At 39.4% G+C, this 141,687-nt stretch overlaps 4 protein-coding genes across 6 annotated transcripts in view; 2 read left to right on the forward strand and 2 right to left on the reverse strand.

Moving 5' to 3' along the window:
* Positions 1-43,654: 43,654 nt before the first annotated feature.
* CALB1 (calbindin 1) lies at positions 43,655-61,404 on the forward strand. The gene is made up of 11 exons (XM_062604545.1): positions 43,655-43,842; positions 44,101-44,177; positions 48,653-48,727; positions 53,994-54,077; positions 54,166-54,222; positions 57,231-57,308; positions 59,419-59,474; positions 59,564-59,603; positions 59,691-59,744; positions 59,874-59,945; positions 60,349-61,404. The coding sequence occupies exons 1-11, from the start codon at positions 43,761-43,763 to the stop codon at positions 60,460-60,462; spliced, it is 789 nt and encodes a 262-aa protein (XP_062460529.1). The 5' UTR covers positions 43,655-43,760; the 3' UTR covers positions 60,463-61,404.
* Positions 61,405-68,091: 6,687 nt separating this feature from the next.
* Positions 68,092-83,066, reverse strand: DECR1 (2,4-dienoyl-CoA reductase 1). The gene is made up of 10 exons (XM_062604634.1): positions 82,964-83,066; positions 79,109-79,311; positions 78,331-78,388; positions 78,103-78,189; positions 75,590-75,737; positions 72,333-72,432; positions 70,976-71,048; positions 68,749-68,895; positions 68,370-68,432; positions 68,092-68,285 (listed from the first exon to the last, which is right to left on the reverse strand). Exons 1-10 carry the CDS (start codon positions 83,036-83,038, stop codon positions 68,226-68,228), a joined length of 1,014 nt encoding a protein of 337 aa, XP_062460618.1. The 5' UTR covers positions 83,039-83,066; the 3' UTR covers positions 68,092-68,225.
* NBN (nibrin) lies at positions 82,708-121,197 on the forward strand. 2 transcript variants are annotated; one of them, XM_062604622.1, is made up of 16 exons: positions 82,708-82,798; positions 97,940-98,073; positions 99,521-99,666; positions 100,820-100,979; positions 101,399-101,502; positions 106,127-106,244; positions 106,540-106,730; positions 107,763-107,863; positions 110,097-110,238; positions 110,677-110,940; positions 111,217-111,682; positions 112,959-113,030; positions 115,473-115,628; positions 116,661-116,774; positions 117,816-117,865; positions 120,986-121,197. In XM_062604622.1, the coding sequence occupies exons 1-16, from the start codon at positions 82,723-82,725 to the stop codon at positions 121,014-121,016; spliced, it is 2,325 nt and encodes a 774-aa protein (XP_062460606.1). In that variant the 5' UTR covers positions 82,708-82,722; the 3' UTR covers positions 121,017-121,197. The 2 variants fall into 2 exon arrangements, with proteins under 2 accessions (XP_062460606.1, XP_062460607.1); XM_062604623.1 differs by lacking the exon at positions 82,708-82,798 and adding an exon at positions 96,202-96,292 and having other exon boundaries at positions 112,959-113,042.
* A 7,384-nt stretch (positions 121,198-128,581) lies between these two features.
* The window catches only part of OSGIN2 (oxidative stress induced growth inhibitor family member 2), a 15,152-nt gene continuing 2,046 nt past the window's right edge, over positions 128,582-141,687 (reverse strand). Inside the window, exons 2-6 of one of the 2 annotated variants that reach the window (XM_062604625.1) lie at positions 140,603-140,754; positions 135,483-135,619; positions 133,063-133,254; positions 132,350-132,441; positions 128,582-130,410 (exon numbers count right to left, since the gene is read on the reverse strand). In XM_062604625.1, the coding sequence (XP_062460609.1) occupies positions 129,363-130,410; positions 132,350-132,441; positions 133,063-133,254; positions 135,483-135,619; positions 140,603-140,754 (1,621 nt within the window). In that variant the 3' untranslated portion in view covers positions 128,582-129,362. Of the gene's footprint in view, positions 130,411-132,349; positions 132,442-133,062; positions 133,255-135,482; positions 135,620-140,602; positions 140,758-141,687 lie in introns of both variants that reach the window. The other variant, XM_062604624.1, reaches the window with a different exon arrangement.

Genomic DNA, 141,687 nt, shown 5'->3' on the forward strand with positions numbered 1-141,687 from the left:
ACAAGTGACATTTAAATTGTTTGCCTACTTATTTCTCCATGCCTAAACAAGTGAGAGAGACATTCCTTCCTTCAAACTTGCTTTCAAGTACAGATAACTGGAGTCACTTCCATGGTGAAGATGAACTCCTGCCCAGCAGATGCCCACACTTGCCTGCAGGATATGAAGGGCAGGAAGGCTGGTAGGGGTGATGGTACATCCCCTGGGATGCAGGTTCACCCATAATTCCCATCACCAAATGGCAAGAAACAGCACATTGCAAGGAGTTATGCTTTTAATGCAGTTCTTTAATGACAGTGAGGTTTTTTTCTTAGGAAAAGCTCAGGTATCTCAGTGTCTCACTGCAGGCGGCAGTGTTGGCACACTGCATCCTTCTAGAAATTTCTGCCATATTTTCAGGTACCTTGAATTCAAGTAACTAATGCAACAAGTGACAAGGATAGCTTTACATTGAGAATAATGACTGGATATAGAGTTAAAAAGATTAGTTTCTTTAGTCTGTTCTATTGCTAATGCCTATTTAGTCATCAGGATATACTATTTATTTGTTAACATATTCTTTTCTGTGGGTAAATGGTTTCATTTAGTATGTATATACACTTGCATACACATCCATAAATGCATGCTAACTATTCTGTTACCACTGAGCAAAGCATTGAGGAGCTGCAGAGGAAGCTGTATGCCCCATTCCAGCAGTAACTTCTGTGGGGAGCTCCCTGGAGATGTTTCTTCCCAAATCCCTGGTGACTTTAAGCAATGCCAGGAAGCCCATGGCAGAGCTGTGGCATTGCAAAGAACAGATAGATAGCAAATTATGTCTGGCATCACAGCTTGTACTTTGCTGATATGGCCTGATGCTTTACTCAGCATCAGCCAATGTCTCAAATAACACATACCTCTAAAGTTTGTACAATTCCTTCTAAAATATGTCATTCCAGGTCTAATTAGCTGTCATTGTCATTCTCCTTGCTTTTCTCCGTAAAAAAAATAACCTTTTAGACCCATGGAATCAGACGTGATGTGTTTTCTTTTAATGACTACATATTTCCAACCCAGTGGAAGAATATTTGCCATGTTCTCATCTCTCTGGCTCATTAACTCCAGAAATCTGATAATGGTTTTAATGCAAAGGAATAATGTTAGGTTTTAAACGGAAACAAAATAAAACATGCACAGGAATAAATTAACCTGTTGCATCCCCCAAATGATTACTTGTGCTGATCTGAAATTTGCATAGACATGTCCCTTACAAAAAGGTGCACAAATTCATGGCTCAGGTCTGAATATTGAAAATGAATGGGAAATTCTGTCCCTGCAGATGGACCCTATGTTAGGTGTCTTTGGATCTTGCTGGGTCTCATAGTGTCTTCAAACCCAGAGGAGCGTGCAGTAGCTGCAGGGGCTTCAGCGGGGCACAGCAGGGCTCAGCAAGGCACAAAAGCACATCTATTGCTTGGAGCATCAAATGCAAAGGCAAGCAGAACTAAAGATTTTCTTAAATAGGAACAGTCACAGCTGTTATTACCACTCCAACTTTAAAAATAACTGTTAGTCAAGAAATCTCATGTTCTAATTTATGCTTTGAGCTCCATTTGAGTGTAAACTTGTGTTAGAAGAAAAATATCCTGGTTGAAAGATGATAGTAACACATTAGCACCTAAATGTGGAAGGTGTGGATCCACAAACTCTTCATCTTCAAACTTAACTTTGGAGAAGATTCAAGCACAAGGTAAATGGGCTAAGGAGAGCTATGGAAGATTACAGCAAGTCCCTCAGAAAGGAAGGACAAAACCACTGAGGCTTCACACAAGGAGCTTGACAGTTTGAATTGCAGTAAGAACAGCTAAGAAGAGTCAATGAACACAAAGTTAAACACAGGAGGATCCTTCTGAACTTCAGGAAACACATTTTCACTGTGGGGGTGGGTGAGCACTGGCATGGTTTGCCCAGAAAGATTGTGGAGTCTGCATCCTTGGAGATACTCAAAAGCTGCCTGGACACAGTCCTGGGCTACTGGGTGTAGGTGACCCTGGCTGAGCAGGAGTGTTGGACCAGGTGACTTCCAGAGGTCCTGCCAGCCTCAACCATTCTGTGATTCTGTGAGATGAAGCCACCAAAACAACTAGAAAAAGCTACTGTACTGATTACTAGTTAACACTACCTAACAGGTATGCATTTGCAATGCACATGAGGAACTGTTTCCCAGTGACCTCCAAGTGTAACCTCAGCCAAAGTTAGGTCAGCAGCAGAACATCAGAACTGGAAAGTTACAATTTGCGTAGAGAAAGTGAAATTTAAGAGAAACTATCTAGCTATGCAAAGACTGAAAATGGATCTTCTGGATCCTCAGGAAAAAAATCACGTATGTCCAAGAAACCATTAGTCAATTTAAGTTTTATCCAAAATGCAGTTCCTGTCAAGAAACAAATTTATCACCACTGTTCAGGCTTGGTAAAACTGTCAGATCTGCAGGAAGACCATGGCTGTCCAGATACTTTCAGAGCATTTCTGTTATAACCTTTCAGTCATAATGGGCAAGAAAAAAGAAACTATATACAAAAAAATTGCATTTCAGAAAAGAATAATTCTCTGAAAATCTTGGCAAGGACTGAACAAAGCCATTAATGTGTCCATCTACTTTCCATCCTTCACAAGGTCCATGCATGCCTCACAGTGCAATGAGTTCCTAGGTGATATTACAGGCAGCAGCAGAACATTTTCCACTCCTAAGGAAAGGAACAAGGCTACTGCATTTATGTGTTTTCTTCAGGCCTGGAGAGTATTATTGAGGTCTTCAGAGGACATTTTGCCAGACATCTTCCAGAAAAAAAAAGATAGGTGGAGGGTTTTACTTTTTTCCTAAGCGGAAGTCTATGAAATATCCCATCATACTGAACGCACTGTTTGGCAGTGGAAGGAGGAATTATTCTGTAAATCAAGGAAGTTACTGGTGCCTGGCCTGAGGAGTGCCTGTGTTGGAAAGGTCTTTGTGGTGGAGGCTAGCTGTGGAGTCAGTACTCTGGGGGCACCAGGAAACCATCCGAAATCACACGCTGGATTCACAAGAGCACAAGGAACAAGGAGAACAACATCAGCTGCTGTTTGCCAGCTGGAGTTGTAGGAAGGCAGGGTACACATTTGTGTTTTTAAATGCTTATCCTCATCACGTGCTTTGTCCTGAAAGATTTCCAGTTGCTCCAAAATGTATCAAGAGACTGAGGGATCCCCAAGTAACCCAAGTTCACAGGTCTGCAGTAGACAACATCGTGCCTATCTTTACTTAAAGGTAGCAAACAGGGCTGTCATTAGAGACTGTGGTATAACCCTCCCTGCTGGTGCAATTGGATCTTTGGCCCTTATAAGCATATCTAAGGCACCCACCACTGCAATGTAATCCCTTGTGATACGTAAACCCTTACGTGGGGAAATGTGACTTATGTTAGGAGTATGCTAATCCAACAGGCTCACTCCCAGACCTCTGCATTCATAAAGGTGGGAATTCCAGGTGCGTCCCCTGATGAAATACCATGCTCTGCAGTAGGACACTGACGTGCTGATAAAGTATGTGGTAACTGTGGAGAGGCAACAAGATGCCATGACATGTGGTGCTTCTACCCCTATCTGCAAGAATAGGAGCACCAGCACGTCAGGTGCAGGGGTATCAGATTCTTCATCAGATAGAAGTGCAAAGTCTGAAATGTGTTGCCAGTTTTGAGTCAAAGCAGACCAGCATCGGAATTTAGACTTGTATAGCCCTAGTGTGGGCTAAATCAAGTCTACCCCTGCTCTAGTAGCTGAACAGTGCCTCCATCCACTCATTTCAGAACTGCATCACCCACTCTGGGGGAACCTGATTTAAAAAAATAGAGAAAAAGAACAAGCCTGTGGCCTCTTCATCCTTCAACTACCCAACACAGGTCTGCTCTGCAGGAGCAGCACTTCTGAAGATAACCCCTGTGGATGGTTCAGGGACCAGGATCTGCTAGGGACCACTCCCAATGAATAATGTAGCCCTTTCAACTTGGTGGGGGGATTTTGCAAGCATACATGTTACTTCCCAATAAGGCACTACTGAGGCTCACTGGTAACCTTGAACTATAGGAGATGTCCTTGGGTCTTAGGTCAGGTGGGCAGATGCTTTATGAAAAACAGATAATTGAATTCCTCTGGCTATTTTTCTTCTATAGGTCAGGTGATGAAGTCTTCCACTCATGAAAAATGATCCATGGATAACTGCTTCTTCTAACCTTTTCAGCAATGAAGTCCATTGCATATCAGGCTTATATAGCACCTGAACTCCCTAGTGTGATCACAGGCAGAAAGGGCTGGATAGCTCAGCAATGTGAGCCTGCATCATAAGCATTGACTATGCTCTTTCCCTGCCTTGCTGTTAGTACAGAAGACACATGAGCAATTGGACCTGTCACAGCAGGAAGCCATGAACCACAAGGACAAGGCACAGCTTCCTTGGAATCCACTTAAAGTTTGTAGAAGAGGAAAAGCTGGACCTAAAACCATGCCCAGCTTGGCCCCTCTCCAAGCATCCTGAGAGTGGTGGAGGATTCTAAAGATAGATAGAGTAGGGGTGCTACCATTACTCAAAATGGAAGACACTGCTGAACCATCCTGCATAATGCCCAGCCTGTGCAGGGCCAGACACCCATCCTAGCTGGGAATTTAGACTAAGAGTCTGCCTGGGGTGCTGCTCTCTTACTGTGACTCTGTATTGTAATGTGATGTATTGTAATGGCACTTTTCACCTCCCTTCACAAGTATTCAACACCCACACATGGGGTGTGCTGTCAAACACAAAACCAAGACTGTTAAAATGACTAGTGACACTGTACACCTGATTTTGAGCAATTATCCTAAGGTGACTAGAGGAATTTTGTTTCTTTAGGGAAAGAGGATCATCAACAAAAGTGTGCATTTTGTATTTAATGCACAGAAACTACAATTAGAAAAGTAAACTGCTCATTAACAAGCTTTAAGATTGATAAAGACTGAGGGGCTTGGCTCTCCCTCAAAACAAAGAACAAACGAACTTGTCCAACTTCTGCTTAAGAACACAAATTTTCTTAAGAAATTGGAAAGCAGATTTGCAGAAGGGAAAAGGTCCTTTCAGCCAGTCTGCTGAAAGAAGCTCACTCATGCAAAAGGAGCTTTCTTGTTGCTGCCAGATTATTTTTCTGCTAAAAGAAGCATGAGGAGAAGGATAGGGTGACAAAAACCTGCTTTATCACTTTACAAAAAAAATAAATGCTTGCTGTTCTCTGGAAAGCAAGGTGGATGGGTGGTGAGCAGAGGACAAAGGGAACTTCTGAAAGCCTCATTTTCCCAGTCAGCATGTGGCAGACCTTGCTAAAGGTTCCTCTTCTTCTCAGCTTACCTCAGCAAACGAAACAATCATTCAGCAGCTTCTGAACCCCCTGGCAAAGTAGGCAGGATGTGACCAGAGATGAAGGGAACTGTGGGTTATTTATGAGACAGTTCTGTATGAATCCTGAAATTAGATGGATCCTAAAGGAAGCCAGGCATTAAATTAGAAAGAGGATGGATTTGGTATAATGCACCTTGTTCAAATTGTATGCCAGTAGGAAATCAGTAGCTCCATGGAAAGATGCCTTCTTTGTTACAGGAAATCAGTATGAGATGTACTTTTTTTTCAAGTGCTTCAGGTTTTTCAGAAAATGGTGGTGTTATCAAGAGCACACTAAAGATACAAAGAAATTCTCTTTCACGTAGAACATAGCTGAAACGTGAAACTCTGCCGCAGGGTGTTGGGGAAGCCAACACAGCGCACTCAGAAACAGATTGCTGAAGAATTAATATACTGTAGTCCAGATACAACTTTCTACTCCAGAGATCTCTAAACAGCTCTTTTTCAGAAATGGAGGAACTATGTTAGGGAAGGAGAGTAAACCAAGGAGCAATAGCCAGAAAGATATACAAAGGGACACATCAGCCAGTCATGCCTGTTTCTTATATATATTCTTCAAGCTTAGCAATACTGGGTGCTGCTGGAGACACAGCTCTCTGGGCAGTCTTTCGTTCAAGCCAGTGTGTTCATTTTTCATTTTGTATATTCTCATGGTTGACAAATACTAAGATTAGATCCTTGCATGAATATGAGATGCAAGTTATCTTGAGTGTTTCGTATGTGTTCAGCCACAAATGGCCCAGCTCACATCCATACAGTGGTAAGAACAGCAAGTATGCATATAGTTCATAGAAATCACTACTTATGCAATGCTAATAGCCATATGTGAATGCCACATATCCACTGCTAAAGACCACTATCTATAAAGCAAGTTTCTCCTTCATTTGAGCAGTTTCTTGAGGTTTACATGGCTGCATAAGGTTTAGAGTAGTTGGGAGGGCATTTCTGGTACTTGCTGTTAGAGTCACAAAATTTCATAACAAGATTTTGTTAATGAAACAAGCTCCAGGAAAAGCGTATCAAAGTTACCACAGTTACCTAGTCAGCCTTTGATATCACTTGTCTTGACCCCCAAAACTTGAAGATTCACTGACCCATCCACAGCTTACATATTGAATTCATCCTCCCACAAAAAGCCCCAAAGAAAATGAAATTGCACGCAGGCCAGTCAGCAGGTTTAATGTTTGTATTTGTGCTTTCTTAATTGGAACTAACAGTTCTGCCTGCAAAGAGGTCAGCTGATAGAGATCCAGTTCTGCACAATTCACAGTTTGTGGGTGTACAGCTTAAGCTGACTGCAGAGTATACACAAGAATTATTTTTTGTGAAACCATTTGCCCAACATCTGCCTTTTCAAGAAGAAGAAGATACAGCTGTTTACAACTGATGGAGGAAACAAGAAATCCTTTCTGGTATTTGGGTAGAAGCCAGACATGAATGAATATAAATGTAGATCTACATTTTCCCCACTTTGACAAGGGATGTACGTCTTTTTCTCTACTTTGGTGCAGGGAACCGGCTACCGTTAACTGTTTGAAAATCAAAACAGATTTTTGAAGGAATCTTACCAGTTACTGATTTAAGGAACATGCTAAAATCCCATCAGGAATACAAAACTTGGGGAATCTTCCCTCAAATTTATTCCCAGGATTTAAGAAAATAACTTGGGAAACAGATAAACCATTCCTGTAATGAATGATTGTTCAAATTACAGTGATATAAGAGTTAGCAGGCAAATAAATAAAGCTATTCTCATCATTTCAGAACTCTCATTTTGACAATTATGAATGTTTCAAGTTTTGTACTAAATTTAGGAGCTCTACATGAAATCTTGGCTCTGCTGAAGTTAATGGGAGTTTCTGTCATTTTGAGGAGGTTCTAAATTCAGCTAAATGCATTTTCTCCTCAGTAGTTCAGTATAGGTTTTGCTGACACTAGCCAAAACTGCATGTCCTTGTATTAAATATTAACAGCCAGTGTTTTGTTATTTCACATTACATGTTTGTTTGAGTCAATATTTAGTTGTTGTTTCCTACAATCTATCTTGTTTCCATAGATCTGAGGAGGCCTTAACATTTGGCAACCCTGATCTTTGTCCTGCAAAACTGATTGAATATATTCAGTGTTGAATACCTAAAAGTATCAGTCATAAAGAGCTTCAGAGCCTCCCAAAGTAGGGTGATCTGTAAATTACTTAAAAACTATGTTGTTTTGACTGTCCTATAGTGAGGTAATTTGTTTGTTGGGAATCGTTACTCTGGATATTCTTTCAAAATCTTCTAAAGCAGTGTGTTAGGCCCCTCTCGTCCTGTGAAATGGGATGCCTTCAGAGATGGAAGTTTGGTAACTGGTTTATTTTGCATTTCTTTCTGAATTAGGCTTGATGAAAACTGTGTTATGTCACAAACTGCTAAGTGTAAAAAAAAATCCTTCTCTGATCCTTAGAATTCCCTCTTGTGAAGCTGGGGCTAAATTGGGCAACAGAAAGCAAAGACGTGGGGATGTCCCCAAATAACCTGCACAAAAATAGCATAGTAAGAGACAGCCCTAATGAAAAAACTGTAATATTTTATGATGCAGAGCCAAGGAACAGGACACTGAGGGGACAGACTCAGGGGAATTTTGTTCATCTTCGTAAGATATTATTTGGTAACAGGAAAATGCAACACAAACTGTCAACATTTTAGCTCCGGAAGTGCTAGTATGCATCATGATGAACTGCTGAACCACATTTCCAGACCAACCTCTATGAAAAGTAAGAAAAGTAAAATGCAAAAGGGATTTTTTTATTTTTTTTTTTAAATCTGCAGAGAATCATAAGGTTTCTCTGTATCATACATAGAATTGTGCAGAAACTCTCAAATTAGTTCCAAATGAGATAGTAACACAGTCTACCTCCTTTAGGAGGTAAATCAATTAATGTCACAATTGCATCTGCAATGCTTCTGGGATTCAAGCTGGTATCTTTTTAATTTGGTTTTGGATCTAGGGTTTCCATTCTGTCTTCTGTCACTACAATAGCTGTATATACAGTATAGTGTTACATCTATTCATAACAATGTAGGTAGAAAAGGCAAAATCATTTCCTATCCTTTGCAGAGGGAAGATTTAGGAGAAGGCACTTAGGAACCTAGTTTTCAGTGACATTTCTAGATTTGCGTATTAATGGCTGCCCCAAGAAAACATGGAAAGCCAGAGCTGAAAGTCTGCAAAGCTGGCTTCCTGTGCAGCCAGATCAAACCAGCTCAGGCATCCCGGCAGGTCCCATATACCCAGTCACGTGGCATCCTCTCAGGCAGGCTGTCGTCATGGCAGCTCCATGTGCAGGAGGTGTGGCAGAGGCAGATCACTGCTCCAGGTCCATGGACACAGCCACTGGTTTCACTGAGTTGTATGGTTAAGTGTTTTTAAAAGAATAGTCTGTGAATGACCTGCAGGCAGCTGCTGATACTTAGCGAAGAGACAGGGGCAGTCTTGTGACTTCAGGCTCCGTTTCCATACAATATATGTTTATGGATAATAAAAGAGGAACCCACTGGAAATGCTTAACTTAGTTCAGGAAATAGTTTAGTCTTATGTTTTGGAAACCTGGAGAGATCTTGGAGGACATATGACACATCTGCCTCTTCTGTATACTTATCCCATCATTGGTTAACATCAGAGAAGGATGCTGGGCTACACAGATCTGCCATGTGACTCAAATTTTGGTACTGTCTTCATATTTCCTGTAAAACTTGTAGGTGGAGGAACCCAGAGTCTGGTGGTGATCAGGATTGGATTTTGTTTTATCCTATCTGGTAGTTCAAGAGGAATCTATAATAATAAAATCTGTATGTCTTCTACAGATAGGTAGCAAAGGTGACAGTGCTGCCTAAAGTAGCTGCATGTGAGATGTTCAGTAAATACAAAATACAGAGGTGGAGTTAATCAATTAGAAGTTCATCTAGAACTGATGCTTAGTGATCCAAGCTCCCTGCTGTCCACAGCTATCATCCCTTGACTTCCTGCAAAATCAGTGTTGCCACAACACACTAGTTTAAACAGGGTGTCCCACCAGCCTCTCTTCATGGACTTCATAAGAGTCTTTCAGCTGGGAGTGTGAAGATTGATTGCTGTTCATCATTCTCTTGACCTTGGATCCTTAAATGAATAAGCTGAATAAAGACCTGTCAGGTTTTTAGCTAGCAATTACACTCAATGATATTTTATCCATCTTTGTAGTAAAATTTGGTCCTTCTCCTTCTCTACTTACTCATTATACAAGGCAATTAGAAGACCAAATCTTTAGACCCTACCTGATCTATTTTAAATATCTTTATCTTCTATGCATCGTATCAGAGAAAATGTAAGGGTTATAGTGAAGGTTAAAGACATTTAAGTACTAAGAGTTTAAGTACTAAGAGTTTCTTGCCAAGAGAAGCCAAGGAGACATTGATCTTTTTATACATTGAGTGTCTTGCAAATTCAGTTTATTGACTTATCAATTGATGCAGTATGCAATAGGGATTTTCCTGCTACAAGTTTTATTTAGAACTGGCAGATCCCAGCAAAGCCAATTTTGGCTTAATTACGTTCATGGTGAATGAATGCAATTTATGATGTAATATTGAAAATCCATTGAGATGCTCAATTGATCTCTATGTTCAGTAAGAGCTTTCTTTCACAGTGGAGTTTGATGGTAGTAACACTGAATGTCATCCAGACAAAAGTCTTTAAAGAAATAAAAGGTGGGGGTTTGCAATCATATCGTAGGGCTTGGCCTATCACCCATTAAAAGGTACTGGATGTAATTCACAAAACCCACTGTTGTGAATACAGTAGACCAGCTAACACAGAGCTAGCTCAAATTTTAGGTGAATATTTTATTTACACAAAAACACAGGCTTTGAAAGTGGCTTAAATTCCTTAAAAATTAAAAAAAAAGAATAAAAATCAGTTACGCAAAAAAAGCTTTACTTAAAAAAGGCATGTATAACCTGTTTGCTAATGAACCCTCCCAACACATAGGCTAAGCAAATCATTCTGAAACCAACTTAAAGTTCAACAGACTCAAAATTAAGGAATTCTGAGTTTCATTTCTGTATATCAGAATATATATAAACCAGCCTCCAAACTTTACATTTAAATTATTCTACTGTTTTGCCATGGAAGCAAAAAGCTTTTGTGTGTCATTAATGAAGTTAGAATCTTTGTTGTATGCATAAATATTTCATCTGAAATCATTGCTATTTATAAAATTGAAATAAACTTTCTATACACAGTCTAGGGAAGCTTCAAAAACTCATACTGAATTTTGTGGGAAAATGGCTTCGCCAGAACAGATATAATCTAATTTAACATAGCTGCTGAAGTATGCTATAAAATGCCTAAGTCTTAGCTCCCCATACAGCTGAAAAAAACAGACCTGCCTTGAGTTTGGTCCTTCCAGTGCATATTTTAACCTGTAGTGAACTTGGGCAGGACCACTATGAACACCACTGAAAAGACTGAGTAATAACAGCTCCCTCAAAAATGTGCAGATAAATATTTATAATCTTGCAAAACTGGGATGTGACCAGACCCACACTCTTTCTTTCTGAAGCTTTAACTGGACCTGGGGGATCACACTTCAGCATAGTACTGAGGTACGGTTGCTTATAGCATTTCTGTGGTAAACGCAGAACCCAAACCCAAACTTGCTGCATGCAGACAAGCATCCACAATATGAAGTACAGTTTTTAAAGACTCATGTCAAGCGGTGAGTTAAAAGCTTCAGCTGGGACTTAGGCAAAGAAAAGAGATTTTCTGCACATTCTATTGAAATTCTTTAACAGGACCAAGGCTGAAGGCGTGCTGAATTTTCACAAGTCACACAGACATTTGTAAGACTTGTGAACACTTGATATACTCCCTGATCAGTCCTGAGCTGATATAAAACAAAGAACAGAGGGCAAAACCACAGAACAGAATAAACAGTATTGCTACTGTACTTGTTTATTGTTAGAAAAAGAATAGTAGATAATCGTATTCCTCTTAGCTGTGAATGACTCACTTTTTGTCAAAGAACAGCTGTTTTGAGCCATTCTCAACAGCTGATGTCAGCTCTATCTTGATAAATATGGAAGCTTGAAAAGAGATAAATTCATGCTCTCCAATGAGTGACACCAGGCAAAGAATGTCACCCACACCTACCTGCTCTCTCATAGTCTTTAATGGTACACAAGCACAGGCAACAGCAATCTTTGTGTATAAAGTGAAAGGGATAGATTTTAAGCCTTTTTAAGATGCTTTTAGATACTTTCTTTTCTGGCTTCTTCTAATGTCACTAACATTGAGACTGCAAAGACATTGAGGAAGGGACTTGGACTCTGTGAACATGGGATTAACAGTTAATTGTAGCAACAGCATCCTAGGAAAAAACCCACATTTTTCTTTTTCACCTATGTATTGATTTAGGGTTGCCCCACGTCCGCTATTGCATCACTTGGATGCAGTTTCTTGGCCTGGCAGGGTTATTCGGAGCACACAGTTGAGATACTTTGTAGAGATGGCCAAATGGTCAAAGTTATTAACTTAAGCTAAAGCCACACTGAAGTACAAGGCTGACCTTTAGCAAACACCATCTCCACCAGGGAGAACACAGGGCACTAGTTTTTCCTGTGTCAAGAAGCCCCTGATGCCAAGCACAGCAGCAGCAAGGGTTCATCAGGACCTGAATCAGAGTCAGCACCCTCAGTCACTGGCAAGAGGCAGACTATGCGATATCCAGCTTGGTGATAGCCTGGACAGGTAGGCACAATCTGGTTGCTTTATTTTGACCTTCCTGATCACTGTCTTTCCTGACAGCCTAGGGAGCCCTGTGACTGCATAAGGGACCCTGCTGCAGCAAGACCAGGGAAATCTCTCCAATTGATGCTAAACACTGATATTATATAGCTGTAGAGGGCAGCCTGAATCCAGCTCCCATTTCTCTTCATTGCATAAAGAAACTAGGTCTGGCAGTGCTGAGTATCAGATGCTTTGCCCTTGAATTCAGAATATCACATAGACACCTAAGTGTTCAGTACTTTTGAGCAAAGCTCCTAATAACTTGCTTCCTCTGGAAAGCCTTGGGCTAACCATGTATCCCACAAACACATGCATCACTGCTGCTAACATAGTCTAGTCTCTAGTTCTTTCTGGCTTGGGTCTTTCTATCAAAACTGACAACAAAAGAATTAATTATAATGTCAGACATTTCTGTGCTGAGACACTTTCCACCACGAAAGAAATAGGGAGCATTTAACACTGCTCTCTGGACAACCTCTAGAAGATAGAAGTGTCTGATTGCGGCCAATCTGGGTCAATTTGATTCACTCACTCTAAAAGGAAAGCATTCAAAGTCCTAATTACAAGGCTCAGATGACATGAAAACCAGGTCCATTTTACACCAGCAGGATTGTTTGGAGCCTTACAAAGGTCCAAAGGAGGGAGAAAAGTTTGAAGATCAAGGTAAAAGCAGAGGTCACATCCAAAAAAAATACAGGCAAGACACAGGATATAACTTAATAACAAACCCAAACCAAACAAGCAAATGGTCCACAGAATTTTGTTTAACTTTTATATTTTCATATGTATGTATTTTTTATATATTATTGATTAAAACTGAAAAGACATTGAAGACCTGTTCTTCCTATATGAAGAAATACAAGAATAGAGGCAATCATGATTATCTCCTCTTTCCTTTTCTTCCAGGAAAATATTGGATTTACCTTACTGTATGTTATCTGTTCTTGTTCATAAGAGAGGTTTTATGCTGTTCATATTGTCATAATATCAGGGTCAACAAGAGCATGAGCCGATTTGATTTGCAAACTGTCCTCCTGCTAGGCTAGGACTTAAAGCAAGCAGGCTTTGCTCTTTAGGTTCAAGAGCACGCTCCTTGCCTTATAGAAGCTTCAGCTTCCCCTAAATCTTATCAGTTCAGCTGTGCAGCAGCTCTGTGAGACAGAAAATAATCCCATACAGACCTGGAAAACTATACTTGTAATCTCAGGGTTTCAGGATGGAAGTCTTAAAAAGATCTAAACTTGAAAAACTGAGGAAAACCTTTATTTTAACCCTCAGCCAAAAGCATTCACCATACTCTAGAAAAAATGCTTTATCCTTTATCCTAGGTAAGCTGGTTAGAAAGTAAGACCCACCAATTTAGTATTCAAGGAGCTTCTTGAAGAAGATGCATTGTGTTAGTAAATAACAGCTCAGAATAATTCCCTCTTTTGCATTTCTGGGTAAAAGAAAAGCAAGAAAAACCAAAACACAACCAACACTGCACATAGCAGTCAGGGACCAGAATCAAAGGTTTTCCCTTATAAAAGAAGAACAGGCACTCATTTACTGGTAAAAGAAACAATATAGCTTTGACCACAGACAGCTTCTATTGCACTACCTTGCATAAATAATGCTTCTCCCCTACTCTTTCCACATCCCATGATTCTGGCAACAGCGCTAACCTGAACTTTGGAAATTACACTATGCTTGCAGTGTCTATAACTTCTCTGTATATACTGTGGCTGTTTTTTTCCCCTGAAAAGAGACATCAGGATGGGGAGACAAAATGCAAACATATCAGTTCCCTGTACAGAAACCCTGGAAATGTTTTTAGTGGTGCAGCATGAACCTTTCTGTTAGAAGATAAAATCAAAGTCAGCCTTAGCTGTGAAGACTAAAAGCAATCAGGGAGTTATCTTTTCCAACAGCTGTTGGGCTCCCAAAATCTTACATAAAGAAGGGGGCATAAATAACTTGGTACTCAGCTTCCCTATCTCATTGTGCTGATATTCTTTCAGGATGTGACAATTATTTTACACTGAGTGAATATGTGCAGCTTGTGGAAGATTATAGTATTTCACTCACAAATCCCTTAATAAGACATTGCATTCCACAGCATATTGCCTCACCTGGTTTCAGGTGCTTTGGAGCCAAAAAATTGGAGCTTAAGCTTCTATTTTTTCCCCACTGGTACTGCACTTAAACTAGTCATCCCTTTTAGTGTGAGAACCCTGCTGAAAGGAAAATAATGAATGGGCAAGGAGCAGAGATCTAGTTGCATTGGTCAGATGTATAAATTCATGCTCTATGCTTCTAGACACAACAGCTTTTATTCTATTATTCCAAAGTGACGTCAATCACCTTATGATTTATTTCTTAATAGGAAGAATTTATACAGTCAGGTATCATTTACACTGTGTGGTTGTATGTAACAACCTAAACATAATTCCTAGTGAAATGTAATTTCCAGCCACCTGTAATCCATCCCTTTGCTCCTTTGGTACCACCCACCCATGATACACTTTGCTTTAGCTATGCTAGTGTCTATATTATGAACATCTGGGAGTAGGAACTCTTTGCAATACCATGCTAACTTTGTAAACCTTCAGAAAGAGCTTCAGTACTCAGCAAACTCCAGTGTGAGAGGCTTGGATGAGATGTCACTCAATTTCTTTAAGTATGTATTATGATGATATAATAGCTTTATGAATCCTTCTTCCAGGCAGTGCTCCCAGTGAGTAGGTGATGGAGTGTGCATCATACTGAAATTGATGTTCACCCTCTTTTTGGAAGAACTTCATGCTACAGACATTTCATCTCTGTCTTGCTCCACTATACTAGACCCTTCACCCATGAAATGCATGGCTGCTTCTTTAGTAGGGTTTGTTGGGAAAATGAACACAGGGATGTGGTCTTCCAAGGATAGGAGAAGTGTCTGGCTGTGTTCCCTGACACCTTGCATGGTGTGCTGCCTAGGATCAAGGTCTGCCTGTGCTAACAACATTGTGGAAAACTCCAGAAGAGGAGAATAGCCTCCCATGCCCTCCTCCGTCTCCGTGGGTCATGCAGCTGACCCAGCAGATGGGCTAATCAGACAGACCTGCTAGAAAATGTAGCAATGTAAAACAAATAAATCATGGTGTGCTTGCTGCTTCAGCAAAGCCAGATGTCCCTGCACCTTCATCCCCTTTCCAGCCTCCTAGTTAATCTCTCTGGTATCAGCCTTTGCCTTTTTGCTGCCCTGAAGTTCTTCCACCTTCTCCTTACATTCGGGATCCCACCTGCATGTACCCTCTGGATAGCTGAGTTTAACGCCCACCTGCTTTCTTATCTCTCTCTTCTAAAAGGCTATGTGGAGGGGCAGTCTGGATTTAAACAGCTAAATCTGAACTTCTTTCAACCATATTTGTCCATCAGAACAGGAGGAGTAATTGTCTTGTCCCTTCATGCCTGCTGCTGAGCAATTTTTCTCCATGGTCCCATGAGGTATTCATGAATGTATGAAGAAAGGTGGAAGGGAGATGAATTTCCTTGCAAGGAAGCCAGCTGCACGAAGTGAAAGTGTGTGTTTCCCTGCTAATGTTCCCATAGAAATGGGCGATGTCAAATTTACAAAAAGAATATGAAAAGGTGCATATCTAAGATCACGAACTCACTGCCTTGCCAGAAGTTTGATTAAAAAAAACATGCAAAAATCTCTCCAACCACACACTTGTGGGGGTCTCATGCTTGTAAAAATCTGTTTCTATTAACCTGTCACACAGATGACAGTTCATCACATCATCCCACAGTCAGGCAGTAGAAAATTCCACTGAAGATGGAATTCCACCGAAGATCTGAAGATGCAAGACACCGTCCTCCAAGACACTGTTCATATTTTCAAGTGAATTTAACACATTAAAAAATGGGGAGACAACCAACATCTTGCACTTAACCTCTGAAGATTAAGGTCTGGGTCAGTTCCCATCAGCTCCCATCAGCCCTGTTGCAGAAAGAGCCACCTCTGAGCTAAGAGGTTTGGTCACACTTCTGACTTCAGCTGAGGTGGGTCAGATTTGGGGCTAGCTTTGGCCATGGAGTTTGTAATGTCATTCTCCATCCACACGGACATGAACATCTCACGGAAGTCAAAAATCTTGTCAGTTTTAAGTATTCCTAACAAGAACCACTTACTGAGGGGCAAACGTATACATACCTATATGTTTCAAGGGGAAGAAAAATATAGGTTGATACTGCTTGTCTGTTCGCCACCCCTCTCTTGCCTCTCTTGAATTTCTCACATAATGGTGTTGCAGCAGAAAATTGCTGTCAGTCCTTGTTAGAGGGCTGCACCAGCTAGTATGAGGCAGACTTAGTTTTCCGGAGGATTACACTTGCTCCAACTCCTCTCTGCAACCAGACTGCTAATGGACTCACTGCTTATCCAGTTACAGAGCTCCACACAGAAAGCTGGGGAGGTGTTTATGGCTCTAAAGGCTCAAAAGGAGGACGGCAGAATTACTCCCTCTGACTGCGCAGCAGGGAATTTAGAATACAACCAGCTTTAATACTACTGTCCAGACACTTCATGGTTCAAGTTAAAGAGCAAACTACCTAATTGCAGCAATACACATGTCCAAGATAAAGCATAATGTTCTTTACAGAGGATTTTCCAGTGCCTTTTGTACTGAGCAAGAAGCAATTTACATGCAGTCATAATTTTACAGTATTGCTTTTTTTTAAAGCAGATTGCTACTGTTTTAACAGCTTTTGTTCTGCTTGATGATGTCACCTTTACTGTCCCAATTCTGCCTTTTAGGGGCATGTGGGGGGATCTTGTGCTCGTTAATTACTCTATAATTTTTAACTTTTCTGAAACGGAATGCTGGTGGATTAAGACTGAGACATGAATTTCTGAATTCTACTTCCCTGACTGAAGGTTTTGCAGATCTGCTGAGATGACGAGAGTAGTCATTTTGTTTTTAAAATTCAGGACCCCAATTCTCATACTGAGCAACATTCCTGACTTAGACTATGTTTTCTTGAAGGAAGACAAATATGGTAGCAGAATGCAAGTGAAAACCACTCGCATTGTACAATTCTACAGACTGGAGACCAATAATTAAAAATCATGCAGAATTGTTTAATGTTTCACACCAGTGCAGATGCTGCATTGTGAAAAAGATCAACATATTTTTCAAACCTTTCTGAAGCTAAACAAAATCAATTACATTCTGAGGCAGCAAAATGTATTTAATGGTCTGATCTGCTTAACATTTATTTGTAACACCTCAAGGTTGGCACTAAAGAGGATTCAGTAAGCTTCCCAGAAATATTTGCATCATAGAATCATAAAATCATAGAACAGTTTGGGTTGGAAGAGACTTCTAAAGGTCATCTAGTCCAACTCCCCTGCAATGAGCATAGACATCTTCAACTAGACCAGGTTGCTCAAAGCCATGTATTTAAATGTTTCCAAGGATGAGGCATCTGCCCTCTGTCTGGGAAACCTGTTCCAGTATTCCACCACCTTCAGACATTTTTTTTTTCCTTATATCTAGTCTAAATCTACCCTTTTTTAGTTTAAAACCATTATGTCTTGCCCTGTCACAAAAGGATCTACTAAAAAGTTTGTCGCCATCTTTCATATAGGCACCCTTTAGGTATGGAAGGCCAGTATGTACCCCTGAGGGACACAGCTTGTCACCAGTCTCTATCTGGACATTGAACCATTGACCACTACCCTCTGGATGTGACCTTCCAACCGATTCCTCATCCACTGAACAGTGCACCCATCCCATCCATATCTCTTCAATTTAGAGAGAAGGATGTCGTGGGGGCCAGGCAAAAGGCCATACAGAAGTCCAGATAGATGACATCCATATCTCTTCCCTTGTCCACTGATATAGTCACTCCATCGTAGAAGACCACTTGGCTGGTCAGGCAGGACTCAACTTTGGTGAAGCCACGTGCTGACTAGTATCTTTCTCATAATCATTCCTTCTTATTAAGAAAATGTCCTCTTGCTATGAAGAAGGTAAAAAACCAAGTGTTTTGCCCATCGTGTCAGTTGTCTCCATTAAGCTGTCCTTCAAACTCTTTCTCAAGGAAAAGGTGACTCTGTACAGCCCTTTGCCCCTCTTTAGTCCATTAGTAAACCAGATGGTAGCTGGAAGCATAACAGTATATCTGCTGGGGAGGGGGTGAACAGAGATGCTTATCATTTTCATTAAATCTTTTTTTATATATCCTGCAGTTTTGCAGAGGTCTTTCACTTTGATATTGCACTATTGTTGCCAACGTCATGCTGACAATTAGTTCAGTGGCTGAAGAGGATATATATCTGCATGACTACTTCCATTGAAGGAAAATTGTTTGCAGTGTGACTAATGAACTGTAATGTATTGTATATGTATGCGTTGTATATATATATATAATGATTTTTAAAAAATGTCACTCCTGCTGCATTGCATTTGGAATAGAGCTCAGGGTCTCATATTCAGAACTCAGCCAGCTGAAGGAACAGCATTTCATCCTGAGCAGAGAGGTGACAGACATGAAACCTCCTGAAAAGTCCCATTTACACAATGCTAGCCATCAAATGAGAAAATCTGAATAAAGGATTTTTGCATTTTTCAGAGCCTTTTTAAGAGTGCTACAGACTGAACTAGCTCCCTCAGTTTCCTCAAACAACTTGGAAAAAACCTCTAACTCCCACATTCCAGGTCATAAAACGCATTTAAAAGGCTTCCCTCAGAATGGCTTTGTCTTGTATCAGAGCGTCTCATTCATCAGCAATATGCCTCAGAAGTTTTGTTTTAAGGCAGCCATGTGTTTTCATGGCCTTGGGATGTGTAAAAGATTTGGGTTTTTTCTCACATCATAGAAGGACGTTTGAATACGGTAAATTAACTTCTGTTGCTAGTTCTCTGTTGCCTGATAAGGCCTGGGGTTAAAATATATGATGTGCACTGCCAGCACTTGACTGCTGTCATTGATTGTTGAATCATTTCCTTCGTTCACTTAAAGTTACATGTAAAGGATGAATCAAACCCAGCTGTTACTGGATTACTTGCAATTAAAAAGAAAATCTGTGAGAGTGATTGACACAACAGCTGACGGTAAAGGCTGTGGTGTATGAATTGTTTTTACCTGTCTTTTGTGTCTCACCCTTTGAGATCCTTCTAATCCAGCAAAGAATAACACAAAAGTAACACAGGGCTGGAAAAGATCTCCTTGATCCATTTCAGCCCATGTGCCACATGAACTCTTTATTGCCCTACTGAGATCTGCACCTGCTCTATTATACTGTGGTCAGATGCCAGCCACCGTCTCACAAAGCCACCATCTCTCCCTTGCAATATGATAAATGCCAAATTCATGAAATTAGAAAGATGATTTCCCAGTAGACTAAGAAATTACAGGAGCATCATGTATAAGCTACTCAAAAGCAACAATTTAACAGACTGATAAAGAAACTCACTGCATTTATTTCTCTTCAAAAATAAAAGTGGCAAATATTAGGTCAAACATAAAGAGGATGTGCAGGAAGGAAGAAGTATGTTAATGAGGCCAGCAAAAGCCTGATACCCAGAGCAACAGAGAATGAGGAGAGGTGGTGGCGGCACTGTTGAAGAGGAGGATTACATTTCCCATTTGAATAAGATGGTGAATTCAATGGGCATCTGACTGTCGAAGAAACTGCAGAGGACAGCTGTGCTGGATTTGCTGTCATCTGGGATACCCCCAGCCAGCCCAGACCTAAAAGTGCTCTTCTACATGACTTCTGCCAAGCATTCTACACCAGGTGTGCAGTCAAAGGCACGTCAGTTCCAACCATTGCAAGTAGACGATTGGAAATTTAGACTTTCCATTCAAATTTCAGAGGAAGTTTGTTTGCAGATGTATTCAATCAGATGTGTCAAAAGTCTTCATAGGTTTCTGATAATTAAATTTATGCACTGAAAACAACCTGGAAGTGTTTGCACACAAAAAGTAGGGACTTTCACAGCTACCAGCAGGCCAGGTGCTACTTGGAGCTAGGGTCTTCAGGGACTCTCCATGGTGATGGCAGGGCAGGGCCAGGCAGCCTGGACCGGTTCCACCACCACAATCAGGGAGCAGGGCAGCTGGGGCAGCCCCAGCACCAGGCACCAGGAACCTCCCTGCGGGGGGGGGGGAATGGGCACAGGCTAACATGTCTTCCAGCAACGTTCAGGATGTTATCACTAGACCAAAGGTATCTGTGGGCTCAGCCTTCACCTTTCCCTACCCCTAATGCATTTCTAAATGTCCAGGCCTAGGCTTGACTGCCATTCCTCAGGCTAGGAAACTGCTGTATGTTAGGAAACTGCAGGAAGTCCTTCAGATGAGAGGAGACAGGGTAGAAAGTATCACTCAATGGATTCTACTGTCAAGTCCTGCTTTTTCAGCATCTTCATGCAGCTGAGACACTAAGGAGCAGCAGCTCACAGCTGGGTCAGAAAAGCTTCCTGAGGACTCAAGACAGGCAAAGAGACCTTCACAGAGCTGTGTTTTGGAGGGCTAAGCTGAGGAGAAGGTGCAGTGGATGTCTAAAGTGGAGTGATGCAAGATACTCAGCACTGAAAAGGAAGGATGTTAAATGGCTTATTTACAACATGACTTTCTCTTCACTTGCAGATGCCATCAATATATGTGTATGTGTGATATTATTCTCTATTTCCCTCCAACTATGTCCATTTTCTAAGTTTTAATAAACAGATTACCCACAGTTAAAGAGGCCTAACGGGATGATCTGCCTGCACAGGGCATCACTCTGTGATTTGGGGATAAACCTTGCACAGTCACTTGTGAAAAGCAGTCCTACATATACTGAACTCACACTTTTTGTTGCTATTAATTTAGTCACAGAGAGTTTACAATTCTATTGGTATATTTACCCAAGCCAAGTTTGTTTCTGGACACTCCTGAGAGCTCTGGTAATTGAGTATTCCAAAAAAATACACCAGAGACAGTTATTGGTTCTGCTGTGGAGCTGCCCCAATCCTTTTCCTCTGCTCTCAGATCAGCAGTAGCAAAACTAAGATTTGTTACAGAGATAATAAGAATTTTAGCAGGCAATCTTATTCAATCCTTTAAGAAAAGACAGAGTGTCAGAATACGATTGAATGTCCCAATTAACCTCAGTATAGTATAATTAACTGGCAATACAGAAGGCAAATGCTAGAAGTTCCTCTTGCAAGAAGATCATTCAATCCTCGTGGCATGAATACACACATTTCAGAGATGACCAGAACTGTGATGTAGGCAACTCCTTTACCATCTCTGCAGTTTAGATACCAGTTTACAGAGCTTTCTTCAGCAAAATAACAGTGGCAGAAAGAGTGCAATTTTGAAACTAGCCCTCAGTCTAGGATAAATTTTACTTTTGGATATAAATAGCAGTAACACCTGCCTAACCTGAATGCTCATTTTACTTTAAACTAGTTTAATTTAAGCAATAGAAGTTACACGTACTTTTAATGGGCAGCAGCTGTTCATTAAATTTATAATGACATTTAGATACCCTGGTGATAGACATTCAGAAATATCATATACATAGAGACAGAAATTCATTAGTAGCATTGGAAGTGAAATTAACCTGAAAAGAGACACTTCTTTCAGTTCCATCTGCAGTTTGAAAACCTGGGCTACTTTCTAAGGCATACAAGTGCACTGCAGAGTATGCAATAGTAGAGCCTATCCTACAGGAAGTCTGAAGAACTTTCCTTGAAAAGAAACACACTGTTAGGATTCTTCTACTAAATTATGGTTATACTACCACTGAAACCTGTATTGGCTTCATTTTCAATTATATGCAGATATACATGGATATACAAATATTGTATAGAGAGATATGTATGTCATTTGCCGAAAGTCAGTAGTGAGTGCATTAGAGTTTATGCACATGACAGCATATGCACGTCAGAGGAGCTGTTCATTTCTTATGGGCCCTGGCTGTGTCAGATGGAATATTTTTATCAACTTCAGTAGACCAAAGGTTTGACCCACACATTAGGGACTAACAGAGAAAGTTATTACAGAACTCTAGTAATCAAATGCACTTATTCTTTTATTGTTATGAATGCTGCCTCTTAATGCACTAATAGCACATTAATATCCATCTCTAGTTTCTTAGCTTAGGCCTCTTCCTCATGTCAAATCCATTTCTCCTCTCTAAAAGTAGTATTGCTAGGATCCACCTGTACATTTTATCTACACAAATAAGTTACACATTTTACAGTCTGGAGAACTCTGCACGGGATCATTATTAAAACTGTTATTCTGACTTTCGTTATTAAGGTAGCCAAGTTCACACAAGGTTGCATGGTATGTCAGGTACTCTGGTGTGACACCTTTGCAACCTTTTTCACTTCAGTGGGACTCCCAGATGTTACGCTTTGCATTTCATTAAGCAAATCTTTTTATTAAACATAGGAAATTACTAGAACATGACTGGATTAGAAGAAATCATGTAAAGTGACAAAGAGCTTTGCTAGCTTGGTTCAGCAAGGCAGAAGCAACACAGTCATTCCCTTTAGTAGATATGGCCTTGAGGATGCAGCCTACATCTCTGTTATCTAATAGTGCTGACCAGTAGGAGCAGGTCTGTAAAGTGAAAGAGTCTGAGAACCCAACATCAATACAACACATATTCCAGGGTTTTGTTTTTCCCCTTTTCTTCAGAACAGCTCTAGTTCGGTCCCACAGACTGAAGACTGTGGCTGCAGTCATTAGCTATGCTACTAGAGAGCATTTTCCACTTTAGTTTCATGCAAAAGGAATCCAGCTCATGCTTCATGATGGGAACCAGAGCACAGTAAGTGTGAGTAGGGACATTCGTTTCAAAACACACTTCTGATCCAAAATAATACACTGAAGTAGATAAAACCATATAAAGCAGAATTTTTATGTGTAGAAGAGGAGGCTTCATGCTGGAGCTGCTCAAAGAAGAACTGCATTTGAATAGCTCTGATGAATTAGAAACATCACACCCTCACACAGTTCTCTCTGTATAGCTCTTATTTTTCCCTGTTGAATAAATCCTAGCATGGCAGGAACTCATTAGCAAATTCTTTGCTGAAAGTAATGCTTATGTAAGTTGAAGACAAGCACATTATCAGAAGAATGTTTTGATTAATTTGTTGTTCATTAACAGTACACCTTGGTGACTATATAGTAAATTCTCTTTTGAAGACAACCATAAAGACTATACACAGCTGCACTTCTTGATAATCTAGTGTTCTGGAAACACTTAATTACCTTTAAAAATGTTCAGTATTTGTTTAAGTTGGGTCCCCATTTAAACTCTGTAGCACACACTTGCAGAAGCACTGTCAATCAGAGGTCCCAGAAGGCTTCTTCCAAAAAATCTATCATTGCAGAGCCATATAAAGTCCTCCTGCTGTTAAAGAGTGGCCAGGGTTGTATGTGGCCTTGAATCAGAGCTTGAGAACATGTATCAGCTCTTCCACTGAGAACTTGCGGGAAGTTATTTTTCCAGCAGGTCAGCGGGTCACTTACTATGATGAACCTTAACCTGGATCATGCTTGTTTAGCATTCAATGTCATTGCAAATTGTCCTGGGCTCAGCAGTAGCAGTCATTTTTCTCTTCTTGGTAGCTGGTGCAGTGCTGTGTTTTGACTTCCAGCCCGGGAACAGTGCTGGTGAAACCGATGTTTTCGGTTGTTGCTAAATGATGTTTACCCTGACCAAGGACTTTGTGAGGCTCATGCTCTGCCAGGTAGAAGGGGAAGCCATGAGGAAGCAGAGACGGGGTGCCTGACCCAGGCTAGCCAAGGAGGTATTCCATACCACAGCACGTCATGCCCGGGGTGGGGGGTAACTGGGAGTTACCCGGAAGGACACGGGTTTCTGGGTTGGACTTGTTTCTTGGCCGGTGGTATTGTATTCTCTTCCCTTGTTATTTTCTCTTATCATTGTTGTCGTTGGTGGTAGCGGTGGTGATTTGTGTTGTACATTGGTTGCTGGACTGTTCTTGTCTCAACCCATGGGAGCTGCACTCTTTCGATCCTCCTCCCCATCCCTCCAGGAGTGGGGAAGGGGATAGCCCCGGGGGGGGGGGGCTCAATTGCTCTCAGCCCAGCACCACTCACTGGGCATGAGTGAACAAGCTGTCTGGCTAGGGTTTAAACCACGACACAAATCCAAAACTTTGACCCTACTTCAGTCATCTTTTGATGACCTTTGTCAGAATACCTGGCTAGTTTGACTATTAAACTGGAGACATCTTTCTTTTTACCAGATTAACAGATGGGTTTTATTGTGAGAAAAGAAGCAGTAAATGAGTAGCTCTGTGGGGTTTTTCCCAGTGAAAAAAAAAAAAAAAGAATTTAAATGAGGGATATCTTTCTGTACTGCCTCTGTGCACTTCCTCATTTTAAGGGATACTGTGGTGGTGATGAAGACATCATCAGTGTTTTGACTACATATACTAGCTACATGAGCTGCATCACTCAGAGGATAACTTCACCAGTAACAACATTGCACCAAGATGGTACAATGTAGTTCTATTTGGCTAACATAACCTACTACTAGACAGAGTATTCTTCACTGCAGTGCTGTCATGTATTATCATAAGAAAGGCTCTTTCATTCACTTACTGTTTCTAAGGGAGAAATTAAAAAGTTCTTGTACACTGCATGTATTTCTACGTTTTTAAAGAGCTTTATGATACTTAGGACAAAAGCACTTTCTGAGTGCATTCTCATTTTCTCTGCAGTTTGCACGTGTTTATTTTTCCAGTAGGTTTGCACAGAACATGATTCTCCTTTCACTTGATCTTAGCTAAGCCTGGTCTGCTCAGGCACCTCCTCACAAGTTTCACTCAACTGTTGAGAAAAGATTGATGGGAGTCACTTACCAGTTAATAATTCATTAAAAGAAAATGGCTCTTCCTCCCAAAGATCTCCTCACTTTGCCCATCCGTAACATCAGGTAAGTGGGACATGCAGTGGTCTGCTATCACAGCTTCTAGTCCTGCTTCTGCTGAAGCAGAGGGCAGTGAGTACTGACCAGCAAAACCACATCAGAAACACAGCATGGTATTAACAGCTCTTGCTCATTGAGGAGAGCAAAGAGCCATATTTCAGGCTAACAGCACAACATCTGCCAAAAATCTGCAAGGAGCAGTTATAAACACAAGTGAGCACTTTGTGTGCACATGCAGGTAATGGTAAACTTCAGTCAAATAACTTGGATGAGTAGGTAGCTTTCCAAACACCTCCCTGGCTTTCATCCCAAGGCACAATGATGTGCACAAATCAGGAAGCTCAATAGCATTACCCTATGGAAATTAGTCCCCAGAGTCCAATGTTCCCTTTTCTTTCTCCAGTACCCCTAAAATGACTCCTTTTAAACCCACAACTTGTTACAGAGATAAATTCACCAATTAAGACGGAAGAAATGTAAAACCATGATGCATGGAGAAAGCTGGTAGGAAGCTCCTGGAGCTCTGTAAAACATTTCTTCCTGCCTTGCTGTTAGATCAAATTAAATATTTGTTTCAGTTTTCTCTCAGTAGGCAGAAAAGATTTGAATGCGTTCAGTTTTGAACTATTGTTGTTAATACTAACAGGGGGATAGATACACAAGGAATCTTAAACAGCTGCCTCCCAGCCCTCTGATCTACGGCCCTGGGGAGGGAGCCCAACCAGCTTACACAGGCTGGAAATAGTGCAGCATTTCTGAAAGAGATATGCAAAATCTGGTACTCTGGGGAAAAGCCACCCTAAGTCATCAAAACAGAACAAATGTTGTCTTCAGATTCTCCCTATTTGTGACTCTTAACTAAAAATCTTTTACCGTACAGGCAAGCACCTAGGTTCACAGGGAAATGGAGGTGACCTTTCAGGCATCATTGTTGGACCAGGCAGTCTTCTTCTAACTCCAGGTGTTACAATGGGCACTGAGTAATGCTGAGCTGGTGCCACGATATTCCTGTATCTTGCTCTGTTTGTTTCTTTCCTGAAATGATCAGGAAACAGCACTTTCATTCAAAGCTCTGATGGGTATCTGCTTGTTGGTGTCAACAGCTATCTGAGATGCAGAGATTTGCATTTATCACCTGCATTTGTCCTAATGCAGTTGAACTCTGAGCATGAGAGCACCCTGTCTATGCATCTCTAGGCTCCTTTGTGGTCTGCAAGAAAGGTGTTCATTATGGCATTCATTATGAATGCCATAAAAGCCATTCATTTCTGCATGGAACAGGGGGACAAGCATTTTCACTGGCTGGTGGCTGAGGATGCTTACCTGAGAGAGAAGATACCTGAGCACTACTGACTATGTGGTTTATATCAAGTAATTTTCAATAAAAGACTACCACAGATAATCTGAGGAGTTAATTTTTGAGAGTGTTTAGGAATTAAAATGGGTTGCTGAAAGGGTTTCACATTTAGTAGCTCCTGTAAATGAAACCATTTTGTCTCAGCATGGCCATGCCCAGTGCAGCACTGCATGCTGGCTGGCATAGCTTACCTGGCTTCTGTGGTTCCCGCCAGAGCTGCAGAAACAGCTCAGGTTTCTCTATATGGCACTGAGCCATGTGGCACCGACACATTCATTACTTCTTCGTATAGAGGACTTGCTCTGAAGAGTTTTGCTTCCCACCTGCGCCATCTTACTGACATTAATAAAGCTGACATCCCGTGCCCTTACAATTAAAAGCAGGTGTGCTGCAGCAAGAGTGGGACCTAAATTCAGTGTTTTAATTCTGAGCAAATATTACAGAAATAGTCAGGAGTCTTGACTCTGCAACCTGCAGTTAGACAAATAACTCCATTAGCTTAAACACATAAAATAATACCCAGAAGAATGTAGTGAAGTTTTCCAGCGGTCTCAAAAATTATTAGGGACTGCACAGTTTTGAAACCAGCCCAATGCACTTTCAAATCAGGTTTCTTGTAGCCTTACAGACAGAGCTATCTTAGAGTGTCATGGAAAAACAAGGTGGACTTTAACAAAAAAACCCTTGTCAGTCGTTATAGTTTTCCCACTGCAATTCTTTGTACCATTTAAAAGGGATTGACCTTTTTTCTTTTGTATTGGTCTTCTGTTCTTACTGTATTGCACAACTGAAAGATCTAACATCCTTAGCTTTTAAGGTATTCATTTTCACCAAACTACTCCGAGAAAGAAAATTAATGAGTGGGAAACTGAAGCACCAGAGCACTGAAGAGCTCCAAGAGCCATTCAGGAAGTGAGTTCAGGGAGCCCTGAGCCCATACGGACCTCCTAAGTTTAACACCAAGACCTCAGCTATTCAATCATCCTTCCTTTCAATTGCACCATTTTACCTGTCTGGAGATCACTTTCACATGATAAATCTGTTTAATCATAAAAATACTTATATACATTGTCTGTTAATTCATAACAAGAAAACCAGGATATTTTTACTGAATTATGGTCATTCTGTATCAGGTATTTATGAATACCAGGGCTGTAACTCCTTATTCAATAAAAAAGATATGTATTCATTTGAATGAATGCAAATAAGGACCATTGATTCCTTTGACCCCTTTAATTCATTAGCCAGGCAGATTAGTTTTTTAGATAAAGTCAAAGGGAAAAAATATACCCAAGGTGAATTTTGAAACAACTGTGTCAAACTGAAACTGATCCTGGAGTGATCCTTATCTGCAAACTACGGGATATTTGTTCCTTTGAACGTCAGAAGGATAAAACAAGTCTAAAGTCTCATGTTAGCAACTGGCAGCCACTTAAGAGCACTGCACCTGAGAACAGGCTTTACTTTATCGACCATAAAAGTAAACGATGTGTCTTACCATTACTACTTAGGTGGTAAAATACTTTGAGATTGTAAATTTCTGAGTTTTCCAGTCTGAAAGCATACAATTTTTAATGGGCTAGTACTTCACTTAAAAGCAGTCCTCAGCACTGACTTTGTAACACCCAGGCGCTGCATTATTAAATATTCTGACCTTTGCTTCCAGGACTGTGAGCTGGGTGGAAAGCAGGAACGTGAGGTTCTTACAACCCAAATGGAAATTTTCAAAGTGCTTGGTCTGGTGAGGACCACCTTGGTCCCAAGGGCTTTACATCACAGCCTCTAACAAGGCTGGCTGTATGATACGATGGTGAGCCCTTTAAAGTATTTCTCCTCAGAATCTGGGTGGCTACATGGAGGTGTATACAGAGAGAAGACTTAAATAGGGTAGCTCTAGAATGAGTTTTTCAAATAAGCTTGCAAAATTTTTCAAGGATTGTTTTAACAAAAGGCAAGCCAGGAGCCAGATTCCAGAAAAAGGGAAGCTCCCATACCCTGATCTTCACCCATCACAGTGTGTGAAGTATTCACTGGGGTGTGGGAGCTGGGATTACGCTCTCCTACTCTGCCCATAAGGATTTGAATCCATGGTGCCTCACACTTTTCAGGGGAGGAAAGCTCTCACTTTCAGGTTATCACATGTTCTTGGGGGTAGAGAGAAGGAAGAAAGCCCACTTGCAGTTTTTCCTCTTGGAGACGCTTATTTGATATAGAATTGTTAAATTTTAATTGGACAGAAGATAAGCATTACTGTCTAGATGCTCCTTTGGGCAAGGGGACACCCGTGTCAGTCCTATCTCTTGTTACTACCTGAACAGCAGTGGAGTGGGGATGGGAAACCAGGTCTCTGCTCCTGCTCTCTCCTCCAGCTCAGGTGAGCACCCCAGTGCTTGATGATGCTCTGAAGGGGTGTGCAGCTACACAATGCAATGCCAAATGGGTGCAAGGGGAGGATGCAGGAGAGCCTCAGCCTGCAGTACCCCACTGCCTGCTCCTCGAGCACTCAGCCCTGTGGCTGAGTACACAGGCAGAAAGGAGAGGGTGAACCTGCTCTTGACACTTTGGGAGATGCAGGAAAAATACAGGGAGAGGTACAAATCCTGCAGTAAGACATTTCACCAGGGTCCGCAGGAGTCGGAGTTCACTGGAGTCCAGAGCAATTGGAGTTCTTCTGGAAATCATTCTTCCCTCCCCAGCTCAACATACCCTTCACTAAAGGAAGAGGGATTTGAGGCACACAGAAATAAGGAAAAATGGCGTCCAGGGCTACACTAAGGGGTCTGTCATCCTGGGACATGCAGAAGTAGGGTCTGAGATCTGGCATTCAGCAGGAGGCCTGACAGTCTCTGGATAAAGGGAATCAGGGCAGAGGACCTGTGTGCCATAGCTTGATGGTTGCATTATGGTCTGCTCTAGACATCAATAAAAACATTGCTTTACTTTCTTGGTTATTTAGCTCTGAATCACCCATGAAAATGGGAAAATATTCCTTGAAAAATATACCTGTGCTCCTTATAATCTCGTTTTCAAGAGTGAGTCATAGATCCAAGTGACTTCAAGATTCTTTGGTTATACAGAAGAAATGAAAGACAAAAGGTTTCTGTGGATAATGAGAATTTGTCACATCTATGGTATACCTGGCTGTCAACCTGCAAGCCCTGGTAACAGGGTTATGAGCAGGCAAAGGCAGCATGGCAAGAGCTCTAGTGTTCATCAGATGCAGATCACCAGCAAGAAGCTCACTTATAAAATAACAATTTAATTCAATCTGGTGTTAAGCAAATACACTGGAACTATTTCTATCTACTGTGTAAATAATGAACTTCGTGTCATGTGTCATAGAAGACTGATTAATCCTTTCTTGCATTTTATATTATCCAAGTGTACTAAATATGAAAGTGTCTTGGATGACTTTAAGAGGTACCTATGGAAACATTGGGACAAATCTGCACACCACCATCCTCCACACAAATGTGTTTCAGCCTTTATTAAAAAACCCTCTGGAGAAAACAGGATCCTTTCCTTCAAGATCAGACTCTTGCTCTGCAGGCAAACTCATGCTGATGCATTTAAAACAAAGTATTTCTAAGCTTTGTCTGCATGCAAATGCAGAAACATGGGGTTTCAGGGAAATGAGGTACACTCACTGCTCATAGGGGCATATTTCCCACAGACAAAATGTTGAATATTGACCCTACAGGTCTTGAAGCTGTAAATGCAGGATATTACAAATAATAGCAACTAATGTCGAAGTCATTCCCACTTTTCTCCACTTCTGAATTCCCTTCCTTTAGATAAGATTATCTTTGCTCTACAGGAGCAGTTCTTCCTTCCCAGATCCATATGTTCTTAGCACAAGTGGGAACAAGAAACTGGACAACCCATTTACAAATGGGCTAGTCACTAATCCAACAGCAAATGCAGACTACCATGCAATAAACAAGCTTAGGTTTCAAGCCATTAACAAATATATAACTGAGTCAGAGACCCGGCACTGCTCATCACTTTAATGAGGAGGCAGTTTGGTGTGTTTTATGCCCCCCTGACCTGGAGGTTCACCATTTTCACATCCTCCCCTACTTGTCCTAGTAGTCATTAGAGCTGCTGAAGAATTTCTCTAATTATTGAGAGTCATTTGCTCATCTAACCCAGCCACCTTGGTCCACAGAGGTGCCAAGAGAGTTCTCAAACTGATTTTGCTCAGTCCATGCATCTCCCCAATACACACAGTCATCTGGCAGCCGGTTAAGCTGGCATTAAGGCTGCTTTCTATCAAGAATACAGAGCCAAGCTGGAGGAGCATCAGGACAACAGTTACTGGGACTCCTTCCAGTAGTGTGAGATTTCTTGGGCATGGTGACCTGGTACTGCCTTACTGAGGTAAGTCTGCAGGAGCTGATAAAACAAGGGTATTTCCTGCTAAAAGCTTAAGGGACCTCTCTCCTTACTCTCCTCCTAATTAAAATCCTGAGGAAAAAAAAAACAAAAAAAAAACAACAGGCAGTAATTAATTTTATTCTTTTCAAGCAACCATAGAAACTAACAAATTTGAACAGTTTTGTTAGTTTTCATTAAAAAAAAAAAAAAAAGCAAAGCAAAAAAAAAAGCCGGGGGCCCAAACCTAGAATATCCTGATTAGGCACAAGTATTTGCTTAGAAAAGGACCCAGGTCCAAAAAGAGATAAAATCCAACCAGAAAAGCTGATAATGGAGATTGAAGCAGAGCTGCATGTCCCTAACTATTGTGATTAGATGACTAGCACTCCTTGATAGCTAACATACTTGCATTAGCAATGATTTAACTCACATTTTTATAAATTTTTCTTTATTTTTATACTTAAAGGTATTAGAAAGACTTCAGCATTAACAGTTGGACTCGATGATCTTAAAGGTCTTTTCTAACCTAAACGATTCTATGAATCTGTGATTCTATGATTGTCAAGGAGAACTAGTAAACCAATTGCGTCAAAATTCCTTTCAGGGTTCCAAATATTTCTATTTGCCAATCTAAAATACTTACAACCACTCTCTGCTTTCTCTGTGATTTAAAGCAATTGACTATATAAAAACCCTGTATGCTACCAAGGAAAGGAATGAGAAATCTTACCTGGTAAGGATAACACCTACTAACAATAATAGAAACCTATATTTAGGTTCTGTTACTTCATGCCTGGTTAATCTGGAGAGCATGTCCGGGAGAGCAACTGGTGTTAACCAGTCTGACAGCGTGATGCCTGCAGCAATACGAACTCGCTAATCTTAAGTTTAAAAAAGATCTTCACCAGTTATTCAAGTTAACTATGTCTGACCTGACTAGCTTTATCTTAGACTATTCGCTTTATTTCATCTCCTCTTTTTTGGTGGTGGCAAGATTTGACCCTAATTTGTTATGATGTCTTGATCATTATATAGCCTGCATTGAATTGTAGAGACAGGAAATTTATAGACTTTGTAAACTAACAGTTTGAGCTCAGTGGAGTTAAATGAAACAGCAGACACTTATATTTGAAGTCACTCCAGGCCCAGTTATGTGCATGGTTTGGTGGCCCTTGCAGTTGAAATCATACGTTACCCTTGGTCCCAATCAAAAAATTGTTTTATCCTACTTAGGAGGTTTAGGAAGAAGTTCATCCTCCTCCAGCTTGAGCTACGGTACATACCATAAAAGATCCTACAACTGATGATGAAGATGATAATCTTTTCTGTCTGTAAGAAAAAGCCTTCATAAAGTGATGCTGAATGTCTGCTGCTTCCAATGCTTTGATAGGATGTCTGTGTAGAATTTTGGAAAGTCATAGGATGTGTTCATCGGTGCCTAGATATAGGCTTTGGAGCCTGATATAAATATCTAAATTGGAGTGTATCAGGGAATCTGACAAAACAATACATATTATTCTTTTGCCAAATTTTCCTACTCTTAGGTGAAAGAAAGATCCATTTGAAAAACTGAGCTGCAAAGTGCTACATTTTTACTTGTTTTCTAATATTTGCTAACAACTTTGGTTCAAAGCACAGAAAATCATGTCAGACGTTCATGTAGCTTACATTACTAATAAACTTACTCAACCTCAAGAGACCTTCAAAGATTTCTGTATCACAACATCAGGACTTAGAAGCACAAAACCTTTCCTCTCTAAGAAAGTTTCAAACACCAAAGAAATAATGGTTTTAATTTGCCTGAATTCAAGCAGAAAAATGTAACACTTCCAGAAGCAGACTTATGATATTTCTTCATTATAGAAATAAGCTTTAATTGAGTCACGGAATGGTTTCATTTGGAAGGTACCTTAACTTTGTCCCCTTTGGTTTTAAAATAAACTTTTAAAAATTAAGATCCACACTACTTAGTTTTTCTCATTATATAAGGTATGCTTTCAGCAGCAACACTCCTTGCTGGGATGGGGGGGAGCGAACATTACTTGGTCCTTCAGCTCCTGCCAACAAAGGCCTAGCCAGCTCCTCCCCGGCACAGGACACTGACGGCCATGTATATAGGTTTCTGCACCCACCAGTGGTATGGGTTCCCTGTTTGTAAAACTAGTAAGCAGGCCAGTTTGTTCAAATGAATCCATCATTCTGTTTCCCAAAAGCATACTTCTTCTTTTCACATACATCTTTTGTGACCATTGTGACAGAGGAAGGAGGAATAAGGCCCAGGAGCTATGGGTCAGGGTACATTACAATCATATTAGTTAATGAAAAAGACGTATTCTCAAAGTTTAAATAGCTTCCTACAACTTTCAAGACTGTCTGCAGACCCATCCCAGATTGAAGGAGTTCTTTCTTAAGGTCTGCACTACACATAAGTGCAAAAATCCTGCTTGAATTCAAGATCCCCCAAGGGGGTCACCTCCAGTGGGATTTCCTGAGCCATGCCTTCCACATGCAAGTCCCAGACACTTTCTAGTTGCCAACATTTTAGGAACATGCTGTTGCCATGTGCTTGTGCCTTGCTGGTTTTCAAATATACAGAGAAAGAAGACCATGAATGGTCATTACCGGTGATCTCCCCTTGAAGAAATCACCATTAAGAAAGCTTCTGCCAACTTTGTCGCCTGAAGAATTCAGCCTGCCCACTACGCCATCCTGTGAAATCAAAGCCTCCTCCCACTTTCTTGAATAGTATCAGCTTTGCACATTAGTTTTAGGAACAGATGACCTTGAAGATTTATGGGCAGCAAGAGGGAAGAATATGAGTCCTGTGTGAGAAACTAGAGAAGCTCTGTGTACTATGGCTTTTACACCAACCTGCAAAGCATCAGCAAGCCAGACATAATGTTCATTGTTGCTGAGTTAAAAGAAGCCACACCCTGGCATCCAGGAAAGAAATGTGGCTTGCAGTATTTAATAATACACCTCCAGGTCACTTGAAACATTAAAGATTAAAGATTAATCCTGCTCTATGAACTTGGCTTGTCAATGGAAAACATAAGGTGAAAAGGATTGTTCCAAGTCTCTAGAAAAGAGCTGGAAAGGCTCACTGAAGTTAGCAAACTCTTTTCAAAGGTAAAGGCTTTAAGTGTTTCAAAATCTTAAGAGCAGCCATGCAAACCACTCCTAATTCCTCCACTTATCTGTACACTAGATAATATCACAGACAGGATGAGTCAGCCTAAAAGGTATGTAGGATATTCCTGAAATAAAGAGAATAGAGCAATTTTGAATGGAAAATCAGAATTAAACTGCTCTTAAGTATGTGGGGTACCCACAGAGAAAGCTTTTGGTTAGTCAAGCATAAGCTCCATAGGGCAAATGCAGGACTTGATGGAGTCAAGTGCCAGCACAGGTATTTACTTTTTACTTTCTGGCATGTCTGTCCTTCAGTTTGCAGAATGACTTCAAGAGCAGTTACTGGAGCTCTGTCTGCACCAAAAAGGAAGTAGCTTGTCTTTGCAAATATGGCTATTTGTTACCAAATGCAGGTGGAGGGAGGTTAATCTCTTCTTGGGGTCTCCTTCAGGTCTAACACAGACACTAGGGTAGCTGGTGTTAAGCTCACATGTTTTACTATTTCTCAGTTGGTTTATTTGGTTCTTTGTGGCTTTCTGGGAGATTTCCCTCTGTAAGCTTCACATATTGTTTCATGCTGCAGGGGATCTCATTTTGAGGGGACAGCTTTTAACAGCCACTCTTGCCTTCCAGGCTTTTCCATGGCACAGAGCCAAGATCTTCCTTGCCCTCCTCCAGACTGTGGGAAGAGAAGGGACATGAGAAGCGGAGAGACAAAATAGTAATTCTTAAATGAGTGACTGAATATAGCCAGCAAGGCACTGCTGAAAAGCTGTGGGAAACCTCTGGCTAGTATTCTTACTCCCAGCAAATCTGAGACAGGTTCACTGCAGACAAACTGGCACATGGGAGCCAGGCCAGGCACCTGAATAGGTGGGATTTCCATGATCCCTACTGTGCTTAAAGGCAGATCATAAGGAAAAACTGTTCAGAAATCCTGCTGGTGGAACTGTGGAAGACAAGAGGCTTTCTGGGAGTGTCCCTGTGCTTCTCTCACAAACAGATGGGGGACTAAAAACCCGGAGCTGAGGTCAATCTTGTGTTGCAATTAGGTGAGACTGAGAGAAAAACACCTGGTCAAGCAAATTTGTGCCCTGACAGGACAGAGGTCATCTGAAATATTCATGCCATATTCTTCTTAGCAGAGTGCAAAACCTGATCAGTTGGTATGTCAGCAACATGCGCTTTTTCATGTCATTGTTTTGTTTAGTTTGTAGCTGTTTAAATACAGGGGTTTGGAACTAGATGATCTTAAGGTCCTTTCCAATCCTAACTATTCTATGATTCTTTGAACCCTTCCTGATGCATGTTGCTTCCATGTGGTCAAACTGGAAGGCTTGCTTCTAGTGGCAACTTCTAGTCTTTTAGTCCTTAGCTGAGAAGAGAAAGCAAGCTCCCAAAACTCTTTTCATAGCAGGTAGTGAGTACTCGCAGTCACTGACAAGAAACAATGCAGCAGGTTGGACTGCACAGCCCTTAAATTTCTGCTTGTGCCACGCAGCACAAGGCACGGAGAGAACAGCCTTGAAATCAGGTCGATCTCAATCAAGAAGCAACAAAGAACTTTGTGAGTTCGGAAAGAGGGCTGTGAGGCTAAAGTTGTAAACTGATAACAGGTTGGACACACTGCACTGTTGTGATGTGAAAGCCTAATGTTTAGCTTCTGTTTGCTCTAACTTGCTAACATTTTCCATTCTCTGGATGTTGTAAATGTCACTTCTTTCCACCATCATGAGGCCAGGCCCTGATCTTTGTCAGAAAAGGGTCCAGCTCTCATATCAAACCTGCTCATCATAATTTTACTGCAAACCTTGGACAATCTTGATAAGTGGTTATGTTACAAATTGTTGGACCTAAAGCTTCTAGTCTTGAGCACTAGTGCAGGCAGGTAGAATCGATTGAATTTTTAAATGAAACAAAATAAATGCTTTTAATGTATCATTTACAAGCTTCCAAGCCACTGTGCTTATCAGATGTTGAAATCATTTCCAGGAGCTACTTAGAAGTAGCTGTCAATTCTCTTTAAAAGTGATATCCCTCAGAGAATTAATAAAGGGATTCCTTAATAAAGTTCTCTTTTCTGATCTTGAACTCATCTACAAAGTAAATTATTTAAATATTTAAAAAACATTAAACATTTGGGGTTTCTTTAATAGATCAGAGGGATGGAGAATACTGTTAGCAAGTCTGCCTCCCTGATACAATGTTCTATTTTTTTTTGATAAAAACACACATTTTTTAATCTGTGCATAAGAAAGAAGATAAGCAGATGGAAATATGAAAAGTAAAAAAATAAATAGAAGAATGCAGAAGTCTATGTAAAAAGTGTTCATGTAATTTGGGACATGAATAGAAGAGTTACTCTCCTTTTGTTATGCAAGATTACCAGTCACTGATCTCCAGTGAGAGTCATGCGTAAGAATGGACCTTACAGCTGAACTGCAGTTGTTGGAATTTTACACAGAAAAAGTAAAGAGTTGCATGCCTGATTCTCTGGACTTTCAGTTGCAGTGATCATTGACCACACAGATTCCTATCCACACCAAGAACTCACATTGCTGTGCAGCAGCATGCAGTGACTGAAATCTTTATTACAACGGCACTTACGTCATTTTTGCTGAGCTAGGCTTGAGTTCAGCAGAGTTGAAAGATGAACCTGTTCACCTTATAATATCATTTGCTTTATTTATTGTTTTTTCCATATTACCCTTTGAGACTCTCACCATGTAATTTTACAGCTTTGAAGTCATATGGGTTGACCTATAACTGTAATAAAAGAATTTGGAATGAGATAACAGAAGTTTTTCCATTATTTACAAAAGGTTGAGGCTACTCATTAAAGACCTTCATATTCCATAACTTTGCTAAAATTAATACTTTTTCAAGGAACTGTTACATTGTGGTAGACCCTTGCAGTGCACAGGTTGGACAGGATAGGGCTGTGCTGTGAGCTCAGACAAGAAAATCCTCCAGTTTATATTTCTAATTCAACCTTTCTGAAGAACACCACTTCCTAGTTACAAATTAACAAACAGTATGTTTTCATCCTGCCTAACGACTCTAGGACACAGCTTCTGCTTCTTATGATTCATGCTCTTCTTAAAGAGCATCAAGTTCAGCTAAGAGGATGCATGGAGGGCAGAGGGAAGCATTTTGCTCCCATACTGTCGACAGGGGATTGACCCACAATGCCATTTCACTCGGACCCCATCACATCTCACACAGCTCTGAACTGCACCCACCAAGTTTTGGTCACACAATCAGCTTTGCCTCCATGGAAAACAATGCCCTATGGATGTGCCTGGCCTGCAGAGCAGGTGTGCCCCGGGGTGCACCCTGCAGCCCTGGTCCCCCACTCACCCAAGCTGCAGTGTCTGTGGGTGTACTCTGGAGTTTCCTTTCAGCTGTCAGATCGAGTTTCTTTGCAAAACAAGTCAGTGCTCAGGAAGTGAACAGGGACTACTGACATACACCCAGCTCTCCTCCCATTGCGAAGATAATGCTAAACCAAAGCATGCATACTGCCCTGTAAGCTAGCACAGTCTTGAGATCTCCAGGATGGGTAAAGTGAGTGCCCTACATACTCAGAAAGAGCTAGGAGATCTAAAATCCTCCACAGAGACAGGCAATCCTCCTAAATTAGGATCCTAAATTTCCAGCAGGCTCCCAGTAAGTGTCTCGCAAGATGGGTCTCTGAAAGTTTCAGTAACCAACCACACTGTGAGTAATTAACTACTTGCTAGATGACTGAACTATGCTGAATTTGCTTGGAATTGCATTAAAATATACGTTATACAAACAGTAGGAATATAATAAAAATCCAGTCTGGCACATAGCAACAACATAAACCACTGAAGATCAAGAACAGGATGAACACTGATTTTAGTGAACACTGATTTTAGTAAACACTGGACCAGACTCTCAGAGGAGGCACTGGGTCCAGTGACCTGCAGCCCATCCCCACTCAGTCCGTGCCATGCAGAGAGCCCAAGGCAACAAATGAAGATTTCCTCATGCCAGGGGTAGCTTTGGCTGTAGCAGTAACTTCACAGCGCCAAACACCCCACCTATGTGAAAGTATTATGGCACTGTGGCAGGTGGGTGAGAGGAGCTGCTTTTCCTGGCAGCTGCATTAGGTCATCCCCAAGCTGCTTCCTCCTGGTATCATTAGGTCATCCCTGAGGCTCTTCTAAATCTCATAGTTAGGCAGGTATTTGCCTGCAGAATACAAGAATAAACACAGTTAAGCACTATATCTGAAAATATGCGAATAAATACAAGGATACTACCTGGTAGCAGTTTTGTTCTTGGCTTCCTAGTTGGTCTGTAGCGTTGTGGAGCATCAAAGAGCTCCAATCCACCTCAGTTGCTTTTCCAAGTGGCACTGATACATTGACACCCCAATACAGATTTTCATGCATTTCTAGGACTAACATATTGTTGGACTCCTTCAAACGAAAAAGCTGGTCCGCCATGACTGAAGCCACAGGCTGCCACGCTCCCTGCCCTGGGGAATTGCTGGGCTGGAGGGACGTGCCAGGCCATCGTTGCCCTCAAGGCCTGTGCTGGGCATCCACTTGGTCTTTGAAGAAAGGGAGCTGCAATGTGAAGATTTAAATGTTTTGGTGGCTCTGAGGAAAGTTAGAGAGTGGGAAGACATGGCAAGCATGAGTGCATGGATTTTGGGTTTTCTCACACTTAGGAATCTGTTGTTGAGCATTCCCTTATCATTATGCTGCTCCCTGGAAAGCTGTAGATGAGACAGGGTATAAAATAGGTAAAAAGGGTATAAAATAGGTAAAAAAGAGATTAATTAGGCCTTAAATTCCCCTGTCAGAAGGTTAAGGCTTGGGATATGCTGCAATCTGAATTTACAAAGTGGCTCACCAGTTTGCAGTTTGTATTGTAAAATACATTTCATATCATTAAAATTATTTCAAACAATTCTGTCTGGTGCATGAAAAATGTATTTCTAGAAAATGCTGTCTTTGAAAAATAGTGAAGGCTCATGTAAATTACAATTTACATAATGTATTTCCTGTGCAGATTGTGATTTACCATAATGACTATATAAACCAAGGCCAGCTTAAAGTAGAGAGTGCACTTCAGTGCTGCATTTTCTCTTACATTTTTGAAGAACACAAATACCGATTGAAATGTAGATACAGAAAAGTAAGCAATAAATTATCCTGTAGAATTATCCAAATATTTTGAAAAGACACATTCCTCAACCACAGACAGTTCTACTTGCTGGGAGTTGCACACAACTTGAAGCTCCCTTCTAGAGCCCAGTGCTACTTCTGCCAATCCTGCTACAGCCTAAACCAGGTACCAGCACTGTTCAAGTTGTTCAGTCTGGTTTATGTGTCAGGAATAAGCTTGTGGTTCTCATGTGAGTACCTGAATCAAAGATTTACCTGAGGAAAAAAAAAAAAAGTCATCCAAGGAGTTTGGTTTCCTTGGATCACTTTATAAAGCACCATCTCTTACCTATCATCTGGTCTGTGCATCTATCACCATTAAGACTGACATGAGAAGGAGCCTGTACAGGTACAGGTGTTTGACCTTGTTCAGAATTAATATAATCTATATCTCTTTTCTCTTACAAAAGACTGTACCTGCTGGCTTTAAAATATTTGATACTTACATGGTTGGGCTCAAAATGAAGGGTGAGTCTGCTTTTTACATTTGCATAAGAGATCTTGAAGTCTAAAATCTGGTTAAAACCTTACCCATCCTTCCAGTTGTGTTTTATAGGTATGCATTTTAATGTAGGAATGTAGAAGAGCATAAGAGAGACCTTCTCCATATCTGACAATCATGAACAAGTTAAAGTTAAAATCTAGGTAATCACTTGTTGCAAAATGCTTTACTGTGATGGATTTTTACAGGAAGGCAGGACTGTAGTGAGCAACAGCAGCTAAGGGGTAGCATTTCTTTTTACTTCTCTCAAGAATGACTGTGCTGCTAATCATCACTAAGCATCAAATGGGAAGGAAGATGTTGATAAGGGAAATCCAGCCACACCTCAGGATCACACATGAATTTGGCCCTTCAGAAGAGAGGTGACATATTTATCCCTTCCTTTGATATATCTTCAGATGGTGGACTAACTGGGAAAATAACATCTGATGTCCCTGCAAAGCATTTGTGTTGTTCATACAGGACATTCTTATTTGGAAATTCTTACATTTGTGTCTCTTTTGGTCTCTGCTCATCAAAATCAAGTTTGTGATGCTTCACATGATGCTGAAATCTTGGTGCTTTCTGACTGAGAATTACTTACCCTGTCATTTCTTGGTTTTGTTTGGATTGCTTTTATAACTGACATATCCACACATCTTGAGAAACCCTTGGGATATTATAGCTAGATGTTCTTGAGAGTGTGAAGACAGAACTCTGGTAGTCAGACCTAGGAAGTTTCAGAAAACCCACAAACAAAAAATTACTAATGAAAAGCATTTGAAGAACAGCTGTGAACAATAAATGTTTTCAAAGAAAATCATAGTCACTTAGATTCTGGGTCATGTTCACAGCTGGTTTCAGTGTAGCATTTCTGCCTTTTGTCAGATATGGATCTGGCTCATTTTTTGTAAGGAGATCTTAGATCTAGCTAAAATGAATGACAAGGCTTAGGCTTCTTAGTGAACAAATTCATTAATCAATGTCTATATATGCATATCACCATACATATAATTTCTGAAAACATGAATAACTTTGTCCTTGTATAAAGCCCTCTAGAGTCACTGGAAAAAAAATCACATGGACTTTGTTGGATTATGGATCACATCCTGTATGTATCTGCATTTTTAAATCTTTTCCAGTGCTTCTTCTTTCAGTGGAAATTAATAGCTTCTTGGAATTTAAATGACCAGTTTCCGATTTAGTTTTGCATAAGAAGCAGAGTCCAGTGGGATTAAATACGAATGCTGGCTTGGTAATTCATTAATCATGAAAATATGGTGTGCAGTTATATAAGTGATTATTTTTGCATGGAAATGCCTGCTACTTTTATGCCTGTGCAGGATCACCTCAAAGTGCAGCAGCAAGAACATACAAACCCATTCACCTCGAGACACTGTTTTATGAAGAATGCACAAAGATACATAAATGCACTGTAGAGACCATTGATTTTGTAGATGCTAGCATAATGAGAGGTCAGCGTGTCCGAGAGTCCTACCTACACATGACTACACATGTTCCGGGTGGGGAGAAGCAGCATATTTTGGAAGTTCCTGGGAGACTTCTTTCAAACCCACCTGGCCGCATATGACCTATGTAAAATATTTTATTCTGAGGACTTCTGAAAATATAAACATTGCAGCTCCTGTTCATTTAAAAGTCTGAGCAGTCAGACAAACAAGGTCGGGCAAATAATGCTGAATTCTCTCCCATTCAGCTACAGTCTTCTGGGTCAGAGAAAAGTAACAAACATAAGATTTGATGTACCAATGGAAATGGTACACGCAGCGAGGAACACATCAACATAGGATGCAAGTCAAAGGGCTGTTGAAACAGGTTCAGTACTTGGCTTCCATTTGTACAGGCTTGCAGGAAGCTGAAATTCTGCACTGGACAAAGTAATCCAATACGCTTGGCAAATGTAAGAAGTTGACTCACTGGCACAGACCTCTTCTATCTAAAAACGATGGAAATGCCATTTCCACCTTTGTCTTCTTCCAGTGTCCTTGCGTCACTGGCACCCTGTTGTCTTTCCCAAGCACAAAGGATAATCCCAGGCTCAATTCACTGTGCTTCCACTTATCACGGCCAGAGCTGTGTCATGTCTGTGCTCCTGGTAAAAAAAAAGCCTCATGAATCCTCTCTTTTCTTGTCATCATTGCTACTTTATGGAAACACATTAGTTTCAGATTTTCATTTTCAAGACAAGATGTAGTCACATTACAGACATTTCAAGATATGGCTCCCACTGAAGTCTACTACCCTGAGAAAGCCATGCCTGAAAATCAGTTCCTAGATGGGGAATTGACACAGTTACAATTTTTTTATTTCTTTTTTACACGGCAAAAGAGAAAGCCTGATTAGAAGGAATTATTTTCCATTTCCTCAGTCCTTTTGAAAATATATAATGATATTTATGGCTGTAAAACTATTCTGTTGATTTTTCACTAATACAAATATTTTTAATTGGAGGGATTAATGATCAGATTCTTCTGTCTTCCATCTCAGCTGCTGCTTTGTTCAGCAGTTCATGAAACAGACCACCGTGATGTACCTCTTGTAGAATTCACAACCAAAGAGCAGCAACAGAATGAGAGAAAGCTGCACATAACAGGTGGAGAAACAGGAGAATGGAAAGATGGAGGGAATCAAGTATAATGTCTCATGATTACTTAATCACCATGCCCACATCTTGTTCCATAATGCATACAAGATTTCAGCCACCCAATCTACTGAAACCCCTCCCAGGACATGTCAGCCTGTAACTAAGCATCCACCTCACACCCTGGGTTATCCATTCCCCTTGGCATCTTGCTGTCTTCTGCTCTGTGTTATCCAAGCAGGTTTTTATCCTTGCACTATATGTGAGTCTTAATGTACTATTGACCTACTGTTGCTTATGTCAGTCACTTAAGATGTGGCGATTCCTGGGTTTCACAGTTGTTCTCATCCCCCGCCCTTACTGTACCACCTCCTGTATTTGGCACTGTCCTGTCAACCAACCACCTTGGCCATCAAACTATAATAACTTGATGTAGCATGTGAGGGATATTGCTGGACAGAGGAAAGCAGCTTCAGTGTTTCAGAGTACCCAGGTACCTTAATAACTAAAATGAGTCATCCCAAAAGGGACTGAATCATTATTACTAGTGCAATACTATGTTAGCCTGTGGCAGAAGGAAGGTTTTTGCTAAGCTGCTCCGTCACCTCCCACAAACCCACTGCTGTAGGAGGGCAAGTCTCTAAAGCTGGTCTACCAAAAAACATTCCTGCCCAGTCAGAAGTAACTGTGGTCATATCTCTCACACCTCCGCATGGGGAAGGAAAGAGATAACTAATGAATCCTTCCATACTTAACCTGATGGGATGAAATTACCTGCTAGGACAGTATTATTTAGAGTTAGCTAGCTGCAGGTGTGGGTTGGGGATGGAGACATGAAAAACAGATTCCTTGCACGCTATGACATTTTTATTCCAGGACATCCTGCAGTGCTATTAGCCATGCTCTGACCTCCAGGACCTTTTCCCAGATGGAAACCCAATGATTAAACTGAGAGACTCTGCTCACCCTCTGTCCCCCGTGTCTCATGGGCACACTCTCCCACAGAGAGGGACTCTCAATAACCCCTGGGTTACCCAGAGCTGCTCCCGCTGCTCAGGAACCTCCATCCAGCACCCGCACCCTCTCCCTGGGACCCACGTTTCAGGGTGACTGTCCACCGGGGCTCAGCCACAGGGATGGGGAGGGTGCGGCGGGCTGGGCTAAGCCAAGGTGCTGCCGCCGGCAGACCCCGGCCCCGCTGCGCAGGGCAGGGCGGGCAGGCCGCGCCGGGGCCCGCGGCGAGGAAGGGCGGGAGGGAGGACAGCGCCGGGGGGAGTGGCCCGGCCGCGGCGGCCCCATAAATAGCCCTCGGCGGGGCGGCGGCGGGAGGAGCCGTCGGAGCCATCGTCGCCGCCGCAGCCGCCACCGCCGCCGGCCGCGGGCAGAGTCAGCACCGCGGACAGCTCCCGCCGCGCCCCCGCGCCCCACCATGACGGCAGAGACCCACCTGCAGGGCGTGGAGATCTCGGCCGCGCAGTTCTTCGAGATCTGGCACCACTACGACTCCGACGGTGACCCCTTCCCCCGGGGCGCGGGGCGCGGGGGGCGGAGGGGGGCAGGCCCGCGGGAGGCTCGGGGTGAACACACCGCTCCCAGCTCCGCAATCGCCGTCCCGCAGCCCTCGGCGCCGGCGTCGGGGCCGGTCGAGGCGGGCAGGGAGCCGCTCCGCCGGCAGGGAGCAGACGGGTCCGAGACGTCCCCGCCAGCGCTGGAGAGCGGAGAGAGTTTGGAGGGAGCGGTGACGGCACCGTAACTCTTTCTTATTGTAGGCAATGGGTACATGGATGGGAAGGAGCTACAAAACTTCATCCAGGAGCTGCAGCAGGCGAGGAAGAAGGCAGGCTTGGTAGGTTAACGTTTTGCCCCACTTTTCCTTCTTCTCTGGGAAAGAAGAGTTTACTTGAGCAAACTCAAGCACCCCGATTCTTTCTGTTCTCTGTAGCCATCACACAGTTCACGCACCTGCCTCACCAGGCACAGGGAAATAGCCCAGTTAGAAATCAGCAGGTTGCAAATGAAATAAATTATCTGGTTTGGAAAGGTGAAGCCAGAGTCCACCTCCCTGGGGAGCAGGTCCTGTCACAGCTTGCCAGGCTACGAGCTGCTGCTCCTGACGGTGGTCAACAAGAAAAGTCAGGAAATTGCCCTTACGTCTTGGATGGGACCTTAATCCATGGCAATTAGTCTTACCCGATCCAGATATGTAGCAATATTAAAAAGAGAGGGGGAAAGGAAAAAAAAAAAAAAAAAGAAAAAAAAATAAGGAAAAGAAAGAGGAAGGGGAAAAAAAAAAAAAGAAAATAAAAAACACCAAATGAACCAACAGTCTCAAGTTAATTGGACTCTTTTAATTTTGTGCCTAATGGGCAGTATGGGCTGAAATACATTTCTGCCCCTTGGTGGTCACTAAATAGATCTGCAGATGATTGCCAACCACTTTTTGCCCCATCGATGTTACACGCCAGGAGTATGAGCACCAAACCCTGGTAGTTTAAATTGTTCAGAGACACAGCAAAGTTTTTGACAATGTTGTTAAAAAAATTCTATGTGAGTTATTAACACATGAGTTATTAATTTCCTCCAAACTATTCCCACATAGGGAAAAAGCAGAGAGATAAAGAAAAAATAATGAAAGAAATTAAAGATTCCATGTAAAGATTGAATTAAAATAGAAGTGAACATTTTTAACAGATAAATTGTCTTTAAAATAATCAGTTTCTAAAACAGGCCACTTAGCATCAAACTCCAATATAAAACCTAATGGAATAAATTTAAATGAATCTGTGCTAATAGACTTCTAAAGTAACAGATAATAAAATTATAATTTAACTGGATGGTTTGAGTGCATGGGGGAAATAGCTAAATACTTCATGTAAGGATACCTCCAAATTGAGTAATAGCTTTTCTATAACTTACTTTGCTTTAAAAGCTGATGTATGTTTTAGAACTAAATGCAAAAATACATTAATATGGACCTTAATTTATTTTGTGGAAAATTGTAACTTCATGTTAATTGCAATGCCTCTAATGCTACTGCAGTCTAGGTTGTTGGCTAATTCTTCTTAAAGCCATTTGTGTGTGTAGGCGCCCATTTTAATGAGTGTAAGTTTAAACTAAACTAAAAAAAAAAAAAAAATCCCAGAAAATTGGCAAAGGAATGCAGGTATTGCAACAGTGTGTTGAAGTGCAAGAAACTTAAGTATGTCCAGCAGAAAGAAGACATTAAAGCCTATGCATATTTAGTATAACTGTCATCTTAGTAGAAATGCTGATATATTATTCAGTAGTTAAAAAAATTAGTTAGAAGTGCAAGGAAAAAATACTTAGCATTGTAAGATCAGATTCTTTTCTCTCTCAAAGCAAGTGTGCATCTCTTCTTAAAAATGCTGCCTGCTCAAAGTAAAACAGAAAAGCCTTGCAGGACTATTCTTATCTGATACAAATTTTGTAATCTATGCCTTTTTTTAATAACCCTTGCCTGTATCTCACACTATATTTTAATGCTCAGGTGCTTAATTAGGTTTTCTTTTCCCATTTCTCTGATTCAAACCTATTTTTGAGGCACTTTGATGAAAAGAGCAATCTAGAGTAGCAACATCAAACTCAGTACTTGGGCTGCTGGCTCTGGATTACAGATATATGCCATCCAAGGCTTCAAATCTAAACTGATTCTTGGATTTGAAAGCTCATTTGCCAAAAAAGCATCTCATTAGTTTGTGTCTTTTCTCACAGGGTACTAATTCAGTAACTTTGTATTTCTATTCTTTTGCCAGAAGGGACACATTGAGTAACTAGTGTAGGTTATATGTCATTTCCTCAGCTGTCCTTCTTTTAACACCCCAAAGCTTCTTTGTCATCATTAACTTCTGCATTTCAGGTCACTTTCCTGCTCACTATTTTTGAAATATTCAATTATGCATTCTTCATAGCTGGATTTTATATCAGTCATGCCATATGCATTAAAGAATCACATCGATTTTGTCATTGAATAGAATGGTTTAACATTTCCCAGTATTCTTCCCAAATACGGAATTGTTCTAATTATGTCCTAATGCTAATTCTTTTATTAATCCACTTAGTAAACCCATACTTTCACAGCTGATTTTCCTCAGACAGACCAGTAGCATGCAGCCTGATTCATGCTGTCTCCAAGAGGTGTATGTGTACTTGGAGGTTTTAGGGCTTGGGCTTTTCTTAAGTAACACTATGTCTTTTTGCTTCATGCATTATGGTAGATAGTGAATTGATCTGATCTAATTTCTGACATGTTGAAAGAACTTCCTCTTTCTTTAAAGATAAAAGCTATATAAGTATGTAAGAATAGCTTCCATTTATTGTGCCCCACATTTACGCAATATGTTCTCTATTTAGGTATGCCAATTGCCAAATAAACTGTGGGGTATAAGTGACTAACACAGAGGTTGATAAAGAGTCAATAGGTGTATTTTGGCTGAGCTATTCCACATCTGTTTCTCAGTTTCTCTGGATATATAGATGATGACAAAATTTCTCCACAGAAATGTGTGATCTAATAGATGTTTATGAATATAGTCACGTAAATGTTTCTGTAGTGCCATCTATCCTTACATTTGCAAATCATGTTGAAAAAAAGCCATTTTTTTCTAAAGCTCATCTTGGTTGGATAAGTATCTCTTCAGTTTTAAAAGGGGAGATTGAAGTATGAAGGGCTAATTTCTTAATTTCAAACACTGAGCACTGCATCTGTACCTAGTTTAGGACCAGGCTTGGTTAAATTTAGGCAAATTTTTAGACTGAAAACATTTATTTGAATAACATAATTCAAATAAGCCATCAAACAGCCCAAAAGCAGGTGAAGTGAACATCAAAAATAAAAATACCACCTCTCTGAAGGTAGTCGTAATGTACTAGAGGATGAGCATCCTGTTTTGTTTAACCTGTAATCAGCTGTGCCTCCTTCAATGGCTGGACACTGGCACTGTGGAACTGCTGTTAGAAAGATTAGTAAAATATTTAACCAGTAATAACTAAAATCCAGGTGTCTAATTTCTCCATTCTATCTTCTCAGAAAACTTGTCCCCAGTTTGGGATCATTAGATGAAAGGTGACATTGAAGTGCATTGTATTAATAACCATATCTCTAATTAAAGCCATGGCAAATTACTATCCTGCCATGGATGACTTTGACAGAAATAGGATACTAGGCCATGACTGTATCAGCCACAAGGAACTGATATTTTACTTAGCTTTGGTAGTGAAATTTGGGACAAACTACAACGGGCTTTGTACAGCTGAGATTCCCTGTGTCTCCAGTGAGAGAATAACTTTGGTCCTGTATAATCAGATCTATTATAGCAACTAAACTTTTAATTTCCAAAGACTGCTGCATCTTCATCTATAACCATAAAATTCTCCATTGTTTTAATGTGTCTGTAGTCCTGATTGTTGCTGTATGGTTTTACTAGTTCACACCTATAAGAAATGCAGAGTGAAGAGTTTAGCTATATTGAAGGCTCATGGTGGCTCATGTCAATGCAAATCACACCAAACTGAAGCATGAAATCAAATATTTAGATCTTCACCCCAAGGCTGGCACCTTTGTCATAGCCTAGAGCGAGGATAGCCTTTAGAGAACAGATATATAGCAGGGACCGTAATTTATATGAAGAACAATTATTCTGGCTTTAATCTGTTGGATTTAAGGTATTGCTCAAGGTTTTCTCCCTTCTAAATCTGCCTCTCTGCTTCTCAGCAGTGACATTTTGACTCTGTTTCTGTGCTAACCAAATACAAAACAGTGAAAAATATATCGTGATGAGTTCTTTCAAGATAAAATAGCATCCATTGTTCAGGAAAAATCTACTCAAAGATGTGGGAAGGCTATTTTGGTGTTCAGATATATTATACTGAAATGTTCCTTATTTTGAAAGATTTTGCACTGCCTTCAAGTTACTAATTTAAAAATGAAAACCGAGAAAATTGACTAATAATTGGCTATGAACTTCACCGTCATCCTCTTAAACAAAAGAGCTGTTATACACATTTCCATCACATCTATCTTTATAATCTTTTCATACTGTAAACTAAAAGAGGAGTTCTAAGTATTTAGATGCCAATCATTCACACTGACTATAAATCCTTAGGAAGTAAAATCTATCACAATGACATTATTCATGATTAAAAATTACTCAATTTCATTTAAATTTGAATAATCTAGCTGCTAAAAGTGTGAGCACTTCATTAAATGTAGCATATTATTTGTAAATGAATAGAATATTCAAGTAAGTTTACATATGTTTCTTTGTATCTTAAAGTAATGATTCTCTCATTGTAACTGTTTAGGATTTAACACCCGAAATGAAAGCTTTTGTGGACCAATATGGAAAGGCTACTGATGGAAAAATAGGAATAGTTGAGGTAAGAGTTACAATAGACTGACATATTTACTTGCAGAAAATACATTTAGCACAGAACGATGTGAGCATAATATGTAAATATTTTGGATTTTTAGTTACACAGACCTCTCTGCCTTAAAGTCTTTAGTATTTTTTCACTAATGAAACTTTTTCATTAACAAAAGGTAAGGTATTCCCTAGCCCTCTCTAAGCATTTCACTACACTTCATTTAACTTTGCACTCTTTGTTCAGTACAAGTAAGCATCAACAGCAATTTAGTTTTCCCGCAAAGCAGGTAAGAGCTCTATCTTTTAGAAACTTAAATTGTAAATGGTGATATGATTTATTTCTACCTATGATTTTGAACTAGTGTTCTGTCACCACTCCATAGTAAGGATAACACACAAGTGAATGCAATTGGGCCATCACTGTATGTAGTCTATTCTAAAAAAAATAATACGTATACGGTAAGAGAGCATAAGTTAATCATGTTAAGTAAACAAAATTTGAATAATAGTTGTGATCCATCTTGTAAAAGATCAGGATTTCTTATGAATTCCTTTCTTGAACTTTAATAGAATTTGGGGCAGAAAATTCCACTGTTCCTTACTCCCACTTTCTAAAGAGGGCAAAGATAACCAACGCCTTCTGCACATACAACTTCCCAACAATTGCAGAACTTACACAACTTGCTAGGAAGGGGGGACCATTGTGTTTTCTCTTGCTTTCACTCTTCAGTGGTGCAAGTCAAAAAGGACAGTTTGCTGGGTTACAGCTTGAGAAGTCACGTTTTCAAGCCTAAATCTACAACTCATTTATGTCACTGAGTGCAGTGAGACTGCGGTTTTATTATTAAGTAGTTTTTTTTTTCTGCTAATAAGAAATCTGACCTAGAGAGCTAATTAAGAAACAGCTGGAAACAAGCCAGGTCTGCAGAATTTCTACAGTGACCAGCTTGGGGTCAGTAGCTAATTTTAAAATAGAGGACTGAATAAAATCTGCAAAAGTCAATAGGAAGTTATCACTGCTGACATAATAGATCCTTTTAGGGTATCTTTTCTCCTCTGCCATGTGCCTGAATTGCATATACTTGTTTAAATGCATGTGTAATTATAACTAAACTGCTATGGAAATATGAACAGTTTGTTTCACTCACAGTTATACTTTATTTTTAAAAATACATCTTTTGACAATACTTAGCATTGATCAGATAGTCCTACATCTAAAAATAACTAGTGTTTATTTGAGTAACAAAGTGCTTGGGTTTGGACTAACACACACTTATTGATTTGGTATTCAAGAATCCTATTTAATTTAGTATTTTTGAGTATGTGTAATAGCAAGCATTGGATGTAAGAATGGGTAGACAGTGCCTGAAAAAGATTGTGTTTCTTTGCTCAGGAAATATAACTAAAAGTTTTACCTTTCAAATTCTATTTCTGACACTGCTGTTGACTAATGTTGACTTAAAGGTGAGCAAATCCAATAAGGCTGATATGGCACGGTGCTCACCACCCCCAGTGAAGTGCCAAGCATGATCAGCATTACGGACACCACTGAACATTGACAGTACTCAGTTTAGAGACTGAAGGGACTTTCTCCCTTAATATAGCAGTTTCCTAACCCACTAGCTGTTTTTTATTTCGCTTACATCAGCATGAAGTTTGATTTGGAAAGTGCTGATGGGGCTCAGACAAAATGTGTTATACATGCAGAGAAGATGATATTAAAGTTGGTATTTATTTGGACTTGATTCTCTTTCCTTACAAATAAAAATGTCCAGTAATTCCAGATTGCTCCCATTTACATAGTATGTCAAGTAGCTTTTATGAAAAAGTGTATGAATTTTGTTTTAAAAAAAAAGAAAGTAAAGCAGTTCAGACTCTCAGCCATTATAATGAATACCCCAGCATCTGAAGGAAGATGTCCTAGCCAATAATGACTTTTTCAGGAAAGGTCTGTTGACTGAGATAAAGAGGAGGCCTGGGTGGCTTCACAGAGGAAAAAGTGGATTTTCAGCTCAGATTAAGTGTTGATTCTGTCTTTGCAAGCACACTGCAGTTAGCTTACTAGCTTTTATCCAGTGCCCTCCAGCTAAAGACAGTCTGACCTGACCACTTGCTTCTCATTGTGTAATTCACCTTTTGTACTCATTCCGACCAAAGCTTTCACTAAAATTTATATGTGAAACCCAAGGTTTCAAAACTCAGGACTGCGGTAATTCCACATTCAAATTATTTGAAGCTTACTGCTCCTGTAAAAATAGCTACGTATTAGCCTAAAGTATTCTTTGTACTCCCATTCTTTATTATAGGATTTTAAAAGCAAACTCACTGTATTAGGCGAAAGGAATTTTAAATAGTTAAATGTCAACAGAATTTACTTTAAGAATGATTTCCAGAAAATAGTTCTGATAGTGTTGTAAGAACTGAGAATATTTTTTCTCCATAAAACCAGCAGAGCTTACAGAAGCAATCACTAAACTGCTAAGGCTGCTGTAGCAGTCTTCACTCTTATTCAAACACCCTGAAAGTCCCCTACGATTACTCTCACAAAGAAGTCATCACTAGAAATAGCACCAGGTTCTGTCTTTCCTCTTTGAGGTGGTATAACTGGAACTGAGAAGTTGAGCCAGTTTTTACACGATGTCCTCATCCCTTCATAACGCAGTTTTCCACAAAAGGCAATTTAATGCTATTTGATGCATGAGCTTGGAGAACTGGACTTCCCTTTGGCTATATTGTTTCTATTACTCTAAAGGGTACAAAAGAAAGAAAACATGAAAGACATTTTATTTTTTGGCAGAAGCCTGAGCTGATACTGGATATTGAGCTACTACATCTTTGTAACTTGAAAGCTTTTTCTTTCCCCTGAGACTTACAAGGGGTCAGAGGTATAGCTTAAAATAAGGTAATTTTCTTCCAGAGGTAATATATCCTGTACTTTAAATACAGCTTGGTACTTCTAGTAAACTGTTAATGATTCTTTGGAAAGTTAGTAATTTACATTTACCCTTGCACTTTGTACTGTTTTACAGTGCCTTTTGCAAAATTTACCAGTTAGCTACAGACATCCCACAAATGACATCTAACGTACAATTCCCATGCATGTACACCCTTTCCCATTGTCATAATCAGTCCCTTCCTCCAAACTCTTCTTATTATCATAACTAGTTCTTCCACCAGAAACTTCTGATGTTGAGTAGGGATGTACTCTAAAAATCAAAGCTTCCCTGTCATGGGATAAATATTTTTTTCATAAATCTGTACTAAGTTACGCACATTTAGCTATTGAGTACATATGAACATAGAATCACAGAATGGTTAGGGTTGGAATGTACTTACTCACATGTGTACATACTATTGATAATGGAGTTGCTGACAAAACCACATTAAGTTGATTGGGTTTGATGTTCAGCCATTTAGTGAGATCCCTCAGAATGCTCTGGTGAGCCTGACAGTCTGCCATCAGATGTACCGTGTCTGTAAGGAGAGTGCTCTGATTTGTCTTTTCAGTCATAGCCACTCTTAAAAAGTATAATTGATTCCTTGCATAGATAATTTTAGAGAGAGATCTGTCTCCATAACTTTTCTATACCTGTAGGGTGAGAGGGAGACCTGAACTCACCTACTGGACCCCAATAAAAAAGCCGGAGCAAGTAGGCAGTGTCACAGAAATAGACAGAATGAGGGACTTGTGGGTGTGAAATAAAGGCAGAAAATCAAAAATCTGAATAAAAATTTTAAAATGGGGCTCCAGAAAGTCTGCAGATGTCATTTTTCATGAAAGAATGCAGCTAAGGAATCTTTTTTCTCCATATTCTTTTCCTAGTAAGCACAGCTGGTCTGTTCTTCAACTAAAAAGTTTTCCTTAATCAAAACAAATTTCATACATTTTGGGAATAGAAAAAGATATTGAGCTTTTGTTAAAAACAAATCATGATTTTACATTAAATTATACAGCATACTCTCCATCTTCTACATTTGTCCCTTGCCAAAGTTGAGTTCTATAGTAAATGAACATTTTCGATAATCAGTACAATAATGTCTGATTTTTAAAAAGCCTTTTGTAGAGCAGAGGCATTGGAAGAACCACCCCTGATTTTGCAGGGCTAAAAGCCCTTTCGATTTCTTTCTGGTATTTATAGCTCTTCTTGAACATGTCTCTGTGCCTGAAAAACGATGACCGGTTGCCATCCCCATACACTGCCCAAGTGGTTTTTCAGTCTACTGACTTTTCCATACATTTTTCTGTTTACCTTTGTCGTGGTTTAAACCCAGTCAGGTAATTCGTTCGCTCACTTCCCCCCCTTTCTTGCCCTCCCCCTGCTCTCGGAGGGACGGAGAGGAGAATCGAAAAGAATGCAACTCCCACGGGTTGAGATAAGAACAGTTTAGTAACTAAGGTATAACACAAATCACTACCGCTACCACCAATGATAATAATGATAAAGGAAATAACAAGGGAAGAGAATACAACACCTCAGCACCAGCTGACCGATAACTCACCCCCCAAGGCCGACCAAGCTCCGACCAATACCTCCTCCAACCCTGCAGTCTCCCAGCCCTTCCGGCTAACTCCCAGTTGCATCCTGGGCATGACGTGCTGTGGTATGGAATACCTCTTTGGTCAGTTTGGGTCAGGTGTCCTGTCTCTGCTTCCTCCTGGCTTCCCCTCCTCCCTGGCAGAGCATGAGGCTCACAAAGTCCTTGGCCAAACCAAAACATCCTTGTTATCAGCTCTGTTCCTGAGCTGAAAGTCAAAACACTGCACTGCACCAGCTACCAAGAAGGAGAAACATGACTGCTACTGCTGAACCCAGGACAACCTTACACGTGTTCTTCATGTCAGCTTTCCTCTCTCTTCTACCTCTTACACAATATCTGTGAGTAGTCTATTTTCCTCACTTTCTGAATTCATGGACCTTCACACTTATCCACTAAACATCCTTGTATTATGCTTTCCCTTTGTGCCAATTCCAAGCTTTTCATGACAGGTCCTAACTCTGCATGGGTGTATTTTTTCTTTCTTTCCCCAGGTGCCCCTTTAGTATGTGCTGTCTCACTCTTTTAGACCTTATTTCTGTTTGACCTTATGAATATGGCAAACGTGCAAGCCAGAAGCCTTCCAAACATTCCAGCTAGCAGGATGAAGCTTCCTATAGGGCTACAATAGGGCCATAAGAGTATAGAGAATTTCGTATTCTTTTTAAAAGTTGCATGCTCTTTCAGATGCTCAGCTGCCTAATGAAGAATCCAAATTTAATCTTTCTTAAATTCTGTTATAGCTTGCTCAGATATTACCAACGGAAGAGAATTTCCTGTTGTTCTTCAGATGCCAGCAGCTAAAGTCAAGTGAAGACTTCATGCAGGTACAGTATGAAAAGATACCTTTTGTAAAATCATCCAGGACCCACTTGCCATAAATATGTCATTAAAGCATTCACTTTCTGATTGCAGACATGGAGAAAATATGACAGTGACCACAGTGGCTTCATTGATTCTGAGGAACTTAAGGTAAACTGATGAGTATGCACAACATGAGAACAGGCATTGGGTTATAGCCTGTGCTGCTATTTGTTTCTTCAGATATTCACCTGTGCAGGCTTTTGCATTCCAAACAAGGCCGAAAAGCAGTATGATTAGCTGATGGTTTTACTGCCAGTAAATTAAAGGGAAACTCTAATCCGATTAATGTTCTTTAAAAGATGTTTTAGTTCTGATCAGTGTTTGTCTCAAGTGACTCAGCGTAGCAGGTAGCTTGCAAGTAAGAAATATTGAGGAAGCAAGATAAGCCTCTAAGAGGGTTGTGTTGTCCTTTTCTTGATATATTAGGGAGGAGGGCTTTTTGTTGTTTTTTTTTTCCTAAGGGCATCACTGGCATTAATCACACTGCTGCTGGAGAAATCATGCTCTCCCAAATATCATGTAGCCCTATAATTTACACTTTAATACTGTTAGGCTAACACAAATGGAATTGTGTTGCTGCTGCTTGGTTAACTTTTGGGGATTTTTGTATGAGCTTTAATAGGCACAAATAAGAGCAGAGCTGAGATTATTCCATTAGCCATCTCAGCATTGCAGAGTTAACAAACCTTAAAACTAGAGTGATTTACCTCCCTAGTCATAAAACTAGCACCAATTTGTAGATGCTGAATCACAGTCACAGAATCACAAAGTGGCCAGCAGGGACCTTGAGGTCATCTGAACCAAGACCCCTGCTCAAGCAGGGCCACCTACAGCCAGCTTCCCAGGACCATGTCCAGACAGCTCTTGAATATCTCCAAAGATGAAGGTTCCGTAATCTTTCTGAGCAACCCATGCCAGTGCTCAGCCACCGTCACAGTGAAAAAGTGCTTCCTAAAGGAATCTCTTGTGTTTCAGTTGATGTCCATTGCCTTTAGGCCTGTCACTGGTCCACAGCCTGGCTCTGTCCTCCTTGCACCCTCCGTTGAAGTATCTATATATGTTGATGAAGTCCCCCTGAGCTTTCTCTTCTCCAGGCTGAACAGTCCCAGCTTTCTCAGCTTTTCCTCATAAGAAAAATGTTCATATACAGCAACCTCTAAGTAGAAAGGCACCATTTTCCACAGTTCAGTTGCTCCAGATACCGTACTGTAGTGGTTTCTGAATTTAATTCAGAAGAACAAAAACAATTCATAGCAAGAGAAAGACCTAACAGTGTTTATCTATCTAATCTGGGCAATTTTGCCCATAGTGGTATTCTAAAGAACTATATAAACCTTATTAATTAAAGCACCAGGAGATCAAACTGTCTGAAATCCTCACGGCTCTTTTGTCCGGAAGAGGAATCCACATCAGACAGTTCACATCTTTTTTCCTTTTCCCTTCCTCTTTGAGTCTGCTCTCTGTGTGATGTTTGCCAGGGATTCTACCTTAAGGTAACCCACAGGCAGACAAGCCTATTCTTCTGCTGGCTTGTAGCAGCCATCTAAAGTGGTAGGATTAGAAGGAGGCCGTGTAGCACTTGAGAACTCTCTACTGTTACACAATGCTTTCAGGACTGTTGCCATTTGCTATAATTTAAAATAGACTTAAAAATGCAGGGCTGATTGAGGACCAGCTGAAGAATGAAAGCATTTTAACTGGATTCCTAATGGTCCCACCTCTCTTCTCCTGTGAGAAGTTGTCTGCCTCAAAGAAACAGGCCATTTTAACATGTTGAAAGACATAATGTCCAGTTTTATTTTTAGATCAGTATTTCTCGACAAGCCCAAACACTCTAAGTATTTGCTATGTGAGGAGTACACCCACTTACAACTTTGTAAGAGAAATTTAAGCTGGAAATCAGGAAAACATTCTAACAATAGTAAGGGCAGTGGAATACCTTGTCTAAGGGGGAGGCAGACTCTCCATCACTGCCTCTATTTAGGATAGGTTACTTAGGACAGTAAGTCAGGAAGTTTAGATGTAGATGATCGTTTCTTGAGACATGGAGATGGACTGGATAGCCTTTCAATGTCCTTTCCAGTTCTATATCCCATCAAAGCACGCAAGATTAAACGTATCCCCATTACATCCATTTACAACATTTCAGTTATGTTCTTTGTGTTCAAGCTACGAGGAAGGCCCCACAGCACAGAGGGAGCCAGATGACAAGAACTATAGTGGTTATAGTCTTATGGCTATTGATCTGGCTGCATTCAAGTTCAAGAATGTCATCTATGCACAAACAGATTTTCTTATGAGCTACCCCATTTTCTATCTTGCAGTGTGGCTCAAAATTCCACAAAGATAATGACACTCCAACTGATGACAGTAATTAGGTACTTCATTGCGCATTGACAGGCATACAGACATCTCAGGTCTTGAAATGTCCTTGTTAAATAAATTGATATCTTTCTCTTTTAATGCCACAGTCTAGTACCAGAATGTAAACCACTTATGGGTGGAAACATTCTTCTCTTTCAAAGTAAAAACGGCTAGTGTTTCCAGTCAAGTGTTAGTTACTATGTCAAATACTCATTCAAATAATGCAATGAACTGGCTGCACACATTTAAAATACAAGGTAGGAAGAGGCAACACAGGTTAACGTTCATGTCTAGCATCAGGTACTGCCATAGGCAAGGAGAAAACTTGATTAATCATTGATCTTTTCTGTAAAATTGTTCCTATGTTGCAAGAAGTGATTAGGCATCCAAGTCTTCAAGGAGACACAAGGTTAATTAGTTCAGTTTACTGATAGAGCTGATTAGGAAGCAATATACTTGAAAGACAAACTATTTTTTCCAAATTCGCAATACAACAAATGGCATACAATGCAGAAAGTTTTATGAGTCACTTTTTCCAAATAAAACCGCAGTATACTTGAATTGATCAAAAGAAACTGTTATATTCTTAGCTGCTAATTACAACTTCTTTTCATACTTACTTGGAACTTCGGCAGTAAATAGTAAAGTGGGAGTAAAATAGTATTTCCATTACTTTAATCTGAAGTTAGCAAGTCAAGCATTTTATAGCGTAGTTAAAAATTCACCTATTATGCTTCTATTTATTTTAACAGAGCTTCTTGAAAGATTTATTACAGAAAGCAAATAAGCAGATCGAAGACTCAAAGCTAACAGAATACACAGAAATAATGGTAAGATTATTTTCAGGCATATTGCATTAAGACTGGATTAATCCAAACTCTATTTATCTTTAGTCATCGGAAAACTCCAAACGATTTGGAGCCCCACCAGGTCCTAATCAAGCTATGTCGCTGCAACAGGGAGACGGCTGTGGCATCCAGCACAAGTACTTCTGCAGCTACAGAGTTTTGATGGGTAGTTTTCAGGGCTGCTTAAAAAAAACAAAACAAAACACAAAGGAAAAAAAAAACAACCACCACACACCTTTCCCTCCCCCCCCCTCAAAAAAAACCAAACAACTCAGGATTTTTGTATTTTCATGTTATTTATTTGATACTGGTCCATACTATAGCATTTTCCCCTGTCCTGCTTCCCTGTGCCATTAGCTGTAAAACTGAAATCTCCACAGTTCATAGGAGAAAAACTGTACTTGTCAGAATTGTAGAATCACAGAATGGGTTGAGCTGGAAGGGACCTTAAAGCTCATCTAGTTCCAATCCCCTGCCATGGGCAGAGATGCCTAACACTAGGACCACGTTGCTCAAAGCTCCATCCAACCTGGCCTTGAACACTGCCAGGGGTGGGGCAGCCACAGCTTCTCTGGGCAACCTGTGCCAGTGCCTCAGCACCCTCACAGTAGAGAACTTTTTCCTAATGTCTAAATCTACCCTCTGCCGGTTTAAAGACATTCCCCCTGTCCTATCACTACTTTCTGTTATAAAAAGTCGCTTTCCAGCTATCCCATAATCTCCTCAGAATCTAGAAAAGAAAACTAATAGAAAACATACAGTCCTGAGCAGCTGCAGGCAGGCACAGCCAGCCACTAACAACCCATCAAAATCCAAAATATGTTTACTTCACAGCTGCCACTGCTTACCTCCCCCAAATGCAAATCTCTTTTCATGGGAAATGCATGAAAGACAGATGCTTTTATACAAGGAAGGGAAATGTTAAAAGGAACCAGGGTGTTATGTAGAAATAAATGTTTGTAGAATTGGTCTCTTTTCTGTTCTCCTTTGCCATTCATTGTGCATTAACCCAGTGAAATTAGGTCTTTTTTTTCATGGCATTAATTCTATCTTTAAAAGGATATACACTTATCTAAGTACAGGATGTCGCTTTTCCTCTTATCTAAAAATTACATCTAAAATTACTGTGATTGAAAGTGATGGGATGGAGTGTGGGTGGTGGTGTTTTCAGTACAATGTCTAAAAATGTTTTGTATGGTTTGCTGCTTTTGTGACTCTTTCATACTGCAAAGACAAAATAATACTTGAAAGTAGAAAAATGGAGCTATATAGACATAAAAACTAGAGAGGACTTCCTACGCAGGTGCAATATCTCCATCTACTTCTAATAATGAATATAAGCTGTGCCTCTCAAGCAGCAGGAGCTCATCATTTCAAGGCCTCAAAGGAAAACACTTTAATACAATACAGTTATTAAAATCATTAGAAACAGTATTCACTTATTTTGTCAAATAATATATTCATTGCTGTAATTTAATTATAATTATTTGGAGAGATTTAATATCCCATTTTCACACCATTAACAAAATGTTACCTACAGCATCTGCTCATGCTTTTCTTAAAAGATATCACAGAAACAGAACATGATCTTTACTTAAATATTTAGATCTTGCAGCCAAATGAATGAAAAAATCTATTCTTTTCTGTCTAAGGAATTGAATGTTTTGGATTCAACTGAACTTTACCCAACTGTTGTTTCACCTTTATGAATAGAGAATAATGAAACTATTATCAAATCATAACATGAATTCAAAAGTAAGATGTTATCATGTCAACACTCATTTATAAGCAATTACATGTGCATTTCTCATATGGGACATTCATCAGTGTAGGCAGATTAAGACCTGCCTTACAGTAGGTTAATCACAATTGTTCATCTGGATTCTTATTAGGCTTTTGCAGTAGAATTAATTACTAAAATTACTTAGTATTTTAAATAAATGTGTCACACAGCAAATGTGACAGATTAAAACCTGGGGCTAACATTTCAGCATGAAATAAAGGCTAAATTTCATTGAAGTTTTCCACAAAGTGTTTTCTTCATTATATTGATTTATTTTGGTTATTAATGTAAAACTATACATTCTTTCAGCTCAGGATGTTTGATGCAAACAATGATGGAAAGTTGGAGCTTACTGAACTGGCCAGGTATATCTTCTGTCTTTCACAAATACCATGTACCATTGTTGTTATGCAAGCAGCTAAATATTTTGACCTTTGTTTTTTTCTCTCCAAAGACTACTCCCTGTACAGGAAAATTTTCTTATTAAATTTCAGGTATGAATATTCTCATTCTTAAGGTAGCTTGTTACCATCACATATAACTGGTGTCATTAATTCATTTGTTTTCCTTTTGGCATATAGGGTGTCAAAATGTGTGCAAAAGAATTCAATAAAGCCTTTGAGATGTATGATCAAGTAAGTCTTTTAAAAAACTTTTTATTAGTTGCATAGTTTGAAGGCAGTTGTTTTCTGAATTTGTGGAAAACGAACCATAATCTTCAAAATGAAAAATAAATATTTAATAAAATTAATGTTACTTTTCAGGATGGCAATGGATATATAGATGAAAATGAACTTGATGCACTACTGAAGGATCTCTGTGAAAAGAATAAAAAGGTAATCCTAGTGGTCTTTTTTTCCCCTTAGATTTAATTTAGATTTTAAGGACACTTTAATCCACCCTATTAAGACAAATATAAGAACTGCTAAATCATAATTCCTGAAGTCAAAGCACAACTAAAAATCTTCGCAGAAGTCATAGCAGTGTAAATCCTGAACTAGTAGAGAGTTATGATTGTATAGCAACACTCTCAAAGCTTGCTTCTGAGACATTAACTATTAGCAATCCAACATATGGCTGTAATATGGATAACATACGAATACATGAATAACATTTGCAATGTGTTACTGCTGGATAGGCTGAGAATACCCTTTTGTTTTCTCATTTTCTGCCAGTTACCAGCATTATTCATACTGGTAACTAAACAGGATTATAAAGCATTATCTGTTCTTTAAATAGGAATTAGACATTAACAACCTTGCAACGTACAAGAAAAACATCATGGCCTTGTCTGACGGAGGAAAGCTTTACCGAGCAGAACTGGCTCTTATTCTCTGTGCTGAAGAAAACTAGAACTCTTCTATCATGTCCACTTAACTAGTGATGTACTCTATCTACACAATAACTGTGCACTATAAGGGAGTAGGCTGTATTTTTAAACTGCATATAGAAAATTAGCCAGGATGTGTGGCACATTCCTTTCAGTTTGTTTCTATACTGTTTGTAATGTACAGTTTTTGTAACAAAAAGATTGATAAAGAGAATGTCTATGTTTGGGCCAGTCTGTATAGTCAAAAAGAAACTAAAGTATGTCGGGGTTGGATTTGTTTTTTGGTTTTTCTTGTGTTTTTTCTTTCATAAACACGGCTGGAAAACAAATTAAACCTGCTGACATTGCTGTGGTCATCATATCCTTTGACACTTGCAACAATTCTTGTTGAACTACATAACAGATCTGCAGATATCTTTCCCCATTACAACTAAATGTTGCTTTTCTTGACGCAAAACATCAATTCAGATTAAATATGATCTAGGTCTGAAACAGAAAAGAGACATTGCCATGTCTGATTTCCAAAATTCAACAAGGTACTAAAGAAGTATTTCAGTTGTCAAACCACCCACTTACAGGTCTGTGCTCTCTGCAGTTTTTCAATTAGTCATCTCATACTCATGGCATATAGACAAAGCATTTATCTGGGATAGATCTCCATGCAGTAGTTGATGAAAATATAGTGTTTTACATCTAGATGTTTAACTTTACTGAATTTAAACATAGGCACTTCAGAAATAAATGCCTTTAATCTGTCTTGGAATCCTGGCTAAATGACAGGTAGTATAGCTAATACACAGATTAACATATGATATTATAAGTGTACCTTTCATGACTATTGCTGTGTCAGAGAATATGACAATCCATTTTCTAAACTATTTTCACATTTTGCAGGTTATAATTCTAGTAAATTGCTGTTTTTACATCATATTCTGTGTAATCTCTAATTAAATTTAATATCCTAAGACTGTTGGCGTCTAGCTTGTCTATCTCCTGGATTCTTTTTTCTGTAACATTTAAAGGACAAAACAATTTAAAAAAATGATGTGCCTCCTTGGATCTTACACTGAATTACTAATCTATAATAATAGTATTAAAATTAAACACTAAACAAAGCAAAAGACTTTATACCAATTTAGTAATTTAGTTTACCTGGTGGGCTCTGCTTTTAATTATGCTCGAGAGGTATTTTTTAAATGGGAACTATACTATGGAAACAGCACTGTCTTCCTGAACCTTTGTGGTTTTGGCCTGGCTCCTTTTCTACTTTACACCAGTTCTATGCCAGACAACTCCACAGATGTCCAGGCCCTTGCTTCTGGTATGTACTGGTGTAGAAAGGAAACTTGGGATGTCTGTTAAAGCCAATAAACCTATGTTGTATCCACGTACAACTGTTTCAGGTTAACAGATCAGCCGTCTACGACTTCTCAGATGCATCTCTGTGTCTTATTTAACAAGCAGAAGCAAATGCATTTTATCTGAAATGTGTCTCAAACAATGAGGCTCAGATCCTCCAAGATTAGAGTCACTGAGCTCCCACCTTAATAAATCCTTGAATTCCTCAGGTGAACTCAGGCAACTAAATACCATTTCAGAAATGGCCTTAAGCTGTGAGTTCTCTACAGTCTGAGCCTTGGAAAGTTAAGGAGTTGGTGGCATGGGATGGGATCTTGCTGAAAAAAAGCCACAAAAATTTAAAGATTAAGCTAACTTGTTCTCTCTCAGTAATTTAATTTCTTACCTGCTTGTTCTCTTTTCTCTATGCAATGTGAAATACAGTTGTGTTTGTTAAGTGAAGGAACAGTGAATCTGCCTATAAATACAATAAATGATTGATATTCTTCATACCATGCACTTGAAACCCTCAATTTTGCGTTATTTTAACATTTTAAAAGTGTAAAGGTAAAGAAAAAAAAAACAAAAAAAAAACTTGTATGTAAAAATATGATGGGATTGTCTGATAAAAGTGTTACAGTGGAAGATGAAGTGTTTAAAGTGTTTTGACAAAAAGTCATCACAGAAACCAGAATCTGCCTCCTGAGTATGTGTAAAGTTACCTGTCACTGATGTGTTCTGAAGCCACCCTTCTACCACTGCTGCTGCCTACCAGCTGGCTCTGCTGAGGAGCACAACACAGAAAGCAGGTCCCAGTCACCCACAGGCAGGACGTTTCCTGCAGTTATTTCTCATAAGTAAAACTTGGACTAAAAGACAGCAATGCTAAACTCCAATTCTAGCACAGGTGTCTGCTATGCCAATGCAAAGCACAGTATAGCAAATACGGGTAAGTCAAAACTGCTATATTTAAAACCTCTAAAACACTCGTGGGCAGAACTCTTAAAAAATGTCAGAGTTGGAGCAGAACAAGGCTTGGAATAGTAAGAGAGGTGATGACAGAGAAGACTGAAATCTTCTTTCTTCTGGCAGACATCTGGTGACCAAAAATAGGATTGAAAGTAAAATCCTAGCATGCACAAAAATCAGTTTCATGAGGTAGTGCAGGTACTCCAGTCATATTCATGCTAACACAGAAGCTGACTGACATGTACTACCTGGGATCCACTTTACTGAAACTGTTAACCATTTTACTGTCTAAAAATATATATTTTATTAAAATAAACACTCAAATAAGGGCCCAAGCTAATACTCAAGACTACTGTCCTACTCAGACAGTGAGTGCCTGTTTCCAGATGTCACAACACAGCTTATCAGCGCACCTTGAGGCTCAACTGATCCACAGCCACTAACGCTGGCCCACTGGCAGCTGTGACATAAACCACTACCCATTATAGAGAGTATCATGCTAATTTTCACTGATCATTTAATCAGGGTTGCACACAGCCCTTGAAGCAGGTGATCTGGCTTTCGCTCACTGCTTCAGTGTTGTACCCTGAACAGCTCAGCATCACAGCACCAGCCTAACCCTGCCTGCTTACAACTCAGTTACACACCTTTGAAAAGATTACTCACATAAGCTTAGGAAATTTCTAAGCAGCATATTCCACATGCAAATGTCAAATACAGATGAGGATGCTGACAGCCAGGGGCGACAAATGAACCTTGTCTCACTAAATGCACACATGCTCCACTTAAACTGGAATTAAGTCTTTGTTTCATTAGACATCAGCCTCTTCTGATTAAGTTCCATTCAGCATCTTGTGCATTTATACTAAGCCCTCATCATAATCATTGATCTAATCACTGGTGTGGAGGCATACTGAGACTCACACCTATTTGCTGTGTCTATGAGGAGGCTCAGAATCTGTATTTAGGCACCGAAATATATGTGGCCTGATTTTCTGAAGTGCTGAGCACCTCCAAATCCCACTGAAATCAACTGAAGTTGTTCTGCACCAATTAAAAGAAGGTGAATGCACCAAAATCCCAAAGATAATTTTATTTTACTGTATCTTAAATTATCACAAAAAAAAGACTAGTGCTTTTACCTTGGTTAAAGAGGAGTTACGTGTTTAGCAATTATAACACTAGCTGCTCTATGCAGTTAGACAAAGGTACAAGTTTCCTTCCAACTCACTGTCTTTACTTATGTGTTATCAGCACATGAAAAAACCTAAAGATAAATGAGCAGTTCACATGCCAATGAACTTGGACGCCAGTATGGACAGGTGGAAAGTCACAGTTCCCTCAGACAGTGTCATCATCTGGTTGTAAAGCAGACTCTTGCACTGGTAAACAACAGCAACATGCTCAACAGTGACTGCAATATTCAAAAGGAGGGAGGGAATTCCCAGAAATAGAACCAAAGATTGACAGCAGTTCTAGTATCATAGTGAAAAGGCAATACTGATACTGACAACTGATCTCTTTCATCAAAAGATTTTCATAACTTGCTTATAAGCTGCTACTATGATACAATACCACTTTTATAGCACTGAATTAATCTAAGAAATTTTAAGACAGGTTCAAAGACAGTAAATTGTCAGCTGAAATAAAAAGGGTAATTTCAAGATTTAGTCAAGCAGACAAGATGTACTTCTCAGTTGAAAACAAACAACAAATCCTTTATGAATGTCTCCAAGTTGAGTTCATAGAAGCGACACCTTTGACTGATGGGTCATGCAAAAGTAATTTAAAAAGAGCTATTTAGATTCCAGCAAATTTTTCCATGTGATCCATTAAAATCAAACTGCCTCTGCAACCCATCACCTTTTCTGACCAATTCCTCCACTTTCTTATCCCTTCCTTCATCTCCATAAAATTATTCTGCAGCAAAGCAATACCTTTTTCACACTCCCCTTTATATCGTAGCTCACTGGCAATCTGAAGTAGGGTCAGGAGGTAACCAGCTGAAGACAAATTATGTCAGCAAAGAACAGTGTGCTTAACGTGGATACTGTCTCTTTTCCATTTTTGCTATGCTTGGAATAAAGCAGCTGTGATGACCATGCTTTAAATCTGTGATAAGCGGGCAAGATACACGGCTGTGAAACATGCTTATGGATTGGGCACCTCTTGGGAATTAGGGATATTTCATGCCTCTTTCAGGACAGTCTCATCCCTGTGGGCATCTAGAAAAGGTTCCAAGCCAGGCCATATTACTGCTATAAAGGTACTTTCTCTTGTCTTTTTCCTGAGTTCAGATGTCACGTGTTGCTGCTTTAGTGACAATTAAATAGCACTTGAGATGTTCAAGATTTATCTCTTCAAAGAAATGTTCCTTTACTGTCCCTAACAAGTGTAATAACTGCTCTAAAGAACGAAATTAATCCATTCTCCTGCAAAAGTGGATGGCTACATCAAAGTTAAGTTTTTTCACTTAATTAAGTCTATACATTACAAAATATTTTATAAACTATCCAGCAGGATATCATAGAATCATAGAATAGTTATGGTTTGAAAGGACCTTAAGATCATAAAGTTCCAACCCCCCTGCCATGGGCAGGGATAACTCACACTAAACCATGTCACCCAAGGTTCTTCCCAACCCGGCCTTGAACACTGCCAGGGACGGAGCATTCACAACCTCCCTGGGCAACCCATTCCAGTGCCTCACCAACCTCACGGTAAAGAACTTCCTCCTTATATCCAATCTAAACTTCCCCTGTTCAAGTTTTAACCGTTGCCCCTTGTCCTATCACTACAGTCGTTAATGAAGAGTCCCTCCCCAGCACCCTTATAGGTCCCCTGCAGATACTGGAAGGCTGCTGTGAGGTCTCCACACAGCCTTCTCTTCTCCAGGCTGAACAGCCCCAACTTCCTCAGCCTGTCTTCATACGGGAGGTGCTCCAGTCCCCTGATCATCCTCATCCTTGTGGCCCTCCTCTGGACTTGTTCCAACAGTTCCATGTCCTTTTTATGTTGAGGACACCAGAACTGCACACAATACTCCAAGTGAGGTCTCACAAGGGCAGAGTAGAGGGGCAGGATCACCTCCTTTGACCTGCTGGTCACGCTCCTTTTGATGCAGCCCAGGATACAGTTGGCTTTCTGGGCTGTGAGTGCACACTGCCAGCTCTTGTTCATTTTCTCATTGACCAACACCCCCAAGTCCTTCTCCGCAGGGCTGCTCTGAATCTCTTCTCTGCCCAACCTGTAGCTGTGCCTGGGATTGCTCCGACCCAGGTGTAGGACCTTGCACTTGGCATGGTTAAACTTCTTAAGTTTCGCATCTGCCCACCTCACAAGTGTGTCGAGGTCCCTCTGGATGGCATTCCTTCCCTCCAGTGTATCAACCGAACCACACAGCTTGGTGTCACTGGCAAACTTGCTGAGTGCACACTCAATCCCAGTGTCAAACATATAACCCTTTAAAACATGATATGCCATTTCCAAACTCTGCATCAACACATTGTATGTGAAGACAGGATGTTCTGAATCTGAAAGCAACTACCTTGCACCGTTTGAAATGTCATTGGTACAGGCAAGATAAAATACTCTATTCTTATTATAGATACTCATTAAAATTTAATCTGTGCTTTTTGGTTCTGTCACTGAATCAGAATGCTTTACATTTGCAAAATGTTTTGTTGTCACTTTACAACTGATAATTCATTTAGCTACAGTGAATAGGTAGAAGAAGATGCTTGGGGAAGGAATACCTGTTTCTGCAAGTGATAAATGTTCCGGTTTTGAATGAATATACAGGATCTACTCGCAAGACAGGCTTTAAGTAGCCTCCCTTTGATATTCTCACCTTATCAAACAAAGCAAAAATGCCAGTGTTGAAGGAGACATTCCAGTAACTCTGATGGTTCAGAAAAAAGCTTTGGTCCCTGAAAGGTTCACTGTAAATTCAGCTGAGTTCCTCCTAGATGCAAAGTTGGCCTGAATGATGAGCAAAGCTATGAAGGAAAGCCTTTATTTTTTTTTTAATCTTTTAATTTTTATGTCAAGAAGCAGTATTAAACTGCAAAGCACTTGAAATTCTTTACATACCTTTGAATAGGGACACAATGCTTTTTGTTGTGGAAAAGAAGTATTTCTGAATTGAGCTCTGAAGTTTACTTTCTAAAAAAAGAACATACCCAGGGAAAGCAATACTTTAATGGTGGTTGAGCAAAAGCATAACGGGTCTGTGTGTTTAGTCACATCATGGATTTCTGGTATTTATTATGTCAGTAGGCATTACATCTAAGCACTGCGGTACCTACTGCTAAAATAATTGGAAAAAAAATAAAATAACAGCTATGTCCATGCTTGTATGTGTGGAGTGTCTGGAGCTCAGGTTAAAGAGTTAAAAAACCGAGGCAGGGATTTCAGGCTGCTAATTTCTTTGAAGAATTCCATCCATTGTTTGAAACAGGGGGGAAACAAGCAGCACCTCCCTCATCTGGAAAATGTAATACTACTAAAAGAAGGACAGCAAAAAACTTGCTTGGGTGTTTGGGGTTTATTTTGGGGGTTTATTTATTTTAAATCACCTGCATATTTGGGGTGTGGATAAACTAACTAGATTCAGAGGTAATGCCATCATAAAACTTACTTAGTACCAGACCATGAATGCAAATGAAACCTAGGGATTTCTGTAAATCTCAACCAACCAGTAAGGTTTCAACACTTTCAGTCCAGATTTACTCATCTTAAGTAAACCATTTCATGGAGAGATTCTAGCCCTAGTCACACACATGTCCGAAGAGCAAATGATTTTTAGTTTCTCATTTTCAAGAACATTAACTTAATCATGACAGAGTGAGCTCCTTGGAAAGGCATTGCTAGTCCTTAAATGTCATTTTTAAAGTTCAGCATAAGATAATGAACAGACTGAAAATGTCAGCAAAAGATGAGACCAAGATGATCACATATTTCAAGATTTTGTAACCACGAGTTACATCCTATCTCAAATGTTGTTAGTTGCAAGTTTAAGACTTCGTATTGAAGTGTGAAGATTAAGATTTAACTGAATGTAATTGTTAGTCTGAGAAAAAAAACTATTAAATTATGATATTCCTGAAATACCACTGGAATTACAATATTGAGACACCTGCATACATCTGAGAAACAAATGCTGCTCTGAAATATAAAAAAAAAAACAACCATACTAAAACTATGTTTTGTAACATAGTTACAAAAAACTGTAACTATGTCATGGGTTTACAAGACATAATGGAAACCAGTAAAATTTCAATGAACAACTGTTGCTTGCTATTGGCAACAGATTATAGATGGCAAAACTACACATATCCAAAACATGTCAATTTCAAAATATTTTATTGAAATTTGCATACAAAAATTTTCAAAGGCTATTCTTCAATTGATTAATTCTAACTATTAATGAAAAAGCAGTGGTTCATTTCCAAAGATGTCCACCATACAGTTACATGCTTCAAGAGCTTTTTGCTTTTCTAATCATTGCTTCCATCATATCCCACTGCTCTTTGGTAACCTAATAAAAGAAAAAAGCATTTTACTGGAATTCCATATAACAATTATACATCTAATTTTTGTTTGAATAGAAAGGCATTCATACCATCTTCAAATCATTGAATTCTCCTGCCATAGAAACATATTCTCCACCATCCATTCTTATAACCTAGAGAAAGCATAAGCAGTGTATTTAATAGTAGTGGGGTTTCTACAACATTTTCTTGTTATGAACTATGAAAGTTGATTTTTATTGATTTGGATCAGAAAAAGCCATGCTTAAAATAACATAATTCAATCATTTTTAGAAGTTCTTTTTAAAGGTACTAATTACTATGCATTACAATTAAAAGGTTAATAATGCTTGTAATGAAATTCAGACTAACAGTTTGTTTCATTTCTGAAACTAGGGCTTTAAAGAAAGTATCAGCAAAACTCAGACCATCATCAGGTTAACTGTGTAAACAAGATCAACCCAAACTCACTGCTCCATTAACCCAGCTTGCATAGTCACTGCAGAAATAGGCAGCTAGATTTGCAATTTCTTCTACAGTTCCCAGGCGACCACAGGGAATCCTCTCAATCATTTTCTTCTCAAATGAGCCTGTTGGGTCAAGGCGGCTAAAAGCACCCTGAGAATTGAGAGAAACATTACGGGGGCAAAGTTATAACTACATCAGAAATTAAAATCCAACAGATATTTTACCGCACATAAACAGTATGTCAGTAAACTGTCTACACTCTCTTTGTCAGTAGGATGAAAAAGAGGAAAGTAGGAAACAAAACAATTCATCCCTCTTGCACTGATACACATCTACTAAGTATGATAAACTAGAATTTAACACATTTGGGACAGCCACCCACTATGAAAAACAAAAGGGGTTAATAATCTTTGTTTCCCAGTCAGCCCCAATAAACATCTGAGGGTATAAGCAAGACTCAGAATTGCTGTATAGGCAGTGAAGAGAAACAAGGGGAGAAGAGGAGCAGGAAAGCAATAGAAATAAATTATACACGACATGGAGTAAGTAAAACTGAAAAGGGAAAAAACTCAAGTTCAGTTACATTGCAGCAATGGCTAGAACTAAAACAAGTTATTGGAAGTTTTGGTATTTGAATAGTTTAGAATGGCACGGGAAATAGAAGAGGATTTTGTTCTTCCTGGTTCCTCCAGAAGGAAACAACCTCCTCACGTAAAATCAGAAATGTATTAGTAATATTTTTGTTAAGTTTCTGTAGTTAATGAGTTAAAGCACACTGTAATTTTGTAATCATGGCTGTACTCACGCCACTTCAGTCTCCTATAGTCGTGTTTTTAGATGCCAATTTATAAGCTTAACAGTACTGCACTTGTACACTTTTTTCTTTTCCTCTCATGACTTACAACAGTGTTTTTTAAGACACGGATGCAGCCCCTAAGGCAAAAAGCCATGCTTTTGCAAATGCTGTTTTAAGTAATGCTGGTCTGCCTTTTTATGCTTTCAGGGCTATTTTAACTTCAAACTAATACGACAAATGTAGTACTTGTATTAAGAACACGCAGTATCTCCAGTGGGATATACACTATTAGTTTAAATCACAAACATTACCAGGAGGTAGCAATACTGACCCTTAAAGCAGTTAACTTGCTGAAAATTAAGAGAATCTATAAATCAAAGTGATCTTGCCACATGATATAGTGGATACCAAACATTTATATGGATTCAAAAAGCAGTTAACGAATCTCAAGATGATTATAACATGAAGAGAAAATTCAAAACAGAAAGGAAAAATGTCACTTAATGTTTTTCTTCTAGCCTAAAAATCCACCAGGTACAAGGCCTGGAAGACTTTTGGTCTGATACTGTAATGTTATTTCAACATTCTTACAACCCACTGGTACTGCCAATTATCTTTCTTCACAGTCAAAAAAAAGTAAAACTGAGTTGTCTAGTGTAGCATCTAATACTGACAAGAGGAAAAAAATAAAAGTAGAATAAAAAAAGCAAGCAACCCTGCACCCCTTCCCCCAAAACAGCAAAAACAATTGTGACACATTTTACAGGTAGTAGTAATACCATTATTAAGTGTTACTGCTCCTAATTGTAATATTTTGGCTCAATGCGGAATGCATCTTCCTTTCCCCTCTCACAGGACTGCTTTCTTTTTTTGTTGTTCTTCTTCCAGCTGGTCTGCATTACTTCCTTGAAACCCTCCAGTCCCTCCTTTTCACTCATAACAAAGCTTCACATTTCCTTTGTGACTTAAGTTTTTCTCTTTCTACTTTTGTGTTTTCCAACAAACCTAGTGAGATTCTGTTCTCATATACCTAAAAGAAATTCGGACATTTTGGAATTGATGTTTTGTTTAAAAATTAGGAGCTCAGGCAGAAATAGGCATTCTTACTCCACCAAGTATAAGTTGACAAACTATGTATGTACAGTTGAGAAGAATCAAATTAGGTATTTCAATATTTAATTTCTTTCAAACCCTAAAAAAGGGTTTGTTTATTAGTGTAGTAAAGGGGCAGTAGCAGGCTTCACAAGTTCCAGAAATTCTGTTTAACAACAGGACCTGGATGCAGTGTGTTCAATATTCCACCACAGTCTTGAATACCAAAGAAATCATACTTTAACTGTTATGGAGATGGTTACACTATTTTAAAGTTAACTACAAAGCATAAAGTGTACTATAAAGAATATTCAAGGCTGTGTTTCACTTCATGCCATGTACCTTTGTTTTTATTGGACCTGGTTGAATCACATTGAATCTCATGCCATATTTACCCCATTCAGCTGCAAGAGACCTAAAAATGCATTAACAGAATTCATCAATATTTTAAACACAGTACTTTAATAATGCTATTTAGAAACAAAATATATTTTAAACTGAATCAAATGTGTAAATACTACAGCTTTCCTGAAACAGGCATTTCCATTTGAGGTTAGGGGTTTTATATTATTATTAACATTTCAAAGAAGAAAAAGATCACATTCACAACAGAGGAGTACTGATTTAATAGATGCATCATAGATAAAGCGACATGAAAGAGCAATTCTTCCCTCACAAATTATACAGATGACTTTGGCACCTAAAATCCTTGAAAAGCAACTGTTAAGCCAGCATCTCTCCCTGGTAATTTAGACTATCCCATGTGATATTCAACATAGCTCTCAGATGTTTTGAACTAACCCAAATCAGAGGTTACATTCTAAAATGGGACCAGCAGAATAATCCTGCTTTAGGGAAACATTTTCTTAGCATAAGCAGTACTCCAGATAGATCTAGCTACTACAGTGAATGAATTAGCTGGGTCATAAAGTCTCTGAGAAGCACACTCTTCAGTTACAGCTCTACAGACAAATCAAGACCATCACTCCTTCCCTCATGTTTTTCTGGATGAAGAATTTTAGTTAATAAAAGGCTGCCAAACTGTTCAATTCCTTCTGCCAAAGTGCAGAGGAGGATATAGTCACTATGAAGGAATACCATGTAGTTAGTAACAATAGAAATCCTTTTGTTTGCTGAGAAAAATGGACACATCACATGATACTGTTCTGAATTAAATATGGCCGCAGACATTAATTTAAAATAGTGAAAGGTAATACATTTCTTCATGAAACTAGAAAGGTGAAGCAACAGTATACTCCTCTCAAATACAATCACATCTTTTCCCGAGACAAAAGAGAAGTGGAAGGCACTACAGACCTCAAACAGTTCCCCTAATAACTCTCTTTAAGTGCTGGTTCGCCCACAAGAATGCAAGAGAATCTGGTTATCAAAACTGTAACTGAAACTTTAGAATTTGCTGTTGCCAAAAGAAGTAGTTCCACTTGCTCTTACCTTGTCCTTGTCAGAAAAATCATTCACTCATCCTTGTGATAAAAATCATCATAATAATAGCAGTTAATACTTCCTTCTGTAAGAAGCTGTCAGCATACTATTTTCTTGCCAGGATACTGGAGACTGGAAGGTTCTCTTATGATGCAATGGAATAGGAGAACTACACCAACCAGCTTCATTTTTACAGACCAATTATCCTATGTCAAGGATGTGAAAAGCAGAACACACATTTTGCTATATTACTCACTTGCTCATTGCTTCTACACCAGCTTTGGCAGAGGCACTCGGCAACACAAATCCTGAACCACTCTCTGCATAAATTGTTGTAATAGCCAGAAATGCTGCTCCTGCAATTTTCAACACACATTTTAAAAAACCCCACACCACACAAACAAAAAATACATGAAAATCAAATTCTGAACTTAAAGTAAAAGCAACCTCAGTGTTACGGAAGTTTGCAGCTCAAATGCTAGGGATGACATTTCACTCTGGGCTGTAAAAAGGTACTTTAAAAATCTGGTCTTGGAAGCTTTGCTTTCAAGCCTTTTTATTTCAGTTCCCTCTTTTCCATCAATGTTAAAGAGTCATTCCATGTAAGTGCAAATAGCTACTGATCAGGCTTTAAGGGTCTACACCCTCAGACTTCTTCTGATAATGAATTTACATGTGCACATGAGTCTAACTGGAATGAAGGTCTAAGATGTGTCTTTTTAGAAGCTGCCCTAGTCTAGTAGTCACTAAACCAGTAATTTGCCCCAATTTCATCAATACCTGTTGGGAAAGAGAAAAAAAACAAAACACAAACAAAACCCAACATTAACAATTAGGTGTGGCATAATCTTAAAATGACACAGTTTAGGGCTTGAGTAAAGTATATGCAGGAAAAAAAAAAGAAATTTTCAGAAGCTTTTTCTGCAGTACAGCTTATGAGAAAGCTAACCTGCATAACTTTTTCCCATTATTATTACAAGAAACTGCATTAGAAAAAGGCCACTTTCTTTTATATGTAATATTTTAAAAGAGATTTAGCAAAAACATATGGAAACTGCAACTGTTTATCGAAGCCTGTAAATTCTATTTGTCTGATCAATGACTAGCATGAACTCACTTTTACTGCGAAACTGGAGGAGAAGGGATGACAATTCACTGCTTACACCACAGTAACTAAAATAACTGTTCTATTTACTGTATTTTAAAAAAAAATTAATTAGAATAGCTACTCAAGGGATAGTTCTGAAACAATATACGTTACTGATAGAATGTATGTGATGAAGTAGAGACTTAGTTAAAATATTACAATAATGTTACACAAGAGAAACTAAAGAGAACCATAAAGAAGCACAGACAGAAATGCCAGCAGATACCCAGAGACCATGGGCCCTATTTATAAAAAGTAGGGCACAGCAAGCGACTTTGAATAGAAAAATCAACATAGGGAAAAAACACAGAACAGCTCTGAAGTTATCTAGAGTTGATTGTTAATTATACATTTTGCAGAATTAAACCATTGAAATCTGAAAATATGGATTAAATAGAAGTGAGTTGGGTGAACCTAGCACAGATGGAAGAAGGACAATTTACAGCTCTGAAGTTAGTACTCTCCAGTTCACAATTTTTATTTCTAAAGCTTATATTAATGAAATGGACAGTATCTAACCAATTAACTCCTCTCATTCTGTAAAACTTTACTGCATAAATAATGCACTCTCAAATTACAAATCCCTTTTAAATACCAGTACAAACATAAGAGTCTAAGAGCAGAGCACTTTATTTACTAAATTAGGTTTAACATAGGTCACACTGTAGACCTAAAGGACATGCCAGTGTTTTAGTAACTGTCAGATGCATAGCATCCTCACAGACTGTTATAAAATACCTGCATGGGGTAACATCACTTCAGAAACTAAGAACTTTGCTCAAACTTAAAAAAACAAGCACATAAAAATGAAATGATGGTAGAAAATGAACGGACTAATAGGTACACTTGATTTATTTACAAAAACATGTCTTAAAGAAAACCTTACATAAACAGTCTTACAGAATCCCCTAGAAAGAAGGCATGCAAACAATAGCAAAAGAAATTCATGTGTTTTGGAAGCTTAGAAGTGAAAGGACGAGAGACTGGAAAGGAAGGTGAATGACTTCTGGACTTTGCCAAATTTGAGGTTGGAAACAAGGAAAGTAGTTTTTCATTCAACAGCAGCAAAGACACAGGTGTTTTTAAAGCTGTATTCCACATTACTACAGAGACACTGCATGCATCAGGAAGGCCATAAAGCAAACTGTTACAATAGTTTGCTGTAATGATATAAGGCAGAGTTGGGGATGGCGTTTTAATGTAGGAATATTAGCACTAGAATGGTGGAAATAATTTTTTCGTGTGCTGCTAAAATATATGTGGGAAATACCTTGTCAACTGACCAAAACTGTTACGGACTCACTGAAACAACCTCAACTTTATATTGTTATAATTAAATAGTATGAACCCACTGAGCACATTTAGGAGAAGAGCTTTGAAGAAATTCAACTAATGCAGAGGTATTAGAAATACAATGCAGAGAAATACAAAAGGATTATTTCAGCACAGTATCTGTACCTAGAAAACAGGATTCGTAAGTGAGGGCACACAGAAAGTCATAATATACCTCACTACTTTTAAATGTTATTTAAGATTATGTAATTCTGATCAAAAAAATAAGCCCAATGTTTTTCAATTCATAATGTAAAATGAAAACAATTATTTCTATATAATGTATGACATAACATAGAAGGCCATATATTAGTTTTTCCTCAAAGACAATCTGGTTAAGTAAACCTTTGGCTAAACAGTATACCAAAGAACCATCATATTTTTATGGTAAAGCTAAAACATTGGATTAAACTCCTTGGTAGTCTAGAACTAGGAATTGTACCCAGGAAAATAAAAGCTAATACTGATTTCAATTTTGAAATTCTTTTTCAAAGGTAGTATTCTATCTCAAAGGTAACATTCTGTAGTGCTGTTAGTCAAATACCACAGCTGTGAATTTATTTAAGCATAGGAAGAAAATGTGAAGTGATATCCTGACTTGCTGCTCATTTAAATAAATGCCACATGCTCAGTTGCTCAAGAAAAGCAACACAGATATAGAAGACTCAAGAGAAGTAATATCATATGTTTTAAACAAAGCCTTATTTTTCAAACTTTAAAAGGTTTACAACTAGTTTACAACTTTTGTTTACAGCAAAAGTTTACAACTACAAACTTAAAATCAGATTTTTATATTCAATTTCATGGCTTCCAGGTTCACTTTTAAGGGCAGATTCTAGAATGAAGCAATTGCTAGCCATTTTTTATGTGTGATACTTAAGTTATGGCTTTACTATAAATTAAGTTTCCTTCTAGAAATTATGTATAATGTTAAAAATTGTGTTTAAAACTCTTAAAATATATAATAAGGCAAGGCACACAAGTAATAATATTGTGTAATAGAACGTGCTTAGTTAGCATTTATCTTAAAATACCTTTCTGTACTTTAATGAGCTCCTTTCCGACTTCCAGAGTTACAAAAGCAGTACCATTAAGCACAATATCAGTTATTGTTCTCCATGCATTAGCAGAAAGCCGCTCAGAAGGGGAAATAAAGTTTCCAGCTGCATTGTTTATCACAACCTGAAACACATGAAGGAAAACCTAAGAGTTAACTAGAAATAATTTTCCCTGAGAGAAAAGCAAAGAAGGAACTTCTTACAGTTTCCAGCTGGAAAAGTTAAAAAAGCCCCACCAAATGGGGGGGGGGGGGGGGGGGGGGGGGGAGGAAAGAAGCAAGGGAGAATAATTAATCAGAAATTTTAACATCTGTAGCATGTATATATATATCAGTAACAGAAAATGAAAATGAGCTTTATCTCCAAACTGTTGCAGTTACTAGTCTAGTATTGAGGAACTGCAGAGGGTGACTTAAGTCACTATTTTCCACAGAGTCTCAAGTTCATCCTAACAGAACAGTTTGTCCCCACCAAGTTCCAAGGTGATATACCATATTTACTGTAACAGATGCATGGAAATAAAAGCAAAAGAAGTTCAGGCAACCTGATGTCTAAAGTCTGGATTAGCTGACTGTTGCAAACAGGAAGTCTAATCAGTCATGACAAAACAGAATATTATCATTTAGTGAACTGCAAGCAACTAGTACAGAACTTTTTTTTAATAGATGTATATCCATCATTTGTTGGCTCCCTACAAACAATAATTATGCACAGGATACTTTCAATATATCATCTGCTTAGCCCTTCACACTAGCAAGTTAGGTACATTTTTTCTTAAGGGGACTAAGCATCACATAAGCAGTTTTTAAACCAAAACTTATGTGGCCAGATCTTGTGTATTTAATAATAATAACATGTGATGAAGCAATAAAATGGTGTATTTCTTATGGAATGGCACAGAGATTCATGTAGGTTTGCACATAAAAGAAAGCATTTGTCCTGAAGAACTTCTGGTCTAAATTAAGATATTAGGCCTCCCTAGAGTTTGGAAAAAAAAAATTAACACCTGAACACCTCAAGATACTGAGGAGGTTACTTAAATCACTGGATAATTATAGTGAAGACACCATAGTGAAACTAGTGAACTAAGGACTGCATAACACAATCTTTGAGGCATGTAGGTACGTGAATGCCAAAACAATCCATATGACAAGAGAATGACTGGATTCTAATTGGCAGTAAGACTCTTGGGGACAGGACTGTAGCTATAAGGAGTAGGATAGTGCCATTAACTTCTGTTTTGGAGATATCACCTCATATGCACAGTGGCACTGATGACCAGGCTTGCAGTATTCATAAACTTAGGTGTCATGTGTGTCACTAAGAGAAAAACTAGACAAAAAGAACTGAATATCCAATTTCCTCTGCAGTCTGTCACACAACATACATGAAATTAAAGAGAAATTAAATGCTTAGAAAGAACAAGTCATGGGAAGTATTTATTCAGAAAACTACCTATGTACTAAAAATATAACACACAGAAATAAGTCTCCTTTCTTTCTGCGCACACTTAAGAATTTGAGACTGTGATGTGCTATAGCCAAAACCAGAAGTAATCATTAGTCAAAATAATAGAGTATCCTGTCTACAAATCAGGACAACGAGCTGTCATATTCATAGCACACAGCTGTGAGAAAAAGTTTCTCCACTTCTTACCACATTTAGAATTCAGTAGGTTCTACTCCATGTCTATAGGAAAATACTGGTGAATGAAGTGTCTACAATACATACCTCTACACATGACAGTTTTAAAAAGTTTTAAACCACACTGACTACTATCCTTTACATTGATGTTAACATCCTCATCACGGTATCAGCTAGCAGAATCTGAGTTATTTCCCTCATGATCAAATCAGAATTTGGTGCCTATAATTGTTCAGACTACACCAGACCACCCTTCTCAAAGCAACAGTCTGATGTGAAGAGCTCTGTGTTCTGTGCCAAACTACTAAAACCCATGTGCTTAGCTTGACTGAATATTTTTTCTTGACTTTATGAGAACTTAGTCTTCAAGTTGGAACCTTCTTTGTGCATTTTCATAAGCTAAGCAAGGACCAAAGATGACATTAATGATTATTTCAATTTCAAATTTGTGAGACATACTGTTAATACGCAACAAGTGTAATTTGATACCAGCACAGGTAAATCACCTTTTCAGGAGGATTATAGGGCAACTATATTCAGTTTGCTTAATTAATTCAAAGAATCACATCATAATTGTTTCACTGTTTACAAAGAAAATGTTACGTCTTCACATTAAGGACATCAATGTTTTGTCTATTTGGCCACTAAGGATTTTAAAAATCACAGGCACAGAGTTATGAGTCTTAACTGTGAATGTTAGCCTTACCTTGAAATACTGTCACTTTCTGCCTAGTGTCTCTTTATATCCCATTAACTTCCTATCATAGTCATTTGCTTCATACCTACTATGCAGAGTATTTTCATTAATGCAGACTGAAGTTCTTTCCTTTGACTAGAACACTTACAGCAGGATGTCCTGCCACTTGGATTACTTCGGCAACAGCATTCTTAACTGAAACTGGATCTCTCACATCACACTGGACAGCATGAACCTACGTAACAATGGAAAGACAGTTACAAAACTTCAAAACTACATCGCTCATAAATTCAACATGCCCACAGAAGCACATAATGCACAAAAATCCTATAATCATTTAAAGTATAATAACATTTGCAAAACTGTAAAAATTTACCTTATTCCCTGTTTTAGAAGAAATTTCTTCTGCTGTTGCTTTCAAAACATCAAGCTTCCTAGAAACAAGTACACAACATCACTAAATGCAATTAAATGCAATTAGAATTCAGATTAATCTGAGTATTATTTTTTCTGAGTAAATGAGCTAAAACTAACAACGTGTGCACATGTGTGTGTTGCTGATTTTCCTGAAACTATGTTTGGTCACTAACTTTCTGAAACAAGATTAAATCCAAAAAATTTCTCATTAGTGATACTTCAAAGCAATTCAGAAGTGACTACAGTAAGAGACTGTTAACCTCAGCAAATGTGATAACTTCGAAAACATTTTAAGGGAAAATCAGGGCTGGTTTTGAAGTCAAAAGAATTAAGAGGAATGGCTGTAATTCTTTATTGCAATTCAAATCTGTATCAATGACACCTGCAATAATATATTCAAAATGTTCAATAATGGCTATTTCAATTTTTTTTTTTTTTCTCTTTTAGGCTTTAGTTGAATTTAATATTCTGGGTTGTTTATTTTGCTGCCACGTTTCATGGAAATGCATTTAGCTTATTTCTTCCTACTGCTGGTTACACCATTAGTCATTTGCAGATCCCTCTGCAAATGTCTGGTATTTACAATATGGCATAACTTAAAAGCGTACTGAAATAGAGTAAATAGAATACATTTATCCAGTTTCTGAAGAAAGCAGCAAGATTCATTATGAAGAAAACAGACCTATTCATCATTCAGTACTAAATGAAAGCCCTAAACTACCTTCATTAATACTTACCTGCTTGCTATAACACATGTGGCACCTAAACTGGACAAAGTTGTCGTCATCCCTTTGCCAATCCCAGTACCTCCACCAGTTACAAAGGCCACTTTCCCTTGAAAGGTATTCGGTGGCAACATCACTTTCTGAAGAGGTGAAAAGAATGCAGCTTGTGGTTCACTGCTGCTTTGATGCAGCACATTTGGCCCACGGCTGAAAAACTGAAAGAAAGAAAAAGAAGAAAGTTATTTTTTTTTCTCATTTCTGCATACAGGGCTGTTACACAAGATTAGATTTTCTTACGACAGCGAAGGAAACCATGACTGCCTTATTATAAAGTGAATGTAAGAATGATTCCATTGTATTACACTAAAACAGGCTTTCATGTAAGGGCTAATATCATACTAGGAGCTATTTTTAGACTTTCCAGGCCAACTATTGAAAAAAATGTTGTAATAACGATTTTTGTCATTTTGAAACTTAGTCTGTCTTATGTCTGTCACTCTTACTAATATACACAGAAAAACATTACCTACTAATTAAGACTCCCAGCAGGATCTAGCTTTCAGATTCATATATGTACTAGATGCATGTAGTTTACTCCTAACAAATCCATGATTTTGACACTACAAACATATATATTTACAGATTCAAAACCTTCAATAGTAGCTTCAAGGCTTTGATCCTTTATTACTGTAGTTAATAAAACATTCTTCCTTACTGGAGAATTAGGGCAGAATCAAACTCCATGAGACCTGACCCAAAAGTTGCTGCTGCTAAGCAAACCAATGCCACCTCCCAGACAAAACTGGTCAATCAGGATAAGAAAGTTGGGTCTGTTGAGCCTGGAGAAGACTGCATGGAGACCTCATAGCAGCCTTCCAATATCTGAAGGGGACCTACAAGGACGCCAGAGAGGGACTCTTCATCAGGGGCTGTGGCAACAGGACAAGGGGAAATGGGTTCAAACTTAACGGGAGATTTAGGCTGGATATAAGAAGAAATTCTTTACTGTGAGGGTGGTGAAGCTCTGGAACAGGCTGCCCAGAGAAGCTGTGAATGCTCCATCACTGGCAGTGTTCAAGGCCAGGCTGGAGATGATCTTAAGGTCCTTTCCAGCCCAAACCATTCTATGATTCCATGACCCACATCACACTTTGTCCCCCCAGAAATACAGTAAATTAGCCCCTGATGAACTGGTCCTTGCAAAAAGAAACATGGATGGTACATGCTTAAAAACATACATGAAAAGAGAAACAAATAAAAATTAGCATTACATCTAGTGATCTACATCAATAAGAAAACATACCACTAATGCAATGGGAAATTTGTGATGTCATCAAGGAAGTCATAGCAAAAATAGCCAAGAGGGTATTTTTAGCATCCTAAAACACTAAACTAACTCAAGCCCTAACCTAAATACTTAATTAAATGCTTTGGGATGGCAGCACTACAGTAATAATTCCCAATTTATTTAGAATACAAAAGTTATATTCACCTGAAGCTACAAATTCTTCCAAACATGACAAAACTAGATTCTTTCAATTTTTGATGTGCACAAAATTAAAATACTCTAAGTTATGTTTATTTTCTCTAGTACTAATTTGTCTTTGGGCCTTTAATGGATTTGAATTAAAAAAAAAATAAGAAAGAAGACCAACTGGTTACTCTTGTATGGTGGTGTTAACAATAACATGGGGAAAAAAGGTTATTTTAAAATAGTAAAAAATATTAGAATTTAAGAGGGGAGATTCAGGCTGAACATGAAGAAAAAACTATTGCAGTGAGGCTGGTAGAACCCTGGCACAGGTTGTCCAGAGGTGCATCCCTGGAAATATTCAAGGCCAGACTGGGTGTGGTTCTGGGCAACCTGATTTAGTTGAAGACATTCCTGCTCATTGGAAGGGGCTGCACTAGATGACCTTTGAAAGTCCCTTCCAACCCAAACTGTTCTATGATTTTATTTGCTAACTCACATTTTCAACACTAAAATTAAGAAACATTTTTAATGGCAGCTGAATCATCTGTACATGCCACAGCTATAACACAAAGGGATGGAGCTTTCACAGAGCTTAAGAGTTGGCCTGAGAAAGTGTGCATGTGAAGCTTCCTGTGTTATAACACATCTGCATATGAGGAACAGGTGAAAACAGAATAATCATGTAATTACACCACCAATTTAATGGAGCTCATGTTCCAAAGACATGATAAAGCAAAAAATGAGAGTGAAGAAGAGTTGTGGACACTACAAAGAACAAAATCAAGAAAGTAAAGCTCAAACTAATGCTAGAATTGTCACAAATTTATCACAAATTATCACAGCATTTATATTAAGCGTGTACTTTAGGGATTCCTTCTGGAACTTGGGACTCTTCAGGTATGTGCAACGGCTTCTCAGGAGGCGAAAAATAAGCCAAAGGTGGTTCTAACACAACCAGACCAAATGGAAAATCCAAAGAATGTCATAACATTTCTGAAACAAAATTCTACAGATCAGATCTGCCTCAAATGTCTGTAAAATAGTGGTTTTTTTTCCAATTCTCCTAGTGAAAATGAAATTTGCATGTTTTCATGGAGTACCAGAACACTATTAAACCCTCAGGAAAGGGGAGTGTGAAGATTCTCTTTAAGGTCTTTCTCTATAGTTCTCCCACTCATCTCACCTCTCTTCAGGTACGCCGGGAGAGAGAAGGGCTCCCTCTGGAGAGCTTCAGCTCATGGCAGAGACTGCAAATCAAGGCAGCGTTTGGACTCCCTCCAGTATAAGGATATAGCCAGAGATAATCCTTACACAGTACTGAGTCACCTTGATCAGGTGGTCTGTTAGTGAGGGACACAGCCCACCTCACTTGTTCACCATTAGAGAAACCATGCAAGCACCTTTCCTCCTACTCAGGGGAGGAAGCCAGACACAGCAGGGGCAGGCAGGAAGACTGCACTGAGACTAACTGTAGTGACACTAAGCAGCCAGTAAAGTTGGTATAGTTCAGCAATCTTTTCCCAAGACTGCTATCATCTCATTACTTGTGTGCACACGGGGCTTCTGTGACAGAATTCACTCAATTTGATCATTCTACTCTTTAAGGTCAAGGTTTTAAATTAAACCTCAGGTGTAAGCAAATATAAAGAAACCACTAAAGGGCTTAAGAAAAACCGGGGGGGGGGGGGGGGCAGAAAAAAAAAAAAACAACACACCCTCACCCAGGGAGTGGAAGTGAATCATAAAACTACTGCAGAAAGCCGAAAGCTCTCTCCTCTCAGCAGCACAAAAACCACCGCTGGCAAGAAGCACCGTGCCTGGGCTGAACTCAGTATAAATGGCCTCGAGAAACACCCACCCACAGAAATAAGCCATGTCATTGCTTGGACGGCAGCACTCAAACCGCTTGACCCAAATCGCACTGCACAACTTTGCTACCGGGATCAAGGGGCGATACCAAGTCTTCCACGGCCTGTACGGCAATAGGAAAGAAACACGCCTCTCCTGGGGTGGGCAGGGACCGAGTCCCGGGGACCACAGGCGGCACCTCCGCGGCGGACAGGGCCGGCAGAGGTCGCGCCTTGAGTTGACGAGAATCAGCAGAGTGCCCCTACCCCCGGGGCACTGCTAGGCTGCTTCCCCAGCCCCAACAATGGAGCATTCCTCAAGCCAGGGCCGCCCCTTGAAGCCGCTTAGGCGGCGGCCAGAGGGCTTTCCCTGCGGCTGCGGTGAAGATCCCGAGAAGCGGTTGGCGGCCCTACGGAGATCCGCCGTGCCCCTCGCGGGACAAGGGCGACCGGGCACCGCCGGGGCGGAAGTCGCGGAGCGCCCCCGCGGCGCCGGCCGCCTGCCCTCGTCCCCAGCACAGCATATCAAAGCAGGGAGCGCCTTACCCGCGCGGTACCAGAGAGGCAGGCCGCGGCAAAGCCACGGGCACCCTGCCACCCTTGTCGCAGCACCACCGCCATCTTCCCGGCCAGGCTAGCGGTGGCCGGGCTGTGCGCCTGCTCCGTAGGCAGCACCGCCCCGGCACTAGCCTCCCGAGCGTGCTGCCGCAGTGGGTTGGGTATTTTGCGAATTATCCGCTACTTGAAGGAGACTAAGTAACTAACTTCTTATTTGTCATGTGGGACCTAACCCCAGGCACTGATACGCTCTCCGTAAGTGTAGCATAGCCCCTCTCAAGGGGTTCTGCCAGTTCTTGGCATGTGTTTTGTGGGGGAAAGGGATCATTTATATAAGAAACATGAGAAAAGTGGTGGCATAGCAATCTGCTAATTGGGATTTCAAACGGGCTAGGTAACACGTCCTGGAAGAAAGTAGTTGTAGATTAGATATTGGGAAGATACTGTGAAGGTGCTGAGGCACTGGCACAGGTTGCCCAGAGAAGTGGATTCCTCATCCCTGGCAGTGTTCAAAGACCAGGTTGCATGGGCTTTAAAGCAGCCTGGTTTAGTGTGAGGTGTGCCTGCCCGTGGTAGGGGTTTGGAACTGGATGATCTTAAGGTCCTTTCCAACCCAAACCAGTCTTGTGATTTGGAGTGAGATTGTGCTGATTGCATTTACAGGTGACTCCCTGACAGAAGCAGCATGGAGGCTGCACACACCAACACCTCGCTGACTTCTGTAAAACAAAGTTTACCATGTGAAATACGAACTCACTCCTCTAAACAAGATAACAAGGTTTTATTGAGAGACAAAGTCAATAAAGTAAAAGCAACAGCGCTGGGCGCATGACCGTAGCCAGAAGAGCACTGATTAGCATTTGTTACAGGTTTATATACTTTCACTATTGCATTAGTCATATACATATTCATAATTCCTGCGTATAGGCAGGGAATATTATGACTAACTCCTGGAACTTATCATCATAAGTCCCTTCCTCTTGGCATCTGCGCACTGCTCTCCGGTGATTGTGGGCAGGGGTCTTGAGGATGAAGTAAGCAGTCTTCCTCTTGTGAGTAGGGGTCTTCAAGATGAAGTAAGCAGTCTTCCTCACAGTGTACTTTTCACCTTTGGCACAGTTGGATGCCCCAGCAATCACACAACTAGCTAAACCAGCTATATCTGTAATTCTTCTGATAACTAGCAAAGATTTAAAACAGTGTGACCTTCCTGCAAAATTTATTGCAGGATAGGCAGACAAGGAGTATCCCAAGCTAGCAGATGTTTGGGAGGCTCTGTCTCTAAACTAACTGATAAGTAGAAGGATGGTGTGAAATAACTCATTCATGTTTAGTGGGGCCACTAAATCCTGTTATCTCACCACAGACTTACAACACATTGTTCTTTAAAACTAAAATTACTTTATAAAACTAGTGTGAAACAATTAACTCATGTTTAGTGCAACCACTACATTCCACAGACTTACAACATAAACACTGTTCTCTTTCTACAACCTAAGTTAAGCTAAAAAGTACTTTTATGTTTTTCAGGCACTAGCTTTTCTTACATCAAGGCTCCCCCTTCTTTTACCTCTACTAGTTCTTTTGCTATGTGACTCCATTTTGCTCAAGAGTTCTGGCCCTTTTTAACTTGTCTAATCTTGTGCCTTTAGCAAGCTTTGTTTCTGTTATTTTAAACTGGTATAGTTATATCCACATAACCACACCTATGATTTGCTAAAGCCAATACATTTATGTGTTTATCACAACCAGAATGACAAAAGATTCCTCATTCCAAATTTAGCACTGTCAGTAGTGTTCAGAAAAGGCCTGACCAGTGAACATTAAACCATGCTAATCTAAAAGGGATTACTCTGAGTTAACAAAACATTTATCTGTGATGTGCACATAGACTGGCTACTCAGAAAGGTAACAGTTGACTGATATCCAGCCTTTTGCACAGCCTGGGTAACAAAGCAAAGAAGCCTGCAGCATTATATCTGGCCATAAGGCAGGGCAAGGGGGTGCTGGAGTAGCACAGTAGCTGTGGGAACCTTTGGATTCAGTAAAGCCGGAGGTTTTGAGAAGAGGTGACACCAGTGAAACTGCGCGCTTGTAAAACTTGGCATGAAGGACAACAAACCTGTCAGTGGGTCTATATTGCCAACTTTTAAATAAGGGATTCCAGGCAAACTTAATAGACACTGACTGCTATGGGAGTTCAGAGGCATCAGAATTCAAATCCTACACTTAGTCATCAGTGCTCTGTATAAAAATGGTCAAGCAGCTCAACGTTCAACATACAGAAAAAAAATTGTTAATCTCTGATGGTACAGTAAGTTCTACAGTACATAATATCATTATTAGTCCTGTATACCATCTAGCAGCCACTGAAGAAATAGAGCCACACCACTAAGCAGTACTTGCCATACTATCATTGAAGCTGTATGACAAACATCTGGCAGGTGTTAAAAGAGTCACTGTAAGTTTTAGGTAGCAACATTTCATTAAAATCAGTTATCTCAAAACACACAGAGTCTCAAGAGATACATAATCCCCAAAGAAAAGTTGGAGAAAGGGAGTGAATATAGTTCAAGAGATGTTTTAAAATTAACAGTTACTACAGAATTTATAAAGTTTCACTGAAATTAAGCTAACAGGAAACCAGCTACAACAGCAAACCTTTTACACATTGGAAGATGCAAATGTGCCAAACAGCTACCTCTGAAAGAATCATATTGTCATGGTAAATGTGATTGAGAAGATATGACCAAACAAAATTTACAAAATGTTTTTCAGCAGCTTTCATCAATGAGGTGCAATTCCTATACCAGACCTGTTATTTTCTGGTAATAAGAGAAAGTCATCTCCAAGACTAGGAAGCAGATTAATTAGAAATAAACTGAAATAACACTTTCATGTCTCATAGAACATAATCAATAAATGTAATTGAAGGCAGACCATCTGCATTTTGCAATGAAAATAACTCTGCCTAATAGGCTATTTCTCCACTTTATAAAATCCTTCTTCAGTTTGGGTGATGCTTATCTACAAGTTCAGGAAGAGTTTAACAATAACTTAAGTGAAATATGAAATCATCCACTCTCTACTTTAAAGTATGTCAGGAGGTTTAAAGTGCAGAAAATACAGGATTTTTAAAAAGAATCTTTTAGAGAAATGAGAAATGATAGGACTGTAAATCTGACATATATAGGGAAAAGGTAATTAAAAATTGTAAAACCTAAAAAGCATGATCTGAAAGTGTCTTAACTAGCACTAGTCTTCGAAAGATAAACTATGTCTCAGTAATCTCTTACAGAAATGCCTGAGTATGTAAGAACTGGCAGGCATGACTAGACTTTCAAGGGTCTGGCCTAGTGGCATAACGTAGAGCTCAGCAGAAACCTGAGTCCTCCTTGTAAACTTGCATGCCAATGATGTTCCTGCCACTCAAACTACCTTGTCGGAAGAAATTCACAGCACCTGATGTTTAAAGATAGTCAAAGAGTCTTTTGACACAAAAGACTACTAAAAGAAAAAAAAAAAAAATCAAATTTTAGATGAGGGATAAAATATCAACATGGAAATAATGCAGACCTATATTTCTGTTAAGGGGAAGAGTTTAATGATAGGGCAGCTCAATAAAAGTTTAATGACAGATCAGCTCAATATTCTGTTTAGATATGGTTTCTTGGGGGTTAGTCAACTGTGGTACTATTTCACCAGTTACATGCAAGTTAAGTCTGCAGTCCATATAAATATCTGAAATGCCTCTTTCTGCTCTGATAGTCTCTGAGGTTTGGACTCACATGAATTTATTTATTCATTTATTTATGAACTAAAAAAAAGGAACAAAAGGAACAAAATAAACAGAAGACAGTTCAATCAGGATCAGAGATACTGCAAGAAGGCGAATGAGTAGGAAAACATGGTAGCAGACTATAAAATAAAATTGAATAAATGCCTTGAAATTGGAAGTATGAACACTATAATGGGGTTTACAGGATTCATACTGTTTCTTATGATGATGATTTGTCATATGAGGTTGTGATGACAGAAGCTAATATGATAAATAAGACATGGAATAATGACAACAATACAGAGAATATGTAGGGACTGCTATATAAGGCTGAGAAATAGTTTCATTTAGGAATTTAGCTCTGTATTTCTGGTCACCTTAACACAAAACTGACCGAAACTGCAAAATTATGAGGGACTAAAAAAACAAGCAAAGATGAAGGAAACTCACAAGAAAATAGATTAAGGAGACAGCAACCATTCATCTACAAAGAAGCACAGGGATGAAAATATAAAAAGGTATCAAAGTGAACATTTATGGACAAAGGATACCTAAAGTTGTAACACATGAAGATTTAACGGATTACGATTCTCCAGAAGCAACGTTTCTGACAGATTGTATTTACATTTCTTCATGTTTTAATCTTTTCCTATTAGAAAAATGTTACCCCAAGTCCCCGTATTTTAACTGCATGGGTTTTCTTATGCTAAAACATTTTAACTGACTGTGAACATATCCCTGAAAGCTTTCCCTGTTTTGCAAAGACAAAAGGACAACCAATCTACCAAGAGTGATCACTTGAGAAACAAGACCATTGCCCAGTAGGAAAAAAACTGCTCTCCACTTGCTGGCTGGCTTGATGAACATCATGAACATCAGAGCTTTGACACCCTGCTGCTGTGAGCTGCATAGCAAGAAGAGAAATGGGTGCTTGGAGCCATACCTCAATAGGACCGGAGTCATGCAGGGGTGGCTTCTCCGTACCTTTCCTCTGCTGTGCCTTTACAGAAAATTCAGTGTAACAGAGTAGTCTTTGGTAACTTTTTTTCCCCAAGTCTTTGGTAACTTGACAAGTGGCCTTCAAACTTCCAAGTGCTTCATTTTATTTTTACTTAAAATTTTAGCTAAGTTTATTTCTTTTATCCAAAAGTTAATTTCTGCAAAGAGAAGAGTCTCTATAGTTGTTGTGGTTTAAACCCAGCCAGCCAGCTCTTTCACTCACTCCCCTCTTTCTTTCCTTCCCCACCCCCCTTCCCCGCACCCGGAGGGATGGGGAGGAGAATCAAAAGAATGTAACTCCCGTGTGTTGAGATAAGAACAGTCCAGTAACTAAGGTATAACACAAACCACTACTGCTACCACCAATGATAATAATGATAAGAGAAATAACAAGGGAAGAGAATACGATACCACCTGCCGAAAAACGAGTCCAACCCAGAAGACCCCATGTGCTTCCGGGTAACTCTCAGTTACCCCCCTGAGCATGACGTGCTGTGGTATGGAATACCTCTTTGGCCTCCTCCCGGCCTCCTCTCCTCCCTGGCAGAGCATGAGACTCACAAAGTCCTTGGTCAGGCTAAACATTACTTAGCAACAACTAAAAACACCGGTGTTATCAGCACTGTTCCCAGGCTGAAAGTGAAAACACAGTGCTGCACCAGCTACCAAGAAGGAGAAAAATTGACTGCTACTGCTAAACCCAGGACAGTATCCACCCCTTATTCCATACCATTCACGTCATGCTCAGATCCCACATTTTCAATATACCATTGCTCTCACATATATATACATCCACATACACACACAGACCGAGAGAAAGAGATCATTTCTTTGTGCATGAACCAATCCCTATAATGCTGCCGAGTCCATCCGGTCCATGATGTCAGGTTCCATCCCTTGTAACAGTCTTTCAGGGCAGGAAAGGCTGTGTGCAGTATTGGATCGTTGCCTGCTGATGTTGATGGTTCCTTTACTGCAGAACTCGTCTGGTTCTATCAAAGTTCATTCTCTGTTGGGATGATGGTTGGAGGGAAGTCAGGGCTAGTCACTGGTGACCTGAAGACCTCTAGTTGATGGGCTATAAAAGTATTACACAGCAAGCAGCAGCAGCATACAATTAAGTTCATTGGCTATTTTCCCCTATAACCAAATCCCCTTGAGGTATACATCGGACATCCCGATCTTCCACATTACCCACCAAGTATATCCAGGTCCCTAAGCAAAAGCAATCCCACGAGTGGGTTTGCCTTTACCTGAAGCAGGAATAACCCAGACTGTCTTCCCCAGCAAATTCTTCATATGCACCACGGGAACTTTGTCCCCCTTTACAATATGTAAAAGTTCTGACTGGGCTGGGCCAGCCCTGTTGGTGGATCCTCTGGTGTTGACCAACCAGGTGGCCTTTGGTAAGCGTGTATCCCAATGCTTGAAAGTTCCCCCACCCATTGCTCTCAGTGTAGTTTTTAAGAGCCCATTGTACTGTTCGATTTTCCCAGAGGCTGGTGCATGGTAGGGGATGTGATATACCCACTCAATGCCATGCTCTTTGGCCCAAATATCTATAAGGTTATTCCAGAAATGAGTCCCATTGTCTGACCCAGTTCTCTCTGGGGTGCCGTGTCACCACAAAATCTGTTTCTCAAGGCCCAGGATAGTGTTCCGGGCAGTGGCTTGGGGCACTGCGTATGTTTCCAGCCATCCGGTGGTTGCTTCCACCATGGTAAGCACATGGCTCTTCCCTTGGCGGGTTGGTGGCAGTGTGATATAGTCAATCTGCCAGGCCTCCCCATATTTATACTTCAACCATTGTCCTCCATACCAAAGAGGCTTTATTCTTTTGGCTTGTTTAATTGCAGCACAAGTTTCACACTCATGAATAACCTGGGCAATAGTGTCCATTGTTAAATGCACCCCTCGATCACAGGCCCATCTATATGTTGCATCTCTGCCCTGATGGCCTGAAGTGTCATGGGCCCACCAGGCCAAAAATAATTCACCTTTATGTTGCCAATCTAAGTCCATCTGAGCCACTTCAATCTTAGCCGCTTTATCCACCTGTTGGTTGTTCTGGTGTTCCTCAGTGGCCCGACTCTTGGGTACATGGGCATCTATATGATGTACCTTCACCACCACATTCTGCACCCGGGCAGCAATATCTTTCCACAGTGCAGCAGCCCAGATGGGTTTACCTCTGCGTTGCCAGTTGCTCTGCTTCCATTGCTTCAACCACCCCCACAGGGCATTTGCCACCATCCATTAGTCAGTATAAAGTACTGGCCACGTTTCTCGTTCAGCAATGTCCAGGGCCAGCTGGATGGCTTTCACCTCGACAAACTGACTCGATTCACCCTCTCCTTCAGCAGTTTCTGCAACTTGTCGTCCAGGACTCCATACAGCTGCCTTCCATCTCCGATGCTTTCCCACAATACGGCAAGAGCCATCAGTAAACAAGGCATACTGCTTTTCACTTTCTGACAGTTTATTATATGGTGGGGCCTCTTCAGCACGCATCACCTCCTCCTCTGGTGACATTCCAAAATCTTTGCCCTCTGGCCAGTCCATGATGACCTCTAGAATGCCTGGACGACTGGGATTTCCTATTCGAGCTCGCTGTGTAATTAGTGCAGCCCATTTACTCCATGTAGCATCAGTTGCATGATGTGTAGAGGAGACTCTGCCTTTGAACATCCAGCCCAGCATGGGCATCCGGGGTGCCAGAAGGAGCTGTGCTTCAGTGCCAATCACTTCTGAAGCAGCCCAAACCCCTTCATAGGCTGCCAGTACCTCTTTCTCAGTTGGGTTATAGCTGGCCTCAGATCCTTTGTATCCCCGACAAAAAAAGCCGAGGGGTCGACCTCGAGTCTCCCCTGGAGCTTTCTGCCAGAGGCTCCAGGTAGGACCGTTCTCCCCAGCTGTGGTGTACAGTACATTTTTTACACCTGGCCCGGTCCAGACTGGTCCAAGGGCTACTGCATGAACTATCTCACGTTTAATTTGCTCAAAGGCTTGTTGCTGCTCAGGGCCCCATTTAGAATCATTCTTCTTCTGGGTCACGTGATAGAGAGGGCTTACAATCGAACTGTAATTTGGGATGTGCATTCTCCAGAACCCCACTGCACCCAAGAAAGGTTGCATTTCTTTTTTATTAGTTGGTATTTGCTATTAGTAGTTGCTATTATCTTGTTGATCACATCTGTGGGGATCTGTCTACATCCATCTTGCCATTTTATTCCCAAAAATTGAATCTCCTGTGCAGGTCCCTTGACCTTACTCCGTTTTATGGCAAAACCAGCTTTCAGCAGGATTTGGATTATTTTCCTCCCTTTCTCAAAGACTTCTTCTGCTGTATTGCCCCACACAATAATGTCATCAATGTATTGCAGGTGTTCTGGAGCTTGACCCTCTTCCAGTGCAGTCTGGATTAGTCCATGGCAAATGGTAGGGCTGCGTTTCCACCCCTGGGGCAGTCGGTGGCAAGTGAACTGGACACCCCTCCAAGTAAAAGCAAACAGTGGCCTGCACTCTGCTGCCAAAGGAATTAAGAAAAATGCATTGGCAATATCAGTCGTGGCATACCACTTGGCTGCCTTTGACTCTAGTTCATGCTGAAGTTCTAGCATGTCCGGTATGGCAGCACTCAGTGGTGGTGTGACTTCATTCAGGCCACGACAGTCTACTGTTAGTCTCCACTCTCCATTAGACTTTCGCACTGGCCATATGGGGCTATTAAAGGGTGAGCGGGTCCTGCTGATCACTCCCTGACTCTCCAGTCTATGGACCAGCTGATGGATGGGAATCAGGGAGACACGGTTGGGGCGATATTGCCGCCGGTGCACTGTTGTGGTTGCAACTTTCAGCAACCCCACAACAGAAGGAACCTCTGAGAGACCAGGGAAGGTGGACAGCTGCTTAATTTCCTTAGCCTCCAAAGCAGCAATACCAAAAGCCCATTGGTACCCTCTTGGGTCTTTGAAGTACCCTCTCCTGAGGTAGTCTATGCCAAGGATGCATGGAGCCTCTGGACCAGTCACAATGGGGTGCTTTTGCCATTCCCTCCCTGTCAGGCTGATTTCAGCCTCCAGTACAGTCGACTCCTGGGATCCTCCTGTCACTCCAGAAATAGGGATGGGTTCCACCCCTTGACAGCTTGATGGCATCAGGGTACGCTGTGCACCAGTATCTACTAGAGCCTTATACTTCTGTGGGACTGATGTGCCAGGCCATCTGATCCACACAGTCCAATAAATCCGATTGTCCCCTACCTCCACCTGGCTGGAGGCAGGGCCCCTCTAATGGTCATCACAGTGTTGGACACTTAAGTCGTGGTAAAAGGGATTATTCTTCATTATCACAGGAGCTGGAGTAAAATCAGCTCTTCCACTCCATCTGGGAACCTGCTCACCAGAGACCGAAGCCATAGCTCTCATGGGATGATCAGTCTTGACCCTTGCTCCCCTCTTCTATTCACTCACCCGTTCCTCCAAAGCTGAAGTAGGTTTTCCATCCCACTTTGTCTGTCTTCTCCGTGATCCCGCAGGTAAAACCATAGGGTGGCCCATGGCTTATACCTCCTGTATCTCCTCCCTCGAACAATAGGACGCCTTTTGTTAATAGCTGAGATGTGTACATCACGTGTTGGTACACGTGAGGAGCTGGATAAATCAGATAGATCGACCCTCAATTGTTTGAGATCCTGGGACAGTTTTTCCACAGCTGAGATGATGGAAGGGGTGAGATTGTCTTTGAACTCTCAGAGTTTATGAATCATTTCATCCACTGTTAGTGGTACTATGTCATTCCAGGTTACTGTTGTTAACGAATGGGCATATGATGACGGTGCATTCCGTGTAAGTTTTCCCACATGGGTCGTGTACATTTGACTTCATCTGGGTCTATGGGTATATCCCCATTATTTGGCTTGATGTGATAGATCATCTCTACGATGGCTGAATCCCTCAGAGACTGGATGCCTTTGTCTAAAGTAGTCCACTTGGCTGATATGACTCATAACTTCGTCCTTGTATGGAAACTTTTCTTTCACAGCTGCCAAGAGCTGCCTCCAAAGACTGAGGGACTTTTTCTCTCTTGTAATTGCTTTGTCAATTTCCCCTTCTCTAGCAAGTGATCCCAGCTGCTTGGCTTCTGTACCTTCTAGTTCGTGACCATCAGCCCCATTGTCCCAGCATCGAAGCAACCAGGTGATGATGTGCTCCCCTGGTTGACGGGTAAAATCTTTTTGCATATTCCATAGCTCGGTTGAGGTCTGAGGTTGAGAAGTCACCTCTTCTTCTTCTTCTTCGTCATGTGATGATGACTCTTGATCAGATGCTGGCCTGGGTGGCGAGTACATTGTTTCTTCATCTTGCTTCACCCTTCTTGTCTCTTTTTTGCTTTTTCTCTCGTGTACAGGGGCAACTGATATTGGTACGAATTGGTCCTCTGGTTTAGCTGCAGTGATTATCACTGTGGTTTGAATAGTGACTGTACTTGTTGCTGGGGGTGGTGTAGCTGCTGTGCTTGGAGCTGGGGTAGCCGCACTGTCTGTTGCAGTTGAAGTTTGAGTAGCTGCTTTCCTTCCCACTGGGGTAGCTGTGCTGTTCGTTGCAGCCAAAGTTTGAGTAGTGACTGTACTTGTCCCTGGGGGTGGTGAAGCTGCTGTGCCTGGAGCTGGAGTAGCTGCGCTGACTGTTGCTTTGCCCTCAGATCCACCAACATTTTTTTCCTTTTGAAGGTGCTGGATAGTGTTGAACAAGGCCCTGTAAGCATAGGCCAAGCCCCAGCACGTTGCCATGATTTGTCCGTCTCTGGTATGGCCAGAATGACCACACGCCTCATTTAAGTGTTTTACTAATTCTTCTGGATTTTGCAGTTGTTGGGTGGTGAAATTCCAAAGTACCGGAGGGGCCCACTGGCCTAGATACTTGCCCATACTATCCCACACACCCTGCCACTCACGGCTGTCCAGCCTTGGGGAAAATCTCTTGGTCCTCCTATATCGTCATTTAACCGCAGACAAGACCCAACACCTGACTCTGCTTAACTTTTGAAATCAGATGAAATGGTCGTGGGCAAAACACACTCTGTATGTGTGCCAACATGGTGATCCCCATCGCAATCAGCAAATAAGTCTCAACAGTATTAAAAGACCATTCAAAAACTTCAAAACTCTCAAATGATGCTGTAAACGGTCTGGGGGGGAGGTGGGACTGGGAGGGTAAAAGAATGTCTCCTTCACAGGTTGACCACCCGAGAAGGAGAGAAAAGATGTGTAATTGCTAAGCACTTTTATTATATACCTCCCAAAGCATAAAGGTGGTGACCATGCTGGGAACATAAGCCAGATCAGTTTCATGATCAATAATTCTATTGTATTACAAGTCATTACCATAAAGTACAACGAGACAAGAACCTTAGCCCAAGCCCCACACTTGAAAAACACTAATACAGCAAATACCGGATGGAAGTAAGGTATGATATATTGAAACTGTGAGATCAAGAGGAACAACTTTGAGAGCCAATAAATCAGCATTGTGACAAGTGAATATTAATCCAGACAGATCAGTCGTTATCTCAACCCTTTGTGCCCCACATGGGGCACCAAAAAGAACTGTTGTGGTTTAAACTTAGCCAGACAGCTCTTTCACTCACTCCCCCCCTTTTTCTCCCTCTTTCTTTCCTTCCCCACCCCCCCACCCCTTCCCTGCTCCAGGAGGGATGGGGAGGAGAATCAAAAGAATGTAACTCCTGTGTGTTAAGAACAGTCCAGTAACTAAGGTATAACACAAACCACTACTGCTACCACCAGTGATAATAATGGTAAGAGAAATAACAAGGGAAGAGAATATGATACCACCTGCCAAAAAACGAGTCCAACCCAGAAGACCCTGTGTCCTTCCAGGTAACTCTCAGTTACTCCCCTGAGCATGACGTGCTGTGGTATGGAATACCTCTTTGGCTAGCTTGGGCCAGGTGTCCTGTCTCTGCTTCCTCCTGGCTTCCCCTCCTCCCCGGCAGAGCATGAGACTCACAAAGTCCTTGGTCAGGGTAAACATTACTTAGCAACAACTAAAAACATCAGTGTCATCAGCACTGTTCCCAGGCTGAAAGTGAAAACACAGCGCTGCACCAGCTACCAAGAAGGAGAAAAATTGACTGCTGCTGCTAAACCCAGGACAATAGTATTTCCTGTTGCATTTTGTTAAGGATGTTATGGCAACATGAAGGGTAGGTCAGAGAGACGCAGGTGCTAAGGTGGTGGTCTCCTCAGGCCTTACTGGCCCTTGCATACCCTCACCTGGGTTCCAACCAGCGCCTAGCCCTCGGGGCCCAGGCGCCCAGCCTCAGTTCAGCCTGGGGCTGTCGGTGCTGTGAGTTACATCAGAGTGATTCATGTCAGCAACTCAGGGGTCCTAGTGATCATTGCACTTTGTGTGGAGATGGAATCCCTTGTGATCATTGTGCTATGTGCAAAGGGTATGATAAGTGTCCCTGTCAATACCACAGTGAGGAGGAAGAAGAAACAAGGGAATAATTCCCCTGGGTCAACCGCAATATTGTTCAAAGAAATGTTTTGTTCATTGTTTAAATTGCATGAATGTTATTAGAAAAGGGGGGAGGGGGGTAGGTAACTTAGAGATATGCCCTGTTACAGAACGTTGTGAAATCTGTGTGCTGAACAAATAAACACATAAGGAGTGGAATTTATGGGGGCTAAGATGGCAGTCAGACTTGTGATAGACATCTTCCTGTTAATGCATTACCAAGACGTTTAGTAACCTTTCTAAGATATTTCTTCACCCAGAGACAAGGCCCCAGCAACAGGTGGAGAAGCCCGGGAGAAGAAGACAACAGGATTGGCTGAAACCCAACAAGCCCGGGAAAAGAAGACAACAGGACTGGCTGAAACCCAAGCAGCCCGGGAAAATAAGGCAGCAGGATTGGCTGAAACCCAAGACCAAAAAAGTATAGGAGACTATCCCCAGAAGTTCCCCTTGTGCATCTTGGGCAGAGCGGAAACTCTCTGGTGCACCCAGTGCTGATTGCTTTTTGCCTCTCGATATTAATTATAATAAAAAGCAATTAAAACAGATTGGCGATATTAGGTTTTTATAACAGTGCCGACCCAATCTGTTATCGGACAGGGGGGACCGCCTGCTCCCCGGGGGACTTAAAGGGGTCGTGTGCCGGGAGCAGTGGACACCAGAAGGACTCAGGTGAGGAACCACCCACCGGCAGCACCCCCCGCACCATCACTGCGCATGCGCTAAGAGGCCTCCCGCCGGCAGCAGCCGGTGTTGTTTCCTTTCCCTTCCCATCCGTTCGCTTCTGCTGCGCGGCCGCAGCCTCCCTCTCAGGGCCTGGACGGGACGGGAAGTGGGCGGGTCCCAGTGGTCCTAGCGGTAGCGAGGGAGGGGATTTCTCTTCCTGTGGCTGCCTCGCCGGGGAACCGCGGGGACGCTGAGCGGACTCCATCCCTGTGCGCTGTGGCTTCCCAGGCCTGCTGTCCAGCATGTGGAAGCTGCTGCCCGCCGCAGGAACAGGTGAGGGAACGGCAGAGCGCGGCGGGCTGGGCCTGGGCACTGCGGGCGCTGGCCCTTCCCTAGCCTGTGCGTGTGCGGGTCCTCGGCCTGAGGGCGCATCCCGGCCTCAGGTTCGCAGCCCGCGGCGGCCCGTGAGGCCGGAAGCTGCCTTGCGGTAGTGCCGGCGCCGGGAGCCGGTGGTTTGGCTTCCACGGTGGTCTGCAGTCGGGCTTGCTTGTCCGTGGTCCTCGGGCAGAGCTGTGTTGGCCCGGTGTGGGCCACCGGTGGCAGAAGTCCTCTGTTCCGGGCGCTCGTCCAGCACTGAGCCTCCGATATTCCCTTGGGCGCCGCGGACGGCAGCTCCCGTTAAATTTAACAGAATGGTTTTGGTCTGCCATCCCGTGTAGGGTGTTTTCAGGTGTTGCTGCAGCCAGTGTAGCAGGTCACAGGGCGCTGCTTTAAAGTACCTGAGGAGTTGATCTCTGAGGCAGAAGTCAGCCTCAGGAGTCTCTGAGGTTGACAGCTGCCCTTTCAGAGAAGTTGTGTAAATACTGTGTTGATGCTTCAAGGACCAGGCATTGAACTTAAGACGTCATGTTGTTTCTTGGATGCAGAGTTCTGAAACTGAATTGCCACTGTGCCTTTTTTCATCTGTTCCCTTATCCATAGGAGTTTTGATACATTGATAACTTTGACAATAGGTATCATATAATATACAGTTTTCTTCTTGACTTAAATGTTTTTTTTGTCTGTATAACAAGTAGTCCTATCACAACTTCATCTGCTCTTTATTTCCTGTTTCATTGGAAGTGAATTTTGGATGTCTGGTTTAACTCCTAGTGGGGTAGTACCTAATCGCATTGAAATGAACTGAGTTATATCTTACTGCCTGGAAAACTTGAGGAAGAGCAAGAATAGTGGGATTGTCATTATGTTCAGGTCAGTCATTTCTGTGCAGTTCACTTTTGGAAAGTTACTTGTCCAAGGCTGTTAAGTAGAACTTAATCTGTAGTTATTAATTAATTTTCATCAATAAACATTTCTGATTTTGACGAGTAGGTAACACCTTTTGGATGTCGTCACTGAAAGCCACCATGTGGTCTAGATGATGGATACCAAGAATGAGCTAAAGCATAGGTCAGAGACAACTTACTGTCAGTTTGATTTACATTGCAGATCTTTTTACATTCATTAAGAGGACATTTTCCTCTAAACCTCTTAATATGCTATGTAAATAAATTATGTACCCTTAAAACTTGTGTTTTGGAAAAGCTATCTTACGTAATTTTTTTTTTCTTCTCTATGTAGCCCTTCTATGTGTAACACATGATCTTCAAGAAGTAATACAAGAGAAAAGTTAAGCAATAGAGTATTAATAAAAACATGTTGCCCTTAAATTTGTGCTGCCACTTTAACTGCTTTGTTTATTATAAAATGTAACTTTTTATAATGGACAAAGCAAGAGAGAGGGGAAGAAAAGAGATTTTGTCTACAAACTAAATGAGTAATTTAAGTCAGCCTAATAAATGATGCATGACAAAGTTGAGTTTCACATACACAACATATATGCAACATACATAAACTTTTGAATGTTTCCTAAGTACTTAGGGTATTTTTGTTTTTTTTTTTTTCTACATTAATATTTTTCTGTCTCCTGCCTATTTTTAGGAGAGCCGTATCGGCTTTTGAGTGGTACAGAATATGTTGTTGGACGCAAAAACTGTGCAATTTTAATTCAGCATGATATGTCCATCAGTCGAAGTCATGCGGTTCTGACAGTAAGTCATCCTGGAAAAACCACTGTAAGTAGCCAGCATTTTACTGCACTATAAGTGTGCTGTGTGGATAATTCAGTCTGCTGTGGCCACACATACTCTCATTACAATCTCACTGGTGTTTTATGCTTGGAGTAGAACCACTGATATCTGTCTTTTGGATTTGTTTTTTCTTATCCTCAGGGTTGCTTGCCTATGTTGAGATATTTAGTGGCATAATTTTACTGATTCAAGCTCCCTTTTATTCCAGAGTGAAGATTCAGTAGGAATTTGTATTAAAATAATCATAGCAGGAAAATTATGATATTAAATTCATTACATAGTTAAATTTCAGGTCTTGGTTCTGAAGGATGCTTCAGTTATCTTACTGCAGGCTTAGTTCTTGTTTCATTCCTTTCTGTATTTGATTAGGGGACTGAAAAAAATGTCCAAAGGGTGCTTAGTGATTTACTATTACTCATGGAGAAGAGAAGGCTGCATGGAGACCTCGTAGCAGCCCTCCAGTATCTGAAGGGGGCCTATAGGGATGCTGGGGTGGGACTCCTCATTAGGGACTGTAGTGACAGGACAAGGGGTAACGGGTTAAAACTTAAACAGGGGAAGTTTAGATTGGATATAAGGAAGAAGTTCTTTACTGTAAGGATGATGAGGCACTGGAATGGGTTGCCCAGGGAAGTTGTGAATGCTCCAGTCCCTGGCAGTGTTCAAGACCAGGTTGGACAGAGCTTTGGGAGACATGGTTTAGTGTGAGGTGTCCCTGCCCATGGCAGGGGAGTTGAAACTAGATGATCTTGGGGTCCTTTCTATGATTCTGTGTGCTGCAATGTTTATGGACATTTTGGAGCCAGTCAGCAAGAATTTAATTTATGTAACTGTACATAGTTTGAAGTTAAATACGTAAAATTTGTCATTTTAATATTCCAAATAATATATATAACTACGTGTCAAAATTTCCATGAAAACAAGCTGATAGTACTTGTTGAACCATTTGGGATTTATGACAGTGTCTTACCTCTTCTTGAGCTATGCTGGTGTCAGCATCCCTTGTAGCTTGTGGAAGACTAGCAGTGCTCAAGGATGGGAGTGAGGGAAGGTGACTTGGGCACCTATGCCAGGGCTGAATGGTAGGTAAAAGCATCAATAATAAATCTCAGAGCCTTGCTAAATCACAGTAGCATAGGCTTTGGCCTGGCAAATGATTGCCTTGCACAGCTTACAGAAAAACTCAGTGTGAGAAGCACAGAAGTTGTGAAGCTAAAAATGTGTATATTTTCTCTCATTCCTTCACTGTGAAAACAAGAAGATGTGTAATGAGGTAGTCAGCCTCACTGTCCAAAGTCTTTCTTTAGGATGGTATTTTGTAGGCTTTTTGTTACTCATCTACTGCTTTGATCCATAATGGTAGTAACCCATTTATGATAAAACTGTCTCATTCTGATAAACTATAACGGCTTATTTTTGTTTTTATTTTCAGAGCCAGTCTCTCTCAGTCCCTATATTAACAGTAACGGATACATCTAAGTATGGTACCTTTGTTAATGGATCAAAACTCAGTGGCCCTTCAGTGTCCTTGCAGTCTGGTGACAGAATCAACTTTGGAGTCCTTGAGAGCAAGTTTAGGTAAGTGCTTTGATTCTAAAATATCAAATAGGAAATTGCAGTTTTTGAAAAGAGTATTCTAGCACATCACACAACTTGGCAAGTGATGCAACAGTGATGGATTTAGAATGCGTAATATTTTGCCTGTGCTCCACAACTTTTGTAACAGTTTTCTATTGCATATTTTTATAATATAATTTATTTTGACACTAAGATGTTAAATTGTTCATAGTAAAGCACTGGCAATTTAGAAGATGATATATCACATACAGTGAGTGTTTTCAGGCTATTTTAGGTAAAGAACAAAATCCTATAATACAAACGATTCTAAAGAAGAGATGAAAGTTTAGTGTAGGGAGACAGCTTGTCAGAGCCCTTGTTAGCTGCTGATGGCGTAATGAGAAAAGAACTGACATAGCTGTAGGGTGCTTTGTGCAGCAATAGCCATTGAATGCTTGTTGCAGTGATGTATGCATGCATTCTCTTTAGTGAATCCAACTTCTTAATTTTTCAAATTTAACATGGTAGCCAGTGCTCTGTTTAAATCTATGAAGCAGTCCTTGAAATGCCAGGTAAATATAACAAAATCTAATGATCAGTAAAATCAGCATTAAAGCAACCAGGAATTGTCTTTGTTCCTTGAAATTTGACTCATTTGTTTCACTGCTGCTGGCATTATTTGATAGAAATTCCCCTCCATTTATTACAATCAATAGTTTTTGAATTTTTGAACTTGAACTTCTACAACACTTAGATTTTTTTTTTTTTTTTTAAATACTAATCTATTCATGGACTGTTTTGTTGAGCATACTTTTGCCTTTGGAAGCGCACGCTTAATTTCTTCTAATATTCCCTGACTTTGCAGTATTGTTGAAGCAGTAATCTTATGTGATATCTGTGAAAGATTCAGAAGTCTTTAGAAATATTTCAGTCAAACTGTTATGTTTTTTGAATAAGAATCAGTATTTAGTTTCTTTGGGAAATTTTGAAGCTGTGTTTGGTCTAAGTAAGAATATGGGGGGAGGGGGGAAGGGGCTGTGGCTTGTGTTTTCTTGTTGTTGTTTTTTTTTTTCCCCCTTCAGATTTCCCTGAGACACAAACATAATAGTTAAATCAGGTTTGTTCAGCATGATTGGCTGAAATAACTACAGCAATTTTCTCTTGTTTTTTGCAGAGTAGAGTATGAACCTTTGGTTGTCTGCTCCTCATGTTTAGATGTAGCTCAGAAAACTGCTTTAAATCAAGCCATCCAGCAGCTTGGAGGCCTTGTTGTGAATGAATGGACAAAAGACTGTACTCACCTTGTAATGGTATCAGTAAAAGTTACTGTTAAGGTATGTTGAGCTTTTACATATTGATGGCATTGCTTTGCCGTGTTCCCACAGATGCAAATTAAATTCTAGACCTGTTCAAGATTTACCCCTACAAAGCAACAAAATCAGCTCTTCCACATTTAGAAAGAGGAGTATGTTGGTGAAAGGTTGGAGGGGAAAAAAATCAAACAAGCAAAATTTGAAGACCTTTACTGATTCTCATCAGTTGCCTTCTACATTTTCATAACTTTGGTCAATACAGCAATTAAAAGCTATGCTGTTAGAAACTAAACCATCCTGGTTTTCAGTAGCAAAAATCAGTATTCTATCTGTTTGTGTGACGTTTTCCACATCTAAGATCTTAAAAACCTAATGTCAGTTGAACCGTATTCTAGCTGAACTTTTTACATAGAGTAACGATGCGTTTTGTGTCTTTTCAGACTATATGTGCTCTGATTTGTGGCCGGCCAATTATAAAACCAGAGTTTTTTGTCGAATTAATCAAAGCTATTCAGTCCAGACAACAGTTGCCAGATCATAAAAGGTAAATATCATGTTTTCAGTGTCACAGATTAAATTTACGTGATGTAGATTATCAAGTAACTACACATTTATCTGATGATGTTTGACAGAATAGGTGATTTACAGTAACTTTCCTTGTGGAAGAATGCTTAATATGACACATTTTAATATTCAGGCAATTTTCTTGCTCTTATTCCTTGAGTATATAGAACAAGCTCTTGGAAATGACTATGCTTAAGAGATGTTACTAGCTCTAAATAGGAGCTTGTTTTGTTGGTATATTTGAAACAGCATTTAAACTCTTGGGTGCTTAAATGATACAAGGTATATCTTGGTGATGCAGTAACATAAAATTATGTTTTTATAAAAGAAATTATGTCAAGCTTATTTCATTATGTAGACACAATTTTCCACTACACAGTTACTCAGTTTACTGTAAACTTTGGTTAAGACAGAGTTAGCCTGGCCATTGACTTCCCTGGGATAGCAAGGGATTTTAGTTGTCTGTTAAGAGGTGAAGTAAGACTACTGTGCGTTGGTCTTCACTATGTGAGAATAAAATGCTCATTGTTTTCATGGTTAAATTAACTTGAAATTATTACTTTGGAGTAAGTACTGCAGAATATTCCCTTTTGGTTATTTTCTCTGGGTAGAAAAGTGTAAAATAATCCTGTTGTGTAAGAATTTCATCTGAGCCTGTATTGCTACTATTTTTACCTTGAAAAGGGAGACAGTTGTGTTTTGGGTTGGTTTATTTTGTATGAACACATGATTTATGTGGGTGAGAAGTTTCCATTGTGTATTTTTAAAAGGTAAACTGCATTGGTAGCTGTTTGTTTTGTTGGTTTTGGTTTGTTTTTTTTGTTTGTTGGGGTTTTTGGGGTCTGCTTTGTTGTTGTGTGGTTTTGTTTGTTTTTTTTTAACTGCTTCTATTCTTTGCATGCTTTGGAAGATACTGCGAAATTAAATACGTAATGAATGGGCATTGTAAGAGTACTTGACATTTGAGAATAACATGTTGAACTTTTAATGTCAGTTAACAGGGAGAAAATTTTGTGAAAATCATTTAAATGCTTTCAAGGTACTATGACTTTTCTGGGTGTGGTGTTTAACCAGTTGAATGCTGGACTCCAGACTTTTGAGTTGGGAAAATAAGTATTGAAGCATAGAATCACTGTTGGGTTTACATATGTATGGTTATACATGCATAAGTATGTGTTAGGGCATAGCAGTTTATTTTCTTTAGTGGGTTTGATGATAGCCGGTGCTAGAATAGTTTGAAGAACCAGGGTGACATGGAAAAGGGCTTCATAAAATAGAACTGCATGGGTATGTTTCCCTTTCTTAGATGTTTTTGCTAACTGTTAAGACCTTTAGAGGAATTGAGTTGACTAAATGTTAGTGACACTATCAGTATATCCATTATGTAGCTTTCCAAGAGACAGTTCTGAATCAAACTAAATGAGGCAGGTGGTGTAATACACAGATCTATATTTAAAATAATTGTAGTATTTTAAACAGGTGATACTTTTAAGGTGTAGCTGGTGGGAAGATACTGAAAATTGTTTTAGCAGCTCTTTGCACTCTATTTTCAAAAATACTTTTAAGTTTCATAGGGAATCTCTACATTTTGCATTGTAGCTAGAGCTGACATGAGCTATACCCACAAGACACTGAACAACTTGGGGCAGTACTAGTTTGGATATGAAATAAGAAAGGTGTATTGATGTGGTAATGTAGGGTGACACTGTTAATTAAATCTTGACTACTACTGTAGATTTGATCTCTCAACAACCTGAGGGTAGTATAATCTTAAAGCTAAAAAATAATCAGACTTCACAGAATTGCAAAACTGCAGTTCAGTGTGGGCCTTCTTACTTGAGGCTTTTTATGGTGAAGTGTATTACCCCAGTCCTCTGGTAGTCTTTGATAACTTATGCAACAAAGAACAATAACTGAAGACTTTGCTAATGGCTGCATACGTGCAGCCGTGTATGAAATGATGTATTTTATTACAGCAGACCAGTGTAAATAGTGCACAGCTTTGAAAAAGTAGGAAAGTAACTAAGCCTTTGACTCACCAAGACTCAAAATCTACTTATTGAAAGATTTGAGACTATAGAAGGTCTTTTCTGAGTAACTGTGTTACTGCTCAAAGCTTATGGGGAGAGAGGACAAGGAGTGCTTCAGAATCCTAAATGGAAAAAGATTATGTTGCCTTTTGAGCTTATATCAGCATTAGATAAGAGTTTCAAAGGAAAATCAAACATTTCTTTGAGGAGATGATCAGTTGAAGTTTCTTGCTAAAATTAAAAACCAGGTTTGAAATGTATTTATAGGGGAGCTACAGTCAAGTTCCAAATTAATGGAAACTGATGTTGCATCCCTTTTTTATTCATCCTTTGGTCTTTAAATATTACTTTATTCCCTGTATTTATCTTAGGTTAGTAACTGTCTCCACAGGACACAGAAGTCTGGCCTGGTATCTAAAATCCAAGTTGCTGTTTCTTATGATTGGTAGACTTTACCAAATCTATTTCAGTGCAACAGTATTTTTGTATACAGACTTGAACAGGTTACTGAGACTTATCAAATACTCATTTTCAAAACTTGATGGTTTCAGGCTGGATTATTTCCATTATGTATGTAAAGCTTCAACAATTGATTGTGAAAAACACAAAAGAACAAAGATTACTTAAAACTAACTAATTACTTAGTGCATTTTAGACTATCATAATTGAATTATGTACTTGGATGCAGTAGTAAATTTACATATTTATTCTTGTGTTCAGCTATAAGGTGACTATTCAGTGTCTTAAGAATGTTTATGTCTTTACAAATGGTGCATTTTTTTCAGAAATTTAAACATTTTAGCATTTCATGGAGTATGTTTCTTCCTTAGAACCTGCTAATCTTTGCATAAATTGGGAAAGAAGAAAGATATGTATGTGTATGTATATAAACCTGTATAAATGTAATTTATTGTGCTCTTAAACCAGATTTTGGGACTGTGTTTTAGCTTCCCCCCTGCCCCCATAGTATTATGAAAAGGGTGTGTTGGTGATGAGAAAATGAACATGAGCTGGCAGTGTGCACTCGCAGACCAGAAAGCCAACTGTATCCTGGGCTGCATCAAAAGGAGCGTGACCAGCAGGTCGAAGGAGGTGATCCTGCCCCTCTACTCTGCTCTTGTGAGACCTCACTTGGAGTATTGTGTGCAGTTCTGGTGTCCTCAACACAAAAAGGACATGGAGCTTTTGGAACAAGTCCAGAGGAGGGCCACGAGGATGATCAGGGGACTGGAGCACCTCCTGTGTGAAGACAGGCTGAGAAGGTTTGGTCTGTTCAGCCTGGAGAAGAGAAGGCTGTGTGGAGACCTCATAGCAGCCTTGCAGTAACTGAATGGGGGCTATAGGGATGCTGAGGATAGACTCTTCATTAGGGACTGTAGTGATAGGACAAGGGGTAATGGGTTCAAACTTAAACAGGGGAAGTTTAGATTCTATATAAGTAAGAAGTTCTTTGCTGTGAGAGTGGTGAGGCACTGGAATGGGTTGCCCAGGGAGGTTGTGAATGCTCCGTCCCTGGCAGTGTTCAAGGTGAGGTTGGACAGAGGCTTGGGTGGCATGCTTTAGTGTGAGGTGTCCCTGCCTGCAGCAGGGGTGTTGGAACTAGATGATCTTGGGGTCCTTTCCAACCCTAACTGTTCTATGGTTCTATGATTCTATGTAAAATCAGCAGTCACAGTAAAGATAACTAGTTCTGTGGTCAGACAGAATACATAACATAAACTGCTGATTGGGTACAGACATTAGCACAGTATCATTAAAATTGACCTATAGTTTCCCTTTCTTCTATCGTGTGCCTTCATCTTGCTCTGTTAGAACTGCTGTAGTAGGGAATATGTGGCTCAAGTACCCTGTAAATTACTGTCCTGAAACTCTCAGTTAGATGCTTGTCTTAACTCTAGAGGTTTTATGATGTGGGCATGCCATTGTTAACTGGAGCTGACATCGCAGGCTGTGACAAAAATGAGAGTTTCAGGGTAGAATTTCACTTCTGACTAATCAGTTCCCCAACAGAAATTATGGTCACTTTTCTTTTTATTAGACAAAATAATTGAGAGACTTCAGGGTGAACCATTTCAGTTCTCTATCCCCCCCGCTAGAGAAATGTACTTATTTTCTGTTATATTGGTAGGCTGTCATCCACTGTGCTGGATTTCTTGGTCCAGTAGAAGGGGAGGAGGGTGGCTGTTCCTACTTGAAGAGTAGAGCAAGCAGGATGACTAATTTTGTGTGGAGTTTCAGTATTAGCTAGAATAAGTGCAGAATGAGATTGCAGTCGTATTTGTTAGTATTGTTAGTGGAAAATGTGGGTATGTGTACAACAGATACTTAAAGTGGATAGGTTGAATATGTTCCTCTCAGTTACTAAAATGGAAAGTCTTAATCTTAGCTTAGATAATGAGAAATTAGAGGCTCTGTTTCTTCTTAACATTCTCTTGAAAGAAAAATATTTGTGTAAATAGTTTTAACACAGCAAGTATTTTAACTTCGGAGCTTTACTGTAAAACAAAAAGGACAATGAATTGGTATAGATAGGTAAATCTGAATTTTGTAACTTTTAATTTTCTGTTGTTGCAGTTTTTATCCTCCAGTTGATGAGCCTTCCATTGGCACTGAAAAACTGGATTTGTCTGAGCGTCAGGAAAGGAAAAAAATATTCTGTGGAAAAACTTTTGTATTTCTAACTGCCAAGCAGGTAATGGGGCTTTACATTGCAAAAAAAGTGTTGCGGGGTAGCTAAGCACAGACTTGATTCTGTTCTCTGTGAATTTACACTGTTTCTGGGTTCATCAGGGAAGAAGGATTTCTATGTATTTATCTTCTTGCAGTACAATGGCCTAAGCAAGATGAAATACAGGGGGAGAAACAGAACACATCACTTCTGCATTAGTGCATCAGTGATAAGCATTATGCTGATAGTTCATTATGCTGATACTTTTAAATTGACCGCATTTCAAGGTTTTATTTTTGTATTTGCATTCCCTTTTTAGCACAAGAAACTGGGTCCAGCAGTTATTCTTGGAGGTGGGGAAGCAAAGTTGATGACAGAAGGAAGAAAAGAAACATCTTTACTAGTTTCTCCTGATGTTTGTGTTGTTGATGTGATGTTGACAAACTCTCAGATCCCAGGATCTGACTCCATGAGAAACTGGACTGATTCTGTTCTGACTGTCTTGCAAAGGTGCAGCATTGTTCTCCTGTACTTCAGAATTTCTGCAGAGATTTAGTCATTGTGTTTGCATACCTAAAGAGGGCATTTTTTTCATTGCTTTAAGTATTTAGCATAGTAACTAGAATTTCTTCAAGCCGGAAACAAAGGACTTGGCAGGGTTTTTAGGATTTAATGAGATTTTTGCAGGTTTTCTTGTGTTGGTGTTCGGTTTTGTTTTGTTTTTCCTTGTTTGGAGGATTCAGTTCTATAAAAAATTAATTGTAATGAAGCTGCTTTGAAATTACAGCAAGTGGGTTTTCTTCTACTATTTAAAGTAAGTTAAAATATATATTTTAAGAATGGAAAATAGGTCATCTTTTTTTTTGATAAATATACATACTTATTTAATGGAAAACATGAAATAGCACCTTGAGGTCATGTGGTTTGTTGCTGTCTAATTATTTGCATACAGTGTTTCTGAAGAGCAGCTTCTGTTTAACAAAAATCGGTTTTTGTTCTGGTGGTAAGTTTTGTTAGAGAAGGCAGGCCATTTTATTAAAACAATGAAACAAAACAAGAACCTAGTACTTAATACATAAACCTAGTTCCCCTGAATTTTCTTGTACTCAAGCTCTTCTCATGGCTGTAGTACAGAAGAAGTGGGGGTGTGTGCCGGGGGTGTGTGCCTGGCTGACTTCTAAGAGGTGATCATATCTTTCAAGTCACTTTCACATTCACACACCTTTTTGAATCAAAGGTAGAGCACATTTGGTTAGATGCTCAGAAATCAGGTAGGGAGAGATACATTGGCCAGATTACTGAAACCAGACAGTGACTACAGCAGCTGGAAGTTCATATGTATAGGACTTGGGTGTAATGATGGATAATTATGCTGACTTACTGTATTGTGAAAAATTGTAGCGTAGACTGCTGTTTTTTGACAGGAAGAGTAGAACATCTTGTACTTTGTCGTATCTATTCCCATTTTTGAATCTGTATTGAGAAACAGGGCTGGTTTGGTTTGTTTTTTTTTCTGTCTTTATTTTATTTGTATATTAACAGCAAGGATCTCAGGGCTATTCCAGAGGCAGAAATTGGATTGGCAGTTCTCTTCATGTCTACAGAAAAATTCTGCAACCCTCAAAAGCAGCTTGGTAACAAAGGTAATTGGAAGAAGGGTAGTAATATTTTAACAGCGTTAAAAAAGCAGTATTTTTTTTTGTACTGGGGCATCAACTGGTAATGTTCTTTTGTTTTGCAAGATCACTAAAACAGAATGACACTGTGAAAAACGTATACAGTTCTGAAGAGGTAATTGGTTTTTAATGGTCTTGCAATAAACTGCACTGACTATCATATGACTCTAAATAAAAAAGTAGCAGATCTAAAATTAGCATAAAAAGCAGACACATTGTACATTGATCTTTAAAGGAAAGATACTTTAAACAATCTTCTGAAGTTCATGTTTTTAATGGCCACTGAACCAGTATGTACGTGGTGGTTTAGATTACATGTTATTGTCTTTCATGAAAATACAGGGGTAATAGAGAAATAAAAGATGAGTGTTAGAAATGGAGAGAACAGAATTAATTTGTAAGTTTGTGGTTTTTTTCCCCTTCTCCTCCTCCCCCTCCACAGAAAGGAATTTACTTCAGAAAATTCAACCCACCCCCACCCAGTAAAACCAAACACAGTCTTGGCATAAGAAGTAAAAACAATGAGAAATGATTGCCACATTTACTAAAGTAATAGTTTGAGGGTGAACGTTCCAAGTTGTGACTTGAAACTTTAACATATTTACTAATACAATAGTAATAAAAATCTCTAAGACACAAAAAGAGGTTTTTATTTGTTTAATTCTCTTTTCATGCTTCTTCCAAAATTGTTACTCTCTAGTTTATTTCAGTAAAATTGTTCTTATCTGTTCTACGAAGTGTTGCAACAGGTAGCAAATCGTACAATTAAAAATAGAATAAAATAACAAAACCCTATAGATTGGTCTTTACATATAGGAACATTATTTACTCAAAAGTGTGTTTTGAAGAGAGAAAGATACACATGCAGGAAACGGAGAACTCTGAAAAATAGTTTGGTTCATGGTATCCTTGTATAAATAACTTGTATATGAGGGTCTATCCATTTAGTTTAGAAAGCCATACAAAATAAATTAATTCTCAGGTTAAATTTAAAGATACTGAGCCTGCAGATATCTGAAATAATCAGAAATGCTGATTCTTGTTTCTATCCTGAATGATAGGACAGATAAAAGCTGTCTGATTGAATTGTGTAAAAAGATTGATTATCAGGCATTTAAAGGTGGCTGTGTTTACAGTTTATTTGCTAAGAGGAAACAAATTCTGGTGTTTGGGAGTTACAACTTCCATGTATGTGTTTCAAATCAAAGGGATTGCAAACAAGACTTCTTCCTCAGTTCGTGTCTCAGAACAAATAGCAACATACAGTAACTTGTAATTGCTCAAAGAGGAGACGTGTATCTATAGGTGATTTATTCCTGTATAGGTTACAACACTAGGAAAACCTGTCCATGGCAGGGGTGTTGGAACTAGATGATCTTAAGGTTGTTTCCAAACCTAACTACTCTAGGATTCTAAAAAATTAACAAATGTGTAGAGAATGGGTTATCTGAAATTACAATACATCATCGTCTTGATCGGAATGAGATGCGGGAAGAATGTAAAGGGCTAAGAGATGAGTAGTAATTAAAAATGTATCTAGAAGCACGATGAGATATGCTAAAATAGTAAATGTTAGTATCCTTTGACTTGGAGAAGACGTTAAGTATATGAGGACAAAGACGTATGAAACAGAAGATAATATAAAAGATGTTAAGTGTGCTCTTTCTGTTATACAGAGAAATAATGAGAGCAGCAAATGATGTTTTAAGATAATCCCTTTACTATAGGGATTGTGAGAAGTTGTCTGTAGAAGTCAGTTATCCTAAGTTGTTTTGATAGCAAATACTGGTTCTACATTAGTAGAAATAATCTCAAATATAATAATCACATGTTAAAGATCAGGAGTTTTGTGCTCTGACAGTTGTGTATAAGATATATATTGCATGATTTATTATGTTATATCCATATTTATCATGATTTTGCATTATGGTTCATTTTTATTTAAGAAAAAAAATCCATTATTTCATTCAGTGGAATATTTAACTAAACCTGAATCCCATAATATGGTCCTTTAGATCTGGTTTTTTTTTAGTTGTGTTTTCTTTTTAATTAATAGATCTGCTTAATTATTTTATTAAAATTGCTTTAAGACCATTTTACAAAAATCTCACCAGATCAGTTACCAATGTGTGATAACACATGCAAAGAAACACCAATTTGATACTAACCTTCTAATTCTTCTCTTCTGTTGATCTTGCAGTTGTAACCGAAAATACTCATGCATCAGCTGTTGTAGGGCGAGCCGTTTCTCAGAGTTTGGTTGTGGATGAAACCATGATGGTAGCTGCTGCAGATGACAGCACAGCATATGTGGCTGATACAGAAATGGAAGAGCAGACATGGTGAAATATTTTTGGAAACAGTTTCTGAGCTAATACTTGCAAATGAAGCAATCTTTTGTGGCAGAGGAACTGTATCACTGCCAGTGGACAAAGATATATGGTGTCAGAAATGGGACTTACTAAATAGCTTCCATTTGTCTGCAGTGAGATAATTTCTGCAGAAAACGTAGGACTTGCATGACTCAGATACAAATGTAGATACTGCTTACTTGATTTGACAGTCTTAACTATTAGTTTCAAGCCATTTCACAATTATAAAAATGTATTTGTCACGATGGATTTTACAATTTGTTTTTAGCACACCTGCATTTTTTACAAGTATGTTCAAAGTACAGGTACAGCTTTTTTGCTTTTTTTTCTTTTAAGTGGTATTCTGCACTGTATCTCTGTGATATCTTCTTATGTGTTCACTTAATGCTTTTTTTCTCTTTAAATTAGTATGGAGATAGAGAATACTCCTCAGATGGATAGACGAGGAAAGATGGCTTTCCAAGATATAACCGCCGTAAAGAAAAACCCTAGCACTGGTGGCAGCTTGAATGCAGGAACATCAACATCTAGAGTGAACAGAACATCTGGGTTTAGTCAAAAAACTCATCCTGTCTCACCATCTAAAAGTTCAGAAGCTGTTAAACCTAGTGAGTGTGCTTCACATCACCAGTCTAACTCCATTATGAGTTACTTCCAAGTAGTTAGAAAAAGGTATGTTGAAATGTTCTAGACATCATTTCCCTTATTGTTATATTGGTGCTGTTTTGGTTAATAATTTTAATTCAAGGGATGTACATTTAATTCAAAATAAAAAGGTAATTTTTGATCACCTTTCTAGAATGGCAAGCTTTTCTTCAAGGGTACTTATGCTCAAATCTCATAATGCAGTCACTAAAACCTCAGGAAGCTGTTATGTTGCAAATGCAGCTAGTTATATTCAGAAATGCTTTTGTAATTTCTTTCTTTTGTAAATACTGTCTGGTTAAGGGAAAGAGCTGAAGAAGGAGAAGAAACATCTGTAGCCAAACTAGCAAAACTGGAGGAAAGGTCATCGCCTGTTCCCGAGTTCACTGAACCCACAGCTTCGTCAGTGCAGAACAGTGAAGCAGAGAGGCATCAGAAAGAAAGTAACATCCTGGACCTAAGCCCAAACTTTGCATTAGAAGACACAGGTATAAAGCTTATGAGGCAAAGTGCCAAACTAACAAGTGATAAAACCAACACTAAAACTGCTTCTAGTGAAAAGCATGCATCAAAGAAGAGAAAGGAGTTGGAGAATTTATCTGAAGATACAGAGGCATTAGAAATTGTGTTTGGAAGCAGAGACTTAGACTGGGAAGGTCAAATGGCAGATCATGACCAGGAAGCTCAGAGAAAGAAGAAATGTTTGGAAACCAAAGGAAGCAGGATGCAAGAAGTAAATGTAAAGCAGAGAGAGGAGAATAAGCGATTGGTAAGTTACCTTCTTCTTGTGACTAGTCTTGAACTGTGTTGGAAGGATGCGGGTAGATTCTCTAAGGATGAGGCTGCTTGACATACAGGAAGTGGCTTCGTAAAGTTTGTTTGCTTAAACCGCTCAAATCACTCTGAACTAAAAATTGCCGTGATGTATCTATTACATGTGAACACTGCAGTGTAACACCTATCTAGAATGAGAAATATTTTTTCATTCTTCAGGACATTTTTTCTATGTGAATTGAAAGCTGCTTGTATTCTGATGTTTTTCCTCTCTTTTTGCTTGAAGTACTGTGGGTAGAACAGCAGAATATATCACTGGTCCATGAAAAAGCTCTTATATGTTGTTGTTAACTATAACATTGATATTTATACAAAAATAATTATGTTACCTTTATGTAATGGATTTTCTGAAGAAATCATTAGTTGACCTGTTGAGTTACTGAAGAAGTGTCCAACGTCTTTCGAGTCCGAATCTCTAGATGTCATGTGAAAGATTGTTAAAATTCCTGTATGAGTTGATTTGAATCACTGATATCCTCTTAAAAAACCCACCACCAACAAAAGAAGAAAACAAAACCAAAACACAGCTTGTAATTCACTTTCTTGATTATTTCTCTGGTTTTGAGGATAAGGCAGTTTTTGAAGAGAAATGAAGAAAACAATGGATTTTGAGTTAATAGTAGCCACTTCATGGAAAAAAACAAAAGCAGGTTTATAGAGGAAAACGATGTGGAGAGCTGTGGCAGACTATTAACAATGCAGAAAGGGATAAGAGACAAGGACTAGGTTTAAGTTTTGCTTATTCAAAAAAATACGTATATATTAAAGCTTCCCGTACTATCAGCATAAAGCTGATCTGACTTTTTCAACTACTGAAAATAATTTATGAGGGGCAAATCTGGTTTTGAACTGTGTGAGCAGCCTGCAGAATGCTTTCCTGCCCTAGTAATGAAGTGTCCTTCCTGCACACATGTACACTTAACATGTGAAATTGAAAATTCTACTTTTTATTCTTAAAAAGCTTTTGCAATCTTTTCCACATCCTGGCAGGACTTTGAAGATTGTACACGTGGACAAAACTTGCTACTCATATAAGAAAAAGATGTGTGAAAAATTTAAGAAAACCCCACAATTGTTACAGTGTACATAAAATCATAAAAACTTAAGTGCAGTTTCTTTTCTGTATAAATATATTTATTTGAAAATGCTTATTCTACTGCATATAGGAGAAAACAATTTTATGTAATTAAATTTGTATTCTGATCAAATAGGAAGAAGAGGTACTTGGATCAGTTCTAACTCCAGAAATGAAAAGTGAGTTCACACAACAGTCACCGGTCTTGGTAAGAAACCAGGTCATTGTAAGTTTGAACAGCAGACTTTGAGAAGCATTAAGAAAATGGATCAAAATTTTGCTGTTAGGAACATAGCATTTGTGGATTCTGTTTCAGAATAAAGGAGGTTCTGAGGATTGTACTCCTGAGAATAATTATATGTAAATTTGAATAGTACAGTCTATATTATTGACTGTGAGGGACAGAGTGAAGTGTAGTTCATCTGCACACTTGTTTAATGGTGTTTGTATGGATACTTTAGGTTTCTATAGTTTCAGTCACCTTATTTAATTATATTAACCCTTCAATGTGGTTAATACTTGTACTGATGTGTTTGTTAGTTTACTGCTTAAAGACCAGAGAAGAATGTAATCTTGTTTGCTCTAAGGAGATGAACCACTGAAAAAAATAGATGTAATATACACTGATTAACAGTAAATAGTGTGCTAGCTTTGTTAGAGGTGAGATGAATGAAGGGGAGAATTGCTGGGAATGGCACTGGGGCAGAGGAGAGGGAGACTAAATGAAACTGAAATGGAAAGGTTCTGAAGAGATAAATAAGGTTGAGTGTAGCCACTGAGCAAGTGGCAGGATCACACCTTTTCATGTACATACAAGAAATCAGCCCAAGAAGAGGGAATGCTGTGCAGGTGTACCAAAGTTCAGGATCAGCTCACATTAAGGGACTTTTAGTTTATAATTTGCTATAAAACAGCTGAACTGCATCTGGGCTGGAGCTGTCTATGAAGATGGTTTAACAGTATTTTTGAACTTGTCCTGTACTCAGACTTCCTTTATAATCCACATAGGTCTAGCTCCAGGCAGCAAAGTGTGCATGCAAACTTGCTGTCATATGAGGTTTTCTCATGTACAGGTAAAAGTGCTTCACTGATCCGATCGAGCTTACAGCCCCAAAGTTGGCTGTCCTGGGTTCAGCAGTAGCAGTTATGTTTCTCCTTCTTAGTAGCTGGTGCAGTGCTTTAGTGCAGTGCAGGTGACTTTAGCCTGAGAACAGCGCTGATAACACACCAGTGGTTTTAGTTCTTGTTAAGTAATATTTACTCCAGTCAAGGACTTTTCAGTCTCATGATCTGCCAGTGAGGGGGGCACGGAAAGCTGGGAAGAAGCACACACGGGACACCTGACCTAAACTAACCAAAGGGGTATTCCACAGCATGTCATGTCCAGTATATAAACTAGGGGCAGTTACCCGGAAGGGCTAGGTCACTGCTCAGGTCAGGCTGAGTATCGGTTGGTGGGTGGTGAGCAATTGTATTGTGCATCATGTGTGTTTATTGTTTTCTTTCCTCCTTTTAGTTTTATATTCTCCCCTCTTGTTGTTCCCCTTATCACTGTTATTATTGGTGGTAGCAGTCGTAGTTTTGCGTTATACCTTAGTTACTAGACTGTTATATCAATCTGTGAGAGTTACATTCTTTTCGCTTCTTCTCCCCCTCCCTCTGGGAGGGAAGAATCATAGAATCATAGAATAGTTAGGGTTGGAAAGGACCTTAAGATATCTAGTTCCAACCCCCCTGCTGTGGGCAGGGGCACCTCACACTAAACCATGCCACCCAAGGCTTCATCCAGCCTGGCCTTGAACACCACCAGGGATGGAGCATTCACGACTTTCCTGGGCAACCCATTCCAGTGCCTCACCACCCTAACAGTAAAGAATTTCCTCCTTATATACAATCTAAACTTCCCCTGTTTAAGTTTGAACCTGTTCTGTCACTACAGTCCTAATGAAGAGTCCCTCCCCAGCATCCCTATAGGCCCCCTTCAGATACTGGAAGGCTGCTATGAGGTCTCCACGCAGCCTTCTCTTTTCCAGGCAGAACAGCCCCGGCTTTCTCAGCCTAAGAAGGGAGAGAGTGAGCGAGCGGCTGCATGGGTCTGAGTTACCGGCTGGGCTTAAATCATGACGTTGGCCTAAATGGTAAATCTGTAGGCTAGAATTGAGATGGAGATGTTTGACTTTGTCGTCCGTGGAGCTAGCTGGAGTTTCCATTAGAGTAAGCATACTTGGTTAGTCCAGGTAAGAGGCAAGGTGGAGAGGAGGAAAGAAGTTATTTTTAGATACTAGATAAATAAAAATAAAACAAAAAAATCCTTACTTGAAGTTTTATCTGGAAGTAAAATCCTAGTGCAGTGAGATACACTGACTTCATTATTGTTGTTACTGCAATTCTTAGTGATCCTGTCTTTTGAACAGGTTTAAATACAAGGGAAATTACTGAGCTCCCAGCTCTGTTAGTGGTATATGAGGAGAGAAGTAAATCTATCTTCTTGGCTCTTAGCACTACTGCGTCTTCCCCTTGCCCTTTAGTAATTCTAACTTTTGCCTCAGCTGTGCTCATGATTATATCTTTCTCTAAAGTTTATACTGCTAGATAAGCTGCATGTCTCTTTATACACTTGAAATGCTTTTTCCTTTTCTTCCCACCTAAGAACCACAACAAAATGCAAGATGACTCCAGCAATCTTCCTAGCAGACTTCTGTTGACTGAGTTTAGATCACTGGTTGTCAGCTGTCCAAGACAGAACAGTCAGCTTACTGGAAATACCAGCTATGGGGGAAAGAAGAACTTCAAACTGTTTAAAAAGGTTGGTCTGTATTTGAAATGGTCACAAGATGGCACTGTTTAAAGGTACTAGAAAGGTTTGCTTTAAGGTTCTAGAAATATGTTAAAAAAGTTTGGGGTTTTCTTAAATTGATAGTAACTGCAGAAAGAAACAATTTAAATACCGTATTATACTGTTAACAGATGTTTTTCTAACTGACTGAGGAAGTACCAGGTTGACAGAGACTTACCTTATGCTAGATTATTTAGAGACTTACACTCTCTATTTCAAACTGTTACTTGCAATAAGGTGTTAACAGATGACTACCATCTCCCGAAAGCTAGCAAGTTGACTTCTCCAAACACCATATGTTAAAATACATATGTTTATACGTATGCTGTGTATAAAGCATAGCATATGCTTTGACATGTTTCAGAATCTTGCATTTTATCTAATAAATCTTGGATTTTAAATGGAATTAAATCTAATGTCTTACAACAGTAATATCTATTGCTTGCTTGGATCCTGAGGATAATTTGAAGAGTCTTAGTGTTCAGTGTAAAAATACCACTTCAGCTCATACTAAAAAATAATATATAAAAAAAGGCATAAGATTACTAGAAATGCATTTCAGTAAAATACTGTGTAGAGAGTGAGAGTAACACAATACAACTTCCAGCTTTCTGGGAGTATGCTCTCATATTTAGATAACATTTTACATTTCTAATAGGATTTTCCACCATTTTGTAAGAGATGTTTATATATTCTATGATAAAATAGAATCTATCGGTTTATAATGTTTTCAAACTCCATTTAATGTACTATGACTTATTTAGCATATGTAATTTGACAGCTATTTTTTTTCTTTGAGTAAAAGGAGGGAGTTAATAACTTTCTGTAAATGCTTTTTCGCTTCAATCTCTTTAAAATTTGGGCTCTGATAAATGTTATTCAAGGGAAGACTGACTTCCTTCTGTGATACCTGAATAGACTTTCTGAATTTGTTAAAACGGACCTTTTACTTGCAGTGTGGGTTGCCTTGTATTGTAATTGTAAGACTTTATTGTCTGACAGGTAGCTTATCCAGGGGCCGGACAACTTCCATACATTATTGGAAGGTCAGATTTGATTGCTCACCAGGCTAAAAAAAATTCAGAGCTAGAAGAGTGGTTAAAGCAAGAAATGGAGGTAAGGAATTAATTCTTGAAGATGGTAAAATGAAAACTTGTCGTATGTAAGTGCTCGTGTCAGCCTCTGGTCATTATTGAAATACTTCTGAACTTTTATTTTTGAAATAAAACCTCAGCTGTCCACAGATACTTATAGGAAAATACACATCAGAAAAGTTACTGGAAGACAGAGGTCAGTGGTAAACTATCTTTTTGCTGATTATTTGAATTCACTGTACATGCAACAGTCATATAATCAGAAATATTGATTTAAGGCAAAATCAGTACCCTAAGAGAGAATTATCTTTTTTTTTTTTTTTTAAATAAGAGGAGCAGTATGGAAATTTACGACTTCTAAGAACATGACAGGGAGCTGGAAAAAACTTCTCTGTGATTAGCTGTGTTCAAATTGTTATAAAGTACAGCTGATAGTTTACTCATAAATGGAACAGAATATACCTGAGTAAAATTCTGTTGGACTATACTGAAGAGATAAGAATAAATAGTATTTTTCTATTGCAAAAATCTTCACCTTTTTTATGTAGAAGTTGTAAATAAATTTTGTCATCGCAGTTCTCTGGCACTTTGATTTTCTAATAGTTTCTTTATAAGTACTTGCTGATAAATCATATTCTGTTTCCAAAGCCCAATTAAGATCCCATCACAGCAACACTTTCTGATTGTCTCCCCCCCCGCCCTTTTTTTTTTCTTAATCCCTGGCTATAGATAACACTAATTAAAATTCCCTTTATGCACCAATACTCAGATTAAAAAATCCACTATTTCTACATACATGGTTAAAACCCCAAACTATATTTCTGACCAAAAATGCTATCTTGTACAAACTACTACATTTCATAAGTTGGTAGTGTTCGCCAAACTTGAGTAATAAAATACATTACCTAATGTGAATATGCACTAAATAGAGAAATATATAATATCAATACTTAGAGAAAACTTACTTCTTCAGGAAAAACTGTTAGTTCAGTAACATTGTTTTTCTGTATTGTTTATTAGTTTAATCTTTAACATCAAATATTGAATAAATTTATTTTCTCAGGAACAGAACCGACATGCAAGAGAAGAATCACTTGCTGATGATCTCTTTAGGTAAGAGGGTTATGTTTGTACTTAGAAAATGTGTATTTTTTCTGTATCTGTTGTTGGGCAAATTCTGATTTTGTAGAAGACAGCTTTGACTATTATTTTCAAAATTCCATGGGTTCCCATCTATGGAATATATCCAAATGATTTGACTTCTCTCAAATTCTTTTTATGCCTTAAACTTTCATTCAGACTTGCTACAAGTTTTTAATAAGCACATTCTGAAACAAAAATGTTGCTACTTCCTGGCTCATATGCACAAGCTTGATTGTTCACAAAGGCTGAAAGAGATTCCAGGGTCAGACTTTCTGCCATTAGCGTTTGCTAGAGCCTAATGAAGTGTTTTGGTCTTACGATTAAGTCAGTCGTGAACTGCGAAGAAGAAATTATGGGGTCTGCCACTTTTTCATTCTGGCCATGGCACTTGCCCATCCCTGTACTCAGTCACTTGAGGGAGCTAAAGCAACAGAACATCAGGTGCGTGAACAAGTAATGGGCAGGGCTATTTTTTTTTTTTTAAATCTTTGAAGTAATGATTCACAGAATTTAAAACAAAAACAAAACCCCAAAACAACCCCTAAGTGAATCCTTCAGTATGGCCCCTCTGTGTCCATTATGTTTGAGACCCTTCAGCTGCTTTCAAATCCATTCACAATGAAAAAGTGCCTACCTTAGAAACTCCCTCAGTGCCTTAACATCTTCCTGGTTTCAGACTAGAGGAGACCAATCATTCTATGCTCTTGACAGAGTAGTAGAGTCATTAATTTTGTCTTAATCAGTGCTTATCTCACAGGAGTTTGAGAGATTTCTTTGGGAGGTCCAGGTTCACTTTAATGTTTGCTATTGCTTCTCGCCATAACTTGTTACATTTGCCTCCAAATGTCTGTTTCAGCAGTTTCGTTTCAATAACCCTCAGTTCAGTTGTCTACTGCTTTCTCTAATCTCTCTTTTGAAAGAATGAATCATCCTGTTCAGTTGAGTTCCTGTCCAGTTACTTTGACTGTAGTCCTAATTTAATTATTTATGACCTGTTTGTAATTAAAGTTCTGAGCCAAGTTTTACATCTGCAATAGAGCCTTTAAATATCTGTCAGTTATGAAGACAGTCATAAAAATGTGGTGCAGCTTGATTGCTGTGTTTACAATATCTGGCCTGAATATCTTAATTAATTTTAGTCTTTCAGAACACAGCAGTGGAAAACTAGATAATTTGCATGCGTTCATGCTTAAAAAAGTTTTTGCCTCTTCTCCAGTCAATTTAGGATAGTTGTACTTAACAGAAGTTTCCACGTCAAAAATATTAGGCCTCACAATTTAATGCTCAGCAGTTTGTAACCTTCTTCTAATTTTGTCCTTAATTCTGAGTCAAACGCCATGACATAATGCTAATATTAACAGCTAAAATTTCCCAGGAAAACTGCATTTGATGATGTTAGAAAGATTCATGCAGTATTCCAAGTAAAGATGAGCTAGAAAGAAAAGCTGTGTCCTCAACTGCTGCTCTTGAGTAGAGAGAGAGAGGAGGAAGGAAAAGTATTGTACTGTCTGCTAAGACTACAGATAAATGTATTACGTTCAGTAATAGCCCTTTGTATTCTTCGCTCTCTGTTTCCAGCAAGGTCTTTTGTTTCTTTGTGCATTCAGTAGTGCAATCTCTGGAGGTCTTTTTCCATTTCAGGCCACAGGCACAGTACAGTTTCTTTGCTCTGGTTATGTCCTTTGTTTTCTTTTTCTCTGGAAAACATTATCCAGGCTTCATTTGACATGGAAGATGGCTAGAGGTGAGATGTTGGTGTCAGCCTCTCCATAAATAGTCACAGACAGGGTTGAAGCTGGTGGTCTCCTGATGGCAGGCTTTCATCCTTCATCATCCTCTTCTCCTATCTGCTTATCTTTCCCCCTTCTCTTTCCCTGCCCCCTGCCTCCCAAAATAGGATTTGGTGCCCAGGACATATTTAAATGTTCAAGCTAATGTATTACAATGCTATAGCAATTAATTCAAAGAAATGATTTAAGATTTAATGTGAGGATCTCATTTTGTTTAGCAAAGATTTCATTATTTTTTAGTTTTTATGTGAAGAAACAATTGATCACTGTTTGACTTCTTACCTGCCATGTTTTTGACTAACATTAAAAATTAAGCATTTAGGTAGAAAAACGTGTATGACTAGGGTGTTTTTTGCCAAAATCTCTATCAAAGAAAAATGATACTGCATATCAACATGTAAAGCCATTCAGAAAACCTTATTGCTCCATCAGTTAACAGTTAATAAGAGAGCATTTCTTTCAGAGGGTGCACATTTCATTTTTGCCAGAAATCTGAGTTGTATAACAACAGCAGTGACTTCTAATACCTTTCTAGTTATGTGGTGATGTAATTTGGCTCACAAGTTGTCACATTTTCCTGTGTAAGCAAAAATAGTCTTGATGAATGAAAGCAGAATTAGTGGAAGTAAAACTTCATGATCATTCAGTTGTGTCCGTAAGTTAATCATGCATGAATACAAAACACATCAGAATTTCAAAGAAGTGACACAGGATTTGGGGAGATGAAGCACAAATGGAGAGAAAGAGAAAGCCAAGGGATAGCAGTGTCAAGCAGAATCAAACTGTAAGCATATTGCAGTAAATCAGGTAACCATTGAGTATATGCAGAAAGTAGATCTAAATTACTAACAGTAAGATGCTGTATAAAGGGGAAGGTAAGGCAAGGAATGGATTTATGTCGGAGTAGGAAGCAGGCAAAAGAGTTTTGTCTGAATGAGTTGTGGCCAAATGTTGTACATTACTGTGGATATACATTCACATGTGAATACATACCCTCCCCCCCTTAAATGAAACTTTATGTTGGGACAGTAAGAGCTTGGAGAAACTCATGCATCCGATTTAAGGATTTTAAGTATCTAGGAAGTTGGTGAAAATTTTAGTAAAGGTTCATGCACAGGTTACACATCCTTCAATCAAATTGTAGCAACAGTAGTTAATTCTAGAAGTGTAGTCAGGGGAAGGCCTGAACAGTGACCAATCCCTTGTTCTGCATATATAATAAAGCTATTTACATCCCATTGTTAACTTTGAATATTATGAAGTTTTACTTCTTTGTGACAAATTTTCTTTTTTCTTGCAGATACGATCCTAATGTGAAAAGGCGAAGATAAATTGTGACCTGAATTTACAATGATTCTCTAGCAAAATCAGCTTTCTGCTCCTTAGGTTTGCTGGTTGCACAGTGTGATACATACCTATGTGTGTGACCATCTGACTATCTGTTACTCCAAGTCTTGTTTTCAAGTCTTCCCTTTATTAAAGAAAAATGAAAGCTTCTTTCACTGCTTGCTACTTATGGATTGCCTGTTTTCAAGCCCTTAACATTGTTTCCTCTCAAGAGGGGTGGGCATTGCGGGGATTTTCCACAATAGTACTGGGGACAAAAAAAGGGAGTATTGGCACTTGGCTGAACATACATCTAGTATATGTTCCTGGTTTGTGTCCAGCTTGAGGGTGTGCAGTGGGTGATAATTTGGCTTCTAATTACATCTGCTGTCTGGTTGATGAGAGGCCTGTAGATGAGTGAACCTCATCCTTTTGCTTTTCCAATATTAAGTATCTGAAGTAGGTGATAAAGGACATGATTACATGATCCAAGTCCTGGGAGTCTGAACATCCAGTTAATTACATCAGTATTTGCCTTACTCCTGGAACTATTACATTAGCTTGACCTGATGTTTCCTTTATTTTCTAAAACATACTGTTGGGGGCTCACCCAGCTAGCCACTCACTCTGCTCAGCAGGATGGGGTAAGAGAATCAGAAGGGTGAAAGTGCGAAAACTCATGGGTTGAGATAAAGACCATTTTATAGGCAAAGCAAAAGCTGTGAGCACAAGCAAGGCAATTAACTGCATTCTGCAGAACTTCTGCTGCACGCTCCATTTTCATTCTGTGTGCTTGTGCCCTGTGGTTTTAATGTTTGGTTCACCAGTTTTCTGAGAGAACTTGTGTGCTGATTTTCTTTAGAAGGTTAAAAAAAGTTCAGTAACTGACGCAGCATCTAAGGCTTCTCTCCTCTGCCTCAGGCCACAGCCTGCAAGCACACCCACCTTTCTGACAAAATTATGTTCTTCACCTAAAAATACATCTAAGCAGATGCTTAGAGATCTTAGAAGCTTCAGATCTTGTGTCTTGCATTTTTCTGTGTAACACAAAGTTTGCGGTTTTGTTGAGATTGCTTTTATAGCAGGTTATCTTTGTTCACATGGCTTACAGGAACGAGAGTCACACAATACATAAACTAAATGTACTTTTTATTAGCAAGGCTTTTAAAATACAGTCTTGCATTCAGCAGCTTAGCTGAACAGTTTAAAACAGATTGAATTACTCCACACACCAGTAAATAGAAGATGGGTGCTGTGGGAACAATATGCTTAATTTTCAGTTAAACTCACACCAGTTTCAGTTGAATTCCCATTTTTCCTATACCATCTGGGGAGGCTCATTACCTCTACTCCTGACGAAGCTCTATTCCATGCATTTACCACCAGCATCAGTTCCTAACTAAGACAGTAGCTGAAGTCTCTCCCATCTCTCCTATTAGCAGTCCATTTTGTACAGGTGATTTCTCAGTCTTTATCTTCCTGTTTTTCCCTTCCTCTCCCCCATAAAACTAGCCCTTCTCTTGCTCTGTTTAATTTATTGAATCTATCCTCACTCACATTTGGCCATATCTGGTGTTTGATTCACAAATTCCAATCATGTTGTGATATCTCCTTAGAACTTAAGCCAGATGTGACAAAACCTGAACCACCTTCGTTACCCTTATTCTTCACTCTTCCTCACCCTTATTCTTCATTCTTACTCTTACAATATTTTGATACCCACCACATTCCAGCAACTTAGTTCTAAAAATGGTAGACAAAATCAGACCTCCCTCTTTCCCTGCCGCTTGCTTTAGTGCTCTGCTCATAGCTCTCTGCCCCAGCTTTGACTATCAGAATCTCTCTTGAGCACTGGCTATAGCACCATATCCATGCAAACCAACATCTTTTCCCTCTTTCCGACCACTGCATCTTTCTGAATGCCTCTTCCTTCCCAGCTTGTTTTTAACTGACTTAAGGGTTCCCCACTTAGCAAACCAAAAAAAATGGCTTCTAGGTGAAACACTTTAAATCACAGAATTGTTGGAAGGGGCCTCTGGAGATAATGTAGTTAATATTTAGCTTTCAGGTGCTACCATTTTTCAAGCTTAGCATGCACACCTCAGTTAGAGGTTTAACCTAACCAAAGCTGAGGTTCTGCTCACAAGTTGCTTGCAGCTCAGGAGAATAATTTCAGCCTATAGCAGCTGCTATGTACATGTTTACATTGATCACCTAAAAATAAAAAGGTATGACCCAAGTGTACTCTAGCAAAAGCAGGAAACTGAGACATGACACAAGGAAATGACATTTACATAGTAGTTCCAAGTCTGGGTGTATCATGTCTGAACAAGCATGCAGGTAGATGAATATAATCCTTTATATCATTTAGGACTTGAATGCCACAACCAGCATACCAAGCCTAACAAAGAAAACGGCAAGGTCTTAGCATTGACTTCCCAAATTGTGCCAGGTAAATGTAATGTGGCAGCATCAATTCTTGATCAGCAATAACTCAGCATTCACATAGAAGCTGGTCCTAAAATCTACTCTGATGAAAAATGAACCATTTGCCTTCCCAGACTACCTGCTGGAAGTGTATCGTATCTCTTGGATTGCCTTGACTCTGTATTTGTGGACAACTATTTTTTTCTTTATACACAGAGTTAAAAAAAGAATTTAAAAATGCCAGAATTCTGTAATAGTTTGTAAATATACAACAAATCTAGTTGTTCGTTTTCTTTATGCTGGCATGTCCAATCTTCCTGGTTTTGATGACTACTGATGACCACAAAGTTTTAAGACTTGGCTTTATGTGCCCTGTAAGTACCATATTGTCATTGTTAGAAAATAAGCTACCATGCAGTCAGGTGTAATGCAAGCTCAGGGTTAGGATTTGCTTGAGATGAAATGTTCTATTGTCTGCAAAGATAAAACCATCTTTAAAACAGTGCTTAGCTTCACTATAATTACTGTATTATACTGTAAATGGTTCTCCCACCCCATAACCCTTGTTCCTTACACCAAATTCATCTTTGACCTCACAGTTCCTTGTGTAATTCAAGCTTCAAAAATTAGCTAAGCTGAACAACTGAGGTGTACCGTACCCCTCAAATATGATCTTTTTCAGTAAAAAAATATTCAATATCCTCACTTCAAATTTGTACCTAATGTCACCAAAACCTTACTTTCTCTGTCAGAGAATGTTTAAGTTTCCGTTCTTTCTGCTAAAAAGAATCAGATATTATGGTCATTTCGGACAAAGCATGACTATTCTTTCAGGTTGGGAAAGGGAAAATGGGGGAAGTAGATCTCCAAAAATCTCTCACATCAGCTGAGGTACCATGCTCACGTCTTGTTCTCACCTCAAAAAAAATCCAAAATTATGACAGGACATTGTTATTGTAAGGTTTTAAAATATTATCTAAATTAAAATGTAACAGTATAAACCTCTATTTTTTGTTCTATAAATTTTTCAAAATTAAATCATTGCTATGTGGATGATAATAAAATTGAATAATCAGCTGCCTTTAAGGCATACCTGTGCTACCTCTTGCTGTTTAGAAATGTTTGGAAGGTAGTAGTTACAGCGCGCATTCCACTATTACATGAAAATACCTGCTTGCTTTCTCAGAAGTAGAAAACATGATACCAGAGCAACCAGATCTCTCCTCTTGGCACACCACCTTACTGATGCATTCCTACAGCTTCTGGAGCAAATAAAATTGCTTCTAGTCCATATACATGTTGCACTTCCATGTAACTTCAGTTAATAGTCAGTTAAAAATCTATGGCAACCTGTTGAGTAACAGCTCCAACACACACCTCTGAAGGTGCAGTGTATAGATGTTGACAGAAGAGCATGGGAGACCACCAGCCCATCAACACTGCATGGATTCACTTCAGCCCTACAGGTCTGTAGTTCACATTGCTCACATTTACTGCTTTTCCCCATTGCTCCTTACTGGGTCATCACTGGTTATCAGTGAGGACTCACTAGAAGTTTGTAAATTTGACACCCTTTCTTTCTATCTCCAGAGCAGTTGGCCTAAAACTGGCTTTTTCTTCCTCTCAAATGGATATGCCAGGTCGGTCGGCTCTGCCTCAAAGTTTGGGTTTTAATTTAATTTCCTCCTGCTTTGAATAAGTACTCTGAATTTCTGGCCCTAGCCTTGTTTTCACAGTTCTTGAGCTGTGCAGAGAAAGAAGGTACTGCCACCTCCTTCTACAAAATTATTTTTTTATTATGCAACCATCACTGTGAAATTCATCACTAAAAAAGGTGCCTCCACTTACCAGGCTAGAAAGAAGATACAGTGTACCCCCACAGTTGCCTGCGTGCTGCAGACTAGGGACCTACAGCTGTGGGATGCACTTTGGTGTCCCTTACTCAATGCACAAGTGCTGTTTCTGGGAGCTATCCTCTTTCCATACTTCCACTGGCAAGTGCAGGCCCAAGACAATGCATTTTCCGGAGAGAGAAGAATCCAGTGTTATTGTCACTACTCTCTGGATTACTTGCAGAAAGGATTTCTGTGTTTACTCACCAGGATGAAATTTAGCCTCACTTTTTGTGGATGGTATTTTAAGCAGAAGTCAGTCATCTATGTGAAACTAAAAAAGGCTGTGCTATTTCTTACCTTCATTAACAAGCACCTACTGTCAACTAATCACATATGAGGCAGACTGTTGGGAAATCTACTATGACAAATCTTAGTCCCAGTTCAGCAGCTGGATACTACTTAGCAGTAATTTAGCTAGGAGACACATTCAGCATTAAGAACCGAACACAGTTGTAAGAGACATTTTCATAGAATCACAGACTGGTTTGCGTTGGAAGGGACCTTAAAGCTCATCCAGTTCCAACCTCCCTGCCCCAGGCAGGGACACCTTCCACTAGAGCAGGTTGCTCAAATCCCTGTCCAACCTGGCCTTGAACACTGCCAGGGGTGGGGCAGCCACAGCTTCTCTGGGCAACCTGTGCCAGTGCCTCACCGCCCTCACAGTAAAGTATTTTTCTTCCTAATATCCAATCTAAATCTCCTGTCAGCCATTCCTCCATGTCCTGGCCCTCATGCCCTTGTAAAATGTCTCTCTGTACATTTCTTGTAGAGCCCCTTTAGGTACTGGAAGCTGCTTTAAGGTCTCCCCAGAGCCTTCTCCAGGCTCAACAAGCCCAACTCTCTCATCCTGTCTTCATAGGAGAGGGGCTCCAGCCTTTTAATCTTCATGTCCCTCCTCTGGACTTGCTCTAACTCTACCTTTTAGAGCTACCTACCACTAGACTTAGAAAATACATAGTATGTGTTAGCCTATCTTTACAAATTCTATAAATCCAAATTAAATTCCTTTTGCTAAAAATTATATTGTCTGTATTTTGGTAACAAAGCTTTAGTAGTAAGCATACTTTTTAAATTCATGATGTTTAAAAGCATATCTTTCTCACTGAAAGAAGAGCTGAAAGAAGCAAAGTTTCCCTTCTGAGAACTTTTATATCATACAGGAAAGTCAAATGTTTTGTTGTTTGGTTTGTTTGTTTTTTTTTTAAATCTGAGATACAAAAGTATTTCCTCAAAAGACAACAATTCAGTGCCAACACCAAATCCACAATATTGCTTTAAGTACAATACCACGCTTTAGGTAAAACTATCCCAAGGCAAAGCCTGATTTTTACATTTCTTTTTCTCATAAATTAACAAAGAGTCAAGAAACAGAAATTCCTCTCAAAATCAGAAACCCAAAAGTGAGAAAATCCATCCATGACTTCAAGCCCAGCAATTCCTACAAGAAACAGGATGATTTTTTTAGTAAAGCTTTAGTTGAAAAACAGTATTTTTATACTGGCTTAATAAACATGACTTCTGAGAAAATGTCTCTGCCCAAAGAAGGGGTCTCACATGCAATTTCTTATTTCAGAAACACTGGCAAGACTGGTAGAAGAAAATAATGCAGTTAAACCTCAAGGTGCTGTAATACTGCATTGAAAGATACCTGTATAGTAACAGGATGAAAATCTCTTCTACCAATTTGTCACTACAACACACACAGCTTGTAAGCAGCTGCAACAGCTGAGGCTAGAGATTTGGATTTTTGAAGCTACTTTCCTTTTTGCAAAGTAAGTGGTTAAGTAAATCGCTTCCTGTTTTCTTGGTATTTTAAATACTTCACACGACAAATGAAAAAGCAGTAACGTGCCATGGTATGTTGTATTTGGACGCTTACATTGACACAAAACTGAAAGAATTTAATCAGAGCGCAGATGTATTCCCAATATATTAATTGCAATAAAGTTCCATAATCAAGTATTTAGCACTTGTAACACTGATTCTCAGTTAAAATTATTAGGTATTACAGGTTTAGGATGTATTTATATATACACAGTTTCTGTCAAAGAAGGGAAATTATAGAATCTCAATCCAATTATGAAGAAAATAAGCCTAGAATTTAGAATAATTAAACCTAGCTAAAGCACCAGTATAAAAAAGTATCTTAACTAGTACTGACAATGAATGGTTAAATTCAACCATGTAGGCGATGCAGAAATTAATATGAACATTGCTTCATTTGTGTTAATTTTTCTGCTATTAAGTTGGCTCTAAACTAAAATTCAGTAGTAGCAGTAGCATCGTTTCACAAACTTCTTTGGACTTCCATGGGAAATACAGTCACTTTAATCCTTGCATACTTTACCTTTTCAACTTCTAAGTCCAAAGCATGAGTAATTTACTCAGGTGTGTAAAGGTCTGCAGTAGCCACAGAACCCCATAATTCAGTAGGCACAGAAAACAGGCATTTATTGCATAAAGGCATCCACAACTTATTAGACAGCTGGGAAACCAGCAAGCACTAGCAGTTTCACAAAGTCTAAGCCTGATTTCCTTTTTAAAATCTGTTCAAGTTCTAACATGGAGATTTTAATCATGCAAACACAATACCCTAAACTAACATGATATTCTTCAACATAAAAATACCTCAAGGAAACAAACAAACAAAAAAAATAACACCTATTTCCATCATGTTGGATCTGAATTAAAATGTGTTAATAAATCAGTTAAAACCAAGCACTTTTGTCTAGTGAGAGTTCTGGAAAATAACTTTTCTAACTAGCTGTTGCTTACTTTGCTATGGTGAATGACCCATGAGTGTGTTTAGGTAAACTAACTACTCTAAAACCCAGCAAATGAAACCTAGGGCTTATATTATTATGGAGCAGAAATGTGAAACTTCAATTCAGAGGTAGGTACAAGTTAAGTCTTTGTCTTTTATAAGAGGCCTTGAGATTTATAGGAAGTACAGCATGTTTGTTTTGGGTTTGGTTTGTTTGTTTTTTAGCTGGCTGTGAGACATAGCTCTTTTTCAAGTTTCAAAATCTGCAAACTAGAACAGCTTCAGTGTTACGTGCTGCTCTTAAAAAGGAAAAAGAAATAACCAATACTTGGTCAAATGGAGATGAGAATATCTATCACCAACCTTCCAGCCTTCACTGGTCAAGTGATCCCATTCAGTCTTCCTGAGCTAGGAAGCAAAAAAGCCTGAAGTTCTCTTAAGTTTTTCAGTAGTACACTACATATTCATTATATTGACACTGTAGTAAGAGCACTTATGTCAGTACTTTATTGTTCACGTTAATGAGTATTCTCAGAAATGTACATACCACCATAGGGGAACATCTGATGTTAGTCTTTCTGCACTCACCCAACTCTATGCGTAATGTGAAAAGACCATTAACAGACTCTGTAAAATCATTTGTTAAAGATTAAATGGGAATGCTTATTCATTTACTCAAATTATCAAATAGGATAATTTATAACTGTTGAGGAATACTTCTTGCTTACAGAAATCCTTCTTAGGGTAAACCCCATTTTACTAAGTGCTCATCCCAAGTATTACTGTGTTACTATGGCAAATAAATAAAACCCTTATTTCAAGCAGAAGGCTCCAAATTTGCTTTGGGACCAAGAATCACTTTGCACTAAGCAAGCTTTCTGCTTTTAGAAGTTATTTCATGGTGGGAATATTTTGTCACATTTGACACTAAAGTGTAGCCACTCTGGTAGGCATTGCTTTTCCCAGAGGAAGTCTGCTCTTTTAGCTGAGCAAGAGATGACAGGCAGGTCAATATAAATTAGTCTCATTTTCTGTTTATCTGGAAGTAATTCCAGTTGAGTAGAGATCAGTTGTAATAGCAGATCGATTTTTTGTGTTTTGAAAAGGTGAAGTACTGTAGTATCAGCATCCTTTACCAAGCAATACAAGCGCAGGTGGGTTACTTGTACACAACAGAAATGTGACTGCTATCAACTTTCGCTGCCAGTGAGTGTTCTGTTAGACTACGTCTATAATTCTGTATGTGAGAGTTTCTAACGTCTCATTTATGGTACCCCATCACCTCCTCCATCTCTACTTTCAATCAATTCATGTTTCTTCTTTTGCCTTATTGCCAAGCATCGTGCAATGCCCAGTGCACCTCCTTTTAAAAAACGTACGAAGTTGTCTCCCACCAGAGGACCTAAAGCAAAGAGGTTGGCTTCTTTAGTGCATTCATAAGTGTATGGATCAATCTCTATAGGATTCCCCTTGCATGTGATGGGCTGATTAGAGTGATGACCTATACTATGTCCTTGGTCCTTAAGAAAGAAAAGATTTGGGTGAGAACCTATTAGAACTAAGGCTACAGAAAACTTCAAAATTTTCTTCAGTCCACAGGCACTCTGAAGAACGCACTTCATTTCAGGCTTGAAGGAAAGTACGTTGTGCTCAGGAAAACTAGTGTAAGCAGAATGTAGATTAGAGTCCACAGTATGGGACTGAGTACACATCATATGATAGACCTTATGGTATTCAGGGTAAAGCTTTTTAGGTAACTGTTTGAAAATTAGACTTGTATCTGTAACTCTTCTACGAAACACATGGATTACTGGGATGTTGTTGTTGTAGGCACACAGTACTGCATCGGCTGCTGTAAGTCCAGCACCCACAATTAGCACAGGGTCTGGCTTCCCACGGAGCTTTCCTTTGCTGATAGCAGCTCCAAAGTCAGACATAGAATGAAGCACAAAAGGAAAGTCTTCTCCTTCAACTTGTAGTCGGCCAGGAGAATCAAAGGTTCCTGTGGCAAGGGCCACATTCTCAGCAAAGAGGCAGAAGGGCACGTGAGAACCATCTGTTGCTCGCTGATAACCTCTGACTTCCCAGTTTCTCTTAATCAGTGATTTCTGTCCATCTTCCATTTCCAAATGCTGTGTTGAAATATTTTCATTTAGTTGAGTTCTATCTTCATCATCCTTTCCTCGGTAAAGCCGGGATACTGATGTTATGTAAACGTTGTCTCTGAAATTCTTTTGGAGGCCCATGACTTTAACGTAGTGCTTATAATAACAAGCTATTTCCTCTGGCATTACTCGATCACTATTTATATTTCTGAAACAAAATTGAATGGTTCCAGTTAATATATAGACCTTACCAGTAACCTGAATATCATACATGACATACCACAAGACAGTCAAATTTAAGAGAACTGAATCTACTCAGTGTAACTGACACTGACCTTAGTATCTTTAAACACATTCATTTTCTTTGCTGTCTTGACTCCTGATATACAAGACAAGCTAACTTTTTTTTTTAATAGCGGTAATTATCTACAATGTGAAGTGCTAAACTTGTACTCAGAATACACTGACTTAGGATATGAGTAATTAAATACCATAGTAATTGTTGAGTGTTAACTTTCAAACTCTAGATTCGATACAATACTTGAGTAAAGTATTCTTCATCAAACTTTGTAGAAGACCTCTCCCTTGGACACAGGTAAGGCCACTAAGTATCAAATTAAGTTCCACTTCACAGGAATGAACAAAGCAAGTATGACACAGAACCTTAATGCAACGACACAAACAGGGTTATGATGTCCAAATGTCTGATAAAAAACATTTTTGCACTGCAGTCCTGGTATTACATCTATACTTCTCTTACGTTTACTGCATTATCATTTATAAATGAAGCTGAAAATGTAATTATTTTGAACAGGTGCACAAATTTTGCCTTTAGAAGTATGCTCTAGGAATAAGGGAAAAGAAACTTCAGGTTTGCCATTGAATTATTCTTAACTGTATATTTACAAGAAATCGGGTGACTCATTCTCATGGATTAAAAAGGTAAATGTATGTGCTTTTAAATGTTCAGGTTACTACTATGAAATCCTGATGAGGTTTATATTGAAGAGGATAATGTGACAGTGTCACACCTGTTACTATGAAATTTAGGAAACTATTTCATGTGACTTGAAGTTTTCATTATCATCAATACTTTTAAATACATTTTTTAATTGTACTTATCACAAGGCAGCATTTCTGGGTTTAGTATTGTTGAAAGATGTAATATAAACAAATTAGCTTCAGATAATAAGCAGCTTATGGGATTTCAGTTGATAAGGAGGCAAGATTACTGTGGTTATCCAAGAAAGCTGTTACAGAACGAGGTATGGTTTCTTCACTGTCAGTGGTGTCCTGAAATGGTAACAGTCTGCCATTAAAGACATACACCCAAGTAATTCTACTTCTTTTGCCATACATGGTACAAGAACAACTTCCTTTAATTTTACTAGAACCAAGTCAGAAAAATTAAAATTTCAGAAAAAGCTTATGTAGTGTTCCTAGGTTCATCTGCTGACAGACCTTTATGAACTAATTGTGTAAGTGAAGTAAAAACAGTGAGCTTGTACAAGGCAGTAATTTTTGTTCTCTATTTTTTCCAGTAAACTTACTACTGGAAAATAACATTGGGAAATACTGAATTATACTCTTAAAATATAGACAGCCGCATTTCAGATGCTGCAGCTTTGCCTTTTCAGTATTTGTAAAAGCAAATACTGAAATACACAACTTCCTAAATTATAAGAAAGCTAGTGTGCACAGCAGCTTAAGTTGCCTACATGTTGAAAGAGGAACTTTCAACACTTCAGTTGATTTTAAATTCTTTCCTCAATCTTCCCTCAGCTGTGACCAAAACTGCTTAGAGTAACAGTGCACCGCCTTCTAGTATGTAGGATTTTACGCAAAAGCAAATGTGGATGCACTCAAAGCAATTACTCTGGCTGACCATTGTCCATTTTTTTCCATTGGAGTACACACAGCAGAATAATTTTCAGTGCCATCAGGCAATGTAATAAACAAAACAAGAAGCTCTTTTGTGAACAATGAAGTCTGAATCATAGAATCATTGAATAGTTAGGGTTGGAAAGGACCTTAAGATCATCTAGTTCCAAACCCCCTGCCATGGGCAGATCTGTTCCAGTTCTCAAAATAACATTTGGATTCTCAGAGTAACTAGATTTCCCAAACACATTATGCAGTATCTTTACCTGCGTTTGTTAGCTGCCCACTCCTTAAAGCTAAGGCCAGGCAATTCCATCCAGTCTCCAAAACTGATTGTTAGCATAGAACCTTCCATGGACTGTGGAGAAAAAGATGCGTGACCAGATACACTTCAACAGATACATTTATGCAGAACACAGTGAAGTTCACCTCATTATCCTCATCTGGAGCAATAAAATACCAGACCATAACACAATACCAGGACATGACATGAGTGCTGATTAACTGTTTTCATGTTACAGTTAGGTACTATTTTAATGAGCACCTACACAACCTAATAAAGCAGAAGGTGAAGAGAGAACAAGTAAAAGGGAAACTAAAACCAAGTTATTTAAAGTACAAAACAGGAAGAAAGTGTGAAACCAACAGCATATGAACACATTAAGATTTAATATTTTGTGTGAAAGCACATGGAAACAATGCAGACAAGAGAAAAAAGTCATAGAAAATATTCTTCGTTATAATTCATTAAGTTTAAGCTAATAAAAACACATAAGACAGCAGTCATGGTTACAAATCTCCAAATGAAGGACAACTTTTTCCTTCCCTTCTCCTCTCCCTAACATATTTTGGCTTCAGTTACTGAGCAGTTGAAATTGCAATTGCCATTATCATCTAAACCAGCCTTCGATACCAAGAAAAAAACCCAAACCACAAAATTACCAAGTTACCATAGAAGTGATATGAAATTTTTACTCACATGCCACGCCCCTCCAGGTGGTCCTTTACCAAGCACTATATGGGGAATGTAGTTATGTTGCTCTAGCTTCCAGTGTAAAACAGGTGGGTAGTCATATCCAAAGTCAGCATCAGGATGAAGTAACGTATCAAAAAGCACTGCCACTGGGTTTGAAGAGCGTCCTTCAAGACCTTCAGACAGGTATTCCAGATCCTAGAGTACAAAAAAGTGGAATGTTTATACAACTTCTCCCGTTCATGTTATTCTGATGCACATGTCATAGTTTAAGCCCAGAAGTTGAATTTCAACAAAAAACCATAATTGAAGTTGCATTTTAAGTTGAGGTAAGTATTTCATGTAGAGATTCAAACAAAACACTTTTCAGAATTAACTGATTCAGTTCTTCTATAACTGTAAATAATACATTTCACTCATTTAAAAATTACATGTTAATTACACAGTAATACCAAGGCTGGTCAGTATTTGAAATTCATTGTACAAAAAGAAATACAGGAACAAATATTCAGAGATCAGAGCAACTTAGTAACATTTATGTTTATAGAGAGCACAATTCTTTTAACAAAGACTTGCTAATATTTCTAGGAGCCTCATTTTGATAAAAGCAAAACTGGTATCTAAAAACATTTAAACATCTAGTAGTAAAAGCTCCTTTGATAGCTCTTAGGTAGTTCCAACAGTAACTTTAGTATATTTTGAAACAATGGAGGTAAGTATTACTTTTAAAAACTGATTAAAAAAACATAGGCTTATTGTACAAAGCAGTTAATGTTGAGAACCATTTCTAGAACTTCATAAAAATGTTCACATTGCAGCATCTGTTAACCATCTCTGTTCTAAAAATTCCACAATGCAATAGCAAATATCTGAAAAGAAAGAACTGGCCATAAAGCCACTTTTTGCTGACAAAATGTTTTGCTTCCAAAACTCGGAAAATATCAGGTGGTCGGGAGAGGATGAAGTACACAAAACATCTGTAGCCAAAGGCTGAGGCAACTTACCCTCCTACCAAATCAAATAATTGTAAAATGGTTTGGGTTGGAAAGGACCTTAAAGATTATCCAGTTCCAAACCCCTGCCATGGGCAAGGACATCTTCCACTAGACCAGGCTGCCCAAAGCCCCGTCCAACCTGGCCTTGAACACTGCCAGAGATGGGGCAGCCACAGCTTCTCTGGGCAAGCTGTGCCAGTGTCTCACCATCCACATAGTAAAAAATAAACTTTGAGACTTAATGTCAACATTACATGTAAACAACACGGCACTGAAACAAACAAACAAAAACCAAAACAAACAAAAAAACCACATCAAGGAAAAAAAAACCAAAACCTAAACTGTAACAAAACAAAGCCAACCCATTTCCCCACTACAACACATATGCATGTCTGTATTTCAAATTAATTAGTCACACAGGCAATGCAGTTAGTGATAGCACTGTGAGTAATCAGTCAGGACTATAGTCAGGTGAGTAGAAAATGATAACATGGCAAACAAATGGACACGTGAGAATAAAAATAACGGAGAAGATTTAACTAATCAAATCAGACAGAAAAATTGGATGCATACAAGCATAACATGCACTCGCGATTGCCTCATGCTGTAATACAAACAGGAAGGATACAGACTGTTCAGAAGAGAAAAACAGATTGTTTTTATAGAGGGTATATGCCCCTAATGTTACTAATAATTAAGTTTTAATGAGAACTGTACTATTTAGGAAGATTTTAACTTTAAGTATGTGTACTCAAACTATGTTAGCAGCACGTGTTGTCTGATGATGAAGCCCAAACATCCTAGATGTGAAAGCTGGAATTCCTGCATCAGCTACTCACTGACCAAGTGGTGCTTTAGACACTTTTGGCAAGTAAGAACACAACAAAGGGCAGTTTATAAAACAAAAACACCACAAACAAAGAGCCCTCAAGAGCCACAAAAATAACCACAAAAACAACTACATGCCCCAGGACTAGATCTAATGGTCATGAGTTGCTTGTATTTAAATTATCAGCATAACAAAGTAACTTACTAATGCACTAGAAATAAGATTGGGTAAGTAGGCTGGTTCTTCACAATGCAATCTGCAGAATTTTGGGGGATAAGTGTTCCTAAAATGCACTGCTTTTCACCTGAAGTGCCCTACATATAATTTGTTACAAGCCACAGAAGAAGGTATATACCACTCTATTTTACAGGTAGGAAAAAAAGAGGCCAAGAGAAAAACCTAGTTTTTGAGGTCATACTGTTACCAAGCTTCACTGTGGTCTAATTCTTTGTGAGTTGAGAACATTACGCTTTTTCTTATCTATGACACTACTTATGTAAGTTGTAAAAACATTTTAAACAGGATCATTAAAGAAAGTCTACTGTTTCATAATCCAGCTAGCAGAAGGAAAAGAGCTAGACAAGATGGTAACCAAAGCTTACTTGATCCACAATGGAAAGATGCCGAGCTTCTTCTAATTTCGTATGTAGAACGGGGTTTGGGTGTATAGCTTCAGGAGATAAATACGGCCTGTACCCAGAGAGCAGGTAAGAAAGACAAATTCCTGAAGGTCCATTTCCTATTAAAGAAATAAGTTACTGCTTTAGTAAAAACATCAATAAACTAACTTTTTATGTCACTAAATTAGCGGCAACAAAATCGTACTAAAGTAGTGTAACGTTATACTACCTGACTGAAAGTAGCTTACAAACTTCACAGTAAAATAAAGCCTACCATAGGAATTTCCTCCAAATAAACTGCGCAAAATCTTTCAGATAACAAAAAACATGGGACTGTTTACACCATGAAACAAAACGCATATATAGGAGTTTCATAATTTAGTATCTCAAATTCATTAAACTCGTGTGAAAAAGGTCTAATGGTAAGATCTGGTCTGCCTGTCAATCACAATGATATCTGAATATTATTGCCATCTTACAACTTTGCATTCCTATTCACACTGGGTACTTTAAAACACAGAACAGAAAGACAACCTAGAGCAAATGCCCTTCAGGTCTGCCCATAAAATAAAAAGAGGAGAGACAAGCAGAAAGCTGAAGACTGCAAGTCAGAGGAGAAGATACAGAAACAGCACAACAGCAGCATAAAAGCTGAGTGAAGACAGAGCAGGTAAGTGTAAAGAACAAGAAACTCATGTGAGACCACATTCATCATTCAGCAACAATATCAATTCAAACATTTTTATCCTTGTTTTAGCATTTTATAATTCATATATGTGCATTACTGCAATTTTAATAGACTAACTTATTTTCAGAATGTTATTAAAAGTGTGAAATGGATGGGACAAAAGCATTACTGTACGGTAATTATTTCTGTTTATTTGACTAGTATTAAACAAAGTAGGGGACCACATTTATAACATGCAAATACAGAAATAATGTTCATGTTGCAAAGTCAGATATAGAAAGTCAGGGAAAGTTGAAGTCAGAAAAGTATGTGCTGTGATACAGAATTTAAACACATGACTATGTACTGTTATTTATATAGCTCTTCTTCCTCTGACTGAATGAAAGCACAGTATTCTCCTAATAAGGTACTATTGAGTATTTTGTCTTTGTTTTCCATCTAGAGTGGCATTTACGTGGTATTTACCACACCCCATTCAAATTCTGGGCTAAAGATATTGTTTCTAATTTATTCACAGTTTTTATGTAGCAGTCATTGTTGGGTTGATAGCTCTTAACCTCCTACTGTTTCAACTTCTGATCTCAAGTGTTCACCTGTCAGTTTCCTGTTTCCCCATCACCTTAGCACACACCACTTCCATCACCTTGTTAACAAACCTGCTTTTCCAATGCCCATCTCTTCTCTCTTTTCTGATTTCCCAGGGTCTAAATCCTTCATCAATTTGCTGAGACCCTGCTCATTCCCAGATCTCTTTTTCCTCCTCCACCAGGCTACACTCATGACTCTGGTCCCCAGTGGCAGTATATCCCATCCTTTACTACAATTCTGTGCACACAGACTGGTCACAGCCGTGGGCTACAAGAAAATCATGTAGGCTCACTGTAGATGAGTTCTTCAAAGGCTAAGACTGCTAAGCTGTAAGAAATCTTCACTAAGCACATTTTCTCCGATGGCCTAGACACCAAGTAAGTATGCGAGAATGGCTCCTGCCCAACAATCTAGTTTTTGCACCCAAATATGGAGGCAAAAATAGAGGCTTTAGAGCACCTGTGTACTCCAAGGACCATAATGCATGGGAAAAAACTCTCCAGAAAGCTGCGGGTTTCTGTCATTGGGATCTTCTTCTGTAATTAAAGGTTTAAATACTGGTGGATTCTGCCTTTATTATTTCACAAATCACCTGGATTCCTATTTTGCCATTTGCAAAAATAAACTGTAAAGTATCTTTCAGACAATGAAAATGCTCTTCCTTGCTCTCTCACTATTCTACCCTCGTACAAAGAGTTCAGTGTGAGACGTCTGGGTACACTTCAGCCAAAGAATTTGAAACTTAGATACAAGCCCTTCCTGTCACCCACTTGCCCCATCAGATGGATGTGAGAGAGAAGCCTAGCAATACACTGAAACCATCCTTAACAAAAATCACATGAAGTTGTGAAAACACTCTAATCATACCTATCGTTCACAAACTTCCCAGGACTGAGTAAATTCTTAACTGTTTTTAGAATTATATCTCAGCTTTTGTTTCTTTTCACAAGTGCATAGCTGGATTTTTTTTTTTTCCCTTCTGCGGTGCAAAGGGAGCCAGTCACAACAGAAAGAGAAAAATGTGTGCCATATCCAAGGATTCAGTGCTAAAGATAATTCCTACTGGATAAGGCTAAAAAGAGCCAAATGGGTAACAAAAGTTGCCAAAACAAAGGCCAGCAAAATTACTGAGGATGGGATTATGTCAAAGTGAATTACTGTAACTGGCCACTTCCCTGGGACCATCCAGAGAACTGATCCAAATCCAGCTCCTATTCTTCCAGCAGAGTAAAGAAATTCCCTTGTCAATAATGCCCTCAAGGACACACAAGATGAAGGTTCAGCTGCAAAGTCTGCAATTAGACTTGCTATGATTTTCTCAGGAAATCCTTGTGGGGGGAGGGGGATAAGGAAATAATCTTTCTGAAATGGGAAATTTATACCTGAGTAGTTTGCTTTTTATTTACACACCCTGCCTCCAATAGTGTGAAATTATACAAGCTTTAGATATACAATCAATATACCCCCAAGCTCCATGGCCCTGTTCATTTAAGGAGCAGTTAATATTTTATTTGAAGAGTAACAGAAGCTTCTCCTTATCAACAGTAAACTAGAGTACAATCATCTTTACATATATGTCTAAATTTAAGCCTTGTTATTTGAATGAAAACTTTAAACATTGTGCTTACACAGTAATGATCAAAACTAGTGCAGAAGATTATAGAATCATAGAAGTTAGGGTTGGAAAGGACCTTAAGATCATCTAGTTCCAACCCCCCTGCCATGGGCAGGGACACCTCACACTAAACCATGCCATCCAAGGCTCTGTCCAACCTGGCCTTGAACACTGCCAGGGACTGGAGCATTCACAACTTACTTGGGCAACCGATTCCAGTGCCTCACCACCCTAACAGGAAAGAACTTCTTCCTTATATCCGATTTAAACTTTCCCTGTTTAAGTTTTAACCCATTACCCCTTGTCCTATCACTACAGTCCCTAATGAAGGGTCCCTCCCCAGCATCCCTATAGCCCTCCTTCAGGTACCAGAAGGCTGCTATGAGGTCTCCACGCAGCCTTCTCTCCTCCAGGCTGAACAGACCCAACTTTCTCAGCCTGTTTAGCACAGAATGCCCTCTAGGATTAAGAGCTCCAGAATGAAATTCTTCAATTCCAACCCATTCAAATGAATGTACTCATTTCTTCCCAACTTCTTGAAGGCAGGTACAGCACAGAAGTTACTCAGTATTACCACATTAGCTTAGGACTCTATGCAGAACTTCAGTACAATATGCAGCACAAGCTTAGAATCAAATCTTAAATCAGGCATCATGTAAAGTAAAAGGGAATGGTAAAGTTAAAGAAAGGGAATATAAGTTATTATTCCATCACTAAGTTAACTGCTTACACATGTGCCCCCTTTTTCTTTCTGATTAAAAAAAATAGTGCAATGAGAAGATGGGGCACTAGGAAGCTACAAGTATGTTTAATTCCAGCTATACAGGAATCACATGGACTAGAAAGAGTGTATGCGTGAGAGGATGACTATTTTTCTATTCTTCTACTACACTATTATTGAGTGATTTTAGATCCCTTTTAAGACTCTTCAGACAGCCAATGTTTTAGTGATAGCAGGCTGCCAATGGAGAAGATCATCATGTGAAGGAGTGTCTCAAGTATGTGTAAAAAAACATCTGGGGAATGTATTTATTTTTCAAGGAAAAATAGTCACAGCAGCTGTATTTGGTGTCAGCACACAGAATGGTGCTCTAGACAAAAGAGGTATGAAGCGCAGGTATTTTGCATTATGCATATCTGCAAAACTAAACAGTGAAAACTGAGTCATTAACCATATGGCAAACCTGTACTAAAGTTGACAAAATGCCAGGAAACTGTTGCTCTTCAACTATAATGCAGAACTCAGCCAACGATTCACATCTGTCACATCCATGCAGGCCTATTACATGAGCACTATTTTAAGCTATCATGAAGAGAGCTTTTGAGAACAGGCACTTAAAAATACCAGTCCTTCAAATTTGTGGAGACTTACTGTGAGTACATTACACTGAAACATCATTCTCTGGAATCACTGCCTGTTTGCAGGTATAGTTAAAGCTGTTGGATTGCTGTAGTCCCATCAGCTTTGGACTAGATTATTAAAAACCTCCTTTACTCCAGATCTTTTCTTTATCCCCTCATCAAGTCATGGCAGTAAGGAGCTGGTGACCAGCTGTTGCTGAAAAACCTTGGCCCAATAAAAATCATCCTGGCACTCTCGATTAAGCTGAATACCCAAGGAGCTTGCTTCCTCTGCTATCCGGTCATTCAATCAGATTTTACAAGTACAAGCCTTTAACTATTTAATCAAAACTACAATTTATTTTTCTAAGCAGGTTGAATTGATTTGGACTCATTCTGGAAAAGACGGGACAACAATTAGACATTAGTGATGGATGCAACAAAGAAAAAGACAATTAATGAGAGAGGTTAGCATCTAACCAACACGTAGCACACATTTTACATTCACTATTATACCTCAGTGCAAAAATCTATACTGGTACACAATCAACAACCTTCACACAAGCTGAAGTAGACACACTGCATTCATGAAACCCTAATGCGATCAACACAGCTCTTCCATTAAGGCTCACGTTATCTGCTGCCAAATAATGCAGCTCATTTTGTCAAAGCACAATTTTGAATTCAAATATAATCCAACAGCAAGTTCCTTAACATAATTTTATTAGGTAGGACTGTTAATCATGACAACTGTATTAGTCTAACATCTTCACTGTAAGGATGCTAAGCATCAGCTATTTAATGATAAAAGACTTCATGCAACAGGTCTATAAAGGCAATGACAGAGAATCTTAATATGAAAAAACTCACCTATTACCACTACAGGCAGAGTAAGGAGGGAGTCCCCAGGCAGAACAGTTTCTTCAATTAAAGGCATTCTTTTAATCTTCCTCCCGAGGCTATCACCAAAATACTGGGTGAAGGAATTCAAAAGCTGTCCTTCAGCTTCAGGGTTGCTGTAACTTCTAATTAACAAGGACAGATGGGAGGAAACTAAAATGAAACAGCTGAACTGCTGTCAGAACATTCTTTTCAGAAGTAAAGTTGCTTTTGATGCTTTAAGAGTTATGGGATTGGCAAAACGAAGACCAACACAGATATGCTTCCATTCAACCTACAAAATTTTACTTTTCAGCACAGTTTTTCTATCAGAAGATTTTTTAAAAGTCTATTTTCTCCTAGGAAGTCTACAGAAGGATAACAGTAACAGTCTTTTCTATCAGAAGATTTTTTAAAAGTCTATTTTCTCCTAGGAAGTCTACAGAAGGATAACAGTAAGGCACAGATGGCTCTGCAGAGATGCAGATTTCTAATTCTGGTTTATACAAAGCCAAATTATAACCAACAAGCATTATTTTGATCCCCCACACAGAACTCATTCCTCATTATCCTTATCAGAGGAGGACAGATACACACCACCTAGCCAATTAACATCCTTAAAGCCAGCCAAAGGCCGAAGGAGCAGCTAAAGTACCACAGCAGCCGCTCTCATCCCTTCCTTACTGCTGAGCAACACAGAGGACCTCACCTCAACAAATTTCTGCTTGGGCAGAAGTGAGGCTTGTTAAAACTGGCAGCAGAGTGAAGATGGAGAAAAGTGTGATCCCTGTAAGCCATAGACACAGCTAATTTTACCACTGTTAAAAACCCCCTTTTTCAAATGGAACTGCCATGCAGCCAGGTCAGCTATTGCACAGCAGACTGCTTTCACCTCGAGTAATTTTCTTCAATTTCTCAGTCGTTTCTCTGCAGCTTCTGCTTAGGTTTCTCTCACAACTCTTCACCAACTAAACATGCTTCTAGACTAGGAAGACTTGTTTTATCTTGTTTGCTGTTTAATTATTTAGGAGCCCTTTCTGAAGCCTTTCAAGGTCATTGAAGAAGTATGCACTATC

This window comes from Pezoporus occidentalis, unplaced genomic scaffold (genome assembly GCF_034315485.1).
Source record: "Pezoporus occidentalis ecotype Australia unplaced genomic scaffold, CSIRO_AGI_Poc_V1 ctg87, whole genome shotgun sequence".
NCBI lineage: Eukaryota > Metazoa > Chordata > Aves > Psittaciformes > Psittacidae > Pezoporus > Pezoporus occidentalis.

Bases quoted from the DNA above. Each gene is read 5' to 3' on its own strand.
- NBN (XM_062604622.1), top strand. From the start codon at position 82,723: ATGGAGCATTCCTCAAGCCAGGGCCGCCCCTTGAAGCCGCTTAGGCGG. The intron at 100,980-101,398 runs GTATGTTGAGCT...GTGTCTTTTCAG, and splicing joins CAGTAAAAGTTACTGTTAAG to ACTATATGTGCTCTGATTTG. The intron at 117,866-120,985 runs GTAAGAGGGTTA...TTTTTCTTGCAG, and splicing joins CTTGCTGATGATCTCTTTAG to ATACGATCCTAATGTGAAAA.
- CALB1 (XM_062604545.1), top strand. From the start codon at position 43,761: ATGACGGCAGAGACCCACCTGCAGGGCGTGGAGATCTCGGCCGCGCAG. The intron at 48,728-53,993 runs GTAAGAGTTACA...ATTCTGTTATAG, and splicing joins GAAAAATAGGAATAGTTGAG to CTTGCTCAGATATTACCAAC. The intron at 59,475-59,563 runs GTATATCTTCTG...TTCTCTCCAAAG, and splicing joins GAGCTTACTGAACTGGCCAG to ACTACTCCCTGTACAGGAAA.
- DECR1 (XM_062604634.1), bottom strand. From the start codon at position 83,038: ATGGCGGTGGTGCTGCGACAAGGGTGGCAGGGTGCCCGTGGCTTTGCC. The intron at 78,389-79,108 runs GTAAGTATTAAT...ACTTGTTTCTAG, and splicing joins ACATGTGTTATAGCAAGCAG to GAAGCTTGATGTTTTGAAAG. The intron at 68,286-68,369 runs GTATGAATGCCT...TTCTTTTATTAG, and splicing joins AATTCAATGATTTGAAGATG to GTTACCAAAGAGCAGTGGGA.